Genomic DNA, 121896 nt, shown 5'->3' on the forward strand with positions numbered 1-121896 from the left:
TGCATCAAAAAGAATAAAATACCTAGGGATAAATTTAACCAAGGAGATGAAAGACCTGTACACTGAAACAGGAAGGCACTGATAAAAGAAACTGAAGAAGATGAAAATAAATGGAAAGATAGCCTGTGTTCATGAATCAGAAGAATCAATATTGTTAAAATGTCCATACTATCATAGTACCCAAAATCATCTATAAATTCAATACAATTGAATTGTTATAAAAAATTCCAAAGGCATTTTTCACAGAATAGAAAAAACAAAGTTATAGTAATCAAAACAGTATGGTATTCACATAAAAACAGACACAAAGACCAATGAAACATAATTGAGAGTCCAGAAATAACCCATGCATAAATTGTCAACTAATGTTTGACAAGGGAGTCAAAAATACTCAATGGGGAAAGAATAGTCCCTTCAATAAATGGTGTTGGGAAAATGATATGCACATGTAAAGGAATGAAGTTGGACCCTATCTTACTTAGTCCACTCGCATAAATTTACTCAAAATGGATTAAACGCTTAACTATAAGACCTGAAATCCTAAAACTCTGAGAAGGATACACAAAGAAAAATCTCCCTGACATTGGTCTTGTCAATGATTTTTTTGGATCTGACACCAGAAACATAAGCAACAAAAGCAAAAATAAACAAGTCGGGCTATATCAAACTGAAAGGATTCTATACAGCAAAGGAAACAATCAACAAAATGGAAAGTCAACCTACAGAATGGGAGAAAATATTTATAAACCATGTTATCTGATAAGGAACTCATAATATATAAGGAACTCATACAACCCAATAGAAAAAAAAGCAAAACAAAAAATTCAATTTAAAAATGAGCAGGAGACCTAATTAGCCATTTTTCCAAAGAAAACGTACAAATCTCTGACAGGCACATGAAAAGATGATCAATATCACTAATCATCAGAGAAATGTAAATCAAAACCACATTGAGATATCAACTTATACTTGCGAGAATGGCTGTTACGTATCAAGAAAAGAGATAAGTGTTGGCAGGGATGTGAAGAGAAGGGAACCGTTGAGCACTATTGCTGAGGATGTAAATTGGTGCAGCCACTATGGAAAACAGTAAGGAGGCGCCTCAAATAATTAAAAACAGAAATACCATATGATCCAGCAATACCACTTCTGGGCATATATCTGAAGGAAATAAAATCACTACCTGAAAGACAGTGCCATGTTTATTGCTGCATTATTCACAATAGCCAAAACATGAAACCTAAGTCCACTGATGAATGGGTAAAGAAAATGTGAAATATATGTAAATGGAATATTATTCGGCCATAAAGAAGAAGGAAATTCTGCCATTTGTGACAACATGGATGGACTTTGAGGGCATTACGCTAAGTGAAATTAAGTCAGAGAAAGACAAATACTCTATGATCTCACTCACATGTGGAATCTGAAAAAGCCAAACTCATAGAAACAGAAAGTAGAAAGGTGGTTTCCAGCGGCTAGAGAGAGGGGAAATGGGGAAATGGTCAAAAGGTACAAACTTCCAGATACAAGACATAAGTTCTGGGGATCTAAAGTGAAGCCTGGTGACTGTAATTAACAGGACTGTATTATATACGTGAAAGTTGCTATGAGAGTAGATCTTGAATAGTCTAAACACACACACACATACACACACACACACACACACGCAAGAAGGGAAGGCTTTAGGGAGCTGAAACTGAGAGAAGACTCTGAAATCACAAAGCAGATTGGACTATGATGGAATACTAGCTTCACAAAGATATCCACGTCCTAATTCCAATTTGTGAATCTGCTGTTACATGGAAAAAGGGAATTAGCATTGCTGCTGGAATTCAGGTTGTTAATAAGCTGACCTTAAAATAGGAAGAGTGTCCTGGATTATTTGGATTGGCCCAATGTAATCTCATCGTTTATAATGGGTCCTTTCAAGTGGGAGAGAGAGGCAGAAATAAGAACTCTCATTTACTACTGGCAGAAATGAAAAATTAGTACAACCTTTCTGAATTTTGGTCACATACATAAATTCCTTAAAAATATGCTTACCCTTATTTTAGCAATTCCAGTTCTCAGAATTTGCTTCCAAAGGAATGATCAGAGATACACATAAAAATATTACTATGAGGTTGCTCATGACATGATGAAAACTGGAAAACAAAAAAGATAATGTCTAGTGTAGAAAATGGTTTGATCAATTATGGCACACCCATAACATGGAATAATACACAGCCTCAAATACTGCACTTTTGAAAAAAAAAAATGTCTACAATATAATGTCAAGTGAATAAAAGAATACAAAATTGTATATGTGGTAGGATTCTAATTTTGTAAAATATAATTAAAACTTGACATATACACAAAGCCTAGGGGAAAAAGAATGGGAAGAAATATATCAAATGCTAATAGTGGTTATTTCTGGATCTCTGAATCACAGATAAATTTAATTTTCTTTCTTATGCTTTTGTATATTTCCAAAATTTCTAATTTTAGAAGTCAAAAAAGCTTGTCTTAAAATACAGCTAATGTAAAAATATTTTATATTTTAAAAAACACGCTTGTATAGTGTGTGTGTGTGTGTGTGTGTGTGTGTGTAGAGGGGGGGAGAGAGAGAAACTTATTCTATATGATGCTAGATAATTGACATTAATGAATGAGAACCCACCATCTAAAGGTCCCTCTCCATGGTGTCTGTGTTCAGGCGACTGAAACTTAGCCACCACGTGGGAAAGTTGATCAGCTGCCTTTATACTAGTACCCTGCCCCATAACACAAATATTCCTCTGAGAGCGTTTATACCCTCAAGCAGTTCCTAGTGTACACACTCAACAAACCAGCCAGGAGATTTTATATTTAAGAAAAAATAAAGGAGAGGAACAAAAAGAGATGAGAGTGGAAGATCAGAGAGTTCACAACTTCTTTTTAAAGGAAGATAAAAGATAAAAGTTTTGTTTTTTTCTTTAATGTATCAAATGAAAAGAGGAAGAAAAAAAGAAGATGGAAGAAGCTGTATTTCAAGAATAAAACCACGGTAAATAGGATGTACAAAAATTCAAACTACCAGAAAGGAAAGATCAGAAAAACATTAAGTGAGGTTAAGTGTGAGTCAATTACTAAGTCAACAAGTACGCAAGAGAAACATTGTTTTATTGTTAAAGTTTAGGTAGAGACCCAGAAAAAAGCAAGTTCTAGGTCATTCTCTGCCACCTCCTCCATTTAATAAATGTTTATTCAGAGTGTACTATGTGCCAGGACTTTGCTGGGTGTTACATGCTGGGGATATGAATACGAATAGTACTGGCAGAATCCTTGTTTTCAAAATGCTTATAAATTAGTGACAGATACAAATAACCAATTATAGAACCACGTGAAAGGGGAGATCAAACACTTATGTCTACTATAAAGATATCTTCTATGTAATAGGTGCCTTATCAGTGGCATAAACTACTGAAAACAAGGAAATAGAAAAGCTGAACATAGAAAGTGTAGACAAAAGCCGAAGAAATAAATATGATCGGTTAGTTTTTTTCCCTTAACTATGACTACAAATGCTAGTTACTTTTATATCTTTTCAAGATGGCCACATCTTCATCTTTTTTGTATATTTGAAAGGACACTTGCAACATCTTAAAAAACGAAACAAAACTTAAAATCATCTTGTAAAAGTATCAAAGAAACATTACTATTTCCTACACGATCTTGCTTGTTTGAAGTAATTATACCATAATTTGAAAAAGCCACAAAAGCCTGCTTACTTACCAAGATTTCTTTCTCAGAAGAAGAGAAAATAACTTCTAAATGCAGAAAAATAAGCGCTTGACAAAACGCAAGTCCTTAGCTTAGGCAAAGCAATACCACAGAAACAGTTTTATGCCATCTGTTGGATTTCTCTGGAATTAGTCCTATGTGTGAATTCCCCTTTCAAAGGTTACTGCAAAGCACGTGAGTCAGCAGGTTTCCGTGGGCTACAGACTAAAACAGTAACCAAAATTTTAAATTCATACGAGCAAGCAGCTTATGATAATTTCGGTGTGAAGAAAAGTGTTTCTAAGGTAACATTTATCTGTAAGAGTTTGCAGCCTGAATGTGCAATTGTCACCGGAGTGGAAAGTTATTGAACGTGCTTGTTTTCTATTATCACCATACTTACCATTTCCAAAATAATTGCAACTACAATTATCAAGCAATTCTGGAACATTAGCATAGCTGGATGCAATTTAAATAAAATGAGCGTAGGTCCAAGATTTGTTCTTGTGTTTTTAAAAAAAATCAACTTTCAAGGAAAGTTTAGAAGTTGATACATATATAGACAGACCTGGGGAAAATTGCACCCTGTTTCTTCACATTTCAACCAATATTTAGTATTATTAGAGGTTATAGTTCTAGATTCTAAAATAATAACACTGAGATTCTACAGAACTAATTAAAAAATCAATTTTCTAAAGGGCATTTAGAATAATTTTACAGTGATATTGTCAAATGAACTAAAAAAGGAGTCTGAACACATAAATATGGACAGATAATTTTGGACAAAGAAGCCAAAAACATACAATGGAGAAAAGACAGCCTCTTCAATAAATGGTGCTGGGAGAATTGGAAAGCCACGTGCAAAAGAATGAAACTATACTGCTATCTGTCACCATGAACCAAAATTAACTCAAAAGGGATCAAAGACCTAAACATAAGACCTGAAACAATAAAATGCATAGAAGCAAACATATGTACTAAATTTATGGATTTTTTGTGTTCAAAGCGCACTTTATGAATTTGACTCCAAAGGCAAGGGAAGTAAAAGCTAAAATAAAAAAATGAATGAGACTATATCAAACTAAAAAGCTTCTGCACAGCAAAAGAAACCATCGACAAAATAAAGAGGCAATCAACAGTATGGGAGAAGATTTTTGCAAACAACGCCTCAGATAAGAGGTTAATATCCAAAATATATAAGGAACTCATACAACTCAACAACAAAAAAGCAAACAATGCAATTAAAAAATGGGCAGAGGACCTGAAGAGACATTTCTCCAAAGAGGGCATACAAATGACCAGTAGACATGTGAAAAAATGCTCAACATCACTCATCATCAGAGAAATGCAAATAAAAACCACAATGACATGTCATCTCACACCTGTTAGAATGGCCAACATCAACAAGACAAATAATAACAAGTGTTGGAGAGGCTGTGGAGAAAAAGGAACCCTCATACAGTGTTGGTGGGAATGTAGATTGGTGCAGCCGCTATGGAAGGCAGTGTGGAGGTTCCTCAAAAAATTAAGACTAGAATTACTATATGACCCAGCAATCCTTCTCCTGATTATCTACCAAAAAAATCTGAAAACATTTATCCATAAAGACATACCGTGTTTCCCCAAAAATAAGACCTAGCCAGACAATCAGCTCTAATGAGTCTTTTGGAGCAAAAATTAATATAAGATCCAGTCTTATTTTACTATAATATAAGACCCAGTATGTGATATGATGATATGATATGATATGATATGATATGATATGATATGATATGATATGATATGATATGATGTAAGGCTGGGTTTTATATTAATTTTTGCTCCAAAAGACGCATTAGAGCTGATTTTCCGGCTAGGTCTTATTTTCGGGGAAATGCGGTATGTGCTCCAATGTTCATTGCAACTTTATTTACAATGGCCAAGACGTGGAAACAACCAAAATGCCCTTCGATACATGAATGGATAAAGAAGTTGTGATATATATACTCAATGGAATACTATTCTGCCATAAGAAAAGATAAAATAGTACCATTTGCAACAACATGGATGGATCTTGAGATTATAATGCTAAGCAAAGTAAGTCAGACAGAAAAAGTAGAGAACCATATGATTTCACTGATATGTGGTATATAAAACTGAAAACAACAAAAGAACAAGACAAACAAATGAAGAAACAAAAACTCAGACACAGACAATAGTTTAGTGGTTACCAGAGGGTAAGGGGGAAGGACGTTGGTAGATGAGGGTAAAGGGGGTCAAATATATGGTGATGGAAGGAGAACTGACTCTGGGTGGTGAACAGACAATGTGATATATAGATGGTGTATTACAGAACTGTACACCTGAAATCTATGTAACTTTACTAACAATTGTCACCCCAATAAACTTTAATTAAAAAAAAGGAGTCTGGAGACTTTGGCTAGAAATAAATGATAAAGATGTTGTCAAGGGTCTTAGAGTTTGGAAACTGGGAATAGCTAGGTGAAAAACCCAGAAGTGTTCCAAAGAAGAAAGAAAAGTTCAAAGTTCCCAGGCTGGTTAAAACAAGAATAGAATCGTTTTCCTCCTACCTCAACCTACTTGATTTCAGTAATTTAGCAGCATGACCATAGAGACTGCATTTTATTTCTTCACTCTATTTCTTCATAGAAACAAAGGTTGATTCAAAAAGAGGGAGTCTGGTTAACCAGATACTTCACGCAGCCAGGATACCCTGTTTCCAAGACTTCCCACTTAATTGAGGTCTGTAAAGAGCTGAACGTATGAGTTAAATAATCATTCTATAATTAATCCCACTGTCTAGTATTACCTTATCATTACAGAAAAACAAGTTAAGACCCTACAGTTTGACCCATGACAAAGTTGGGCATCTGGTAAGAATCACTTCTGCTTTCAGCAGGAAGGGAAAGGCCAGCTTCTTACCATTCATTCTTTCTCAGCAGACATAACAGGAAGTTTCCTCAGGTCTATGGAGGACCAGCAAGGAGTGGATGGGTCTCTGTCAGACCAGCAAAAGCAGGGAGCTAAAGAGCAGCAGATATCTGTGACACTAGGAAATCGGATTTGTGAAACAGGCAGAGGACAGAGGGGCTAGCTGTGACTTTGTGGGAATTTCAAGCAACGCTGGACTAGTCTTTACAGAAATACACACATGTGCACAAATGCATGCACACATCACAGCAGATTTGGTCACATCGCACAGTGACTTTAACAAATGCACATTAAGGCATTGCATAACAATGTTGGTTTTCAGAAACAAGGAGAATGTTCTTCTTGAGGCTGTTATAATTCTGAGAAATGTCTTGAAGAAGATTACGAAACCCACACAAATCCGGTAATGTGGAAAAGAGCATCATGGTCGAGGAACAGACAGCACTGGGCTGACCACGTCACACTGCCATGTATAAGCTGTGTGGTCCCGGGCAAGTTGCTTACTCTTACAGAGACTTCATTTATTGATTCATAAACTAGGAGTACTTGTGATTTTTAGGGAAGATAATGAATAGAAAGTGGCTGCCATAGTGACTGATACAGAAGAAAAGTCATTGGAGATGGGGCTTTAGAATTCCATGCAAGCCTTACCTTTTCATATGCTGAGGTGGAAAGACTTTAGGATATACTATTAAGTGGAGAAATGTAAGGTGCAGAACAGTTTGGAGAGTGTGGCATCATTTGTACAAAATCTGGTCTGCCAGACATTTACATAAGTGATCTTGCCAGGCATTGTTCTGAGTAAGGCTTCTGGGAGGGAATTCCTGCCCGTTCTCGAGAAATTTTTTCGCTTTCCCGTTCCTGAGTCCCAAGAAGAGTTGGTCGGGAAAATGGGCTCCTTGAACCCAGGTAGTTGGTAGTATCGACTGTCACTTTGTGAAAACAATTCATTGTGGAGAACAGAAAACAGTTTGTATCTCGGGATTTGGAAATGGGAAAGCGAAAAAAAATTCCTGAGAACGGGTGGGAATTCCCGCTCAGAAACCCTAGTTCTCAGTACTTTACAAGTATTAACTCACTTAAGTGTCATACAGGTGCTATGAGATAAGTACTATCATTGTTCCCACTTAAGGGGGAAGGGAGGAGGGAAGCAGTTAGTACACTGTCCAAGGTTGCACCGTTGGTCAGTGGTAGGGCTGGGGTTTGAACCCAGATGCAGTCTCTCCCCTATGTCTGTGTGCTTCAGCACTACACAATGGTATCTTATAAGACACGCACAAAGGAAAGACACAAGAGAGAGAGGAGCAGGTCTTGTCAAAAGAGAGGCAGACATTGGAGTTTTGCAGCCATAAACTAAGGAATGCCTGGAACCACGAGAAGGGGGTGGCCCTGCCAACACTTTCGTTTTGGACGTCTGGCCTCCAGAACTATGAGAGAATAAATTTCTGTTGTTTTCAGTTTGTGGGAATTTGTTGTGACAGCCACAGGAAACTGACACAAGGGTCTACATACATATGCTGATATGTATATACATTTTCTTTTCTTAGAGGATACTTAAACTGTTACCTTTGAGCAAAAGAACCAAGGGAGATACATATTTTTATTACCATTTTAGGTTCTTTTGCCGTGTTTGAATTTTTAAAATATACACCTGCATTACTATTTTATGCATTTTTACTTTATAAAAATAAAGTAGTATCACAGTGGAATAAGTAAAATAACAAAGTCTAAAGCCCGTAAACATACGGTCTCAATATAACACAGGTAAAACTGCCTTTTTCCTTCTCTGGAAAATCCATAGATAAATATTAGTGTCTACCAATTGCTTTGAAATAAATTATGTGAACGTTATCAATATCATAAATTACACAAACCACAAGAAATAAAATTAATAACTTAGATATTAAATATTGATATTAAAACCAAAATCTTCTGCTGTTTTAAAAAAAGACAAGCTACAGTTTGGGAAAAGATACTTGTAACATATATAACCACAAAGAATTAATATCCAAAAAATATAAAGAATTTCTACAAATCAATAAGAATATGACTAACAAACCCAATGGGAGGATTAGCAAAGAATATAAATATATGGATAACAGGAAAGGAAATGGAAATAAGTCAAATATAATAAGGAAAACATCCTCATTAGAACATGGGAAATACAAATTAAGACAACCAGGAAAACACCATTGTACACCCCTGAGATGGACAAAAATTAAAGCATCTAATAATATCAAATGTTGATCAGAATGTGAGGAAACATCTGCCAAACATGTCCAGAGATTCCAACTTAAATGGCCTGAGATGGGGCTAGGCATCAGTATTAGTTTAAAAGCTCTTGGGATGAGTTCATTCCGACATAACGAGGATCAGGGCACTTTGAGACCTAAACTCTACCCTGAACACATCGCCCTCTAGTGGTCCTTATTTTCTTAACATCTTCCTTATCTTCTCAGAACCTGGCGGTGATAGAGGTGTCCTTGACTCTCAGCTGCTACTTCTATATCACTGTTCCTCCTGGCAACACTTGAAACCTACCCCTACTGGTTGCAATCATCCACAGAGACCCTTCACTCTCTCATTCATTGAGTATTTTAGCACCACTCACTGTCCAACACCACCCCTGTCATAATTCTGGTGGTTTCAATAGCTATGAGGTCGGACACTCAAGTTCGCAAACTCATCCTAGAAAAAGTACTACATACCTCATTGCTGAATATCACTATGGTCACCTTGGAAGTACTCCCCTTGGGAAGCTATGCACCGACGCGAGCACCTAGTCCACCCTTCAAAGCAATTTTGGAGCTCTTTTTCTGGAATGGCCATCAGAACTGTCATCATATCACCCTTGATGTCCCAAATGTCATCCAAATGTCATCCTTTCAATATTTCCTTTAGCTTCCAGTGAAGAAAGAAGTCACTGGGCGCCAGATCAGGTGTGTAGGGAGGGTGTTCTAATACAGTTATTTGTTTACTGGCTAAAAACTCCCTCACAGACTATGCAGTGTGATCTGGTGCATTGTCGTGATGCAAGAGCCACAAATTGTTGGCGAAAAGTTCAGGTCATTTTCATCTAACTTTTTCACACAGTCTTTTTAGCATTTCCAAATAGTAAACTTGGTTAATTGTTTGTCCAGTTTGTATAAATTCATAATGAATAATCTCTCTGATATCAAAAATGTTTAGCAACATCATTTTGACTCTTGATTTGGACTGATGGAACATTTTTGGTCGTGGAGAATTGGTTGACTTCCAATGTGCACTTTGACACTTTGAGGATTGTATTGGTACAATCCTATATTTCATCACCAATGATAACACAGCCCAAAACATCATCCTGCCTCTCCAAAAGGTCTTGGCAAACTTCGACTCTCCTTTGCTTTTGTTCATCAGTGAGCTCCTTTGGGACCATTTTTGCACACACCTTTCTCATGCCATGATCTTCGGTTAAGATTTTCCTAACAGATTTTTATCGATGTTTACTTGGTCTGCTGTGCTTCTCAGTCAGCTGATGGTTTTGACGCACAATTTGACAAATTTTTGCAATATTTTCGTCAGTTCTGCTCCTTACTGGCCACCCTGACCTCTCTTCATCAGTGACGAGTTCTCTCCCCTCAGAAAAACATTTAATCCATTTGTACACTGCTGTTTTCTTCATGGCATTATCCCCATAAACTTGGACTAACATGTCCTGATTTCACTTCCACTCTTGCAAAGTTTAACAAGAAATTTAATGTTTGTTCGTTGCTCTAATTCAAGCTCAGACATTCTCGCGACAGTACACAAAAACACGCAACAATAATGAATGCCACTCAGCAAGACACCACCACATGTCGACATGAACACGGCTGTGAGATATACCAAGACTATGAAACCTCACCGAGCTGTTTGTACAGTGCTGCTAACATAAGTGCATGGTGGCAAGTTCGCGAACTTAGTTGTCAGACATCGTATGTACAGATTCATTCCTTTGGCTTCTTATTTCTTTGATATTCTCTCTTCTAATGATCTTGTCTTGCAACCTACCTCACCCTTATTATACCCTAGATATTATTATTTCTAATGGCTGCACCCTCTCCATAATCTCAATTGCCAGCATCCCACTTTCCAGCTATTACTTCCAACTCTTTCCATTTGATGCCCACAATTCCCTAGCCCTGTACTGGGCTGAAAGATTATGATGCACCTTTTTAATCGTCCTGCTGTATACACCCACAGCTACCTTACTCCTCTCTCCTCAACCCAGCTTCAATGCAACTTGCCACTGTACTATACTAAACCAGAGCAGCTGAATGTAGTTGGAGAAAATATGTACCCAGGATGATTTTCACACTTAATATGCATGATTGGGTCCCAACCTCAAGAGGGAGCAGCAATACTACTCTTTTCTACTCCCCTTCCCTAGCCTGTTCACTTTCCCACTCTCCTGTCTTAAACCTCTTCTTCTCTCTTACGCTTCTAACACCTCCTTCCCTTTCTCTCTCTCAGCTGCAAAGAAAATAGCTGCAACCAGAAGAGCATTTCCATATGTGTGTTACATGCCACTGAGTGGGCTCCAACTCCTGGAGACACTATGAAGAAGTACTGTCCACAATGTCCTGTCCTCAGCGGCCCGGCTTAGCTCACGGAGACTCATGCCTGTGGCTTCTTTTATGGAGTCAGTCCATCTCATATTTGGTCTTCTTCTTTTCCTGCTGCCTTCTATTTTCCCCAGAATTATTGTCTGGGAAATAAGATGTGCCTGGAGTAGGACGGCTTTAGTTTTGTCCTTTTTGCCTCCAGTGATGTTTCAGGCTTAATTTACTCTGGGATCCACTTGTTCGTTTTTCTGGTGGTCTCTCCGACACCGTATTTCAAATGAATTCCTTTTATTGTCCTATTAGTCTTCTTCACTGTCCAACTTTTGCATTTGCACATAGTAATTGGGAATACGAGGATATTAGCCACACACCCCCACCCAAACTCAACTAGCCTTCCTGTTCTACCTGTACTTTTCTCGGTTCTCCTGAATGAACTGTGTCTAGAGCCAATCCCTCCTCATGGAGCACTGAATCTCATTCCTGCTTGTCTACTCAAGGAAATCACTCTTGCAGTTAGCCTCTCTACTGATCATCATTTCCCCCCTCTAATGTATGATTCCAATTAGCATACAATTTCTCCCATATTAAAAAATATCCCTTCCTTTGAACCCGCAACTTCTAACTCTTTGCTCCTCTTTATGCCAGGACTCCTTGAAAGAATTGTTTTACTCACTGTTTCAAATTAGTCTCCTCCCATTCTCTCAAACTCACTCCAATAAAGTTTCCTTCTCCATCACTCCAGAGAAATAGCTCTTGTCAAAGTCACCAATGACCTCCACGTTGCCACATCCAAGGGTCAATTCTCCATTTGCATCTTAGTTGAACTATCTGCAGCATTTAACACAGTTAAAAGATCATGACAAGTTTCTTACTTAGCTCTGGGACCCCATCCTCGCATCCTCCACTCCCACACACCTCCCTCCCAATTTTCCTAAATCACTAGCATTTCTTCCCAGTCTGGGTCTTCCTTATCTCTCTAACATGGAGCACCCAAGGCCTTCACTGACCACAGTTGCTCCTACTCATCTTTCTCTAGACCCTGTCGACTCTCTAATCTGCTTTATTTCACTACCTGATATGGTATCTTGTGAAGGTCTGTCTCACTTTCAATAGAATGTAGTTCTCTGAGGGCAGGACCTCGCTTTTCTCCTTATGGTGTTCCTGCACCTGTAACAGGTGTAGGTATATAATACATGCTCAAAAAAGTTTTGCTGAATGAATGGTTGGAGGACAATTTCACAATATGTATGACGGGGACCTGGCTATCTTATTTCTAGCCTGAGGTACAAGAAAACATATGAGTATACAAAGATGGCCATTGCAGCACTATATGTGATAGTGAAACCTGAGACACACCAAATGTTCATTGATTGGGGAATAGTCATAGTCATATTGTGGCATAGTCATAGGATGGAATTCTATAAAGACTTTGAGCTAGAGCTACATGTATGAACATGAATGGTTATCAAACATATAATGTTGAATAAACAAGTGTATAGGATGTAATTTATGACATTTTAAAAGATTGAAAAACAATTCTATATAGTGTTTATGGGGGAGAATATAGGCAGTAAAATATAGAAAAATGGGTTGGAAGGCTACACAACAACCTCAGAACAGTGGTTATCTTCAAGGAAGGTGGAGAATGAAAGGGACAGGGTTTTAAACATATCTGCAACATTTTTTTTCTTTTTTTTTCCTTTTTAAAGCCAAAAATTTTTTTTTTGTTAAATCTAAGTACTGTCACAGTATTTGCTACCTTTTTTACACAATAAATTGTCATATTATTCTCTACTTTTCTCTATGTTTTAAATACACCATTTATTTAATCAATAAAATATTTTTGATTTGCAGAAAAATAAAAGTTTTGAAATAAAGCCTGGTGGGCTTGGAAGCAACAACATTTGAGTAAAAGGGCATAATTTGCAGTTGGCAACAAAACTTATTCCTAGGATTGCTTGGTTAATATTCTTTTGTTGGAAAGGTGTGGTTTGGGTCAAAGGAGAAAAGGAAACCAGATTTAAAAAGGGGAATGTCTGACTGGGCTGTTGCCACAGCAGGGAGGGGCAGGTGGAGCAAAGGTGCTAACTGTCCCTAGGCAAGCGCAGAACTCACAGGCATGGGTGTTTGGGTCTATGGTACACCAATAGACACCTGTCACACCTGAAACACAATTTGCTAACACAGCTGCAGAACTCAGAAAGAATCACTGTTTTAAAAATTATATTCCCTGACTTTTATATAAAATACATATACATACATATATATTTACAAGAATAGATTTATACTATACATACACTTTTCTAACCCCCCTGTGTACTCTACTTAATAATATTCGGCTATGACCTCCCTTCTGTGTCAACGAATCGGATGTACAGACATATTTTTAATGGCTACAGCATATCCAAGTGTTTGAAATTATTAATACTATAGTTTACTTCACCAAATCCCTTATTGTAGGACAAGTTGTTTCCCAGTTTCCCTGGCATAAAAAACTATAATAAACATGCTTACACGTACATATTTGCACATTTGACTGTTTACTTAGGACAAATTCGCAGATACGGAATTTCTGGGCCAAAGCTAGTGCATTTGAATTTTGATCCACATTTCCAAACTGACCTCATAGAAAGTGCTTTTGTTTGGTTGGTAGGTTTTAAGTCAGATTACACTTCCACAAACAGGGTAAGAGAAAGCTATTTAACCCAAACTCTTGCTGAACTTGAGCGACCCCTTCTCAGGAAAACGGCGGGCTTTTCTGGATGCTTCAAAGGAAGGAAAGGGATCTGGCGATCCCCGAGACCCGCCCCAGGTGGGGTTGGAGCCCCTCAGGGTCTCCTCGCAGGCACAGAGCTAGAAATGCAAAGTACCCCGGGGGAGGTCGGAAGCGCAGCTGAGACCCTCCCAGCCAGGCGAGGGAGTGCGAGGGCGCCCCAGCTGCGCTCGGGGGTTGGGGCCCAGCGCACGCGGGGCGGGGCCCGATCTTGGGCGGGCCGCGGGGCGGGGCAGCTGGGCCTAGTGTCCCCCTCCAGGCCCGCCCTGCGGCCGCGTCCCCGCCGGCCCTGCCGACGTGGCGGGGCGGGACCCACCAGGCTCTCCCGCGCGCACTCGGCCGCCCAAGCGGTAAGGACCCCGGGCACCCTTTTCCCGTCCCCTTCCCCGGGCGGGCGGGGACAGCGGGGTGGTGGGGAGACTCCGCCGTCTCTCCTGGTCCTGGACCCTCATTCCTGCTCGCTGCGTTAGTGAGAAGCCTTTGGCAGGGACTTGGCGCGGGACGCGGCAGGACCGGGCTTGGGGTGAAGGTCCGGGGAGGCGCGGGCGGCGCGGCCGAGGGCCCTGCGTGGGTGCGGGCGTGTGAGTGTGTGTGTGTGAGTGTGTGTCGCTCCGGGTCCACGCTCATGCACACACCCACACGCCTGCACGCCGGGTCTGCACCCTCGGCCGGGGGGAACCTCCGCGGAGCCTGCCTGGAGCTCTCGAAGTATCCAGTCCCGGTACCAAGAAACTCTGGAAAAGTTTACCTAGTGTCCCAGATCCAAGTCAGAGGCAGGCTGCAGGGTCTGGGAAGCCAGGGGCAAAGAGGGAGCAGGTCCCCATAAGGCAGAGGCCACGGTCCTGGGGTTCTCCTGTCCTTGGCCTCAGAAAACCGAGCACAGGCCTTGACCTCTCACCCAAGCTCATCATCCCTCGCCCTGCAAACCCACGTCCTGCCAACTCTTCCACCCCAGCCAACACCCTCAGCTGGCATCATCTCAGTTTCAGTAAGCATCCTCCCGTCCTCCCCTGAGTCCTGTTCCCTACCTCAGCCCCGCCCACCCACCCTATCTTCTCTTGTCTTCCTCTGGAGTCTAGTGAGTATTTCCAGCCCTCTCAGATCAGGCACCTGAACTTAATTGTCTTTTCCTAGCGTAGGAAGACATCTCTGTATGGGCTGTGGGGGAGCTAACTATGCCCTACCGATCCCATCAGTTACCATCCTACACAGCTTGAGGGATACAAGCAAGTGGCTTTTAAAATCAATGTTTCTTGAACTCCAGAAGATCTCAGCCAACCAGAGGAAACTGAGGATGAGACCGGCTTTCTCCTCAGAGGCCTCTTTCTGCCGTCTTTTCTTCCTGGTGGTTCCTTTCCTGCCTCACTTATATTCATCTGTGCTCTCTTCTTCCTTTCCTCCATCAAAATCTGAGCTCACAAAAGAATCTGATCAACAACTTACTTTGTACGCTTTAAGCAAAGGTATGAACTTTTCAGGGTGGAATTTGAGGCACAAGTGAGCCAGTGCAGTAGGTATTTGAGGATGGGAAGGGACCTTCCTGAATCTCAGGGATTCAGTCCTATAAGTAGTCATTTATTTGTAAGACCAGCTTATATCAAACATTGTTTCTCTTTAATCAACACCAAACAATATAATTCAGTTCAGTAAATATTTGAGGATAATAAACCAAGCCAGGTGCTTGTTGGTCACAGTGCTGGAGGAGAGAATGAGATAGAAACAAATACGTACTCCTTATAAATGCAATAGAAATATCATAAAAATGTATTGCAAAAACATAAAAGAGGAAGCAATTAATTCTTTGGACGGAGTGGGAGCAAATTAAGGAAAATTTCAGAGTAAAAAGTGACATTAGACATTGAGAAACAAATAGGAGCCTGCCAGGCAATTGGAGGCAGGGCAGCCTGGGAAGAGGACCCAGCATAAGCAAAGGCAGGGATGTGGAAGGTTTACCAGCTGTGTGGGCTGGGCTGATGGAAAGTACAGTGAGGCAAGAATGTAGGGTGTGTTGAGAGTTGCAGAAGGCAGAGAGACAGATTGGAGCTGGATTATGAGGGGCCACGGATGCTGTGCAAAGATGTTTAAACCTAATGGTTTTAAAACAGGAAAGCAAATAGTTCCCATCTATGTTTCAGAAAGATACCTGGTAGACACATGGAGGCTAGACTGGAGAAAAAGACAGAGCCTCGGCATGTGCCCTTGTCGGGTTCCATAGGAACTCTTACAACTTGATTAAGAACATCTCATCCAGAGTTTTTGTTCTTGATCCTTTATTGACCAGCACTTTTTAAATTGGGGGAAGTGATTTCATGCAGGGCATTGTGACACCAAATTCATGTTTTGCCAAATGAAGCCATTAAAAAAAAATCCATTCACTACACCACTAGTTCATAAAATGAAAGACACTTTAATACCAAGAAAAATAAGAAGGATAAACTTTCAAGTTGAAGGCAGTCCTTTACGTTGAATAAATTTAGATTGATGAAAAACTCGCTCTCTTGTCCTCATTTTTCTCTATCATCATGGACTGATCACAGTCCTGCAGTTTGGTGTTTGAGAAAAAGATATCCGGATCATTTTGTCCATCCTTACTTTATAGAAGAGGAAGTGAGGAAGCCCAACAGGAATGAGTGAGTTGTACTCCCACAAAGAGATGGTGGGCCCTATAGCATAACTCTTTCCACTTCAGAATATCATCCCTCCCACCTGCACTATTCCTCCATGTGGCCTTTTGGCCCGGGCACACACATATCCATCTTAAATATGTAGAATTAGTGTTTGATTCTGGGCATTTGGGCATTCTCTTATCCCATCATGCCCGAGTAACCATAGCAAAGCCATTGTCAAGGTTCTCCCTTGCATGAAGTTGGTCTAGTTCAGGCACACTTTTTCCTTATTTGATATGCTGTTTTGCATCATCATTTAACTAGTTCATGTCAGCTAAAATCGTTTCCTGGACCTTCAAATGAAAACAGATTACTCATTTTCTAAAGGCCAGTAACCATGTCTTCTGTTTTGAAGTTATTTTTGGAGCTGTGATGTTGCTGCTCCAATACCTAGCACAGTTCTGGGAACATTTTAGGTAATGAATGAATTTACTCATGAAAAACTAACTTATTCCCAGCCTACAAAAGCTCCTTTATACACCACCCTTTCTCTCTTTGGAGTTTACTGAAGAAGCCTCCTTGTTTCTGTGGGTTGAGTCTCTCTAGCATCAAAGCCATAGATATTCCAAACCATAAATCAGGAGAGATTTCGAAGTCTGACTGCCTAAGGGGCACCCAGGCAGAGATGGGGGCTTTCCCAGGAAACAGCATGTATCACGGCTGCACTGCTGGTGGGCTCCAACAGTCACAGCTCAGAAACAGCTGTGTATTTAGAATATATAGTTTCTGATGATTTCAGACAAAAGGACACAACTTAAAATGATTACATCTCTCCTGTTATAATAACATCCAGAGTAGATAAAGGTCTACCAAAACAAACAAACAAACAAACAAAGATTTCTCTCTTTTTTGGGGGGTTTTAGTTTAGGGAAAAATGTAGACCTGTAACAGGTAGAAATAAATAGATTAGAAATACATTACAATTAGAAGTTAAAGTAAGACTGAATATTACAGTGACCATTTTCACTAAACTGATGCAAAAATAGTCTTTCTGAAGTTTATAAGTTGTCCATAAATATGTATTTTAACAGTATCAACATTTAACAGTTCAACATTGTATAGCTAACTTTTTGGGTGTTTCTGAAAGGATGGCTTCACGTTCTGGCTGAATGCCGAGCAGCCGCAGAGAAAAGAAGTTTTGTTGCAGTATTTTTTCTACAGTTGAGGTGAGCTGACCTAGGGCAGTTTGGTCGTCAGAGTGGGTGAGTGCTGTAGGTTTCCTCCTGTGCAGCCTCCCAACCAAGAGTGGCATTACCCTGAAGGAACTCGGCCGTACACTCACATGTATGTTAGCAGCTGGGCTCAGTTATATAGTTTGTCCCTGTAAGCTTGATGAAGTCCTAGCTCTCTGTCCTTTTAGGTCTCTGGGGAGGACTGCTCTAGAGACAGGCCTCAGCTAGCCTTCTCATCAGCTGTCAGTTTTGGTGTTCCCCCTCAATCAGAAGAACTCGAAAAATTCTACTCCACAGGGCAGTAAACCGCTGGATTCAATACAATCTTATGCCCTGGTCATGGAAAAGCAGAAAGCCCCTGTACATTAGTTCTTGCCACCCCACATTATCTTAAGCCCCATTGCCATTTCATCAGTGCAAAATGATTTCTAATATCCCTTATGCTAATTAGCACACCCTAGAGTGCTCATTGGAGAGGAAGATAGTTGAACCCTCTGCAGAGGTGAACTGTCAATTACAGATTTTGAAATGCTAAACAAGCACCTCTGGGGAGTATATTTCTGAATAGGGCACTTCAGATGTTAACCAACCACCCCCAGGACATAAATAACAGCTAACCCACACATATGTCACATGGTATGTAGTGAAGTGTTTTAGCAAGATGAACAGTATCTCAACACATACAGGGCAAAACACACACAGCAGAGCATCAATAATGCTTTTTATTTGTCCATGAATGTTTATCACATCTTGGTTTATTCCCATGTTCCTGCTTATAGAAAAGTGAAATAATTCGTAGCTTTTTAATCCAGATTAATAATAAGGATTTCCAAATTATCTTACAAAGAAATTAAAATACCAGACTGTGACCAGCTGTTGATGAACCAAAAATAAGAATAAACTTGCTGTCCAAGCACTGTTTATTAATAGACCCGTTCTCCTTATGGCCCTGCCCCTAGGACCCAGTTGAGGATAGTGTAAATTAGAACAGACAGCTCTTGAAGCCATGGCAATCAAGCAGTGTCCTAGGCCACGGGTCAGACGTTTTCTGTGAAAGTCCAGACAGTAAACATTTTAGGCTTTGTGACTCTGTAGACCATATGGTTTCTGTCACAACGACTCAGCTCTGTTGTTGTAATGCTAGAGAAGCCATAGACAGTACATAAACAAATGAGCCTGTCTGCGGTCCAATAAAATTTTATTTACCAAAACATATGGAGGGCAAGATTTAACCAGCAGGTTGTAGTTTGTTAACCTCTATCCTAAGCCAGTCCTGACTCAAGGTTTTCACAAAGATTTGATTAGCTTCCAAATAATAGCTTTTTAAGTACTTTCCCTCAATTCTACCCACTCCCATGAACCACAGTAACTACCCTTTTCTGTACCGTGGTCTTGTATCATTCTTTACTATTTCAATGAGGCATTAACCATACTCACTGACAAACCACCTCCAACCTTGAATATCCTAAACTTAACATACCAGCTAAAAGGAAGTATGCATTTTTTGCTTACTTGTAGACTTGTTTACAGGAGTGTTATCACAGAATTCACGTATTTGTGTTTAAAGAGAGATATTCTAATTCAGTTAATTGAGAAGTGAAAGATCAAAAGAAAGACAATGGGGGTCATTTGGAGCCACTTGCTATAAGATAGCTCCTGAGTAGTGAATGGGGTAAAGGCATGTTCTGCTTGCTTTCATTTCAAATTACATTTTCATTTGAAAACTCCACATAAATAGTAATATAAATCAACACAGATATTTGCTGAACTTCCCACTCTGTTCAAGAAACCATGTTAAGTGCTGTATAAAATATGAAAACAAAACAAGGCAAATCCTTGTCTTCATAGGATTTACACTATAATAAGAAAACACTCAAGCGACTCCAATCAAAGACTGTTGTAACTGTCCAAGGTGAGATAGATGCAAAGCACTCTGGAAGTTCAGAGGAAGAAAAGTTATATGCAATTGGGGGGAACAAAAAATGGAGGAGGTGGTTGGTTTAACAGGACCTTACATGAGTAGAAAACAACATGTTGAACCAAGAGCTACCTGAGGGTCTTTTGTGGATGTCACACTTTGTATACATTCTTACATTGTCTCATTTAAGAATTTGGAAGGTGATAGTGGCAGATGAACTTAGTGGAAATGGAGCACAGAGGTCCTTAGATGCCAGCTGGAGCATGTGGCTTCATCTCAATAGGAAGCTCCTGAGATGTCTGAGCAGGACAGGGATATAATGGGAACTGGAAGGGAAAGGATAGGGAAATGAAAGGGAGAGCAACAGTGGAGGGGTGAACCCCAAATTGAAATCATCAGCATGAATCATAATGAGGACCTGCTCAAAGGTGGTGGCAGGAAGAATAAAAGTAAAGAAAGGATATAGATTCTGAATAAAGAATCTCTAGGATTCGGGCACTGGTTGAATGTAAAAGAAGAGGCAGGTGGCATGGCAGACAGAGCTCTGACGTGCTTCAGTAGCAGTCAGACGGGGGTTCAAGTATCAAATCTGCCACCTAATAAAAGTGTGACCACTGAGCCTCAGTTGCCTCAGACGAGCTCATACAATGGAGCTCATAATATCTAACTCACAGGAGATAATACATGTAAAGAGCCTGGATTTAATTGTCACTCAAATTATAGCTATTCATATTACATATTCTTGAGAGAGTGAAGGTTTAGTCAATGACAGCTCTGAGGTTTTTAGCCTGGGTTACTGGGGAATTAGAGGTGCCATGAAATAAAAGTTAAGAGGAAGGTCTAGTATTAACGGTAAGACAAAAGATTTCCTTTTGGACAGGAAGAGATGTCCAGCTGGTCATTAGAACTACTAATCCAGAGGTAGAATTTTTTATAATATTAATAAGATTTAATGTTATGTTTTATATATATTAGTATATTAAGATATAATTCATATACCACAAAATTTTCATACTATAAAATTCACTCTTTTAAAGAGTACAGTTCAGTGCATTTTAGTATATTCAAAGTTGTACAGCCATCCAGAGTTTTCAGAGTTGTACAGCCATTACCACCATCTAATTTTAGAACATTTACATCACCCACAAAAGAAATTCATACCCATTAGCAGTCACTCCTCATCACCCTCCATTCAGCCCCTGGAAACCACTAATTTACTTCCTGTGTCAATGGACCAGAGGTAGATATTTGAGATGCACACCATGAAAGTGGTGTATAAAACTGTGAGACATGAATTGTGATTCACCGAGGGGGAGAATGTAGTAAGAGAAAAGAAAGTAGCCAGCCAAACTGGGGAATAGCTATTTGAGGGGATCACAGGGTTGGCATGTGCACGTGAGTTCTAAGCATATACCGCCAGCTGCCCAGTATGTTAAATGGCTTCTCACATGCCATAGTTTTAGCAGCAACCTGAGATTTGACCAATTGGTAAACACCGAGGTCAACAAAACTACCAATTGATTTGCCTGAGACTTGGCTTCTTGTGTAGTGAGAATACTGTGTCTTCATTTTAGCCTAAGAAAGGTTTCATCTCGAGCTAGCCTTCTAGATCTGTGCTATCCAGTAAGTAGCCACTAGGCACACATACGTATGTAAAATTACATTTTAAATGATGGAAAATGAAATAAAATTTTAAATTTAGTTCCTCAGTTGCACTAGCCACATTTCATGTGCTTAGGCGCCACATGTAGCTATTAACTACCACATTGGAGACAGCAGGTATAGAACATTTTCATCATCACAGAAAGTTCTATTAAACAGCACTGGTCTACATGATATCTACATGGTAAACAGATTTCTGCTTTGTAGGTTATTTTGTAATGGCCTCATTCCTCGTTTGGCTTCTACCTCACTTCTTTCCTTTTCATCCTGCAGTATCCCTGTCTAAGCTATTGTCCAAACAGAGCCCAGGCCTTCACCAGCTAGTTCCCAACAAAGCACACTTATGTACATGTATGTCTCTTTCTCACTGTGAATCTCTGATGACATTGCAAAGCTAATACCAAGTATTTTTTTGATAAGCTCTCAGGTATTTTCTTTGCTTGTTCTCATTATTACTACAAATATAATTCATAAAGTCATACGAAATAAATAATTTCACAGATATAGATAATATTCCTAGTTAATATATGCATATTCCTGTATACCAGGCCAAAGTTCTATGGAAATTCAAAGATAGCACTGTAGGTTTGTACTAGTTTCCTATTGCTGCTGTAACAACTTAAACAACGTCCATGGCTTATAACAATACAAATTTATTATTTTATACTGCTGGAGGTCAGAAGTTCAAAATCGGTTTCATTGGGCTACATACTATGATATCACTTCTGTCATTAAAAATGTGTCATGTGGTGAGAAAAGTGTCGGTAGGGCTGTTCCTTCTGGAGTCTCAGAGGGGAGAATGGTGTCCCTGACTTTTTCAGCATCTAGTGGCCATGTGTATTCCTTGGCTTGTGGCCCCCTCCTTCATCTTCAAAATGTATCACTCCTATCTTGACTTCTGTTATCACACCACCTTTTCTTCTTTGTAGTCAAATCTATTTCTGATAAGCACACTTGTGATGTCATTTTGGACCCACCCAGATAATCCAAGATAATCCCTCCATCTCAAGATCCTTTATTTGATCATATCTGCAAAGTCCCAGATAATATTCACAAATTCCAGGGATTAGGACATGAATATCTTTGGGGGCTATGATTCAACCCACCCCAGGGTTATGTAACGTTCCTTTTTGGTAGAAGAAAGTTAACCGCTACCAGATTTAATTTAATACCCAGGACTTTGAATTAAAGTTTAACAATTCAGAGTACAGCATAAAATGTTTGTTTGTAATCATGTTGACAGATATTAAAATGTCTGACGATGCCGGTGACACCGTAGCCACTGGAGACAACACAGAAATTACCGAGATGCCCAATACTGATTCTTTACCTGAAGATGGAGAGGTGCACTGCGATTCAGCTTTGATTTCAAGTGAGCCAACACTGGCTGATGCCAGAGGAGATGTGCATGAAAATGCAGACATTCAAGGTGCAGAGAGTGCTGACACTGGGCACGCTGAGCAGCCCGAAGACACCAGTGTCACGGAGCCCCCCATCAACGGAGAAGTGAGTGAGGATGCGCTTGCTGAGTGCATTGATGCTGTCAGCCTCGACGCAGAACCTGGATCTGAAATACCCCTGAGAGAAGAGGATAATCCGGTAGGAGTGGTTCGTTTCATTCAGTTCAACCTAAGTTCTTACTGACCTACCATGGGCACAGATTTGTGCCAAGCTCTGTGGGTGGGGATTGGGGTTTCAGAATATACTATGACATCACTTCTGTCATCAAAAAATGTGTTGTGTGGTGAGAAAAGGCATATAAGAATAATTGGTCATTATAATATTTGCATGTTGGCAATTGTATTATTAATAATAACATCCACCAATCACTGGACACCTTCTATGTGCCAGGCACTCTGCCAGCTACTTTACGTGTTATGTAATTCATGCGTACAGCATTTCTTGAGGTTTCTAAGCTGGATATTACTAACTTCAATTTTTAGATGAGGCAACTTGGCTTAGAGATATTAAACAACCCATAAGATATTAAGTTTCTTAATAGTAAACAGAAGATACTGTAATATTAAACATAAGAGTCTCAATTATTAGTGAGCCTGATTTGACCCTAAACAAGTCAATGTTGCTTTAGTAGCACTTAAATTTTAATGCATATTTACAAATCCATTATGGAGAACTTAGACATTCAATCACTGTTTTATCCACAAACACCACCTCCCGGGGGCAGAGGCAGACCATGTTCCATACCCCTTCCCTTCTATTCCTGCACCTATCTCTCTGGGGGAGAGGATAGTCCAGTGTCTCCCAGTTGGTACCTTGTGCCACATCAATATGACCATCGAACTGGGTTTTCTTGGTATCTTCACCTCCATCCATGTGGGGACTGGTGGGGCTGGGGAGGCACTCAGCATGAAAGGAGGATGTGGGGTACTCTCTTCCAATCCTGCCTCCTAGAGTGATGGTACAGGATGGGGGAATCGGGGTCTTCCCCTGAGCCAGGCCCCAGCTCTGCTCATTCTGAAGTGTGACACCACCTATCACCTCCTTGAAGGGACTCTACTGTGTGCTGTGAGGTAAGGGAACTAAACTGGAAACCAGAAGGCCTGCGCTTTCATCCTCCAACCTATCATTAGCTCTTTTAGTTTGGGCAAGACACCTAAGTTCTCTGTGCCTTCATTTTTTTCCTCTATAAAATGAAGACTTTGCACATGAAGACCACTAGATGTCCTTCTGATTAATGTTTTGTGATACTTTTATTCAAAATCAGGCTTCTTGTGCCTCAGTTTCTGTAAGGTGTTTGACTCTTAGAACTGCTCTGAGATGGGCTTTCTTGGGGAGGAGGCTGTTTCCATGATTGGAGATGTTTAAACAAAAGCCAACAATCATTTTGCAAGGATGTCATGGAGGGGATTTGAGGACCAGCTGGGGATTTGGATCAGCTATGGTCAACATACATAATTTTATTTCTGAGTTCTGAGAGTTCACAGACCCTTTGAAGCTGCCCATGGACCCCCTAAGGGATTAAGAACTCCGAGACCAGAAGTTCTCAACCCTAGCTGAACATTTCAACCACTGGCAGATCTTTAAAAAATATTGATGCCAGAGTCTGTATTCCTCTGGGGTTTCCAGGAAAACAGAACCAATAGGATTTATATTTGTATTTCCTACACCTACAAATACCTATAATATCAAATACCTGGAACCTGTTTTACTTCCACACTATGTTTCTATTATGGGGAGCATTGGTTCCCAATTTTTACTATAAATGATACTGTTAATAAATATCTTTGTCCATTAAGAAAACTATATCTTAGCCACACCATTCTGACTTGAGGTGACTTAAAGAAACTATACAAACTCCTCTAATTCAAAATATGCATGCTCCTGGTGACTAGATGATGCTTTCCCATTTCAGTCTTCTAATAATTATAACAAGATTGTTCACAAAGACAGCACAATACAGTTAGTATGCTCCTACACATCTGCCTTCTTAAATTTTTGAGCAAATTCAGTGGATCCTGATTTTGAAAGCACTTTATAAACCTCCTTACTGCTACAGGAATAAAGCTGGTAGGCAGACAGATACTCCCTTCCCTCTCCGTGCACAACAATGCTGTTAGCTTTCAAAGACTTTGAAAAGGTAAACATTTCTTCGTAATGAAGTATCACAAAAATACCTGGATGGAAGTGCAAATATTGGCCAGAGAATTGGGACCATGACTCCGGATGTACGTACGAGTATGTGGCATAGAACCATGGGAGCTCAGATAGAACCAAGATGTGGGAGGAACACCTCTGAGTGTGTTTGTTCTAAGAAGGCAGAAAGCCGATATACCTGGCTTGAAGGGTTTTGAAGGGAAAGGATATCTCTTTCACCCAGATCATATTTAAACCCTTCCAAGTAGGTGCAAATTTTGTCTCTTTTTAAGTAGTCTATTATGTCTCTGGTAACGCATACTTTTATCTTAAGTTAATACTAGATATCAATTTTGTGCCTCGTCTTCAAGCATTGTTCATTTGCTCTATTTTATTTTCCCTTTGTTGGACACTTATAAGAAGTATTTTTGCAGTGATAAAAACAATTCATTTTCTGTTGATCCAGAAAAGAATGAATTCTACAAAAAAATGTTGAATCAAAAGTTCATTTACAAGTTGGCTGTTTGGATCTTGAACACAAGTTCACTAAGGAATGACAGGTCCTATAGGAAAACAGCCAAGCTCAAAAGCCTATTTGATCCCAGGTATATCTGAGCCTAAAAGCATCTCATCACCCCTTTTAAAAAGCTTCCATGGGAAAATGCCTGCTTTAAAAAAATGCCTGCTTTAAAAAAAAACCTGGTAGAATAATCTTTGAAGTAATATAAACCAGTATCTTTTAGGACACATTAGACTGTGTGATAATGTGCTTAAATGTGTATATTTTTCGCTAAGTGGTTGTATGTGTGTAGCTACTTTGGGTTTGCATTCCCTTAAAATACACATTATTAGCTTCCCCTTTCCTTGAGTCAGCATGGCGGCCATGACTTCCAATAAGGGTGGTGCGACCAGGAGAGGCCCTGGAGACGAGGAAGAGGCCAGTGGTTTGACCAGCTGCTCAGGAGTCACAACTGCTTTGCATGATCACACTATTCATAGGTTATGCACTCAGAGAAGCTTTCTCATCTTTGGTTTGCCTTCTCTTTTTTGTCTATTCTGATGTACAAACTAGAATCCATTGAGTTGAGGCTTCCTGCAGGAATCTACTCTGCAACATCCATGGGAGATGGTCGCCAGCTTCACTTGAACATGAGAATTTGGGCTAGACTCTCTAAGGTCTCTACCAGCCCCGTGACACCATGTTTGTGCCTAGCAATGTGCATGGCGCAATTGTCTTCAGGATGCCTACAGTCTTGCTGGGAAGGCAATGTTGTAGGAAGGCAATTATAGCATGTCCTGGAATACTAGATAGGACAGGCACAATGAGGCCCAAAGGAAACCTTCGATGGAACGCTCAAATTGATTTTAAGGAGTCAGAGAAGTCTTCACCCTCAATTCAGAGATGGTTGTCTTGGGTATTAGTCAGGAGTGACATTTATTTCCAGAGATCTTGTTGGACCTTATTATATGCTAGTCCACCGACTCCTAAAAGATCCAATCTAGATCAATTTCCCTAAATTCTTTACACCACGAAATGTTACCCAGAGGAAGAAAATGATATTCCTACTGCCCAACACCAGTGCATAAGGTCAATTATGAAGGTAAAGAATTCCAGTGCTACCACTAAAAATACTCTCCAAGGAAAACAAACACTGCCACTGGATAGTTCTCTCCCTGGAAAAGGAAAAGCAGAATGTTTAAGTCATAAAATTGTTGCTGAGGAAGACAAAGAAGAGAGAACATAGGCCAAGACACACGCTGATAACAAATTTTTGCCTTTTCAATGAATGAATAGAGTTTGCGCCAATGCTGTTTGAGTATTTCCCACATGACGGCACTCAATTTTTGGGTTGGACAACCAGGTGGATGCTGGTGCCATTCGTCCATATAGGACAGTGCTTCCTAAATCCAGTGGTGTATTAGGATCACCTGAGAAATTTGTTAAAAATTTAGATTCCTGGGCTCTACTCTTAGAGATTCTTATTCAACAGATCACAGTGGAAGCCAAAACTCTATTTTTAATAAGTTCCCCCAAATAATACTCATGCGGTCAGTCTGTGGACCAGTGTTTGGGAATTACTAGTACTAGGACACAGAAAGAGCTGGTTGGAGTATTGAGTGAGATTGAGAAGATGGAAAGTTCAGTATTGAACATACCATGGCACATCTAAGTGAAGATATTTTGTAGGCAGTTGGTTATAATGGTCTGGAGGCCAGGAGAGAGAGAAAGATTTGGAGGCCATCAGTACTTGGATATTACTTAAGTAATGGGAGTGGGTCAGATTGTCCAGGTGCTATATAAAAATAAAGAACAGAGGTCTAGGACTTGGCCCTGGAAGGCTCCTGTCTCTAAACCAGTTTGGTCATGCACAGCTCATGGGTCCTTTTTGGTAGGTTGTGGGAGCCAACAAAGAAGTTGAGATGGTGAGAATTACCTCTTCTCTCCCCAATCTCGCCATCACATTCTCTAAGTGAAATCAAATCTCAAATCACATTATACCATACTGACATTTTAAAATTAAACATTAATTAACAAGAAAGTTAAAAACAGTTCACGAGAACTGTTTCTCTTGTAGGCTTCAGAACATCCCATTGTTTTGTCCTCTTAGATGCTTTGACTACCAGCCTGAGTGAAAGGTCCGCTCGGGGCAGATGTGTAGAATTCTAGAAGCAGGGTTTTCTTTCCTTGTAGTTGGCATCAAGAAACCAGAATTCACCGGAGTTCAGAGTTCAGATGACCATTTAGCATAGAGCAACATTCTTTCTTATAACATACTCATGTGAAGGTAGGAAGAGGCTATAAAATATGTTTAACCATCTACAAATCTCACATACCTTTAATTTCATCACCTACAACCCCTTTCAGATATTCAGAATGCTAGTTAACAGTCCACTATGTTTACCAGTTAAAACCCATGTCTGCAATTCAGTACACTAATTAGCAAAGCATCAGGTGTTAATAGAGATTCAGATAATAGGAGAGCTCATTATAGCTGCCTCTGGAGTATGGCTTCCCTGATTAGGATGCTAGCTGCCACCCTGGACTGTGCATATTTTATTGGAATGCTGGCAGCACTTGGATTGTAACTTAATTTAAGGAGCCCTCATAATATCAATATGTATGTAGAAACTTTCTAAAAGGAACTGAAATCATAATACTAAAAGATGGACAAAAACAGTAAGAGTCAGAAGACAGGGCCTGGAAGCCATGAGAATAGACTATTTAAGAATGAAAAAAATGGTTAAGCTTCAGATGCTACTGAGAGGTCTAGAAATAAAATGAGTTGGTCGCTTTGACAATGAGGAAGTTGTCACCTTGATGAGAATGGTTTCATGAAGTAGTGGCCGTGGGAGAGTTACTATGGTGGGTGGAGGAGTGAAGGGCGGAGGGGATACAGAAGGTAGGCACCTTTTCTGAGAGGTGAAGAAGAATGATGTGGAGCAGAAAACAGATTCAATTTGAAACAAACCTTTTTGTCATTGTGATTTTCGTTTGTTGGTTTTAAGATGGAGGAATGATGTGCATGATTAAATGTGGGAAGCAGAGAAGATTGAAAGTCAGGAGAGAAGGGAAAACCAACCTACCCACACCCAGAGGAGTTCAGGTGGAGTTGGTGATTGTAACTAAGAGGAAGACATCACTTCCATAACGATAGAAGGGAAGGAAGGAATTGTGAGTGCGGCTGCTGTAAAGTTAAACTTGTATTTAGATGGGTTTTTGGTGTAGGCCAGTGTGTTTGTGCATAGAAAGGGCTATTCAGACTTTTAATTTGGGTTAAACAATTAGTGTTCATTTATTAAAGTCACAAATTGAAAATTTCAATTCTTCCTAGGCATTACATTCATCTCACAAATCTTTATTTAGAAGGCTAGCAAAATTGAACACTCACCCTTCAACTAGTTTTTGATTAATGCTTGGTCCTTTTTACCAACTTAAACACATTCAAATATTTTAAAACTGCGTCTATAAATTTAATATATTCTATTTACTTTTTCAGTACCTCATTTATCTACTTAAACAAAACCTTGCTGAAAAGTCAAGGATTGTTACAAATCTATTAAATTCATAGAGTGGTCCTAGAGACCTCCGAGATGTTATAATACTATGAATAATCTTAGGAAGATTTCAACTTTAAGTCAGAAGTCTGATAATTCAGTTATTCATTTTAAATTGATTTTCAAAAATTGATGTTCTAATCAGTCAAATTCCTTGAACTTTAGTAGTACAGAAAAGACCAAATATGCACAAAAGTATGAATAGCATGATTTTGATGCTGTAAAAACCATTCTATATTAAATTTTAAATCTTCCCGGATTTGAATGATCCATAGTCACCAAGGAAAAGAGTTACCTGGAAATAACTGAGGCTATTTTCAAGCAAATATTTTGACAGAGGCAGGCAGCCTGAGCAATTCACATCTTCTCAAATGTCACACTGAGCCTCGTTTTGGAGCTCCTGTGTTGTGAGTTGCGAAATTTAAAAAGGGTTTGGTGTCACAGTTCTCATTGTTTCATCCTCAGGCACATGTTATACACAGTACCTGTTCTTGATCCACTCAGGGAAATAGGACAACTAGATTGGTCTTTGATCTTTAAGACTGGCACATATATTTTCCATCTAAATGATAAAGAACTTTCACTTCTATGGAATTATGAGATTTGTACATTTTTTCCTATCTAACGATACCTTTGAACTTGATAGTCTAAAAGAAATAAATGTACTGTACTTTCTATTTAAAGACCTTTAAATGAGATACCAGATAGATACTATCTAAATAGCTTTCCTATTTAAAGAACTTTGAACTTGATGGAATCTTGCATTCTTTCATATTCTTAGGACCACCCAATGGTTATAGATGTATAAATGACCTCCATTTGGGTTTTGGATATCCCTCTTGATCAAGCCAAGTCTGATTTGCTGTTACAAGATGCAGTCATTCTTCTGAGAGTTTGTGGGGAGGGGGCAGGAAGTTAAGAGAGTTCTCATCTGACGACTCTGTTTTCCCTGTGAAATAGGGTATGAAGCTGTCTGATAAAGGAAGTGGGGGTTAAATGACATGAGGGTGAGAAAAAAGCTTTAAAATAGCCATATTTGATAATGAGGGAGCTGAGTAGATCCATTCTCCCTACTTTATAGTATCGTGAGTATGTGACATTAAAGCTATTTAAAGTGGCGACAACACTCATAATGAGACATATTTATAATTTATGTTGAGCACTTAGTTTGTATGGTTTTTATATTAAATGTGCATACTTAGTCATTTGAGTATTTGCCACTGATAAATACTCTTTGTAGCTGATCAGGAGGTCACAGCTCATTGTCAAAGGAGCTTTATTAATAAAGTAATTGAAGTTGTCATTTATTATACTGCAAAAATTCTAGATTCATTTCACACTTATTTCCATTTGCTAGTCAATTACCAACTGTCAGAGCATATTAAGTATTGTAAATTTGAGTCAGAAGCTGTCACCCTTAAGTGTATTAACATTCCCTAATCACAGAGGTAGTGATTTGTTCCATAAAAGAATATTAATCACCAACTTACATCTGTCTTCATGACGGTATAAAATTGCCATTGGCTTCCATTGCTGAAGTGAAGTAAATCAATGTAGACACCAAAAATGGAAGCTGACCGTAATGAATCACGAGTATTTCCATTCATGTTAACAGGTTTCTCATTGTTTCCAACAGAAAAAAAATGTCAGCCAACTTTCAAAGCTTTTTGCTTCTTAGTGTTAAAAATATAGTTTCTTATTATTACTAGTTAACATTGATGAAGTATTTATTAAGTATCAGGCACTGTGCTCACAGCTTTATATGCATTATTTCTTTTAATCTTCACAGTATCCCTCTGAGGGCATTGGTTCTTATATTTATGGTTCTTATACTACCACACCATGCATTCTGTAAAGAGTAAATGATGGCTTAAAAGACTTGAGTAACTTGTTGCCCCAAATGGCAGAGCCTGGAGTTAAACCCAAACAATTTAACACATTTTTTGCGGGAAACAAGTAAACTCGTCATATCACCTCTAGTTAGAACCGGCAAAAATTTTGCAAAGTAAATAAATAGAGACCTCTTTTTAAACTAAAACACTGAAAGTTTCATAGAAAAATATCAAATAGATCGAAAGATATGAATATTTTACGGAAAGTCTAATTTTGGCGAGAAAATGTCAAAAAAGCCCCGCATTACGACGCGATTTGGCGGGAAAATGCCCGCTTACGAAGTGTTTTAATTCCATAACCTTTTCTCTTGACCAGTAATCTACGTTGACGAGTGGTGTTTGATATTTACTAGGTGAATCAGTTAGGAATACATTTGGGTGCAAGAAGTAACTAAAATCCAACATGCAGTAGCTTATAAAATTTTAATTTATTTTTTTTTATCACTTACAGAAAGAATGGAGATAGGCAGCTACTCACTTTGGTTTAGTAGCCAACAGTGCCAGGGCTAACGATGCTGAGATTCCCTGGTCTTTCTCTTATGGCAGCAGAAATGGCTGCTTCAGTGTCAAGCATTGTGTCCACATTCAGGGCAGGAAAAAGGGCGGAGGAAAGAGCTGGCACCAGCTGTAATTGTATAATTTAAAATTAAAGCAAAACTTTCCCAGTTATATCTCATTAGTTCAAAACTGTTTCACATGTCCACTCTTATCTGCAAGAGTGGCAGACAGTGGGAGAAGGGAGTTGGGAATGACTGATGGACCAGCCTTGGGTCTAAAGTTATAGAATCTACACACTTTGTAGGAATTTTTCATTTTCTCCTAAACTTCTTTCTCTCTCTCCCTCCCTCCCTCCCTCCCTCCCTCCCTCCCTCCCCTCCCTCCCTCCCTCCCTCCTTCAGTGAAGGCTCTATGATTCTCCAACTCCTAATGTATTATTGCCTCATTTTCTAGAATGTATTCCTAAATAACAAGAGAAAGTTGTGCTTCCGCTAATTGAATCAGGATGCATTAATTACAAGTAACAGAAACTATTGCACACTTAAGAAAATAGATGAATTTCAATTATTTATTCAACAAATAAATTTATTAAGCACTCATTATATGCCATGTACTCTTCTAGGCTCTGGGGATACATTAGTGGGGAGGGAGACAGACCTATAGACAGCTAGAGATGGACAGGCAGACACACTTAGAGGAATCTCATGGAACCCAAAGGTAGGAATGCAGCAGAGCCTTGAAGAGGAGCAGGAACCAGGGGTGAGGTTTCAGGAATTCAAACAACTTCTCTGAATATACCTCCTTCATTCTGCTCCCTCTTTCTCTTAATTCCTGCACTGCATGGTATATGGTTACTCTACATTGCCTGAGTTTTCATACGCTTTTCAAGCAACCGGCTTGTGCTGAACCAGAGTTTCTCAGTCTCAATTCAAATACCTAAGCAAAAGAATTTGAATGCACTAAGCCCATGGAGAGGGAGAGGTATGGTTACAGGGCTCATTTGGAGTGGAAGGTGTGCACCTCAAAAGGCGACTTGTTGCTGCTACGCATCTCCAGGCTTACTGATGCTTTTTCTAGACACTTTGCCCATCAGCCATAGCAAAACTCCCTCCTACCACCCTGGAGATGTAAAAGACAACTCTACCTAGAAGAGCACATTTGTTCAGTTCTGTAAAAATTGCATGAGTCGACATTGAACTTTCCAAATCATTTTTGTGCCCTAATAGATTAAATAGTTTCTCCCACAGCCTGGTCCCTGTCTTCCAGATAATGGGAGATTTGGGTCTTGGTTAACATCCAACTCCCTTCTTCCTACTTCAGGGCAAGCCCTCAGAAGCCACCAGTGCCACTAATCAATTTGGTTCCAAAGCACATCTTGCAATGTGGGTTGGTATATGTTTTTAGGGCATTTATAAAGTATAAGCCAATGAGACATGATTGTTGGTGATTTAAAAAAAAAAAAAAATATATATATATATATATATATATATATATATATATATATATCCTTCTTTTTGTTTCAAACCAGTGCATGTTTTTCCATTCAGGGATGAACTGAATTGCTGACCTTGTGGCTAATCTCTTTTTCCACAGGCTGTGGATGCTCCTCCACGTGGAGGGGGATGGGCAGGCTGGGGCTCCTGGGGCAAATCTCTGCTCTCGTCAGCATCTGCCACTGTAGGTAAGCATCTTACCTTGCATTTGAATGGATAAAGTTCAGACACCTAATAGGATATGGTAGTTTGACCATACCATGTGCTGATAGAGTTTAACATTAGCCCACAAGATAATTATTTTCTGTTCTTACTGTTCTGAGTGCCTCATATATATTAATAAATTTATTCCTCAAAATAGCCCCATAAGGAGGTATCCTTATTTTCTCTATTTTAGGATAAGGAAGCCAAATCACAGAGAAGCTAAGACCTTGTCCAAAGTCAGGAGTGGCTGGATTAAGATTTGAATCAAGTACTATGGCTTTTTATATAAAAGCCACTATATTATATTGCCTCTTAAAATATAAGATTTGGGCTCTTTAAATGTATTCTTAAAGCTTTGTGCTTATCATCCCACTTGAATGTTTTCAAACGTACAACTAACTTACTCCCTAAAGGGATTTGAGGTATCTGTAAAAAGTACTTCATCAGCAGGGCATTGAAATACAAATAGAAAAAATATATGAGCAGGTAGGAAGGAGTATATGTATACATATATACACATATATATACATATACATATATGTGTGTGTGTGTGTGTGTGTGTATATATATATATATATATATATATATATATATATATATATCCCCCAAGGCTAATAGAGTTACCATAATTGAGCATTGACCTTATCTCTGAGCTTCTTGGCTGCCAGTATTTCTCATTGAATGGTAAAATAAAACTTAGTTTACCTAGGTAAATTTATTATTTTCCTGGTATTAAATTTTTGAAGCAGTTTCTTCGATTGGCTCTTATACAAAGAGAAAATGTAATGAACAATTTCTTCATCAGTGCAGTTTTGTTACAATATTCTTTATATGACTATTTCTTATATCTACTTTTTGTGAGAACTGAAGGTAAAACATCAACATGCCTAAGATTAATTTAGTAAATGCGTTTCATCTGGAAGGTACAGAGTGAGGAGCAGAACAGGGGAAGCCACAAATGACATAGCTTGTACATCACCTAGCTCAGGTGTTGTCAAGGTAGAGTTCATGGCCATGAGCATCTTGTGATGGGCCACGATTGGTCCAATCTATTGTTACTTCTGAAACCGGGAGGGATAGGAAGCCTTGCAGGTCATTTGCCATACTCCATGGACCATGGTCACAAACGGTGAAAGGACCAGACATCTAATTTGATAACATTTATTTTATCTGCCTGGAAGGATGGAGAGATTTTTATTCCCCTAATTCCTTGTCTGTCAGCTATCATGAGAGCTCTGGCAGGAAGTGGATAGCAGTCAAATAAATGTTGACCTCTCTGGGATGAGAGCCTGGAAAACAGATTTTCTCTATTGCTAAGTGAAGGGGCCAGGTATGCTGTGGATATACATATGGACATTAACCAAAGTAAAGGAGAGGCACCTGTGTTGTTGCCGGAACAGGAGACAATCTCTTCATGTGAGTGAGAACAAGCACTGGCAGGCAGCCGCCTTCCTAGGAAAAACCGTTGAGCCGTTGGTGGCCATCAACTGGATCTTGCCACTGGTAACACTTAGGAGTGACATGCTTTCTGAACCCAAACTAAAAGAGTGGCGTCTGAACATTTTTGAAATTGGGAAAAGTCATAGAAAATAAATAGTATGATCATCGAATTTTATATAGCTGTCCTCGTGGTTTATATCATGAAACAGTAAAGTGTTGTGCGTGCTTCCAGCTATAATGGTATCCAGACCTGTGCTGGTTTGTAACAAATTCAGTGCTTCAGAAGTTTCTATTATAGACAAAGGATTTACTTTCATGTTAAAAATTTAAATATTCCACAGGAAATACAGAAACCAACTGGCCAGTGGGCAGCTGCTGCAGGGGTTTCTCGTGCATGTACAGGTGCCCCTGCCTGTAACTGCTCTGCCCCTGGTTGGTCTGATCGTTTGCTATTGCTTCTTGTCGGTCAGTGGCTACACCTCCTTATTTGACTTTGGGCTTCGCTGGACCCTTACAAGGTTTTCCATCTGCCACCTGACAGCTTGCCCATTGAATTTACTATCCTATCTGGCATCTTAAGTGTCCTTTGCACTTGTAAAGCCTAGTGCAGCCTTGGTCCAAGAGGACTGTGCTGCAAAGTGTCTGGGTTCTGTTACCTACTTCAAGTATAACCCAGTAGATGACGCTGGCTTTGCTGCTTAAAGAGCAGGGTGTTATTTCACCCTGTGCTGGTAGACACTCATCTTTTAACTTGATCGGAAGTCAATGTCTTAATCTGTAGCCTGTGCTTGTGTTTGGTGTTGGTCGTGAAGCCTCCCTGTGTCTAAGGTACCATGCAGATGACAAATATTGTATCTTGTTAATGTTGCAAACACTTAAAAATTCTGGTGGTTCTCACCTGGCTCCATGTAGTAATTGACCCAGAAGAGCCTAGAGAGATAGCTGCCCCAGGACCAGCATGATCACTGAGCCAGTCACTGTTGCCACTTTCCTTCTTATAGTTGGCGGAGATATGGTTTCTCTGAGATTGTGTGACATTTGTACATTGGCCCATAAAATATCGGAATGACGTTCAGTATGCCCTCTTGTATTCTTTTCTGTTGTAGTATAACAAATTACCACAAATTTAGAGACTGAAAACAACACATATTGATTATCTCACAGTTTCTGTGGGTCAGGAGTTCAGGTACAGGATAGCTGGGTCCTCTGCTCAGTGTCTTACCAGGCTGAAATCAAGGTGTCAGCCAACTGCATTCTCGTCTGATGTTCAGGGTCATCTTTCAGGGTCAGTCAGGGTCTTGGTGAATTTAGTTCCTTATAATTATAGGGCTAATGTCCCCGTTTTCTTGCTGACTGTTGACCAGTGATCTCTCTCAGCTCCTTGAGGCTGCCCTCAGGTCCTTCTTTTCTTCAAAGCCAGCAAGATAATCTCCTCCATGCTTCAAATCTCTCCTTTTAGAAAGAGCCCAGTCCCTTTTAAAGGCTCACCTGATTAGTTCAGGCCCATGGAGGATGATCTCTCTTTTGATGAACTCAAATCCCACTGATGAAGGACCTTAATTACATTGGGAAAATCCCTTCATCTTTGCCATATAACATAACCGAGTCATGGGAGTGAAACCCCATCATAATCACAGTTCTACCACACTCCCAGGGGTGTGTGCTTATACAGGGTGTCTGTGCCATGAGGTGAGAATTGGGGGGACCATTTCTCAATACTGCCCATCCCACTTCCCTTTTCTGTTTGAAATCCTCATTAGTTACACTACCAATTCGAGAAACTTAGTATCTTTTCGTGGCTCTGGCTGCATGGTGAAATTTTGAAAAGCATTTGAATCTTGGCATTTTTTCTCTTGTTTACACCAACAGTGGTCAAAGGGCACATGAGGGAAATCAAAGCAATTTTGAAGTGTTAATGCTCATCTGAAAATCCCTGTAGACAAATCAGAGTTATCTATAGAAAAGTAGAGACTAAACGTGTTGCTCGCCACTAGTCATCACAACCCCAACGAATGTATTAGCAGTATAATTGAATACTACCCCTAAGTTGCTCCTAAGGCATATTTTGGAGATTTCTGGTCTGGACATGCTGTGCTTTTACATAGTAATTGTAGCTAAAATAATAGTAATATATACTTTAAAACTAGATAAGTGTCTTAGTGGACCTGATAGAGAACTAACACATGTAGCGTAAGGGAAGGCTGAAGTCGTGGGTTCCAAGGCTGGGAACAGGAAGTGGTGGTGGTTGGGAGTTTGATTCCCCAGAAGACAATAGGGATTGCCAAGTGTCCCACAGATGGAGAGGTGCCATAGCTGAGCTCACAGCCTGAAACAGGGTGGGAATAGTGTTCATCCATCTGTGAACAGAGGCTTTAAAAAGTGATGGGCAGCGTCTTGGATTGTGGTCTGTATTGAGCTGCTACCTTGGGATTGAGAGACGCAAGCTGGGCACTCTTTCCATTACATAGAGGCATAATATCCACCCAGGGCTTTGCAGCATTAATAGTTTATTATCACAAGGCTAATAAACTTATTGGAAAACAGAGCATTCAGAGCAGTAGACAAGCTCTTGAAGGTTTATAAATTGACTGTAGAAAATAAAGAAAGAAAATAACCATGTATTCCATTGCAATTGATTTCTACTCAGAAACCTCATGTTACCCCCAGGGTAATTCCAATTGCAGACAGGAGTGCAAAACACAGTCTGTAACAAAACACAGAGCTGTCAATTGAGCACTAGAAACAGAAACCAGTAATTCTTATAGTTGTTGAAAAATTGCTTTCACAGTAGTTAGAATTGTTTAGAGTTGGCAGGAGAGTAATTGGAGAATGGAAACATTTGAGGGTGGTTGCCTCTTGGAAAGAGCACTGTACCAGGAGTCATAAGACCTGAGACTTAGTTCTGACTGCTACTAACTTGTGATCACAAGGGATTGTCACTCACTAGCTACATTATGCACTTCACCTCTATGAGACTCAACTTTCTTGTTTCGAAAAGTGTGTTTAGGAGAACTTGAAAAGTTCTAATATTCCTTCCAACTTCTGAAATATGACTATTCCATAGTCTGTGGCCATATATAGGAGAAAGAAATTTATTTGTAAGCACTGTGCTAAGTGGAAAAATACAGAAAATTGACTTTTTGCTACTCTGTATTTTTATATTTTGTCTTTTGTCTCACTACTTTGACCCCAAGGTTAAGAAAAAATGAGAAAAAGCAATCTTCCCAGTGCTTATATAAAATCAAACATTTCTCAGCCAACGATTATTTTTGGAAAGGCCATAACTCTTGCACTAGTTTCATCCACAGCTGCATTATCATCACATTCTAAGAAGAGTTGATCACCTGCCACCCAGGCCTTTGGACAAGTTTATAAAATATAATAAAAATGGCTATTGTTTAAGATCCAGGCAGAAACCAGAGTGGGAAAGGAAAATGTGGGGGAAAAAAGATTTTGATGATAATTTCAAAGTGATGTTATGAGAACCAAATGTGATTTCCCATGAGCATCTTAGAGACCTGACTTATTCCTGGAATATACTGCCAAGAATGATAGACCAATAGTGAGAATGGAAGTCAACAATGCTGAAACATACAAATATGTATGCCAAAGTAAAAGCTCCATGGTAGAATATAGGAATGTCGTATCTAGGAACACTACAAACAGCCTAAATGTTTATTTAAAGTTTTAGTTTTGACAGTTTTATGAGTCTAAACACTTTCTGGGGTGTTTAGAGAACCTGAGGAGAGGGAGGTACATCTGATCTGTATATTTACCTTTTCAAAATTACCATTATCCCCTTCCCCATCCTCTCCCAAGTTAACACATTTTTTCCCCTTCTGCACATTTTAATGAAATCCCTCTCCCTGCACTGTCAGAAATAGTGACCGTGTTTATTATAGAGAATAGCTAACTTGTCAAAATGATACTAAAATGATAACTGTTAACTGTGCAAATCACTGTCAGTATCACATGGATTCATGCGACATTGATGATGATGTAAGGATTCTCAAGAATCATGATACAAAAAATAATGGGATTAATACTTGGAGTTTGTTCACAATCCTCTATAATCTATGAATAAGGCCCAGAAGTTAGTGAATTTGTTTGACGGCCAGGCAAACACTATCAGTTCAGGAACACTTCTTGTCAATTTTGAACCTAAAGAGACATCCGATTACAGAGTGGACATCAGCCATCATCATGGAGAGGGAAGACTTTTCCAAAAGGAAGGTTAATTGGCTCCTCTTTTTGCTGCTCTGAAGTTTGCTTTAGTTCAGTACAGCACCATCGTCTGTGGTTTTTCTAAACAATGGCTCCTCACAACTTTTATCTTGAATTCATTCATAGAAGAGTCGGAAATACAGTCAATATTTTTAAGTTGTTCTATTGCTTGAAAAGTCACCAAAGGAAAGTGTAAATTTGTACAACTTTCAGAAGAGCAAACAGGACTATCTGTAACATTTTTAATGCACATACCTTCTAGCACAGAAGTTCCACTCTTGATCCTTTTTAAAAAAAACCCATAAATATATATGTACAAAGATGTTCAATATAGAATTCACTTAGCAAATAGTTTTTTGTGCCGGGCACTATTTTAGGTACTTGAGATAAAGCAGTGAACAAACAAGACAAAGATCCGTGCCCTAGTGGAGTTTACATGCTAGTGGGAGGAGAGAGACCATAAACAATACACATATTGAATAGAAAAATTACATAGAAGGCTAGAAATTGGTAAGTCTATAAAAAATATAAAGTGGAGCAGGATAAGAGGGATCAAGAGTACAGGTTACGGTTGTAAAACGGATGGTGGGGGGGTCGATCTTAGTAAGGTGATACTTGAGCAAAGACCTGAAGATGGTGAGGGAATTCACCAGGCAAATAGGAAAAACTTGAAAAAACCAAAGTACACACCCATAGAGAATGTGAAAATGTGATACAGCCCTTTGGTGGACTAATACTATGTAACCATTATAAAGAAGGAGGTAGATGAGTGTTCTAGATCGTATGCCCAGTAGAGCGACTAAGGCAGAGATTAGTGTGCTAGAGTTTTACTGAGACGTGCTCTCAGGAGCAAGACTTGCAAGAGAGTGAAGGATTAGGCAGCAGAGCTGGGCCGAGCAAGAAGCTGAACTGCAGTGCAGCTGCATCAGAGACCCCACCCTATCTCACAGAGAGCTTGAGGGTTGGGATGACTCTTCAGCGATGTCCCCCAAGAATGCACAGGGCCAGGGCTTTGTATCACCGACTCCCCCAATTGACCAGTCATTGTAGTACAGCTTTGGGGGAACCAGTTCCCTCTGGCCAAGGTCACTTCAAAGGGAGGCCTCCGGGAGGCATTCAGCAGACCTTCCCAGCACTGTGATCCCAGGCAGCACACAGTCTCCGCCACTACCCGTGGGCTGCAACCTCCACTGTGTATTGTGAATGGGGAAAGGCCAGATCCAGGACACTTACATGTACGTATATCTTTTTTGTTGTTGTTTCTTCCTTACAGAATCACAAGAAACAATATTAGAGTTATTATCTTTAGAAGGAAATAGGGCAGGGGAGGGAGGTAGGAAGACATGGACACTTTAAGTCTTTGAAGAGCTCCAACTCCTGTTTTTGGAAGTCCCTCTTACATCACAGCAAATATAAAATGCACCCACATCCCGTATTAAATATATAATTTATATATAACTGTGTAAAAGTTGAATTTATTTGAACAATAGTTCACCAGTTGACCTAATATTACATTTTGAATACATTTAAGAAAATATTCATTTCTAATTTGCAAATTTTCTTTTTTGTCTTTTATAACCAATAATTTTTTTTTGGTCTTAAATATTTCCATAGGCCTTAATAAGCTCACAGACTCTGTTACCTATTATGTCAGTGGAAGCTGTCTAGGGAGAGAAAGGCTAGTCCACCTTCTGTTGCCTCTGCTTCTGTAGTCTTTGAATTTGATAACAATTTAATAAAACAATTGTTTTTATTTTTAAAATGAACCAATTATGTCAGAGAAGTTATATCAGAAGAAGAGAATTTTTTTAGTTTCTAATTTTTATATATTAATTTCTTAAAAGAAAAAGAAATAAATGAAATGAAAAAGAAGGAAATGTTATATTAAAATGAATCTTAAAAGGGGGAACCCCCTGAATGAGTGAACTGGTGCCCTACTAGGGGTTCCTTTAGCATATGGGACCAGCAGAAAGTACCCGTAGTGTTACCCAGTCATTCGGGGTACTGGGTAGAACTGCTGTGGCTCCCCTAAGTGGGAGAGACCCTTCCACCACCAACAAATTATTTTTATCCTCCAGAAAGAGGGGAGACATCCCTTCAATTGGGTTTTGATCTTGGTGGCACTCACAAGAAGAGAGCTTGGTGAAATCATAGTACTTTTTGAGAAGAAAAACTAAATTGGAGGTATAAGAAAGCGCCATACGTTGTCTTGGGATTTGTGTCTGCACAGAACAAGGATAATCCTACAAACATCAAGCTACGCCAACCCAAGGCATGGCTGAAAGGGGCAGGGTTACATCGCCAAAGTTTCACTGCAGAGACGACTTTCACCGTGCTGTTTGGTCAAGATAAGCTGAGTCAAGCTAATTTTAGCATAAGTCGATATTTCAAAAGTGAGGAAGCTCGTAATCAAAGATTTGATTTCCAAGGAGTTATATAGATGGGACAAACATGACATTTAATCAACTATAAATGGCATATAAAACTTTTAAAATATAACAGTGATTGAGAATATGAGTTTTAGAGTCGGAAGGACTAGGTTCAAATCCTGCCTTTGCTACTTAATGGCTTTGGGACATTGGACAAGTAATTTCATGTCATCAGGTCTCAGTTTTCTCAATTATAAAACGAGTATAATAATATCTGTTATCTCATAAGATTGTTGAAAAGATTAAATGAAATAATCTACTGTGCTAAAAATATGCCTGGGACATAGTAAGTGCTCAGTAAATGTTGACCATACCAAAAGTTTCGTATATTTCTTCTCACCGATCTTACAAAACTCTGGGAGGTAGATGTTATACTCCTCCTTTTAGAGAAGACACAACAGCAGAGACTCAGAGAGGTTCAATAACCCACAAGATCACACCGTTAATAAAAGATGGAACCAAAATTCCTCCACAAAACTCCTGACTCCTAAGTTTAGGATGTTTTCCACTAGAATATAGGCGATAAAGCAAACACCAACCAATCATTTCACATTTGTTTTTAAATGATACTGTATCACAGTATTTATACAACATTTTTATTTTCTTTGCAATACTCGCCTTCTTTTTTGCTGCAATGTATCAAGGGGTGGAGAATATTTCATCTTCATATCCATGGAATTTGAAGGAGTTTAGTTTCTTTGAGGATACTTAGTGTTTGTGATGACATGTGAAGAAAATCTATGAACTATACCCTATAGTATTATTCATATGTGTTATTTTTCTTTGCTATTGGTAGAATCCAACCAATATCTCTGAGAATGAATCACTCCTAGTCAAAAGGCAGCAATGACTCCATATTGTTATTACTTCCTTCTTCTGAGCACTAGATGTCACACTTAGTAAAGTTTTAGAAGTTATTCTTCAAAGTAGGGTGTGGTGTACAGCGTAAACCTGTTATGAAAAACCGTAGCTTAATATTTCTAGTAGAATGCAGTAAAGATGTACTTTCACTAACAAAAGAATTCAGAAAAAAAGAATTGTTAATCAGAAAATATAATTGGAGGAATCTTAAATATGAGCAATTCTTTGTATATCAGTTGTACCTCAATAAAGCTCTGTGTGTGTGTGTGTGTGTGTGTGTGTGTGTGTGTTTGTAGTTAGAGTAGCAGCCTATTGTCATGTCTGTTAAATAGACACATCCTGTTTATATGCACATAAAAATAGTATTTCCTTCCAGAAACAAAGTAATTTTTCTAGAGGTGGCTTATGTATACATACTGTGTTTCCCTGAAAATAAGACCAGACCAATCAGCTCTAATGCGTCTTTTGGAGCAAAAATTAATATGAGACCCGGTCTTATTTTACTATAATATAAGACTGGGTCTTTTATATATAACATAGTACCAGACCGGGTCTCATATTAATTTTTGCCCCAAAAGATGCATTAGAGCTGATGGTCCAGGTAGGTCCTATTTTCGGGAAAACATGGTATCGTCTGTGTTCTAAGATGGTGAGAAGCTGTTCTTCCCTAGGAAGAGAATCGGACATGGCCCTGAAAGAGGAGATAATGACAGTGAGGTTTAATAAACCCTAAGTGGTCTTAGGGAAGGATGGGAAATCATCTTTCTTGTATGGCTTATGAAAAGAAGATGTAGTATATACCTCCCAGCCTCCTCAAACTCATTTATTTTTTAATTTTAGCTCTCAGAAATCAGATGAGAATCATAGAGTCAGATCTCGATGTACATTATTTCCTTCTGAAAAATACGTTTTTAAAAGATGGCCAGGAATATGGACTCAGTATGTAAATAAGTTCAATGATTCCGTCCTGTAACTTAAATGTGTTACTGAAACTCCAATAAGTTTCCATTAAAATGCTTGGAATTCATTGGAAGCTAGGGAGAATTCATTCAAGTCTTAGTTTTAGCAGTTACAGTGCATCTTTTCCCCCCAAATAACTCAGTAATGAATTTGAACTGTATTTAATGATCTGCACATGAATACAGACATATATTTCTGTATGTAGTTAATGTTGTAAATATTATAAATAATGTTTCTTAAGTTTCAGGGTAGTTTAGATTGTGTGTAATGGCAGGTGATTCCCACTGGACATAATTAGGCCTGTATTTGTTTGGTAAATATCAGAGACCTGATTATGTTAAGATTGCTTTGATAAAGTTACAACTTATTAAATACGACTATTTGGGCTTGGGATCCATCCGTGTATTTCTCTTATTCGGGAGACAGACAATTAACTAACAGTGCCTTCTACGGTGCCTAAGAGACTGGTGGTTCTCAAATCCTGCCCTGACTTGGGTTTTCTCCCATGTGTTAACATTGCTGCTGCCTTGGGTTTTAACAACCTGAAATTGCCCAAGTCCCGAGTGGAATCTTTTTTTCTTTCCCAGAATGCTAAGGGGGAGATGAGTGCTGTGATGGTGGCAGCCCGTGCTGCTTCTCCATCAAGAACTCAAACAGCCACTTAGGAGCGTCAGTGGACTATTCACTTTGTCGTTTGGGTTGGAAACTTTGAGAAAAGCTATAGCTCTTCATGAGGGCCTCTAAGGAGAAGAAAAAAAAGCTCCAGAATAATATGTAGACGATTTGTCTAGCTGTGGGGGGTGGAGGAGGAGTGTGAGTGTGTGTGTGTGTGTGTGTGTGTGTGTGTGTGTGTGTGTTGGAGGGGTGGGGGATGAGAAGGTCAGCTCTGTATTTTACCAAGTAGTTACTGAATACCCACCGTGCTGGGTTGGGGGAGAGAAGCTTTGTCCCGTCTCAGATGGAGTAAAACCTGTGCCCTTCATCCTGGCTGACCAGTCTTCGAGCTTGTGTTTGAACTCCTACTCTTTAAGAAACTGTCAGAGCTGTTGGGTGCCCGTCCTGCTTTTCCCACTGACTTGCCTTTTTTTTTTTGATGCTTTGGCTCCAGACCTTCTGCTCTCTAAACCAAAGGAATGACTAACACATTGAAAGAGCGTGTTGAAGCTCATCTGATTTAAATTCACCAAACTCTAGTGGCACAGGCACCTGCATGCAATGGGCTGAGCCCACAAGGAATCCAAAAATGTATGTTGCATCTCTGCCTTGAGCTGCTTGGAAAACAGTAAAGAGGATAAGACAATTACCCTCTTCATAGATACTATCTTGAGTTTGGAATCCCAGGTTACGAGTTAAATGGTATGAGAAGTAAAAGGGAATAATAAAGCATCTGGGAACACTTTACAAACGCTTCCCTCATTTGCTCTTCACAACAATCCAATGAAGAAACTGAGTCACTGGGCAGTTAGGTAATTTCTCCAAGGTCACCCAGCTAGGCAGTGGTGAAGCTGAGCTCAAACTGGAACCCACATCTGAGGGATTGGCAAGTCTATGCTGTTCACCACCATGTTCTCTTACAATCAAGATACATACCTACCGCTGAACAACAGTGCTGGAAGATGAGCTACATAATTTGCAGACCCTGGATTTTTATTGTATTCATGAACCATATTTTTATTTTCTGATAGGTCATGGATTGACAGCAGTCAAGGAAAAAGCAGGGGCCACCCTACGGATTCATAGTGTAAATTCCGGCTCTTCAGAAGGGGCCCAACCTGACACCGAAAATGGCGTCCCTCAGAGTGAGTGATGTATTTATTTTGGGGGCTTCTTGGACTTGGGATGTATTACACTATGTGCACAAATAGAAGATTTCTAAGTGCAGATCAGCAAAATGAACTCTGAAAGGATGTTTTTCTCTTTAGTAGCAGATGCGGCCACAGATCAGAGCCCCACAGAAAGCCCCCCCACTTCTCCTTCCTCAGGGTCTCGGGGCATGCTGTCAGCCATCACCAATGTGGTTCAAAACACAGTAAGTCGTTAGCTGCTTTCTTCCCCCTCCCCCCACCCCTGTGTCTCCTGGTGCTTTCTTTTGATATCTCTATTTACCCGTGACCTAGATACATCAGAAAAAAGATGGCCTTGTTCATAACTTTGGATTATGGTTTTGTTATGCTTTCTCCTACAGAGTAGGTGTAACCTTGGAACCAAAATAACAAGGGCAAACTGAAATGCATTTTATGTTTAAAAGAAAGGAGCTGCTTAAAAGGAACATTTTTCAGAAGTAACAGTGTCCTTTCCAACGGCTGCAAGGACAGCCTCTGGTTGGGGAGAGAGAGAGGGCTCTTTCTTAGAGCTGGTACAGCTGTTTTTCTTCAATGGTCTGGCTCTTAACCTTCAATTTGAAAAATGATAAAGCCATTAAATTTTTTTTTAAAGTGCTGATAATGGGTCAGGAACAACATTCCAAGATATTTCTAAAGTGTTTCCAGATAATTAAGAGCAACATCCTGTCCCCAGTTCTACCTCCCAATTCCCACTCTCCCTTCCTCAAATAACCCAAAGTAACCCCCTCCACGCGCCACCCCCACTTCTGAGCCCCTGCTTATCTTTTAAAGAAGCTTGTTGTTGTTGACAAAACATTGATGAAGAATGAAAAAGGTGGGGAGGCACCCCAGCTGAGATGCAGCGGCAGCTCGCTTGTCTTCATGGTCAAGAAGAAAGGTTTATTTTCTTCTATGGAAAACCAACAAACTAGTTTTTCTAGAAATATGGCTTATGTTTCATTCATTCATTCATTCATTCATTTTAAAAAACGGCAGTTAGCCCTCATTATATACCGGGGGCTATGCTAGATGCTGGGCATATGCTGACAAACAAGAGAGCACAATATTTCAGAAGATAGAGGCAACTCAACAGGCAAATACAATGCAATCTGGGAAGAAGATGGGTTGTGGACACACATATGAGGGCATCCTACCCAGACTTTGGGGTCAGGGCACGCCAGAAATAGAAAACGACTGCTCCTGTCCTTGATACTTGAGGACCTCTAGACTAACTAGGTAGGGTGAAGGAGGAGTAGCAAACATATTTCAGGAGTCAAGTAGAAATACAACTCCAGTAAGCCCCGGGGAGTTTGTAGGGCTGGGGAAGGGAAGGAGCTCCTTCAGTATCTTTGGTATAAAAAATGAATTCACGGTCTCCCTGAGCTAAAGTGCAGGGCATTCTGAGCTTATTTTTAGCATCCTCGCGTTCCTTTCTGTGTTCTCTCCAATTTTATGTTACAGTAGTCTCCCCTTATCTGTGGGGGATACATTCCAGGAACCCCAGTGGATGTCTGATACCACAGATAGTACTGAACCCCATATATTAATATAATGTTTTTTCCTATACATACATACCTTTTCACTTCAAGGAAGCACTTTATGGCTTCTCTTTGGCATATTAGAATTGCCAACATCACTACTCTTGTGCTTTGAGGCCATTATTAGGTAAAATCAGGGTCACTTGAACACAAGAACTCCGAGACTGCAATATTCAATCTGATAACTGAGTCAGGTACTAAGGGGTGGGTAACATGTACAGTGTGGATCTGCTGGACAAAGGGATGATTCATGTCCAGGATGGGATGGAGCAGGATGGTGCAAGATTTCATCATGCTACTCAGAATGGTATGCAATTTAAAACTTATGAATTGTTTCTTTCTGGAATTTTCCATTTAATATTTTTGAACCACAGTTGGGCACAAGTGACTGAAACCATGGAAAATAAAACCATGAATAAGAGGGGACTACTGTATTCTCTTTTCTCAAGCTCCAGATCCCACCACTAGGTCTGTCCTTACACCTTCCTTTTTCCATTTTATTTTCCACTGAAGTAATCCCCATAGAATGTTGGGAGAAAATGAATCAAATTATGCAAAAGTGTGAATTGCTGCTATGGCATAGTCCTCCCACAGTATGTGTATTTAAAAATCTGTTTTATAATGTGGTTGTTGATTGGCTCCCAGATCTAAAAACAAAGTCTAAATGTTCAAGATGGAAATGACTGATAAAGTATGTTAACTCAGTGAAATCAAATATTGCTATTGAAGAGATAATTATGAAAATTGGAAAATGCATATAGGTAATAAAATAATAATACAATATAAATATATAAATTCATGTAAATGGGAAAAAACACAGATGTATGCATATTGTAATTGAAGTTGTGTAGTTGGAGCGTACATACAGAAGTGGCAAAGAATTTAAACAGTTCTGTTTATATGCACAGTTTATGTGAGTAAATCTTGATTTTTTTTTAAAAGGCAATCAATGGCTGACAAAGAGATTTGCAAGAGAAGGACTGTATAATAGAACAATAGCTGAAGACAGTAGTGTATGGAAATCAATCTGTCTTATTTCATGAATATACTAATTGTAGGCGGTTATTGCTAATGTCTGAAAGTGCGGAAGAGCCATCTGAAACTGCCTGAGAGCCCTGTACTCCAGGGCCCAAGATTAAAAAGTTCTCTAAATTGGCAAGAGTATTTGACACCTTAATAGATTGCTCCAAATAATTCACTTGCTCGGATTACATTTATTTCAAACAAAGCAATTGGGTCACCTATTAATTTTATGTCTTAGGTGCATACTATTCATACACAGAGTTGGTAAAAGTAATCCCAAATATGCTTTGGTTTTCCTAAGCATCCTTTTTTAAAATAATATTATATGTCCTACAAATTATATGACAGATTCTCTTCCAAGAAAAAGAAAATAGGATTAAATGGATGACAAATCTCCTGATGAGAAAAAATTGTTACTTTATAATGATTTTAATATTTGAAGATAGAGCCATCGAGGAGGTGCAGTCTCCTGCAAATCAAGCAAAACATAAAAATCTAGTCTCATGCAATTATCTCATCTGCAGGGTAAGAGCGTCTTAACAGGTGGTCTTGATGCTTTGGAATTCATCGGCAAGAAAACCATGAATGTCCTTGCGGAAAGTGACCCAGGCTTTAAGCGGACCAAGACTCTCATGGAGAGAACCGTTTCCTTGTCTCAGGTGAGGCTATATACTTTTGCAATTTTTGCTTTCAATCAATAAAATAAATCCATCCTTGTTTCTCTTTTTAATAGATATTTTAAAGCACATGATTCAAATGCAAATGACACAAAATAGTAGAGAGTGAAAACTGAGTTTCTAATACACCCCTTTTCCCAGCCACTTAGTTCCTTATGGGAGACAACCACTGTTAACAGCTTCTTATGGAGCCTATCAGAATTATCATATAGTTATAGAAATAGGTAGTAATAGGTGTAGATATATGTAGCTGTACATATACATACTCGTATATATTCTTTGTATGTACACATATATGTATATACTTTTTCAACTAAATAGTAGCATACTTTTGCCCCTTGCTTTATTCACTTAATAATTTCTTGAAGATTATTCCATTTATGCCATTTGTCTTCGTTCATTCAGGCTGCTATAACAAAATACCATTGACTGAGTGGCTTATAAACAGCAAACATTTGTTTCTCATAGTTCTGGAAGTTTAAACACCTGTGAAATGAAGAATTAGACCTGGTTAGTTTCCCAGATTACCATAGTTTTTGTGTCACCTTCACAAATTTTATCACATCTGTGTTCAATCTACTGCTAAAGAGTAAGTAGCAATGCTCACAGAAATGTGTCACCAAGAATCCACACGAACCATCTGCAGTGTTCTAATTACACATCTGCAACGTGCAGAGAGTGTGGCATACAACATTCTGGGCACACTTGAGCACGTGTAGCTCACATGGTCTGCTTAAGCCTCCAACTTTCACCTCCTTCCAAACAGTAACTTTTCATTCATTCATTCCACAAATGCATTTTGAATGTCAACTGTGTGCCAGGCACTGTTTCAAGCACTGGAGATACATTTAGTAACCAAAATGGACACAAATCCCTGTCCTTAAGGAGCTTTCCTTCCAGTGAAGAGAGACAAACAATAAACATTACCTAGTATTTTAGATGGTGATGAGTGCTATAAAACAAACAAACAAACAAAAAACCCCAAAAAAGAGCAGGAAGAGGGTAATCGGGAATGTGGGAGTGAGGGGCAGGTTAAGTATTAAATTGGATTGTGAGGTGGGGTCTCATGGAGATGAAGACATTTGAGCAAATACTTAAAGGAGATAAAAGGATTGACCATGCAGAAATCTGAGTGAAGCACATTTCAGGGAGAAAGAGCAGTTTGTGCAAAGGCCCTGGGGCAGGAGTGTTTGGTATATACAGGAGACAGCAAGAATGCTCCGTGATGGGAGAAGAGTAAGCCAGGATGAGAATTGTTGAAGGCCAGAGTGGTAACAGGGGACAGACAATGGCAGATCATGGAGGACATTTGAAAGGACCTTGGGTTTTACTGTTAGTGAAATGGTGAAACCAATGCAGCATTTTGAAAAGAGGATTGACAAAATCTGATTTTAAAAGGATCACTCCAGTTACTGTGTTGAAAATAGACTGGAGGAGGGCCAAGGGCAGGGAGACCAGTTAGAGTGCAGATCAGTATAGGTCTTCCCAGAAACAGATGCCAAAATGGGCTTACACATGTGAGGATATTATTAGAGGAAATGCCTGTGTGAGAGGAAATTAGGGTGACGGGGTACTCAGGAAGGCTGGGAGAGCCATCAGACCAAGAGGCACATGTGACCCCAGTGAAGGGGAAAGGGAAAGAAGATTAGGTAGAGCACCCTAGACTCCTGTGCCAGGTAAGGAAGGTTTGGCAAAGCCATGGGGGAAACCTTCATCCAAAGTTCACTGACAAAGGAGTTCCCATCTCCCAGGATCAGTCCTGCGTTAGTGCCCCTACTGCACCATGATTGGCAGGAAGAGATCATGGGAGGCATGACCTTGGTGCAAATGAGGGATAGTTTCAAAGTGCAGCATCTGGGTCCCCTGGTCATGTATACTCCACTCTCACAGCCTCCTCAGGAGTTATCTAAACAAGAAGCAATGGTGGCTCAGAACGGTGTGGAGGCATGAGGGTAGTGATAATTGGCTGATTCTGAATATAGTTTGAAAGTCAATCTAGATTTTCTGATGGGTTGAATGTGGGATGTGGGATTAGAAGAGGAGGCAAGAATGGCTCCAAGGTGCCTGTCCTGAGCAGCTGGAAGGATGAAGCTGCCATCAACCAAGAGGGAGGTCTGTTAGGTTTTTCCTAATCCACTCTAAATAACTATAGAAATCAGAAATGTTCATACATACATGACCTAAATTGGTCACATATTCTACCCCAGTGGTACATGGAACACTCTGAAGAACATTTCTCTGGTCCCATTGATGTTAAGTCCCCAGAGCTGCCCTTCTCAGGGAAGTCTTGCATGCCAGAATCACTCAGTACTGTTTAGACCCATCTCCCTTTCTTTTCCAGAGGGAAATTGTACCAACATCCTGTGTAAGGCCAGTTCTTCTTTAGGCAACTTGAATATCACTCACCATTTTTTTTGAGTGAATTCAAATAATTCCAGAGTGACGTTTTTCCTTTACCTTCCATTTTATCTATTTCCCTCTCGATTCCAAAGTACAAATTTGGAGGTGGAAGTTGATGTAGAGAAAGGAAACATTTCAGTGTCACTTTGTTATTTTATTTTACCACTGCCAACCAGTGAAATCAGTGGGGATAGAGGCGTCTGCTATGTGCTGTTGTATTGGCTCCAACTCCTGGTGACCCTATGAATGAGTGACGTCCACGATGTCCTGTCCTCAGCAGCCCTGCTCAGCTTCTGGAAACTCATGCCTGTGGCTTCTTTTATGGAGTCAGTCCACCTCATATTTGGTCTTCCTGTTTTTCTGCTGCCTTCTATTTTTCACAGCGTTGTTGTCTGGGAAATAAGATGTGCCCAAAGAAAAGCTTCAGTTTTGTTTTTTTGGGCTCCAGCGATGTTTCAGGCTTAATTTTCTCTACAGCCTACGTGTTCATGTTTCTTGTGGTTCAGGGTATCTGTAGAGCGCTCTTCCAACACCGTATTTCAGATCAATCAGCCTTCTTCACTAAGTTTTATTGTGTTAAAAATTCCTAGTGATTTATGGTTTTAAAGTGTTTTGAAAACTTTAAAATTCAGTGCTTATACTTATTTAGTCTTAAAGATAGACAGGAAGCAGAATTCTGTTTGTAGCCCAGTGGGTTTTTGGCTAACCACTTCAGGAACCCAAAAGGAGAATGGGGCTGATTATTTTATTGACACACAATAAACACAAAATCTATTTTTACATGATCTTCCCTTTGTGACCTTGTGGGAATTTTACTTATAGTGCTTTTCACAGATATTAAAGAACCCTGTAAACTTAATGCCTCAGTAAACTTAATGAGGAACCAAATAAATGATGCTTAGAATCAAAGGAAACATGGGAGTGACTGGTGGACTTATGTTTTTATTTAATCAACAATAAAAAATAACGAGAATAATTATCAACATGGAGAGGAACTCAGTTCCCAGTCATACTTCTCGAGACCAATCTAAGAACTGATAGGCTAACATTCTTATTTATATTCAGTATCTAATGTGGAATACATTATCAGTTTATATTTTATTGATTTTTTTCATCAGAGAGGTTTAATAACAAGAAAAATTTTAAATAATGTAACTCATATAAAATCAGAACAGCTTGTTTCTCCTTTGAAGTCTGCTGAGGTACAAAAGTTGCAATTAATCCTGTCAGGATAGAGTAAACTTTTCTAGTGCGCATAAATTCACTCATTATGAAAAATTGCGACATTTTAGAGAATAAGAAAATCCATCACATATATGGAAAACACCTCAGTGGAAACCACTGTTAAGCTTTTGTTGTGCTTCTTTCCAATCCTATTTCCAGGCATAGAATTTTTGCTTTGTTTTGTTGTGTCCATAAAGAATATGTAAAATTCAAAGTGGAATATTACGTAAAAATTGTCAGTAGGATCAGTCAAAAAAAATTTTTTTTAGAAATTCCAAAGTGACTAAAACCTACTCCTCACAAATACAAAGTCAGTCCTCGTGTCCCCCATGTCGTATGAAGAAAACGGGGCTCTCTAGCATACCCTGAGTGTACGACCATTGTGTACTTCTGCAGATGTTGAGGGAGGCCAAGGAGAAGGAGAAGCAGAGGCTGGCGCAGCAGCTCCCAGCCGAGAGGACCGCACACTACGGGATGCTGTTTGATGAGTACCAAGGTTTGTCGCACCTGGAGGCCCTGGAAATTCTGTCCAATGAAAGTGAAAGCAAGGTATGTCTGCACTGGTCATTTGAAATGACGCATTTATTAATATGTTTTCTTAAACAAGAAACTAGAAATTCTTCCATTCAAGTATCTCCTTGTTAGAGCATCACTGTGACTGTGCTAAGGCCACAAATACTGTACAGCTTCATGACCCTCTCATGTTCCATCTTATTCCCTCTCTGTCCTGTGCCAAGCTCTCACCCCTCCGTGTCCCCAAGAGGGCCAGCACAATACGAGTCTTTACTACCCCTATCTAATGGTGCAAAAGGCTGCTCAACAACTTGGCTGTCAGGCTCCTGGCCCTGTGCCTCCCTTTGGTGGCGTAATACCCAGATCAGAGCTGCCCTACCGGGCCACGTCTTCATTCCCACCCGATGAACACAAAGCAGCTGATGTTTCTTCGAGGCTGTGGGGTTTAAGTATATTTAGTTTTATGGGTTATATATTTATTCACCCATTTGTTAGAATGTCTGGGCTACAAAGGGCAAGATTATCTTCCTGGTGGTTAGTTCTTTTTGGTAATGCCACTGAACAGAAACCTGGAAAATTACCTAACAGCCCTGCGTGTTCACATTCTCCCACAGTGACCCCAAGAAATAAAACATGAGTGGCAGAAATCAGGGTTTGGTGATTTCTTTTTTAGAGGATCTACATGGTGTGTGTGTGTGTGTGTGTGTGTGTGTGTGTTTAGCAAACACACGGCACTTATGTAGTCACTATTCTAAGCACGTTAAAACTATTAACTCATTTAATTATATATATCGCTCTTTTGTGTGACTGTCAAGCTGCCTGTACTCTGGGGTATTTTTCCGGTGGAGGCCGCAGGGCGGTACCCTCTGGGCCTCTTGTGAGGGGCTATGGGCCATCCTGGGGACATTTCACTGGGGAGAGGCAGGTCCTCAGACAGGAAGGTGAACTTGGAAGTGAGCCTGAGAATGGAGAAGTGACTTTTGATTCTCTCTAGGCCTGTCCTCTTATGTTTGGACTTTGAGGAAGTTGAAACATTCTGATGCCCACCTATGCAGGGGAAGGTGACCTCTGTCACATAACAGGCAACCAAGAACCAAACAGGATGGAGACCCGCCCCTACCCCACCCCCAGACTATGGAGTTATATGTTACTATCTGTGTTGATTTCCTTTTTTGTAATCCATGAGTCATCTGTGATAGTCTTGTGGTTAAACTGTTAACAGATAATTTTTTAAAAGCAAAATGACTCTGATACAGATGTAAAGCGAACACATATCAAATAATTTATTTAGCTCATTAATTAAATGAAGGAACCAGACAGATGTTATAACCAGTTCATCGGAAAAGCCAAAGAAGCACAAATTCATATGGAGTAGAGCAATTTTGAAATGAATGTGCAAATGGACACAAACCTGGTTTTTCCACAGGCGGAGGGGCTGTCCCTTCACTGGAAAAAAGTTATTCCATGTCTGTGGACAAAATTATTTTGCACAAATATCAGCCATCTACTATTTATAGAGTTATAAATTTACTCCCATGGAGTCAGAATCGGATAATCTGGTAAGGTATGGGCTAGAAAATTCAGTTTTCCACTGACGCACAAAGGTTTCCCTATAAAAGCTGGGTTTGGAGTCAGACATTATGTGATAAAATACAACTCAGGAGCTGTATGATTTTGGACCTGTCTTACCTCAATCTCCTTATCTATGAAAAGAAAATAATAATAAAAACCTACTTCATAGGATTATTGAAATAATTAAATGAGATAAACTACGTGAATTTAGTCACAGCATGGCTAAAACATGATAAGTACTCAATAAATGTTAACTGCCATTTTATACATATATATATATATATATGTATATGCAATATAATGTTGATGACATTTTATTTTTATATGCATCCTTATGTTATATATATTTGTTATTATTTCTAAAAATATTACGGGAGAGCATGGCCCCTTGAAGCTATCATGGCGGTAGTGAGAGATTCCACTCTGGTGGATTGCATCACAGGTCTCAGCTGAGAAACAGCCTCAGGCTCCTAGAAATGAACCCCAAAGGACTGACGTTGCTAGGAGGGAGGTTAGGTCCCTAGAGGGGTACCTTTCCCTCTGTTAGCACACTGCTCCCACAGCTCAGCTTTCTTTCCCCAGCCTGGAGATTTTTATAGTTTTTATAGTAAATAATGCAGAGTCTTTTTCTTGGCTTAGTAATGATAGTTACTGGGTGCTGTTCTAAAAATGTATGGGTCAAAACCATTAGGAGTTATCCTCACTCCTAGACACGATGGGGATGCCTGGTCAGCAGGCAGCTTCCTGCGTTTAGGGACCCAGGAGCCAGCCTCTGTCCATCTATGGCTCCACTAGACCCAAATTAATGTTCACGGACCTCTGGCAAGAATGCAAATGGAGACCTGTACTGGGGTTGTCGTATTTATTTAGCACATAAAAATACAGGATGGCTAGTTAAATTTAACTTCAGATAAACAATGAATATTTTTTTAGTCTAAATATGTCCTGTGCAAAATTTGAGACACACACTTACTCGGAGAAAATATTCATTGTTTCTCTGGAATTCAAATTTAAGTAAACGTCCTATATCTTAAATGGCAACCCTACACATACCAAATATTTAAAAGTAAAATAACTTTTGGAAACAAACTTTGAAGAAAAGATATTCTGTTGTCCTACCTTGACAAATATACTTTCACAATGACAGAAGGTCAGGTTCCCATTGAGAATTCTTGACCTCTTCACATTTCCACACCACCCTACTGCCTGCTCTCCACCCTGTATCTCCAGCTATCTCTCACCTCAAGGAGCCTCATGTGACTATGTAAGGACCTGGTGCAAACTCCATCCACATCCCCTGCAAACAACCACCTCTTGGTCATCCCTTAGGCCCAGGCCTTGGGCCAGTGCGTGGTCCCACCGTAAGGAGCACAGCCTGGGGAAGAGGGTCATACAGGCCATGGAAGGGAACTTGGAGGGTCACCTGGAAAGTGTTCTAGGTGGGGAAGGAGGGGCGTAGGCTCTGGGTGGGCACATCCCTTCGGCCCTGTGGACTCCCCTGTATCGATGTCTAAAGTATTGGCTTTTACTATCCCCTGGGGCCTTGTGGCTTCTTAATTCCACCAGCATAAGGAGAGAGAGTGTAGAGGGGACACTCCCATTTTTTAAAAGCCTTGACTCACAAAGGACACACATCTTCTCTGCTGACATTCCATTGGCTAAAACTTAGGGTGTACAGAAGTATAAGGAATTATTAGCATTACTCTCTATAGGATTGATTCTAGGATGGAAATAGCATGGCAATGGGGTGTGCTGTGAATCTTAAGGAAAAACGAATGATTTTTTTGCCATTAGACAATAGTTAATAAAAATAGTAAACAAGACTCTTCAAAATGGCAGCCCTCATGCTCTTTCAGGGCAAAGATCTACAAGGCAGACTGTCTATGCTTGTGTCCCTGACAACAGTTAAGCACAGTGCCAAGCATATAGTCAGCATTCCACGGATATTTATTGCATAATTATTTATGATTTATTATTGGATTGAAGTAACGATTCAGTGCACATCACCTTGGCATAATGGAATGGACTAGGAGGAAGCAAAAGAGATGCTGTAGTGGAAAGATGCTGAGAAAAGTCCTTTGCTAACCAGAACCCTTCCCTGGGGGCGCTAAAGCAGAACACCCCACTGCACTCACTCCCAGAGGATGGCTACCCTCCAGAAGACATGGGGAAACAAAAATGTCTGTGTGTGTATACATTTTCACTAAGTGTTGTACTCTAACACATTTACTCAATTACTTTTTTTTTTTTTTTACTTGTAGAAAATGGCTGTTTAGAAAATATATCTGAAGTGTAGGAATATGATATGGGCACATCTAGCAAACCTGAGATCTAAACATGAGTGTTTGAGCTGAAATCAGGAGTCTGAAAAGGTCAGGGCAAAAAGGAGGGGAGGCAACCATCACGCAGGGCCCATTTGCTTCCATCTGCTGAACTGGATGGTTAATGGGTTTTGTGTTGATGACGACCCGCCGAGCTTCCTCCCAGAGCCTTGGTGCAGGTTGCATTAGCAACGTTTAGGAAAATGGTGCTCTGGCATCCTGGGTGCCCGCTCTACCTCTCTCACTTTTCCTGATGTGCGAATCGATGACCATAATGAATATTAAAACGTATTCTAAAGGGCATGGTGGCTCCTCTGCTGGCTCTCCCTCCAGAGCAATTGTTAGACCTGCAGAATGAAAAAATAAAAGCCTTACTACTGTATAGTCACGCTGCACTTTTTATATGGTTCTCCATGCACTTTGACCAGTTTGGACATTCAAATCAATCTTCAGCTTTGCAGAGCATGCCTGGCCATCTGCATGAATAGTTTTTAAATGTTTACAAAGGATAGTTTCAAAGGAGGCGTTTTGAAGACAATGAGCAGGCAGGACAGCAGTTGGGGGAGGCATCAGACCTCTGTGAAGTCTCCCTGCACACCCTCTCACCACCCAAGGGGGACTGACAGCTCCCTTCCTCATGCCCCAACTGTAATTCACTCACAGCTGTCAGGGCTTTACTGGTTAACGTGGGCCTCTCTCCTCTAGACTGCAAGATCTCTGAGTTCTGTGCATTTTTGTAACCCCAGCACAATAACCCCTGTCTGCAAGTATATATGTATATACAATTATATATATATGTGTATGTGTGTGTGTGTATATATATATATATATATATATATATATATATATATATAAAATGTAACATTTATTCATGTTTATTTACATGTGAATATAGATGTGTGTTGTGTGTATATGTTATTTCTTGATCATCACCATAAGTACTTTTAAACACATTATTTCATTTAACCTTTAAAACAGCCTTATAAAGTAGATGCTATTAGTCCCCACTTTACAGATAAGGAAACTGAGACACAGAAAGGTTGAGTCAGTTACCCAAGGTCACATAATTGATAAGCTGATATTTGAACCTAGGGTTGGCACTGACGTGTGTTTGTAGCCAGTGTGATAGAAGAGCTACCTCTACCATTTATGTAGCATCTGCTGTGTGCACTTGTGCAATGTACTTCACATTCATTATTTCATTTACTGCCCAAAGGATCACAGTGAAGTGTGGCTTTCACTTTAAAAATTTAAAAACTGAGGCCGAGACTTACCCAAAGTTACGCAGTTAATAGGCAGTAAATCCAACATTCAACCCAGCATTACCTCCCACACTACGAATCACCTCAGTCCTGGGAGAACTGGGGACAGCTATACATAAATGTTCTATGAGAAGAAAGGATGGCAGTTATGCTGACCTATTTCTTTTTTCAGGTTCAGTCATTTTTAGCATCATTTGATGGGGAGAAGCTGGAACTCTTAAAAAATGAGCTAATTTCCATTAAAGACATCTTTGCAGCCAAAGAATTAGAGAATGAAGAGAATCAAGAGGAACAAGGTAAAGGAAAATAATCAGTTAATAGTAAGACAAACTGTTGATATAATCCTAATGAAACTGCCATTAATAAGCACAGCCCTTTAAACAAGGTGGAATTATTTAATTCAGTGCTCCTCCTTCCCACTTCCAGAACGCTCCGTGCATCCGCTCTTGTTGCAGAAGCTGGTCACACTGATCTACCGGGGGCACCAAAATAATGTACACATTTTAAGAGATATTATCTATGTATTAGTTTTTGAAGTTAAATTGAATTATGGTAGCAATGTGTAGTATGACATTTGCTCAAAAGATGGCGTTAATCAAATGAATGCTAGCATCATTCACTGTATTACAATTTTAGTACAGTTCTTTTTCCTTTCTTAAAATGTGTATACTTTTTCTTTTTTTTTTTTTTTTTTTGGCACTCTTTATGCAATCCTCTTTTTCACTGGGCATGGACTCCTGACTGAGACATCTTTATTTCTCTGTTGTCCAGCACAATCCCTGGCGCATGACTGGCATGCAATAAATGCCTGTGGTCAAGTGACCAAGGAGTACAATGTGCTAAACAGGGTCCTGATGACTAGAGTTTATGCTCTGGTGTCTGTTTTTTCATCTGTGTGTGGAAATTGTTGAATGTGAGTCATGTTGATGGTGGGCAGGTCTTCTAGTAGATTTCTTTTCATATTTTTCGTCTTTCTTTTAATTCATATGTGTAGGAGTTAGGGTGTACTTGTAAGTGGCCCACACTTCACCTATGAAGTACAGTTCTGACAAAGACACTCAGTACACCAGGGCATGATGCATCAGGTTGTCAATCACTAAACTGAGCCAGCCAATGAGATGAGCCCAAGGACACTAGGATCTATTTTGTGAGAAGCAAGGCTTCCTTGAGAGGGGAAACAATGTTTTCAAAGTTGGACATGCTTAATGATTAGGTTGTCCATTGGGGGCAGAATGCAGTAAGACATTTGCTATGTACATGGAGAATGATTTCTTACTGATATCATCAGCAAGCACTTTAGCCACAGTTGTTCTGTGTAGGTTATGCTGAAAGGTCAAGCAACCGTGGATACACGGGGCTGACTTCTAGGACCATCTGAAGGGTCCCACTTGAAACATTTTCACCACTTACCTGTTACGTGGCCTTGAACAAGTCATATAACCTTTCTGCAACTCAGAATCTCACCTGTAAAGTGGAGGCAATGAGACATATTTCCAAGGGCTTTTGTGAGGATCAAATTAGATAATATATGTAAAAACATATATTACAGTGACAGGCACACAGAACCGCTCAAAAATGTTAGTTGTGATTACTATTTAAACTGCTAACATAATGCCAGGAAACTAGTAGACGTGCAATAAACTGTCACTTTTATTTATGATCACACTTGTCATGACTCATGCACTGAGTAGTGATAATGTGCAAGCATACCGTCAAGTACGTAGCTGGAAGTGTTTTGTGCCCAGGTGTGTTACATGCCTTTAATCAGAGCTCGAGCATCAGAGCTCCAATGCTTCAGCCTCGATGCTCAGGACAAAATTATTCTAAGCATTTGCAAACTGTCATTTAAAGACCATCTCCCATTTTAGCCCCACATACTGACTTCATGTGTCTTCAGTTTGATGAGCTTTGTGCTCGTTGTATCAAAATAGACAAATCAATTACACTGAAGTATAGAAAGAGGCCAGTATGAAGAGACTGTTGGAGAATAATGTTTTAGAGCATTTCTATGTTCTTACAAAGTCATAAAGTGTGACAAACTTGTTTTTATTTTAATAATGACACTAAGAGACTAGCTGTCAAAGGTCATGAAGTCAGTGTTCTGGATTCAAGAAAAGCTAACATAGATGCCTCTTTTTCAGAGTAATAGTCACCAAAAAGAGCCAGGCTGTTTCCTTCAGTTTCTTGATAACTGAGGTGGACCTTGGTCCTATTTGGGGTTCATTCAGAAAGAATAAAAAGAGGATCCCAATTCCCCCAAACATCAAGGAGATATTGTTGCCAGTGCAAGTTATGGCACTATTGCATTCCCAGCTCATGCTGTTTCTCCCATCCAAGTACCAACCAGGCCCGATCCTGCTCAGCTTCCAAGATCAGGTGTGTTCAGTGTGGTATGGCCCTAGACTAACACTATTTCTTGGAGAGAAAACTTGATTCAATACTGTGAAAATGTCACTTCATGTGATATGTTCCAGTCTCAGTGTAGAGCTTCAATAAGTTGAGATTTTTTTTTCTCAGTATGACAAAAAAATATTAGAGTCCTAAATAGCATGCTTAAATTTGTCTTTCCTTAAGTGACAGAACCCTGGTATCTCCCATAATGTATCCATTTTCCCAAAGGGCATCTCCACATTTATCAAACCACTATTAATTTTAATTAGTTTAATAAATAAATGTCATTCAAACACTTAAAGAAGAATCAGGAGAAAAGAATAGCAGGGCTGTCATTAAATCAGTCCAATTATGATGGAGTGTGATGAGTCCAGAAAAGTGGATGGATTATATAAAAGCTATAGAGAAGAATCTTATCAGTGGGAGTGAACAGACAACCCAGGAGCAAAACTCTGGGCAAAACCTGAACATTTTCACCAAATTTTTTTCTTGTAAGCATTTACATTCCTGAAAGCTTCCTAACACCTAAGTAATTTATTTGAGAGTCTCCAAAAATGTAATAAACTATCATTTTTAGATAAATTTAGTATCGCACGCCCTTGCATTAATGTTAACTAATGATTTGCATGTTTGTCTTTCCAGCAGAGTAGAATTTTATCACACTGCCATGATCTTTAATTTCGTTTACACTGCTGTGAAGAGATTTTAAAAGGCTATTTTCTATTTTTAATGCCTTGGTGAAGATATTCTGAACGATATATATAGACCAAGAGTTGTAGTAATTGACATTCTTTGTTGCCACATTTTTAACCATCTATTTTTATCTACTTCCATTTTCCTCTGTGATTTTTTTTCCTAAAACATTTGCCAGAGCTATTGGTAGTACATTTTCTTGTTTTATAGAATGAATGCACATTTAAAAGCTGGGGCTGCACAAAGTACTTGTGTCCCAATTTAGTGTTGATTACTCCCCAATATTTTTAATCTCCCTATATTATATGTTTGTAGCATGTAACAATGTAGTTACATAAAACTTTAGTGTTTACAGAATATTTTCACATTTGTTGTATTATTTCATCCTTGTAACAGTGCTGAAGAGGACATGGGTGGGTAAATTGACAGAGGAGGGTTTGGAAGCTAAGAAGTCCTGTGACTGGCCCCAAGTCACAGAGTCACTAAATGCAGGATCTGGGGTAGAACCAATGCCTTCCAAGTCCTCCAGGCCTCTTTCTGCCCCGCAATGTGGCCTCCTACAGAATGAGAAGAACCAGGCTGTTTGGGAATGAGACCTTGTGGATGCTGCCCAGATGTGCCCCTGCCCCTCTTACTTTGCCTACCGAGAGAGGATGACACCAAGACCGCAGCCCAACAGAGAGAGAATCTCAGCTTTTGAGGAAATCAAATCCCTCCTCCCTTCCCCCGCCCCCACCTCTCACTCCCCAAGCTCTCCCTTTCTGCATGTGACTTCTCATTCTTGAAGACTTGGTTCAAACATCACCTCCTCCCGGAAGCCTTCCGAACACCTCTCTGAGGACAGGATTAGGTGCTCCAAAAGCCTCCTCAGTCAGAGCACTTTCCCTCTTTGGCTTATAATGATGCTGTGTAAGCTTCATCGTGAACAAAGACAGCCATCTCTCTCTCTACTTCCAAGGCACACCCCCGCCCCTTGTTTGGCCATCTTGGCCTCCTTGCTGTCCCCAAGAAGCTGGGCACAGTTCCTCCTGGACTTTGCCCTGGGGTTCCTCTGCCTGGAAGACTTCCCCTCATCTGGTGTGGCTCATACCGGTTCTCCCCTAGGTCATCATTTAAATGCATCTTCTGAGCTGCCCTCCCATTTAAAATTCCTAACCCCCAGCTGCCCCTGTTCCTTTTCCTTGGTATATACTTCTCCATAAAACTTAGCACCTGACATAGATTTTTACTTATCTATTTTAGTAGAGTGTCTCCCCCATGAGAATATATGAATTATAGGTAACGATAAACTGATTAAGCCAAATGTTTTGAACAAAGATCTACAAGATACCCTGGCTATCTTCACGAGCTGCTAACTAACCATTTTGTCTGTAAAACAGAAAAGAACATATGCAGGCAAGTGTTAGATATAGCGTTTCTCACGTGGCGTAGTACTCCCTGAAGCTACTGCCTTCACCCACTGACAGAAGCCAGAGTATTTCTTCTCAGAGGGTTTTGAGATCATGTAATCAGGCCAGATTAATGATGCTTTTATTCCTCCCAAAACTGGTGGTAAATCCATTGTGGAATCAATTTTTTAGCACCTACCAGACACTTTAAAAATGGACTCCCCCCAAATGGCCTGAACTCATAGATATAAATGAGAGAAGTAAGATTGTAACTTTTTAAAGGGCTCTCCTCTTTATTGCCCACCAATGATGTTAATTTATTTTTTAATACATATTATATGTAACATGTTACATATTTTATATAATCATGTATATGAAATAATTTATTAACAAATTGCTTATTCAATGAATGTTCATTTTAGCACCTATTATGTTCCAGGCACTGTGTTAGATGCTCTGGATTCAGGAATGAGCAAAACAAATACCTTTTCTGTCCTTAGGTAGCTTCCAATCTGGAGGGAAGACATATATTGTAGGACCAGACAGGTATCCTAGGAAACCTTGGGAATTTTCTCCAGAGATATAATGTTGTTATATCAGATAGTAGACCATCCATCAAGACGACTTCTGCTTGTTCAGTAGTGTGGCTCTGTGGACATAGAAGGGTACCCTGGGCATCATTAGGGTTACAGTGCTAAGCATAATATTCTAAGTTATAAATACAGTATTGTCCCAGGTCGCTCAGCCCTGAGAAAAGTCCCTCCTTTGTTCATTCAGTCATTCCTTCAACAAATAGTTACTGATCACCTCTATCCGTGAACAAGATGGACAAGTGTACCCCCTCATCCCTCCCGCCCTCCCGTTGCCTTCAGGCCAGCATGGGGGCACCCCAGGTGGCACTGGGAGCAGTAAGGCTCCAGCAGCCCCCACCCTGCAGCCGTCTGCTGCCTCACTGCTGTGCTCATAAGAAGGGGAAACTCATCTTTGCCCCGCAGCTGGAGGGCAGGCTGTAAGGTTGGGGGAGCTGCCACATTCTGAAAGGTGAAAAATAAATCGTGCCTCTTACTTCTGTCATTTTCTATTTCTAGGCTCAGAAGAAAAGGGAGAAGAATTTGCTAGCATGCTTACAGAGCTTCTCTTTGAATTACATGTTGCGGCCACACCTGACAAACTCAATAAGGTCAGCACCATCTGAGTCTGAGTTTTTGTTTTTTAAAAGAAAGGTCTCAGTTATAAAATTCCAGAAATGCACCTGAAATGGAAAACACCCCAAACCTTAAAGGGCACATGAGTGGAGGGAAGTCAGAGGTCAGTAATTAAGGTCTGAGGAGGCAACATAATGAAATGCAATGGCAGAGAACATGCTAGACTGTGTCACGAGACCTGTATTTTTAGTTGCACCTGCACTAATAATTACCTTGTGACCTTGAACAAGTCATTTCATCCCAAAATAGAATACTGTGTCAGAGCAATGGTTAGCTTCAGCATAGGGAGAGGGGAGGGGTACAGAATCACCAAGAGACTTTTTAAAATTCCATCTCCCCCCTCCCCTACTCAAGTGACATGCTAGAATTAGGCAGCGAGAAGCACATCAGCCAGGTCAACCCACGTCCTCTCCTACCTGGGACGCTGGTGCTACATCATGTCTAAGAATGTTCCAGCTTTCACTGTTTGGGTTCCTCTAACAGTACCACAGGATGTTTTGCAAGTTAGTACAAGGTTTTGCTGTGGAGTTTCTTAATGAGGACATTGATCACTAATTACTTAAGACTGTCATTTTTCCTATTCTCCCTTTGTTTTCCCTTTCTTCTCTTTAGCGAGCAATAGCTGACACAGGCCCTCATTTATCAAGGTGGGTGAGGAAAGGGCAGAATGAGGCAGTGAGGAGGAGAGATGAGTAATTTCTTTATCTCTGATAGAGGTCACTGATTCTGGCAGGTCAGTGACTTGAACACAGTGGGAAATTGCCTCATTCATCTCCGTGCAGCACCTGCCACAGCTCGGAGAGTGTGTGCGGTGTCTCCACGGCCTCACTGGTTTATTTACATAGTCAGGTAAACCTTTGTCCATAAAAGAGGACAAAGGATACCAAGGATAGTGTTGTTGGGTTCTGTCTCCCCAAATCTTCTTGCCTTTAACCTGCCATTCAACGCTGACGTAATAAATTTTGCCGTGTAATTATGCTTTAAGATGAGAAAGAAGTAAGTTTAGCATAAGCTCAGACACAACTTTCACTTAAGGAAACAGCTTAAACCATATCAATAAAAGCTGGGTGAGTCTCCTTTTCTAAATGGAATTGCAGATAGGGAAAGTGGTTTCTGCTTATTCAATTTAGCCATCAGTTTTGAGGCCACAGGTTGCTCAATCTGCCCTCCTGTGAAATTAAACTTGTCACAGAGCGACGTTCATCTTTCCAACAGCTCTTCTCTCCTCTCCCCTGGAAGTCAGAAGACCTGGCATGGCTAGAGAAGAGCCAAGCCATCTTTCATCTTCCCAGCATGATATATTATTAGGTTCATGAAACATTAAGCGCTTCATGAGACTTATCGCATGAGGAAATTTGCTTTAGCAATGACCCTGTCTAAATCTCTAACCTATATATATATTTTTAAAGTACTGTTATTCTTTTATAGTTGGTCATGAAAAGTGACAAATATACTATCGCTCTTTCAAGGTGACTGCCATTTTTATTCTTGTCTGAGTATCATTGTAGAGTGCTTTTTAAAAAGTCCTCCAGCCCTGTAATGTTCTCTCCACACTTTCTATTCTGTCCCCTTTTCTTACTTTATATTCACCCGAAAGCAACAACAAGGTGTTTTTAAGGAGGTTAAGAAATTGCCCCATCACTCTTTAAATGTACCACTCTTGAAGGTTTAGGGCAACTTGGTCCTAGTCTTAAGATTAGAATTTCTTACTCTCCATTTTTGCATAATAAATTTATTTCTTTGGTTGGGGGCCTGTGCAGGCCATGAAAAAAGCTCATGACTGGGTAGAAGAAGATCAAACTGTGCTGCCAGTAAGTGTGACAGAAGAGTCAGAGGAGAAAACTGAAAAGGAAGACAAACCTGAAAACCCTGAAGAAGACGAAAAGGAAGAAAAGACAACTAAAACGGTTGAGGTAAATTTATGTCAGGTTGTCCACCTAAGAAGCAGCAATATTATATTAATTTTGTTAGCAGCCTAATTTTAAGTGTGGAGAAGCCATTTAATTTTCATTTGCACCCTTTCCACGTTATAGAAATGTGAGTACTAATATAATACACACTAAAATTTCTCTATGCCAAGACAATCCATGACTTAGCATTAGCATAGATATGTACTGTAGCTTTTCTCCATAGCTCTACAATGATAATTTAGAGGAAAGAAGATCTACAAGAACATAGCTGATTTACCTTGAGGGTAAAATTCTATCTTGTATGCAAATTTGTAACCATAAAATGCCTTTATGCCCCATAACTAATGAGGTAATTGAAACTTTTTCCAAAAAAGCATTGCCATCGTTTTTATTCTGCAGTTTAATAAATATATATGTGCATAACATATACCCTCCCTGTGTTCAAAATGAGCTTTCAATAGCTTCATCTTACATTGGATTTTAATTGTAGAGAAAGTAATTTTTAAAATTAGGTCACTCGAAGAAGAATGTCCATTGAGGCCTATTCATTCAGCCGCCCTTCTAAACGCATTCTTGAGCACCTGCCTGTTGTGTGCCCAGTGTTGCTCTGAGAACTGGGGACATAAATGAATAAGGCTTGCCTTGTCCCTGGGAACCTGGCAGCACTTCTACTTCTGGCAGCATTTCTACTTAGAAAAGTCTTAGACACACCCATTAATCTTTGGGTAAACTTTTTCAGGTCATATTTGAGTTTTCTTTCCAATAATTATATATGTATGTATACACATACATATACTATCACAGGGCTTTAAAAAAAGCATCTCCTTAGTGACTAATTTTCTCACTTGTATTCACTTATTTTAGGAAGTGTACATGCTGTCCATCGAAAGTCTGGCAGAAGTCACAGCACGCTGTATTGAACAGCTACATAAAGTAGCAGAATTAATTCTTCATGGACAAGAAGAGGAAAAACCAGCTCGGGACCAAGCAAAAGTTCTGATAAAGTAAATGTTATTTTTAATTCTTATGTTTCCAATTTTATAAACATTTGCCATTCAAATACATGCACACATACACACACCCTAGGCTACTAAAGATTCAGATTTCAAGTCAACTGATTCCAGTGTTCTGTGGTCATCTTAAGGAGCAAGGACTCTTTTAAGAAATGAGCCATGTTAGCAATAATAATAATAATAATAATAAATTAGACACTATGGAAATTATTTATGAAGAGATTTAAGGGAAGACACCCTAAATCATTCAGAGGTAAGTGTTTATTATAATTGATCAAAGTCTTGGAAGTACAGACCTTTGAGGGTAATGTCATTTTTAACATATCACACGAATAGAGAAAGGATACCTTAATGTGACTTCTTAGCGAGCTTCACAAAAATATGCAAACACACCCCACAATGTTCCTAGGGACTTACACCAGCTCTAAATATTCTGAATTCTGGCAGCAATGGTCGCTGGTGTAAGTCAGTTCACTGTGGATTGCATGTATGTGCATATGTGCTGTCATACGTTATGTTCTTCAATAAATAGAAGCTATTGTTTATCTAGAAATAAAAATGTAAGTATATGTAACTTTATATACATGGAAAAAGTTGGTGTGGAGCTGAAAAATATAACGTTAACTTTTATACACATGACTGTGTGTTGTGGTATAGAAAATTAGCACAGGTCCAAATAGCATCTTATTATTATACATACACAGGGGCCAAAATAAGAGCCTCCTAGAAATATATGGGTGTACACACACACACACACACACACACACACACACACACACACACACACACCTCAACATACTAATTCACCTTGCTTATCTTGTCTTTGCTTATTACTGAATTTGGCATTGCAGGTTAGGGTGGAAATTTTTAGAGGAAAGACCTTCTAAAAGGTCAAATATTAGTGTCTTTGCACTGCTGGTGGCATTTTTCCTCACTTGTAAGGATTTGTCATCTAGTTTAGGTTTTCATAGCTAAATGTGAAAATCAAAGATACTATAAGAACTGTACAATCCTGCCCTTAATATGCCTTTAAAAATAATAAATAAATGAATAAATAGGTACTTACCTCAAAGTATAGAAGGAAAAAGAAAAGGCAAAATAGAAAAGTTTAAAATATTAAGGAAAACATCTAAGTACTATTTTGTATTTGCTTACTGATGTGAAAGAGGAGGGCCGAAGTTCAGAAGTCCTTGAGCATAGATAGCAGGACCTTACCCTTAGCTCCTTTCTGATTCCCAGCCCTGATTGTCTGACCCTTACCAAGCTTTGTAATAAGGCCTCACATTTGTCTCTATAATTAGTGCCTCTCCAACCACCGGCCCAAGAACATACAGAATGGCTCTGTGCTATTTCTTAGCCTTACTCCTGAGCCTTTCTGCTGATAAGTTTTGGGTGGAGGGAGGGATGGAAGGATGAATGCATAGCTTAAATAAGGACCTCTATTTCTCAAAACAACAGTTACCCGTAGTGACTTCACTAGATCTTTTAATATGTTAGATTCTTAACTTAGAGTTAATGTTTTTCCAATGACATTTTAATCACTATTCATAAAAGTCATATATGTGAATTATTTTAAAAAATTGGACAATATCCACGCTGTTAGTTAATTAGATTGTTTTGTTTTTGTCATCATTTGTAATGTTATGACAAACATCACTTTGGTGAAATATTTGTGTTTGTCTTGAATCATTTTCTTAGGGTAAAGTCCTAGAAGTGGAATGGCTGGAATAAACTTGGAGTTTTGATATAAGTCTTAAAAACATATATTCTACAGGATCTTTATTTTGAGGCATCCAATAAAAACATAGTCAAGATATTGAGACATTTGAATTTGAATCCCAGCTCTGTCACTACTGCATGTCCTAACCAAGTTACTTAACCTTCTTAAATGTCAGTTTCTTCATCTATAAAACGGGAATAATAACGTAACCCATAAGGTCACTATGAAGATTAAATGCAATTATGCACCTGTAAGTGTTTAACATAGCACCTCGATGGATGTTCATTATTATTTAAAAATGACCAAAAAGCTGGAGAAAATCCACTTGGCAAGAGTTTTATGCCCCTCTACATGTGGAGCTCAAGACTGGTATTTTCCTGCATGTGGTTTTTTTGTTTTGTTTTTGTTTTTGTTTGTTTTGTTTTTTTAATTAGTTTCAGGTGTACAAAACAATGTAATATTTAAACATTTATCATTTATATCCCTCACACAGTGATAACCCCCCATCCTCATCTACTACCCCTCTGACATCATATTCAGCTATTACATTTCCACTGTCTCTATTCCTAATGCTGTACTCCACTTCTTGTAACTATATATATGTATAAACTTGTAGTTGACATTCATTATTGTTCAGCTTCAGCTTCAGGTGTACAGTGCAGTGATCAGGCATCTACATCTTCCCTGAGGTGGTCTCCCTAATGGAACAAGTGTCCATCGGATTCCCTACAAAACCTTTACAACATTATTGATTACATTCCCCAAATTGACTTTTGTATCCTGGTGGCAATCTTGTGGTTACTGACTGTGCTTTCTAACCCCCTCACCTTCCCCCTTATCCACACCCCTGCTCCCATCTAGCAACCCTCAGTTTTTCTTCTATGTCTCTGAGACTGTTTCTGATTAGTTCATTCATTTATTCATTTCTTTTTATTCCACATATAAGTGAGATCATATGGTATTTGTCTTTCTCTGACTTATTTCACTTAGCATAATGTTCTCCAGGTCCATCCAAATTGTTGCAAATGGTAAGATTTCATTCCTCTTTATGGCTGTGTAATACTCCATTGTATAAATGTACCACAGTTCCTGCATGTGGTTTTGGCTCCAAAAGGTGGTAGGCAGAGTCAGACGATTGTTCTTTAATGAAGAACCTAAACTGTTTATGAATCATGGAAGATTGTTGAGAAAAATATTTCTACAGAGCATCTTCAAGCTGTGTGCCATTCTTTTAAGTGGAGAACTGTATTTATATCAATAATTGTCTTGATGGTTAAATTATCTTACTTCATTGAAAATCCCAAACCACTTTTTTTCTTTTTTTTAATTTCAGATTAACTACTGCAATGTGCAATGAAGTGGCCTCCTTATCAAAGAAGTTTACGAATTCCTTAACCACTGTTGGGGTAAGATTATAATACTGTCTTTTTTTCACCTTTCTAAGGGAGAGGGGTCTATGAGGGGCTCTGAGGAAAAGTGGAGGATGCAGTGCCTTCTTTGGTAGCTCCACAAAATAGAAGCTCCGCCGTGACATTTACTAAAACCAGCCCAAGAGCACGGTCTCTGACAGGCAGTGTAGCGCTCTCAGCTAACTGCATTCCAGCCCTGATGCTGCCAGCTCAGTTACCTGAGATGTCGGGTAGGTTTTCAAACTGCTCTGGGCCTCGTTTTCTTTATTTGCTTTTTAAGCATCAAAAGAAGGTCCCTTCCATAACTTAATATCTGGGATATGTAATCCAAGAGTCTGTCTTAAAACAATGAATTTTGAATAGTCACATTCACTGTTGCCCTGGGAACCTATTTGATAAGCCATCCAAGATGAAAAGTTTCTTTGCTTTATTGTTACACTTCAACTTTAACCAAAAGAAAAAATTTCACCAATTGTCATAAGTGTTTCTGTTCTCAAGGTAATGACTTAGAAAGGCTCATCATTCATTTGGAGGTGTGGCTTCTGGTTCTTTTCTTTAAAAATTTGTCATATAACCCTACCTTAGTGGTATTGGAGAAGAACAAGTAGAAAATATTCATTTTTAACCTTTCTGATTTTTCTTTTAAAGCCCAGGATGCAAAGGTGGATGATTCTTTCCATGAGAAACACCAGATTTTTCTTCCTATTTTATTTAGTGTTTTAGGGTAAAAATATATTTGTTTCCTTGTGCTGCTATAACGAGTACCACAAACTGGTGACTTAAACACAGAAATCTATTGTCTCACAGTTGTAGAGGCTGGGTGTCTGAGAGCCAGGTGTTGGCAGAGCCATGCTTGCTCTGAAGCCTCTAGGGGAGGATCCTTCTGGGCCTCTTCCAGCTTCTGGTAGCCTCAGGCATTCTTTGGCTTTTGGCAGCATAACTGTAACCTTTTTCTCCCTCTACATTATCCTCCCTCTGTGCATATCTATGTCTGGATTTCCCTCTTCTTATTAAGGACAGTCACATTGGTTTCGGGTATGACCAGTATGACCTCATCTTAAGGAGTGACATCTGCAATGACCCTGTCTCCAAACAAGGTCACCTCTGATGTCCTAGAGGTTAGGGACTTCAACATATCTGTCTGGGGGACACAATTCAACCCATCACAGGAAGTCACAGAAACAAGCTCTAAATAATTTAGACAGAAAAAGGACTTTATTAAAGGCAGTGGAGGAATGTGAGCCGCTGTAGGGCCCCAGCACCAGAGCTCCTGTGTTGCCATTAATGGGACTCAACTACCGCAGTTCTCAATTCTCTCCATTCAGGTTTTGGGTTCCTGGGTGAGAAGGTTTGAAAGGCAGTGTGTGTGGGGGTGGGGGTGGAGGGGTGGGGGGGTGTATCATATAGCCATCCTGGTATCACCAGTAGAGACTAGAGACAGAATCATATCATATAGACCTACCTGGCTGCTAGGGTGCACCTCCCCGACCCCCAAACCCTGGCAAAGGGCTGTTCTGAAAAAAATTGAAAATGATTGTGGACCTGTCAGGAGATGTTTGTCTCCCATACTTCTGTGATTCAGTTAATAAGGGGTGAGCTACATACTATCTATTCGTCCAGCTGTCAAGGAATCTTGTTTACTTCTCTTATTTGGTAAAACATCAGCTTTTATATTTGCCTCATTTTAGGCCTTCAACAATTGAGCTTCAGTGTATGTAAGGGGGAGGTGGAAGCTCATTGATAGGACAGGCTCAATAAAATTAATTTATGTACTCAGTGTTGTCTCAGTTAGCTGACACCCATGGACTTTGGTGTAACTGCTAGGCATACAGAGAGGTGTGAAGTCTTAATCAGGCCTCAGTGACTCAGCTTCCCAAGCCTCTACTGTACCCTCTTCTCACTCTTTCCAAAGTTTACTAGGTGAGAAACCGAGCCCCAGAGGTGTGAACTGATTCCCCCAGGATTTGCAATTGATCTCTCAACTTCCAGTTAGCTGAACTTCAGACACAGCAGGCAGCCAAATGTTTGGTTCTCTATGGTTATCTAGTGATGAGGGTGTATATGTGTGCATGTATGTGTGTTGTATGTTTTATGTGATTCATGTTAAGCATTAATTTATTTACACTAGTGGGCAATATTCATGGTACTGCTCTCGATTCCTTTCAACATATTGTATTCCAGCACAGGGCTTCTCAAACCTTAATGTACAAGGAAATCACCTGCACATCTTGTAAAAATGCAGATTCTGATTCAGTAGGTCTGCGAGGAGGACTGACCTTCTGCATTTCTAACAAGCTCCCAGGGTGATAACAATGTTCCTAACCCACAGGCTGCATTTTGAGTAGCAAAGCTCTAGCAGACGGGTATTGTACTTGAATTCGTGCGTGTATACAGTTGACCCTTGAACAACATGGGATTGAACTGTGCAGGTCCAATTACACGCAAAATTTTTTTCAATAAATACTGGAAGTGTGTTTTCCTTACGATTTTATTAATAACATTTTCTTTTATCTAGCTTATTCTATTGTAAGAACACAGTATATACTACATATAATATATAAAATATGTGTTAATCAACGGTCTAGGTTATCGGCAAGGCTTCCGGTCGACAGGAGGCTATTCGGAGTTAAGTTTTTGGGAAGTCAAAAGTGCTATGCAGATTTTTGACTGCAGGGGAGGAGGGGTCAGTGCCCCTAACCCCCATGGAGTTCAAGAATTAATTGTATATTCACATGTGTACAAATGTTTGCGTGCACCAAACCAGGAAGACACAGTTCTTATTTTGGAGAAAGAAAATGTTAAATCTAAGTAGCGTTTAGTGAAATGCCATCTTGCCCCAACAATCCTCCTCATTTTGTACTGTGATGAATCATTTACATCAAGTCATTGTTTCTGTTTTCTAAAATAGCCATTATTCATAACTGGAAGTTAATGAGTGTGTATTGCTCTCCAGGCTCTATTAAAATTGCTTGCACATCTCATTGAGTCTGAAAACCTCATTTCGATTATATTTTAGAGGTTTATTGATAATCAAATAAACATGAGAGCAAATACCATAATGGATTTTCTGGTTCCTTACTAAAATGACTGGGTTTTTAAAGATTTTGTTTTCCCCAAGACTCCATTATGGTTTCCCCGGTAAGACAATACTTCACCCTCAGTAGCGTAATGTCAATGAAAGGGGGCTGCTTGGGAAAGATGTATTTCATTTATGTACTTTTGTTTACCATAAAGTCTTCTGGGTACATGAGGGAAACCAGCTGATTAAGATTGCCCTTTCTCTTTCTAGGCCCTTTAATTATTTATTGTCTAAGAGTAGATTGAACATTTCAGATAGAGAAGACTTCTGATGGATAGACCACTAGTGGGAATAATAACGATGATACTAACACGAGCTCTCATTTTTTCCATTCCTACTTTATATCAGGCTTTGTAATCTGTGCTTTATATATAGTCATGTTTTGCAAACTGGGATCTGCAGACCTTTTTTTTCAAGTTATATTTAAGAATGCTTTAATTTTGCTACCAATCTGGAAGGCACACCATATAACCAAGTACCCATGTTTGCATTTAGAATGAGAAGGAAAAAAAAAAAAAAGACTAACAAACAGCTGGGACTGGGGTAGGGAGTAAGTTACCTAACTCACCTGTAAAATTTAAGCATCCCCTACCAAGAAAGACAAAGAAACAACTTCAGTCATCTAGATAGTAATTATAATGCAATATTTCTAAAAATCAAGATGAATGCAAAAGTATCATGATAATGAACAAAATATCAAAATTTTATGTAAAAATAGGATCTGACCCTGCACGTGTGCAACTCAGCCTCACTCACCTCACCCTAATGCCAGACCTGCTACAAGCTTTAAATAGTTAGAAAGGTCTGAGTTTAAATTTCTAGCTATGTGACCTTAAACAAGTTACTCAACCTTCCTGATTCCTATTTTCTCATCTTTACATTAGGTACCTCCCTCCCTCCTAGGATTTGTCAAAATTAAATGAGATACTATAGGGGAAGCAGCATATATGAAGCTTGGCCTAGAGTAAGCATTCCACTTCTCCCCTTCCTGTCTAAGTAATCCCTCAACAAAGCCAGTGTATGACATTTTATGTAGCAAGCCTTGTGGAATAAGCACCTAATCTGTCACTTTCATCCTTTGATCCCACAGAGCAACAAGAAGGCTGAAGTCCTTAACCCCGTGATCAATAGTGTACTGTTAGAGGTAAGTGTCCCTGGAGAGAAAGTGCTTCTCAATCAAAGCAAATGTTAGGGCTACGATTGTGTATTTAAGTTTTTTTTGTTTTTTTTTGGTTTTTCTTCCAGGCAGTTAATGTCAGTGCAAGTCTAAATCTTATCATCAGCAGTCTTTTTTGAGTACATTTGTGGAGCTCAACCAGCTGTAAACCCTCTCGTGAAGCAACAATACCTCATTTTCAAGAATTCCTGATTATAAAGAGAAATGCTAAGCTTGCACATTAATTTCTGTCGCTGTTTGCTCTGGCAGAAGCAGATTTTTGCTGCCAAGTTTGACACCAGATTTAGCATTGTGATTATTGGCTGCCATCAGGGATTCTTGCTCAATGGTGATTTTCTTAAAAATGGGCACTTCCCTCCATTCACAATACCCTTTGGTTTAACTGGGTCTGAGCTCCATCTGGCAAAATGACAAGTAGACTGTTGAGCCTCTGCCTGTTCAGTGACCAGAGGCGCCATCCTCTGCAACCACTTGCGCTGTGGCCTGTCCACTCAGCAGGACTTTATAGCATAGATTAGAAGCTGCCCTGACACCACTGTGTCTTTACTGGAAGCAGTGATATGAGAGAAGAAAAGAGTCCCACAGACATTCTTGAGTCATCGGGCATTGTATTCTACCTGTGGTTGGTGGAGGAAGACCTTCCATTAGGGGCCACACTGTAAGAAACTGGCAAATCTATAGCCACAGGGCACCCAGCTAAAGCCACAAGATGCTAACAAGCTAAGTTTGCACATGGCCAATGAATATACACCAGCTTTTTACTGTCTGAAGTAGCTGTCAATTGCAAAATTTGAAAATTACCGAACTTCATGGAGGGCTACCTGTATATTTATAGCAGTGTGTTTAAGAGTCATGCCTTATTGTTAAGGAAGACTACCAAGGTATAAAAGTAACAAAGTGGTGGCACCAAGTGTTATTGTATAGGTCACAGCCACACCGTGGGATGGAGTCGACCAGAAGGGACAAGGCGTGTAGGTGCAGGTTCTGGAGGGACAGACACAGTTAAGAGGAAACCCAGAGACAGAAGAACAAAAGAATCTCTCCCCTGGCCACCCAGAAGGCATTAGCAGATTAATTTATCACCTCAGTCATGAAGAATATGAGATCAGATGTTTATCCATTCTCCCACTGGAAGTTTTCTCATGCTGTGGTTACCTGAAACTTTAAATGACCCCTCCCTCTAATACTGTATGTTAGAACACAATAGAATATGAGTGGCAGCGTCATATATACAAACCAAGGAGAAGGTACTAACGCACATGGCAGGATGACAGTGTTCAAGGTTTGCCATGAATAACGCCACAATAATAATACCTCCACTTAGCTTTATGTAGACCGTTCTTGTTTATTCAGCTATAGGTTAGGACAAACTAGAGCCTGCTGCATACTATGCTTTTGTGTTATTTCAGGGCAGTGGGGTTGATCTAGGAAGAGGATAGTTCAGACTGGACATACTGGGTCATGAATATACACACACCGATGTGTCCTAAAAATCTATAGAAATGACTTGCCTCATTCTGAGTGAATTCTTCTCTCTGTTACGGTAGAAAATTAAGAGCTGGACACACTCCATCCAAAGGAATGCGTTTACATTTTCTCTAAGCACCAATATTACAAGAAAAATATTATTATATATTTTGGGGCTTGATGAGAGGGAACGTTATCAAATTGGAAGAACTGTCGAGACTGAACTATGGAAATAACCCTTCAACCACATTGTTCTCCTCTCTTAGGGCTGCAATAGCACGGCATACATACAGGATGCCTTCCAGCTGCTGTTGCCAGTTCTGCAGGTTTCACACATCCAGGCCAGTTGTTCAGAAGCACAGCCATGATCTGGCCAGACTCCATCTCATTAAAGGAAACAACAGGCTACATTGCTTTGATATATTTATCACTGAAGGTGATGTTTTCTACGCATCTGGCTGCAAACACCCCTTTGACAACACTACAAGCAATTTTGCACAGACAGTATTGAGAATGCAAGTTCAAAGAGAGTATCATTTCTCTTAATGTATATGGTTGGTTTACAATAGTCGTATTTTCTTTGTGTTAATTTAAATTTACACAGCTTTGTATTGATAATTTCCTTTAATCTGAAATTCATTCACAAATGCTCACTGCCATTTTCCTGGTCAAGCATGCTATATTTAGAAATTCATAGGAATACCCTACCTAGACTTTTTTTTTTTAACTCTTTGAATTTTTACCTTTAAAATGCCCATTCTTATAGTATTACTTTAAATTAATTCTAATACTGAACTTAGTTTTGTTGCATAAATGCCATGCAAAGATAACACTACTTATAGATTTACTTTTTATGGTTAAAGAGGAACATAATTATCTCTTTATAGCCATTCATTCTTGAAAAGCATTTATTGAGCTCCTGCTCTATGCTCACAATAGAGTAGCATGATCTCACCCCAATCAAGGTAGATATTCTGATAGAGGGTTTATAATTCTTAAACTGCTTTAAAATACTAATAAATTTTCTATACCTTAAAAAATTTGCAGAACAAGGTGAATTAGTCATGTTTAATATGTTCTACCCTTCAATTTATTGTATTTTTCCACCCTCCTTAAACTGTTTTATCCCAAACTTTTTACGAGGTCAGAAAATTAAGTTTGCAAACTTTCCACCGTGTGCTTACACGGTGGAAAGTTCGCAAACTTAATTGTCTGACCTTTTAATATCTGGGATGAAAATATATATGAAAAGGGGTACTAAAGAGTATTTAGTTTAAAATTGACTTCTTATGACCATAAATACATGATAGCATAATTACAAAGCTTGGAAATATTCATATAGAAAAAGGGATTTCAACACAGTAGACCCCCCCCGGACTGCATTTTAAAATCTAGTACAGTTGAGTCAGGCTATTTTATGAATTATACAGATCATACTCATTCGGAGCAAGTGCCATCATTGCTTCTAAAGGGCAGAAAATACTGATGTGTAGGTTGGCTAACTGGCATATTGATCCATGAGCAGATCCATGCACAGAAGACCCTGTAGCCAGGAGAGGCATTTTCAATGGGCACTTCTTCTCCTGAGCTCCAGAGGCTCATTCTGGGTGGGGATATTATGTAATGCTGCTATTTCAGAGCCCATCGACACCCCTACAAGCACTGTCACAAGACGCCTTGCCCAGTGGCTCTCTCCAGGACAAATGCAGCCTATACTTTTGCAAGTGTGAAAAATCCCTCTTTCGTATTTGCTTTTATTCCTCTAATAGAGTAGACTGCCTTTGTTCCATACAGGCGAAGTAGGGATATTTTAATATCTTGTAGCATTTCATTTGTCTGTGTCCTGCATTTCATTTGTGTATATCCTGAAACGGCCACATGGAAAACATACGAACAATTTATTTACAATCTGGGAAAAAAATTTTCTGAGGAATCAGTTAAAGAGGACTTTTTTTTTTTTCCTACTTGCTTTTTGATTGCCTGAAATGTTTCTGTTATTAAGTCTAGAGAACTATTAACTAATGAAAATGTTACATCTACCTCTTTAGAAATTTTGGACTTTTTATGTATAGAACAGAGGAAAGGACTTAGATTTATAATTTCTTCACATCAGATTTTTGCGCATCAGATAAATTTATAGACCTTAACTGAAAATATAAAAGAAACAAATAGTTTCAAAGAAGCTGGATACCCAGAATTAGACTTTAAGCTTAATTGAACCCATTTAGTGCATAGCAAAATTTAAACCATAAAATAAAATAGCAATCTGTAAAAGAATAAGAGAGATAATTATTCTTTTAAAAGGGGGGACATTGTTTACATTGCATTTTCAGGCCTTTTAATGATAGAATATTGAAGATTGCCAGTGACAACATAAACTGAGATGCTTCCTGGGGCCTAGCTCCATGGTCTGTGAATTACATTATTTAAGAGAGAATACTCACTTAAAATATATCTGCCCTCCAGGATTGCTCTCTTTCAATACTGTTTTTCACCATCACTTTTAAATAATTGCTCCTTTGCTTTGCTTTAAAAGCTGGCAAAGCACAGGATCCAGATTTAGGCAAAATGTCAATGAATGATTTAGCAGGCTTACTTTGGAAGGTTTTTATTCCTTCAATAATCCTTTACATAAATTGGGTTCATTTCACTCTGTGCAATTACCCTGAACAAGCATGCCAGATTTTTCTTATATCAAGTGCAAAATAAGTTCTAGTCTAAATAATGAACGAAGTCCTTGCCTGTGCCTTATTAAATAAAAAGCATCAAAAGCATTTCAAATTCAAAGCAAAATGCGTCTAAGAGAAATTCCTTTGGGGTATTGATACACATACCGTTACAGGGCAAGATTGAGTCCCAAATCTTAAAACAGAGGCCTAAGCTTAAATATTGTCTCCCACTGAGAACAGAAGTCTCTCTTTTCCCTGCATTTCACACTGGGCCGCACATCAACTTCATGGTTAAATAAGGGCGTGTGACTAGGTGAGGCAGTGGCAGAACTGAGCTACTGAGTCCCTTACACCAACTAAGGAACCATGAAAGAAGCATCAGCCTTGAGCAGGCTAAAGGAAAGTGCTAAGTATAGGGTAGGTGTCTGAATCCAGAAATGAGAGCGTTTCTGTGCTTTGTAGAAGTCAGCCGGCCCAGGTGCTCCCATATCTGGGAAGTCACCTTCTGCACAGCCCAGCCATGCTCAGCTTAAGCTAAGATTGGAAAAGCAGGCAGATTCCAATCACAGCCACCCCAGAGATCCAAGACAACATCTTAGGGAAGCAATTTAGCAAAAATGTAAAATAAACATATTTCCCTTCTTTCCTACATGTGTATGTGTGTGTGTGTGCGCACACGTGTGTGTGCACGCATGTGCTGAACAGGGGTGCATCGTGATACATAACTTGAATCTGTTTAATTTTATAAAAGCATTTATTCTTCAGGCTCAAGGTTATCTAAGGTTATCTAGGTAATAATTTTTATAATGTAAAATTTGCCCTTTGATCTTCCTCTTAAACATGTCCTACATTTTTATATTCAGATCCGAGCTTTAAGTTGATTTCTTAAATTCTTGTGTTTGTAAAGGCACACATCACAAGAGATATATTGAAAATCCATCTTAGGACTGCAGTTTTGCCCTGGTTTTATAGTCGATTAGAATTCAAAAAGCCATAGGAGTAGATTCAGACCAGCCGTTCGTCACATAAAAGAAAAAAAATCCTGTGGTTAACCATTTGTGTCGTTTTTCGAGATATCTTATAACTTATTCACGTTTATGTTCATTTTCTGTATGTTCATCTATAATAGATGCTCCAATTCAGTATCTGCTATTAAACAAAGAAACCATTCTGCTCTCTTTTTCTTCCTTTGAGCATTTTATCTTCAGCGATGATTAAATTATTACAACCCAACAATAAGAAAGGTATTGATGATGTTTCTGATCTCTCTGGTGTGTAGAGTCATTATAGACTAGGAATAGAGGCTGATTTGGAGTGTCAGCATTTTGTGTTGGGATTGAAGCTACCTTTACCTTTGTCTGGATCAAAGAGTATTTTTCTCTGCATCAGCTGTCAGCCAAAAAGTAATAGGATTAAATCTGCCTGTGGTCACTGCTGACTCACTTGACAGGCCTGTCTCTTCTATTAGACTCAAAGGGATTCTATATTGCAAAAGAATAATATGTACATTTCTTATATGCCTTCACTGAGTACAGAAGTTTATGGTGACTGAGAGATGGTCTGTCTCCCTGCCCTGAGTTTTTCACCACCAGGCTTCTAGAGCTGCCATTTGGAAGAAAAAAACCAGCGTAGAAGCCAAGGCCAGATGGATGAAACCTTGGCAGGAAACAAAGCTAAGCCTCTGCCTTTGAGTCTTTGCCATCTTTATCCTTTTTCTCTCTCATGGTTGTTTTTTTTTTTTGACAGTCATTAAGTGCCTCTGTTCCAGGATCAGCTTTTAAAGTCCTGCCTCTCGTTTCCATATCTCTTCCTCCCGTTCTCTTTCTCTACATTTATATTATCCTTTCTCCCTATCTCACCAGAAAACAATCCATCTAAAAGATTTCAATAATAATAATTGATATGTATTTACTATGTGCTGGGAATTGTACTGAGTGTTTTATATGCGTTATCCCATTTAATTTCCATAATTACCCTATTGGGTAGATATTATTATAATTGCCACTGCACAAATGAGAACATCGAGACCCAGAGAAATTATATAACTCACCTAATGTTATACAACTAGTAAAATAGAGCCAGGATTCAAACACAGGTCATGTGACTTGACTAGCTAGCATTTTAAACTATTACATAGAGCCTCCTAACCAAAGAGAAATGTAACATGTTATTTTTAGAGGCATCTGAACACTTATATGTTTAGCTCTCTTTATGCTGTGAGGTAGGTTTATAGTTGAAAGACTTGGTTATCAGCTCTTATTGTTTCCATGCAACTGAGAACAAGATGGGACTAAAGAGATACAGAATGGAGCCATACGAGGTTATTGGGCCCCTGGGTTCTCACTGCAGGCGTTTTCACTGTTCATAGACATTTACATTAAGCAGCTTCCTAGTCATCGTCAACACAGCATCCTGTCTCACAGGTGCCTTTGCTGTTCCTAAAATGGCTTCATTTCTTCCTCCCACTGGTACCAGGGAAGACCCTTTGTAAATTACTACCCTCCCTAAAAATCCTTAACCTTCTACTACCCACCTGGAGCAGGAAGCTTTTTATACTTCCCTTGCCTTGAAGTTTACCGACTTGTCTAGGCAGCCTTTCAGCTGGATCTTCAGTACTAGATGCTGTGAGTTAGTGATAAATGTTTTAAAGATGTATGAAACAATGCCTTCTTGTCCCTGAACTTGGCTCTGTTCATTATTAAGCCCAAAAAATGATGATGGTGGTGGTGGTGGTGATAGGGGTGATCGTGGTGATGGTGGTGATGGTGGTGATGGTGATAGTGGTCATGGTGGCGTTAATGGTGATTGGTGGTGGTGGTGGTGTACTCACTTAATTGGGTACTTACTATTAAACAAAAAACTCAACTTCCTTGGCTGAAAGCCTTTTTAAAAGGAAGGTTTTATTGAGCCATAAAGGACCAGGTTCTGGGGCATGAAGTCTAAACCACCAATAGCAGAGCTTGGTGGGAAAGGCAACATGTCCACTGCCCTGGAGTTGACAGGCTTTTTTATACATCAAGTAGGGGGAAGAAAGAACATAGGTTGTTTTGACAGAATTTACATTGACTGTAGATAAAGGGTGGCAGGATAAAGGATAAAGCAAGGGCAACTCTGGGATAAGTGCAGAGTCTGTAAGGAAGAAGTGGTTGCTCCTTTGGATTGGCTGTGGGCAAGTCTGGAAAGTTCATACCTAAGCAAGAAGCAGAGGCTCCTGGGGTATGGTGGTGCCTCGCTATTCTGTTAGAAAATCACAGAAATGGCTACCTGGAAGTTAATTCAAAGTTCCAACATACACTTAGGAATATGAGCAGTCTTTTGTCAGACTGCCTTGCAGTTAACTGATTAACCTCTTCTTGGCGCTTCCTCTGACCCTCTGGTCTGCTGTAATTTAATTTAGGACATCTCAGAATTTTCTCCTTATCATTATTATGTTCCAGATACTTAACCTCCATGATCTCATTTAATCCCCAATGTCAACCTTATGAAAGAACTACTGTTATCATACCCATTTTACAGATGGAAAAAGAAGCTCAGAGAGATTAAATAATCTGCCTAAGGTTGTCTAAGTAATAATTGGAAGAGGTAGGATTTACTACCAGGGAGCATGAAAAATGCTAGACAGAGCCCACCAACAAGCAGCTACCTGATCATAAAAAGGAAAAGTTGCTCATTTTCCCTTGGGTGGAGTTCTTCTCTTCCAGAGAAATACCTGGGCTTTCCTCTCTCTATCCTGTGGTGTCAGGCAGAGACAAATTGCTCCACAAAACTCCCTGTCGGGGCGTTAACCACATTTTTCCTGCTCCCAAGAGAAAGTGGATAGCCTATATGTTCCATTCTCCCTTACGTTATAAACCTCATGTCGGGCAATCCATTTCTCAGTAAAAACTATGAATGCCTTTTGACACTTCTGCAACAAAGCTCTATTTTCGGAAAAAATTCCATGGCTAGGAAATGCGATAAAGGATAAGAAACCAAATGATGAACTGCAGGGCAGAAAGACTGTGGCCATTTGTCAGAAAGAGTTATTTGGTCCTAGAAGGCATCTTAGTCAGGGATATGTGGGATGCTTTTCTTCCAGGCGGACTCACAGTCCCCCCCCCCCCATTTCTTTCCTCAGAAAGGCCCAAACCAAGTATTTCAAATGCTTAGTTTGTGAAGACCGATGCAATGATGTACACAGTAAAAGTTGTCATGTCCTTCTCATTGGAGGACTCCAACTTCCTTAGTCAGACAGTCGCTAAGCTTTCTACCAACCCTGAACAGCTCTGGGATACGTAATGACTACAGAAGCAATTTCAGAAACTTCTGGAGGGAAACATCATGCAAATGGCTAAGTCTGTGGTTCAGAGTTATTAGCTTGATGCAGATCATATCTGCAAGAGGCCGTTTACAATCTGCTCATGTTGACAAATGTAGCACAAGGGGATTTTAATCCCCGCGTTTCCAATTTCTGTCTCTCCCTCTCCAAATTTATGGTGAAATTGTAGACACGAATAAGTGTCAGTTGAATGAACTGGGGTCTCTGCTCTGCTTCTACAGCTCCGTTTCACTCAAAGTAGAGTAATAAATGGAAAGTAGAAAAAATAAGTCTCAGCAGATAATGAATCTGAGTCCTAATGACCTTCCTGAACTACAAAATGGATTTGTAATTTACTTGGCATTGTCTAAATCATTTGGTGCTTGTAGTGAAGTGTGAAAAACATTTTGGCTATCTCGGGCCACAACTGTGCATTTTAAGCATTTCTTCAATGATTCGTGAAGGGTCAGAACTACCTTCCCTGGAAAGGTAAATATCATCCATCAATGGTAATGGAAAACATGTTTCCAATCTGCCTTGTATATTGCTTTGATGGTGGTATGATTGATTATTAAAGAGGTTTGGTATATTCTGCAGCCCCTGGGACCATAGTATTACCATCTATGTAAGATAGGGATTTTACAATCCAATGCCTGATAAGTACCCCACACCTCTCTTTTAAAACCATGGAATGTAGAGTGAAGAGTCACACTTACTCAAGAAAAATCATGTGCAAAATAACATGTTTGCTTGCTGAACAGTACCCAGTCTGTCACTTAGCTGGTCATCTCCATCTAGATTTGCTCCAAAGGCAGAAGTTGTTCAGTCACTGCTAGGGCATCGTTACCCAATGAGAATAATATACATCAAATGGTCTGAAATTAGTTGGCTTAAAAAATGAAAGGCTCGTTGATTTTTAAAGCCAGGGATAAAGTCCTCCATGTATTGCCTCCAAATGTTGTCCTATATTTTTTTCTTTCCAGAGCTAAAACTGAAACAAATCATGAGATAAAGTAAAGAGAACATCTATTGACTTTCTCGAACCTATACTCTTCATTCATTCAATCATCCATTCATCCATGTATCCATCCAGTCGGTCCACAAACTTTTATTGCAACTCTTACGCACTCTACCAAAGAAAATAGGGTTCAATTTGAACTTCACTTTTCATGTCTCTCATTCAAAATTGTATAAATCAGTTAGAGCAAAGAAATCCACTAGATGTATCCATGGTTTCTCAACCACCCACCTATATGCTGATGACACCCAAATTTCTGCCTGGAGTCCTGACATCACTCCTGAATTCCAGTCATAGAATCAACTTACTACCAGACACCTGCACATCAGTATTTGGGAGCCCCCTATACTTAATCTGAAATACTCAAATCAAATTCATCATCTTTCCCTCTACTCCTGCATTCATTCTCTGTCTTAGATGGTTACACAGTGTTACATCTGCCAAAAGCCTTGCTGTAACCCTAGGCTGTTGCTTTTCTTTACCCTCAACACCCAATCAGTTTCCAAGTGCTATCAATTACTTCTTCTTTCTATATCTTCCTCCATCCTATTGCCTCCTTCTTGTTTCATCTCCCCCTTCCTAAGAACTAGTGCAATAGATACTGAACGGTAGCAGAATATGCTACCCCAATACTATATGACTGTAGGAGTTCAGGACATGCCACCCCAAAATATGCTGCTTTGCTATGTTATTTTGAGGTGCAGACACTTGAAAAACAGCAAATACAGAGAGAGGCTTTCTCTGAACTCCCCTTATCTGCCTAAAGACAGATCCCCTAATAGGAACTCTGTGGGGACAGAACCCCAAAAAGCAGTTTCCAGGCTCTCGGCCTCACATAGACAGGTGCCTGGCTCAGGTAGTAAATGGCCATCAACTGTGATTGCACAGCCATCAGCTGTGGCTAGTTGGCCGTCAGCTGTAACCAGTGAGCCATTGGCCACTAATATAACTGCTGTGGCTACGCTAGGAGAAAGAAGAGAAAAATGGGGTCTAGCAAGAAGATGTTGGCTGGGCTGGCAAGCGTGGATGGCGGTTTGCGGACAGTGTGGATCCAGGCTCCAGTGAGAGTATAGTGCCGCCAGAGAGAATATAGTGGTATGACTCCCCTACCTATGGCTCCGTGGGTGTTCCTTTTTGGCCTCACCATATCCTGCGTTCTTATGTGGGGAGCGGGAGCAGAGACCCCGCAGGCCTCCCCGCCTGACAAACTCAATTGTTCTAAGTCCCCTCCCCAGGAGTTTCATCAACCAGGGGAGACTGACTCTCCCCTGGTCGACACCACACCCAGACAGACTTTGTCACAAACTGCCACACCTTCCATCTGGTCTCCTAAGGGCCCATTTATCTCTCTTACAATCATTTACTCTCGCCTGAGAGGCCTACATCCCCACTCCCCCTTCCTCATTAAGATGGTATTTAAGCCTGAATTCTAAGCCACCTCTTTGAGTTACTTGTTTTCCCCTGGGTGTCTTCGTGAGGTTACATGTTAATAAACTTCTATTTTTTTTCTCTTGTTAATCTTTTATTGCAGGGGTCTTAGCTAAGACCTCAGAAAGGAACATTATTAATGATTTTTCCTCCCCTACAATACCAATCTGGTATCAGCACAGCTCTTAGGCCCCTTCTAATGACCTATGATGGTAGTGTTAGCCACAAACACTTTAAGAGTTCAAATCTACCTAGTTATTTCTCTGATTAAAACCTTCATTGGCTGGCCCCAGCACTCAGGAAAATACCCCAAACAGGTCTTTAGCAGTCTGATCCCAGCCGACCTTTTCAGGCACTTTCATCCATTTCTCCCATCAATTCAGGCACCTTCATCAATTCCTCATCAACTCAAGGGTAAAACCCTCAGAAATCCCTGTGGGTTGCCCCTTGTACTGTGCTCCCTCTCACCTCTATAGAGTGGCAATTTAACTTATGTAGCTGCCACCATGCATTGATTGGAACCCATGCAGGACCAGCGCGAATCGAAGGATACAAGCGTACTGATGATGTCATAGACCAATGCATCCCTAAAATAGTAGAGCAGGTCCTCGAAATACATCGTTTCTTTCAATGTCATTTCATTATAACATTGCTGAGATGCTATGAAGTTTAACTCTTGTTAATATCAATTAGCCTATGGTAAAATTGGTTTCATTATACCTCATTTTTGCTTAAAGTCACAGAACCTGTCGACCATGTTAAGTGAGGACCTACTGTATAGCATCATTAGCACAAATGAAATTATGCTTTAATGGAATTTATCTTTGACTGTTTTTGTTTTAAAAATATGGCTCTAGTATAATTCCAAAAGAGGAATAAAATTCCATAAATCCTCCAGGGCCTCAATTTTCTGATGCAATGATTTAAAGACTGGTATTTAGGGGATAACTGGGAAGAGGGGGAAAGAATTTTCCTGCAAGGCTTTTTAACCATTAATAAAGATTTGTGTGTGTGTGTGTGTGTGTGTGTGTGTGTGTGTGTGTGTGTTTTAACTGAAGGAACTTCCCAAACCATTTTAATTTGTAACTACCTGTGCATTGGAACTCTCCAAAAGGGGCATTTAAGGTGTTGCTTTTCTCCAGGTTGAACCGGGAAGCCTGGTTCTGGAGCACCAATTAACAGTTACTTATAAATGGTATTCCTCTGAAAGCAGTCTGGCTTTCCTCTATTCCAATAACCTTTTGTGTAATAAATCATTCTTTCAGTTGTGCAGTACGCTTTAAGGCCTGCCTGCTTAATCTTTAATTGGTTAATCGGTTACAAGCTCAAATTATATACTGTGAAAAATATCACAATAGATCACACAGTATTGTCACCTTTCCCCTGTAGAACTCTGACATTCTCAAGCTTAACAAAGCTCCTCTCTCACACATTAATTACTGCAATGTCCTTGAAATAGAGAATAGCAGAGTTATTCCTATTGGCAAAGAGAGCATACTTCTGTCTCCTGCGTGTCAGGAGCTCACCCGTGTGTGTGTGTGTGTGTGTGTGTGTGTGTGTGTGTGTGTGTTGGGGGACACATAGATCTTGAATTAGGGCCCCCTTTTCTGTATATGTGTTCCTTCCATTCTGGACTACTTGTCCTTTAAGATTAAGGCTGTGTCCCCTCCTCCAGGAAGTCTTCCTTCACTTCTGTCTTCCTCATTCAGGTGCCCCTTGTTTATGCTACCAGAGCACTACATTCATTAAGTCCACAAACACTTATTGGGTAATTTCTATATAAAGTACCTGGCTTGATACTGGGAATTCAAAGATGGATGAAACCACTTTCTCAGGAGTTAAGACCCAGCCCAGCCCTTTCCAGACTACATGATAATTGTTTGTGTAACCTGTCCCAGCTATAGGACCGTACCTGGCGTAAGGTAGGTGTTACATTAACAAATGATGAATAAATAAAAGACCTCCACTTCGGCAATATGTTAATCAAAAGGAAGCCCATTCAAGGCTTTACTATGTAATGAACTCCAATTAAATTTCATGGAAAAAAACCTGCTAATAAATTAAGTGTAGGTGCTGAGATGGTGGGGGAGGTTCTGTGTAGTTGATGCTCAACTATTGTGGTGGTGTTAATTAAACAGGAAGGAAAAATGGAGTCTCAGACACTGGCTTGTTTGGGGCACAGGTGGGCCCATACAACTGGTTCCCAAGAGAGACAGAATAACCTCTTCTGTCCTCCTTCTCTCACCTCTCTCTGTTCCTGCAGCACTGTCCACCCCATCCAAACCAGCAGGTTCCTTAGAATACAGCCTGTGGGATTTCTGTCTCTTAATAAATTCCTGGCACTAAAACACGCCATTGAAAGAGATCCTTTTTGCTCACATTGATCTAATTAATCTGCAAGAAAAGCAATGGTTACTGAATAATGAAGAATTTTTCTTCTAGTTATTAGTTGGTTATTTGGATAGCTGGAATAAAGCAGACAATTTTTTAGATACCTTATTTTCCTGCTAAATTTCACTCTGAATAAAGAATATTATAAGAAAAAATTTCATGATTGTATAATCATTAAGTATGGTTAGTCTGTTTAAACTTAATGGAACTTTGTTATGATAAATTGCTTAAAAATAGAACCTATGTTGTTCTTTTGCCAAAATAGAAAGGGAATAGAGATGATTTCTTGTCTCTCGCTAGCAAATTTCAAGTAGGAAATGTGTTCTGAACCCAGTAAGGGCAAAGGGACTGTTCAGGTACGTGGTTCACAGCCTTTCCTCATCAATATTTGGGTGTTTTAGCATTGTAATTAATGTCCCCACAGAGGATCTTGAGATGAGTATAAAGAATTTAACTCTTTTAAATAATCAATGGAATAATTACTTATTGATCCTGTTTTATGAGCTTCCAGGGCAAAAAGCTTCATTCTGTGCAATTCTTACAAATCTCAAATAACTGAGTTCTTTAAAGGTACTTTGATACATGGGTAGAAACAGGAGAAGCATTTGTTGTGTAAGAGTACCTGTGGTAGAGAGAGCATTGCTTGTAAGTATACCCTCCAAGCATTGTTTGGATACGAGGTTCACGATGCAGAACCCCATCAGAAGTGTTTATGAGAAGCTATTTGTTGGCATTGGACAATCCTTTTTCTTCCTTAAAAGAAAAATAAAAACCTACTTTTATTTCCATAGAGGGAGATTCTGTGATTAAGATGCAACAGAGCAGAGGGTTAAGAGTGTGGGTTTTGAAACCAGACCACCTGGGTTCAAATTTCAACTCTAGCACTTAAAAGCTGTGTGACTTTTAGCAAGTTACTTAATCTCTCTCTGCCTTAATTTTTTCGCCTATAAACTGCGGTGATGACAATAGCACTTACCTATCAGTATTGTAAGATAAAATTAATCAAGTAGTTAACATGTTAAGTGATTAAAATAGTGTCTGGCACATAATTAATATTATTATTAATCCTCTCTACTCCCACACTAGGCTATTTGGGCAGCGGTTGTATAAGTTATGACTACCCTAAAGCTACTGAAAAAATAGAGCAGATATATATCTTTCAGTGTGAATCCAGGAAGGGTCTCCCCAAATGCACACAGCTAGAAGCCAGACTTAGAAATAGTAAATAATCACTGTCAGAACCCTAACCTGTATGTTTCCCTAGCGCATACCACTTCCTTTGCAAACATGAATTTCATGTAAGGAGAATGTAAACACTTCAAGATAGCCGGAAAGAAGCAGAGCTCCATATGAGGATACAAATAGATACCTGTCTTTACTGAATGCCGAATCTCTGAAAGGACTATCTCTGAAACAAATATTGATTTTAAACTACACAAAGCAAATTGTCAGTTTGGAATAAAAATGAAGATTTTAAAGTCACTATTCTCTTTTAAGCATTAGAGAGAGAGAGAGAGAGAGAGAGAGAGTTGGGGGGTGGGGGATTCAGAGGCTGTGGTTTATACTTAAAAGAGATTAAAATTAAAAGCAGACTGCACCACCGTGGGCAAAGAAGACCAGACCTTGTATTATTCCAAGTTCTGTCACTGACAAGCTCTGTGATGCAACCTTGGGTAAAACCCTCAACCTCTGGGGCTTCAGTTTCCTCTGCTGTATAACAAAAGAACTGAACTGGATGATTTATAAGGTTTCTTACAGCTCAGACATCCTATGACTTTATGAAATAAATTAGATGTTAGATGTATCCAGCAGGCAACAGAAACCAACTCTGGAAACTTAAGCAGGAAAAGGATCCTTTTGCAAAGATATTACTGGTAGCTCACAGAATCAAAGGGAGGGCTGGAGAACCAGGTTTAGAACCAAGGCAGATTGGTGGGGGTGGGGATGGGGGTGTATTTAGGGTGTCTAAATGCAGGAACCACTCAATTCAGCTGCTGGAATGAATAAGCCTCCGTAACATTTTCCTCCCTCATGTCACTGCACCCATGAGGAGAAATCTGCTGGGTGAAGGGTAAGGGCGGGACTTCTTGTAAAGGTTTCTTTACTCTTAAAAAGGACATTGTGGTATAAAGATGTGACGACTGTTGGTGCTGTGGCACCATCATTTCATACAATTGTGTCTTGAAACCATGACAGGGGAAGCCAGAAGACACAAGGCAATAAGCTGAAGATGGCAGAGAAGAAAGACAGGAAAGAAGCTGGATGATTGATGATGTGAGTTCTTGAATTAACCAACCCTGGAAGCACCACTCAGAATTTCTGTGAGGTAAAATAATAAACCTTCTTATCATGTAGGTTATTTTGACTGGGGCCTGCTGTTATTTCCAGATGAAAATGTCTTCACTAATAACCCATAAAGCGATAAACCCCTCGTAAGCAGCAATAGTATCTCCATATTTTCTTCTGGTAACAGCCTTAAACTCTCAGGGGGGAAAAAAGAAAGAAAAAATAACTTCCAGAAGATTTTATGATGTATTATGTTTTGCTAAAATATTCTGTTTTCTCCCTGCCTGTGAGTACACAGTTCATCATGTTGTCAAATCACAGAAGCTTCTACACCACTTTGTCTTTACTGAAGTACAGGACTCCCAGTTAACAGAGATGTTTTTTAAGTGTATTTTTGGTTGTCATACCTCTAGGGTAATCTGCTAACATACCTTATTTAGAATTTTAAAATGTAAGAACTTTCTTCCCCTCATCCTAGGATCACCACCCATCAGAATAGCACCAATAGTTGGAGATGGTTAAGAAAGATGTAGACAGAAAAGAAAAGTAAGATTAAAAAGAAGAGGGAAGTAAACAAAGTCAAATTAGGAGAAGAAGCTGTCAGAAAATGAGTCCAAGTCTTTATTCTACCATGTTTTACATGAAAGGAAAGAAATACAGTTGGGGGGGGCAGTGAGGGGGTGGGGAGACAGACAGAAATTATCTACTGACAAAGGGAAAAAGGCTGATGCAATTCAAACAATATTTGTCTTTTGTAAAACTTGATTTTATTAGATATCAAATAGGTACAAAAGTTAAAACATATGTAAGCTACATGCAATTATAAGAAAACAAACTGTCATATACCCACCACCATGTTTATAAAAGAACATTCCCATTGTGTTAGAAGTCACTGCTATGTAGATACTTAATCCCATCCCCTGAGAGGTAACCACTATGCTGAATTCACAACCAACATCTGTGATGAGTATTAACCAGGATGAGTATTGCAAGGGAGGGCCAGGTAGGGAGAAGTGAGTACTGGTCACTGGGGACTCAGAAGATAGAAAAGATGTGGTTCCCAGTCTCACTCACAGACTGGTGGGGAAACAGACACGAATACAAATAGTTGTTATATGAGGTCGGATGTGAAAAGTACTGTGGTAAGAGGTCTGCATCTTAGGGAAACACAGAAAAGAGACATTATTCCAACTGGGGTGAGCAGGGGAGGCTCCATGGACAAGGTAGCCACTCTGTCTTTGCATGGTGGAAAGAATTTCTACAGATGGAAGGAAGAGGCAAATGTAACAGTCAGAGAAGAGCCAGAGAGGAGCGAGACGGTCTGAAAAACGACTGCTCTACCAAGGACGACTAAGTATTGGAAGGGAGACAGTAGCACTTAAAGCTTGGGTGAAAGTTGAGTTTGAAGGGAATCTTGTGGAAAATGGAAATTCTTCTAGAAACCCAAACTAGCAGGTATAAGTTTGGGCAATATTGTTTCCCCCACACAGAAGTCCAGAAAGTTGTCATCTATGTCTCTTCCCTTCCCTTTTTCCTGCTCCATCCTCACTCCTACCGTTGCATCAAATCTTTTGCCGCTCCCTTAGATCCTTTCCTGTATCTGTCGCTCTAATTCCACTGTGTCCACTTGATGACTGAACAATTCTGGCAGCCTTCTGGCTTGGTGCCATGTTTCTTCTCTGGTCTCTCCAATCTCCACCTGAATTCATTTGCACAGAGAGCCAGGATCCTGCTACTCAGCAGGACGTAGAGGTCAAGGAGGTGAGCACAGGTTCTAGCTGGGGAGGGAAGCCTGCAGGGAAAGCCACAAATGCATGACTAGGCTATAAGTCATAAGGGAGGGGGTACAGGGTCCATCGAGGTCAGATTTGGAACCAGTTGAAAAGCAAGGTGTGCTAAAAAGCCAAAGTCAATGGTATAGATTGGAAGCCATGAATCACACAGAGCACCAAGGACCACAGATTCCTTTTTATTGGATCCAGTTGGGTGGGGAGGAGAGCAGAACTGCCAGGCTGAGGGAGACATGCAGGGCCAGCCACCGAGCAGCAGTTGCAGTCAGACTTTTCTTCAAGGGCATGGTTAACCCAACCTCCTTGCACTCCCGGAAAAGTGCACTGCCGGTGCTCTCAGCTGGAGCCCCTTTTCTCAGGCACCCCCTCCAAATGTCCTATTCCCTTTGCCAGGCTCTATCCCCCAGTGTGCGTGCTTATACAGGGTGTAGTAGCACAGCTTTGCAGCCCAATAGACCTACGACTGAATTCACATGTTGCACTGAGACCAAAAGCAAATTGGTGAGATTCTCTGGCTTCAGCTTCCTCAGGGATAATGACACGTTTCAAGGAGTCGTTGTGAGGAAGAAATGAAAGTATACATGGCATGTGCCTGATGTATAAGGGGCTCAGTAAATAGTTCTTATCCAACAGATACTTATTAAGAACTTACTGTGAGCCGAGCATTATGCCAGCTGCCAGAGATACTGTGATGAGCAGAACCAGTCTAGAGAGGGAGACAGAAATGAAAGAATAACCACAAAAATAATTGTAAATAACAGACATGAAAAGGGCTAGGAGACCTGACAAAGTATATACTTGGGAGATTTGACCTATTCTGAGAAATCAGGAAAAGCCAGGTTCGATGCTGCTCAAAAGCCACTTTCGTGAGAAGCCTCCCTTGATTCCCCCCAACTGGAAATGACTCTATTTTGGCCTGTGAATTCTCAGCAGGAAGCGTGGAGTCTGCAAATGACACACTCATCTTACCCTATTGTGTCTAGTATTACAACTGGTGGTATGCATGCCTTGTCTCTTCTACCAGATTGTAAACCTTTGTGGGCAGACAGCAGGCCATTTACATCTTTGAATGCTTCGCAGTATCTGTTAAACTCTTTTATTTTAACAAATAAGTTAGCTTCCAGAAATCTGACACAATTTAACAGAACTTGAAGTTTAATTTATGCCTTTTGTAAGCCAAGTTCCCATTGATTTCCATGTCATTTGTCTCAACATAATAGGGATGAGCAAGGAAACAATAATTTGGCTTCTCAGAAATTGTATAATAACCGTACCTCATGGGGTGTGATACCCTTAAACTCTTGAATATTCCAGACCCAAGCCTGACTCTCTCATTCATCAGGGACACAGATAAGAAAAAATGAGACTAGTGGAATTCCACTTGCCAAATCTTCAAACCTAAATTTTACAATTAGAATCTCAGTTTGTAATCTAGCAAAAAAAAAAAAAAAGTAACAGAAAATCTTCTGTGTTCTGAAATATTCATTTCTATTAAATTGCTTAAATTAAATCTGACCCTATAGTTAAACTCTGGAAATCAGCTCAGCTAAGCAATTTTATGCAAATAATGATACCGGGAGGTTAGATTCCACCTTAACTCTGGGAAGGTATTTTTATATTTTTCAATGTTAAGAGCCGCCCTCTTGTCCATATGTGCTTTTATTGTAATTAATAACTATAGTTATTACTGAAATCAACACATCTACAAAAATATGAAAGCTACAAGAATCAGAGGAAACATTTTGCTATTAGATTTAAGTATTCAAATTTCATTTACTATTTCACTTAAATTCATTTCATTTTAGTATCTTTGAATTTTTTAAAATGTCCTCAGTACCAAAATGAGGCAAGATTTATAAATCCAAACAAATGTATAAAGAAACAACCCAGGCCCTCTGAAGTAACTTGCCAAAAAGAAACAATCCATCTGTATAGGAAAATCTATCAAATCAGAATCTGCAATGTGGGCCAATGAGAAAAAAATGTTCATACTTGATCCTGTTTTTGATTCTTCAAGATCTTGGAACCATTGCAAGCTTTATAATGATGGATAAACAAGGAGAGCAAACATTCTCTTGTTATTTCCATGGGTTTCATCAGCTTATTTCCATGACTCATAATGGCTTCCTGAAAAAGCTCTCATTTCTTTGATCTCAAGCTAGTTTTCATCAGTCAGCATTCCTGCTATTTCCTTTTGTGCATTCTCAACTGGACTCATATATTTACCAGTTAAGCCATTCCCCAAATAAAATGATGAGTATTCTCAAACAGGGTTTGGTCCAAATTGTCCAAAGAATTCAGAAGGATATTCTGAAGATTTAAAAAAAAAAAAAGGCAAATATTAATCACACAAGTTTTGTTAAGTATTACCTGAAACGAGTTAGTGGAAAACAATTTCAAAACCATTTCTCAAAACTGGGTCTTATAAAAACACCAAAAAACTTCCTAAAGTCACTGAATAATGGCTTTTTCCTGTCCTACATTATGTGCTGGAGCCTCCATTATATCCGAGAAGGCAGTGTGGTTAGTGACAAGAAACTGCTCAGCCTTGGACTCAGGAAGCCTAGGGTCTCCCGTAAACCCTGCCAGGGCAGTATGTCCCGGTTACCCTCCACTTCTCTAAAATGAAAGTAAGTATTCAGCCAAGTTTCTTTACGGTACAACATTCTGTGATTCTAGTAGAGACATAGGAGTTGGGACTTAATCCTTTACTCTAAAAATACTTATTGAACATCTATCAAGTACTAGGCAACATATCCTCTGAATGAGGGGTCTTTCCATTATGTTCCCCAAGTCCCCTGTGAATACTTCTATCATGTTACTTGATACTGTATTGGAATTAGGGGTTCCCTAATCTGATTCCTCCACTGACTGCATGTTATTTTTGCCAATGTATAGCAGAATTCTTGGCATACAGAAGGTACTCAAAAAGCATTTGGTGAATGAACAAAGGGAGCTCTTCATGTGCAAGGCTGAGCATCCCAGAATGAGGACCAGAATGAGAAGTATCAAGCAAGTATCCAGTAATATCTCATTAAAACAATTTCATGATTACATTCTAGTCTACTTAGGAATTTGAGCCAGCAGCAGACCCTGATTGCACTAAGAGCCAAATACTGAAACGAGCCTCTCTCTAGTCCTAAACACAAACATATCATTGGCACTTAGTTTTCAGTTTGACATATTGAGCTACCTATGCTGTTGCCTTTCTAGATCTGCTCTCCACCTTTTTCCACTCTGCTTGGTGCCCTGGGAGACCAATCTATTGTGAACTGCCTCCATCCAGTTTCAGTGTCCTCCAGCTCTGGTTGTGTTTGGCCAATGGGAAGTATGTGCACATTGGGTAAAGGGAGAACAGCCAAGCTGGGATATTCATTCTCTCTCTTCAGGACAACCACTGGCTGTTGTGTCCCTTGACCAAAGGACACAGCTCCTGTCAGGCAGCCCTCCACGCATTTTCTGTCTGTGTGTGTTGTGTATGCAAGTGTCTGAGTCTGTCTCTCTGGGTTCCCTGCTCCTTTAGTCTTAATATCTCCCTCTTACCCCATATCTCAATTACTTCCCACCTCATCACATACTTCCTTCCTTTGGCAACCAATGTTATTACTTTTTTTATGTATTGATAGATGATGGAAGGATAAATTTATTTTTATGCATATGTATATGTTATTTTTGTCATTCTTTACACAATTAGTAGCATACTGTACACATATATACTTAAGGATATAGCTTAGCCATCTTTCCACATAAGCACTTCCTCATCCCTTTTTACAGCTTCCTGGTATTCCATAGTATCGATGTATCATCATGTCTTTAAATAGTCTCCTATTTAGATTGTCTAATCTTTTGACATTGCAAACCCACTAGTGTCTAATTTTTTGAGATTGTCAACCCATTAGCAATAAACATTGTACATATGTCATTTCTCTCCCATGTAAGTAAACCTACAGGACCAATTCCTAGAAATACAGTAGAATTGCTGGCTTAAAGGGCTTATACATTTGTAACTTTGTTAGTCTATTTACAGACATCCAAGTTGATTCTGATGTCCACTAAAGCTTCAGAATGAACCTAGCATGCAAAAAACTGCTCAGACAATTAGGTTAAAATATCAAAAGAACCTATTTATGAAATTAAATAGTTATCGAAGAAAATTAACAGAGCTGTTTTGGTTGGAAAGCCAAATTGCTCACCATTTGCTTATTCATTCTGTTTGCTGATATTTTATAGTATGGTATAACCATATCACCATCATTTATTGTAGAAAGCTATAATCTGTGAAAATGATGGCAATTCCAAAGTAACTCTCTAGTGAGACATTATTTTCTGCTTCTGTTAGTATCAAAAGTCATGGAACTTATATGCTAATAGCAAAACTTCTGCAAAATTGATAAAAAGGCAACCAGATAAGATGTCATTTTAACAAGGTGTCATTTTAACACCTTCTTCAGAAAAGTTAAAACAAGTGGAATTTTTTTGTTGTTGTTCTACACTGGGAAATAGAGTTTCTCTCAAATTATATCAATTCACCAGCACTAGTTAAGGTAGCAGAAGTAGTCAGAAATATTTTAAAACTTCACAGAACTCTTTTCATGAATTTGTCAAATCCCTGAACCCAACATTTCTTTGACATTTTTCAGGAACCTCAGAAGAGACTGAAAATTTAAAAAGAACCCCAGTTGGAGATTTGACCTGGCTGAATCTCGTGAACAAAATGGATTTCCAGCAGTAGAAACTTTGATTAAAAATAAAACTCCATGCCTTGTGTTCTCAAATAAAGCCCCTGTCACACTGCCCATGACAATGTCCAGGTTGTCCTCTGATAATTTCTTTCTTTCTTTCTTTTTTTAAGATTTCTATCACTTTTCCAAAGTGCTTTATATCTATGACATGTGGTATCTAACCTCAATTCATCCTTCCACTGTAATTTTTGATTCCCACAGAGTAACAGAAACTTGCAAGGTGTTTTCTTCATTTTTGTTACTGATGGTTTTCATGTCAAAAACAAGGCACATCTCCCACAGTGAAGGTACATCTAAAATTTCCTCATCCTTCCAGGCTCCCTTGGCTACTAAGGGAATTTGCACCATCAATTTTTTATACTCTCATCTCCAAAACTACTTGTTCAGCTAAATTTTACTTTGTTATTACATTGGAAAGCCAAAACAGCTACAAACAAAACAGAGTAGTAAACAGGGTTAGGTGTCCATACTACGAATATATGACCCTCCGTCATGCAAGTCTTCCGGCGGGGTCTCTGGTCCCGCTCCCCACATAACGCAGGCCATGGTGAGGCCAAAAAGGAACACCCACGGAGCCATAGGTAGGGGAGTCATACCACTTTATTCTCTCTGGCGGCACTATACTCTCACTGGAGGCTGGATACACACTGTCCGCAAACCGCCATCCACACTTGCCAGCCCAGCCGCCATCTTCTTGCTAGCCCCATTCTTTTTTCTCCTTCTCTTCCTCTCTCTAGCGTAGCCACAGCAGTTATATTGTGGCCAATGGCTCACTGGTTACAGCTGACGGCCAACTAGCCACAGCTGATGGCCATGCAATCACAGTTGGCCATTTACTACCTGAGCCAGCACCTGTCTATGTGAGGCCGAGAGCCTGGAAACTACTCTCTGGGGCTCCGCCCCCACACCTGCCTTGGAATTTGTGGCTAAGAAAAATAAGATTGACCTCTGAGAGTTAATATATAAAAAGCCATCATCAGAGCAGAAACATGCAAAATCATCTTCAGAAAAGATCCCCCCACCAAAGCTTGTTAAATGTTAAAAGTGCTGTGTTCATTGAGCCTATCAGGCCACCCCTGAAAGAAAGCCTTTCAAGCTGTGTTGGTAACAAAATCCTCTTTAAGACCTACCAAACAAGCCTTAGCTGTGTTTTGCCTTCCTACGTGGTCCTCTCCAAGGAGAGAGAACACATGTGTTTGCTGTTAGAAGTGTTTTGGTCCGTATTTCTCTCAATTTTATTACTCTTTGTGAATCAATAGATTGGCCTTCTAGTTTTATAAACCTGTTGGTGTGAGTTGGATTAAACAATGGATCATTGTTGGTGTGCTACCACTGTCGGAAGCGGAGCCCACAAGCCTGAAGGAAGCCACTGACCGGGTAAATTCAGCTGCGTGAGGCACCTGTGTGGCTTGGTGGGCGGTAGCAGCCAGGCAGCCTCTGCTGGCAGGGTCCTGGTCTAGCCCCACACGTTCTGTATAAAAGTTCGGCAGTGGGCAACAACACCTGAACTACCGAGATTATGTCCTTGTGACTTCCGCCAAGCTAGTTGCTGCCTTCAGGCTAAGAGGGGGAAAATAAAGGTAAGGGTAAAATGAGGTAATAAAGGTGTATTTTCATGTACTTTGAAGACTAGAAAGCACTACCAAATGCAAACCAGAATACTTTTACCAGCATATCTTTAAGCCCACTCCAGCGGTCTGCTAAGAATTTAGTAGGACCCACATATGTGCTCCGTGGGGAAGGGCTATGGATAGCTAACCTTGTTTCCTCGGAGCACCCTTCCTCTCCTTCATACTTTGGGAGACTGAGCCATGACTCTTTGTGGAGACAGTGGCAATAAATGTCTAAACTGTTATCCGCAAAGTACTTGGTTTTCTCATAAGAGCTCCTCCCAAAATGAAGAAATTCAAGTTAATCTTCACAGATTACTGTGGTCAAAACAGATGTGGAAATTTTCAGATGGTTTGGTGATTCTTATTCAGTTCTCTAATCTGGCTTCAAAAATACTTCCAGTCTTAACGATTTCTTCTTATTGCCGTAACAGTGCAGAACTTCAATATTGCTATACGTCATTCTAACCTTTTCATCACAAAAAAACACTGGCAGTTTTGTAGAACCCCAAGATAGCTAATGGAACCAATTAGCTATGGTAGCTTTTACAGCTAATAGAGCCAATTATGGCAGCTTAAAATAGATTTCCATTATTCAAGGTGCCAACTTCCTACTATGTTCAAAGCTCCATCTGTTATTATTAACAGTGATCCCAAAACTATTCTTCTGCTCCAAATCTGACCAATGTGAAAATCAAATGAGGACAGGAAAATAAATTACTGCAAAATTATCTAGAATTAACAGTTAAAGAGAAAAAAAGCTCCTTCAACAGACAGTTGCCAATATTTTGAGCTATTGACTCAATTTCCAGTTCATTCACACTGCAGATATCTTTACTATTCCTAGGAATGAAACTGATGAAGGGTTTAACCATTTTCTTTTCATTATTTTGGATAGGCATTATCAAGAGTTATGATTTAGGGGAAAAGGTATGTAAAAGGTCTTTGTAAAGTGCAGCATCCATTCGTTCAGCCTAGTCAATGCAGAGTTGTATTTAGTTGATAAATATTTATTGCGCACCCACTGAATGCCCGTATATGCACTATGCTATGAGCTCGAAATGTAATGATGAGTATTATCAGATAGTGTCCCTGATCTCAATGAACTACCTAGCTCATAGGAGAGACACCAATCAAATAACACAAAAATATCAAATAGCAACAGTAATAATTGTCACAGGAGATTTGTGGTGTTATGATGGCATGTAATAAGGGGAATTGACCTAATCTGGGAGGTCCAATATGACTTCCCCGAGGAGGTGTTAGTTAAGCCAAGACCAGAAGGCAGGGTTGTAGTTTAGTTACTAGGGTTGGAGTGTACTAGACAAGCCACGGTGGGAGGCCAGGAGGTTTGCAGGAGGAGGTGGCATGGGAGGCAGGGTGGTTCAGGCAGGAAGAGTCTGTGCAAAGATGGAAAAAATGTTTATCTGCATATGTTTTATCATCAGTTCTTCCAGACCTGGCATAAATAGCTGTCACATAAAGGCATTCAATGAATGAAGAGAATAAATCACCCTGTTCTGTCTACAGATTCTTCACACTTAACAATTTCTTCCTGCAAATAGAGTCACCCTCTGCCTTTTGATCTATTTGGTAACCAAGCAGATGGCTACAACCTTTACTGTTTTATGAACCAAATCCGTATTTTAAGAGTCATATACATTATAGTTAAGCAAGTAAATATTAAATTTTCATGTTATCTTACTTGGTTGCTAGACATCTGGCACTAGTAATTTATCTTCCGCAGGAAATTGAAACCTGCTTAGTCTTTATTATACTGGCCATAAACATGTTGCAAATTATAATTTTATATTGCCATTAGTTTTATTTTGGGGTAATACAAATTACTGGGCCATCCACTTTTGGCATGTAGTAATTTCCTTTCACCATCAAGTTCCGTTTTCTTTGTTTCATGGGTCCTACGAACTCACCCACATTAACTGCAAAAATCATTTCAGCCAATGTTTGTGGATGACTCACATTGTCTCACACAAGCTTCTACAACCTTATAAAGAAAATGTCTCTTCTCAGTTTCTAGTGTGAAATGTTAAAGAGCATGAAGAGTTTTGATCTGTAGCTTGAACCAGCAGAGGTAAGCTCCCCAATTCACCATTGCCATTGATGTGTTATTAGAAAGTACATTCATTGGACAGAACTAACTTTCAGCCCCAACTCTGCTAGGACCTGGCTGGGTGTCAGTTACTTAAATTCTCATATCTTCAGTTTTCTCATCAGGAAAAAAGTGAGGTTCTTGTGAAATGAAATCAAATGATGTATGTGAAAGTACTGTGCATATGGAAGGTACTTAATGAGTTTTTATAGTTTAATTAGTTTTCCCCCCTGAAGGCAACCTGGGGTAGAATCTCCTTAACTGTGATGTCAGCTCTGTGAAGGCAGGGCCTGTGCTCGAGTGTGTGCCACTGGATCACCAACGCTTAACACAAATGCCTGTGCGTAGTCGGTGTTCAGTAGATTTTTGGCTGAATATTTGAAGGTGAAGAATTTCGAGTTTTAAAAATGTAAGCATTTTTGCTGAACAGAGAGGGGAGAGATAAAATGACCTCTTTAATTGATTCATGCAGCGGAAATAAGTGGAAGCTCTAATCCCAGGAACCTGGTGTTGTAGATGTTTATTTATTGGCTGTTCATGATGTGGACATCTCAGGGGAACTCTCAAGTACTCAGGAAGACAGAAGGGCACATATTCCTGCTCCCTGCTTCCCGGCACCTGGAGTACTAACCTGTGGCCTACACTTAGTCAGACACTACTCCTTGGGATTTACAATCTTGGGCAGTGATGCCAAACTGCAAGGTGGTCTAAGGGTAGCTTTGGCAGCTCAGAGGGAGCATCCAGTGGTGGTCACACCAGCAAAGGCGTTCTCACCAAACCAATCCTATGGTGTGATTTTGGCTGTATTTTTGGCTGCCTGGCCTCCATTAACTCCTCTTTATTTTCCAAGTTCAAGTTCCCTAACCTTCCTGCTGCTTTTCTGGGTTCCCTATTTGCTTTCCAATAATTTTCCCTTCTGCCAAGTCAGCCACATTGGTTTCTATTGTTTGCATCCAATGATTCTCATCCTAGTCCACTGCTTCTGACCCTGGTCTTGGTCTCCTGATCTGGTCAACTCATTAAGCACTGTTTCTAGGGACACGTTTCAAAGTTACTTTTGCATAATTCTCAAAATCTTTTCTTCAAGATGGTCCGTGTATTTCATTATTCTTTATATCCTTAGCAATTCTATAAAGTGTGTTATATGTTCTTTGATGAAGTGGAATTACGTTCCTTCTGAACGCTCTTTGTCTCTTCGTTTGTTTCCCCTTTCCCAACCCCCAAGATTCATTTCTTGCTCATCTTTTCTTTTTACTCTATACTCATTTCTCCTTAGGGTTTGTGGGATTTAATCAGCTTTCACTGTACATGAACTACCTCTCAGATATTATGCCAGGGACAAGGATCCAGGCACAGGTGAATAAGACAGACTCATCACCTTGTGAAGATAATAGCTGAATGAATAAAATATGAAGTAGATTAATGCCAAGACGGGCAACGTAAGGCACTACACTTCTCAAAGCAAAAAAGAAAAAGAAAAAATTAGAGACATGTAAAAGCTTGAGATTTGAGGCTGTCCGGCATCTTTTTCTACAGCAATGAGAATCACTGATTCCATCAGTGTTTGCTGTGCCTCCAGAACGTGTCAGGCACTGTGGAGTGCCGGGGTCTTAGCAATCTCTCCTGACGTCTCTCTTGTCTTTCTGAGAGGGTGAGCTTATCTATATCTCTGTGTGTACATGTGTAACAACACTTGCTTTGTAATACATGAACAACTGGAGAGACACTCTAGAATGTACAGTCAAAGTCGACAGCAAGCTGCTCTGCTGAATGTAACTAGAGTCACTGCTCTCTTTGAACTACATGTTTTTTCCTGACTCGTGTTACTCCTTCTCCAGAGACCCGTGCTGGCACATTTTTTCCTTACAATCTCACTGCTGCCTATAATCCATCATCACAAAGAGAGGCCTTAAAAATGGCACTCGAGGGAGACATTATTTCCTTTCCATTTCTCTCTTAGAAATAGCAACTTACAATGGAAGGGGGGACAATTGAAGGAATATAAATAACAAGAAAGAATCTGCTTCTTTCGCCATTTAAGATGCTAAGCCTCAAAAGGACTCTTGTTTTTTTTAAAAAAGCCACCACCGCTTGGCCTGCTCTAAACAGTATTATATTCCTGGTAATAAAGCCAAGGGGTTTTTAGTGAGTGCTGTTAAAGGGGAAGGATGCCTATGGCAGGTTTCTCTGGTGAATGAAAGTCACAGGCTCATAAATACAACGTGTGAGCTTAGTCTTGTGGTTAGCTAGAACTTTAAATTTGTGATTCTCACAATTATATGAGTTAACAGGGGAACTATTGACATTTTCTCAGGCAAGGCTGCGGTGCTCAAAATTATGACTTGAAAAGAGAAAGCACTGGGATTCCCAAGGCAACCAAAAAACCCAGCAGAGCCAGGTTAAAACTTATTCCTGGTGTATGTGTGAATGTCAGGCATGTGTACTGGATAAGAGAGGCGGCCGGAGGAAACGCCATTTTCTCCCTTTAAAAATTAATTTTCCCATTTGAAACAACCCTGTGAATTTTATGTCGTTAAACAAAATTTCCATTTACTGCCCCAGATTTCCATCAACTTTCCCCACATTTAGCTGGTGTCCAATGACTATTTAGCTAATACTTATTATTAGCCGTGGGTTAATAATGTTACTGCTAATGCTGAGAATAGAAACTTTCTCTTAAAAAAAAAAGTGAGCTCTTTAGGTGCACCCAATCCAATTTTTCCTCAAGCTACAGAGTTGAGTACCTGCTAATTTAAATAGCGAAGAAAAGCCTGGGGAGCACAGTTCCCAGTGAAATTCCGTGCAAATCCCCACGTAGCTACAGATGCAGCTGCGGTAGGGGGCTCAAGTTTTGTTCAGTTTCCTTTTCATTTTTGAAAATGGTTTACACACCAGACATGAAGCTTCCTTATCTGACTTCTCACAAAGGACAAAGGAGCCTGCTCACTGGCGATGCATGAGGAGCCGTAGTAATATCACTCATAATTTTGTGCTTTTCAAAGACTCAAGGATATTTTTTCTCCCTGCTGAAGAAGAGGCCTCTGCCCATGTCATAGTCTCCCTCCCTTTCTTTTTCATATGACTTGACAGCTTGAATTCAGAAGGCGTCTTCACAATTAGAAGAAGGAGATAGAACCACAGCATCTGTGCTAACAGCCCCCTTGCTGCTCTAATTAGAATTCCCTTATTCCATTTCTATTTCTTGGGAGAGGACAGGGGACTTTTTAATTGGGGCTATTAGAAGTTCTCTTTACACAATGACACCCTTTGCTAAGTGAAGATTCCAGTAAAAGCCATACCCACTCTACAATTACTTCTTGCAATTCTGAGAAGAATGGTATCTTGTCTCATTTAAAAATAAATCTGAGGCTTATTCCTTATTGCTTTTTCTTCTCTGCCTACTCACATGAATTTCTTCTGGCCAATTAAGCAAACTTTCCATTACTTAAGGAGGTAGTTTTGATCGTTCCTGTCCCTGGATAATAAGACATTAAACTAGACATCATTTGCTCATAGCTCCTGTCTTCCAGATACAAGCCTAATGTAAATGAGCACAGAGATTGCAATCTTGAGTTTATATTGAAATGGTGAAGCTTTGGAATTTCCTAAGCTGTATTCTGTTGGCATGTTGCAGAGCTCACCTGCAGTAATTCGTGTATTCAATGTTTGAAGTTTCTCAGAATCACTTTCTCTTAAGAGAACAGATGAAGGTTTATATTTATAACCTATTCCAAAAAAAGAAATGAAATATTTAGATGATAAACAAGCATGTTCTTAATATATAGTTCCCATTTTGGTTTAAAGGATTACCAAGAAAAATAGGTCATTCAGAACAGGGCCTGACATTAAGAGTTTTTCCATATTATCCATTAATAAATGCAGGTTCTTTCCAAAACCAGTGGCTTCTCCACTGCCATAAATGCCGTTATGCCATCTCCTCTAATGAATAGCCCAGCTCTTATGTACAGAATATTATATCATTTATATTATGTTATATACATAGATATGATATACAGAATATTTAATGTATATTTAATATTTAATATTATTTAATGTCCTAAATGATGTTACATTTTTCATCATATGCTTAGATTTGTGAGGCAAGCCTTTGAAAACCTCTAGCCTCTCATTTGGGTAGATGTTCATAAGAACTTAATATCACTTCCCACTATTCATCTCTTTCTAGACACTTTTTCTATCTGGTTTCTATCTCTCTTTCCTAACATATAATTACATGGAAAAATGGATAAAAAAAACTCAGAACTAAGCACTGTTTGCAACTAACACTCATTTATTTAAAATAATATAATTTTCAAAACTAGAAAGAACCTGGGTCTTAATGCTGATGTTTTATTAGCTGTATAAGTTTGGACAAAATACTTAACCTCTCTGAAGCTCAGGAGGTTTTTTCATCTATAAAATAAATAGCACATACCCTGTTTATATACTTTGAGAATCTAGTAAAAATCTTGTGAAAATGGTTATTCTAAAAATATACAATATTATGATTATTAACCAGTGAATTAGGCGTCTTATAAACTAAGGTATCAATAACAATACTTGATATGAAACTGCTCTCAGAAGTATCTGTAACAAATACTTGGTCAAAAAAATTAATGGCGCTTTCACTCAAACCCAGAGGCCACCATTTGTTTTGCCTGCTGAAATGACTCATAGGCCTTGCCTGGTAAAGAACATAAGAGCCTTGGGAAATAATGCAAACAGCACAACACTACTCTCCTATATTGAGAATTACTATGCACTAGACACTGTGTTAAATTTCTTAGGTAATCTCTCTAGTTCAATCCTTCCTCAACCCTCTGTGGTAATGGTGATTAGCCTTGTTTTATCAGAGGGAAAAGAGACACTCATACAGTAAGCAGCATTTTCAAAAATCACGTAACTAGTAACTGGTAGTACTAGGATTCTAACATAATTCCACCTGTCTCCAAAGCCTATTCTCATAATGACACATTCTCTTGTCTTTAAGAGAGCAACTGCTTTCCATCAGGCCTGATATCCAGCTAGTATATGCATGGGAACACACCAGTAGGGCCACACCACTAATTGACAGTCAGTGACCATCCTGACAACTGGGTGTTGTCTTAGTTATTAAATATTTTTAATATCATCCCTACTGTCCTGATTTCCAATGACGCATTTTAGCTCAGCCTAGCCAAAATCTACTGACACACTCACACTTATTAAAGATTGGCTCCCACTCACACTCATTACCTAGAGCCAGTCTGCTCCAAATCTCCAACTCTAAAGTTCTCTATCACCGCTCCCTATTCTTCTCTTCTCTTCTGCCCTCACTTCCACGGAAAGTCTCTGCTCAGCCTCCAGTCCATCAACTCCTTTTGATGCACCCGCCCTTTCTTTCCCTCCTATTCACTTATCTGGATGGGAGAAGGACGTGTGAAAGTCCTGGAACACTGGCACTGGGCCTTACTTATGCTTATACTCCTAGAATTGCCAGTTGCACACAGTAGGTGCTTAGTAAATGGTAAATTGAACTGAAAAAAAGGAATTGAATCTGTAGCTAAATGGAGTATCCCAAATGATGTATTTATTTCTCAATACTTACTCTGCCACCTCCGCACTCGCCTATGGTCTTCAAGTATTTTGTGGATAATAAGGATGAGCAAAAATATGAAAACTAGCATTACTAAAATATACCAAGTGATCCTCATGGAACAAGAGAAATCTGAAAAGAATAAAAATACAATTAAATGATTCAACAGATAAGAGGCTGTGTGGTGGTATATCTGGGTTCTAGTACATATTCTGCCCTTAACTCGAAAGCTGAATATATATATACATATACATATATATATATATATATATATATATATATATATATATATATATATATATATATATATGTATATATATATACGTATATATATACACATATATATGTATGTATATATACACACATATATATACATATATATGCAAATTCAGCAACATTTCAAGGGAAAAATAATTTCTTACATATTTTATTAGATTTTTTTAACTTAATCTTTTTACTGAACTCTAATGTAACATTGAAAAATGTTATTTTAAATGGCTAGGAACAATTTGAGCTGAGGAGGACGACAACCTCTAGGAAAGAACACATGAACGGGCCCGAAACCTCCTTGGTGGGAGAAGTTGAGACCCCTCTCTAGGCCCCACTACCACACAACCTACATGAGAGAAGTTTCAACAAAACCAAGGCAAAATGCCCTGTATTAAGGAAAATTGAAGTTGTGGTGGGGAACGGGTTGAAGGAAAAACAGCAAGATGGAGAGAGGGTTAGGTAGACTGGGAGGAGCACACAGAACTCCGAGGAAGGTGGGGTCACAACCACTTCCCTATGCTGTGGTTATCCAAGAAACTGAGCAATCTAATTTCAGGAAATGTCTCATTTTAATTTTAAGTTATTTGCTCTTTTGTCCTGTGCTGTAATTCCATTTGGCAGCCTTGTTTTTTTTGGCACTTGGGGGAAGTTCAAGAAAGCAGGGCAGGGCCAATTGCAGAACAAAATTCAGCAAGAAGAGCACCTCAGCCAGCAGAGGGGGCAGAAAGGTGGGGGATGATTCTAGAGAGAATGGTGACAAATGGGAGTGTAAACCTCCAAAATCTTGGAAGAGAGAGGAATTTCCATAATCTAGGGGAAAGGGATGGCACAAGGCATTTCCTGTGGGGTACTGAAGTAACAGAAGCTAAATACATTTTAACATCACTGTTACAGGGTCACTTGCTCTCCTGATGTATTAAATGAGGGTATTAAAGAAGGAACCTTGACCAAGTGGTTTCCAGAGATCCATTTAGTTCCCAAATTCTAAGGTTAATTTCACTTAGGTTATGTTGATGTTAGTTTCCCGATCATTACTATCACTAGATTAAAACCACACAATAGCAGAGTACCAGAATCAGAGCCAGAATCATTTGTAATGAATAATTTTGGCCCTGGGCCAAGCAGCCAAAATGATAACCTCAAATCAACGATGATGCAGTGAGTATGAGGAGGCTGGGGAAGAAAAGGAAAGACAAAGAGAAAGGGCTGGACTGAGGCATATAAGAGTCCAGAGGAACAACCATACCCCCTTTCTTCAGGGGCTTTCATGGCAATGATCAGATCAAGTGTGTACATTAATTAAACATAGAGTTACCCTAGCCTAAATTTATAAGGATATGGGTAAAAACTTGTTCATTCAAACAATAGTGAGCCAACATGGGAAGGGTTGTCACCATCCAGCAAGAACTTAGCATGGTCTTCTTTGGTCCCATAAAGACACACTGGACAGCTGACCCAGGAATCAATGACTTAAATGAGGGCTACCTCATCATGTCCAAGAACAATTGTCTACTGACTTTTTAAGCCACCTTCCATACCCTTTCCTTGCACACAAACCACAGCTAGCACTTATGCAACTTAGCAAGATACATAACTTGTTCATACCCCTAGATGACTGCCCCTGTGGCTCATGATCTGGGTATTTCTTTCACAGGACTTCCCGCCATGGGCAGTTGTACATGAAATAGGCAGTCAACATTTATTTAGAGAAGAGGCTAAGTGGAAAAAAGGTAAAAGTTGGCTGGGATGTAAGCATGCAGCTTCCCCAATATCATTCCATGCTATACAGCTGCCAGATTTGCATTTCTCACTCAGCAAAATAAAAGCATGCAGTTAATTGAAATAAAATAGTTGCAGAGCCAGCAAGAGCCAAGGCAGGCCCAATGACCAAGGTGTCACTGGGCACTGATTGATCAAGCTGTAAGACAAGAACCGTGCTTTCAACAAATTTATATTGTAATATCCGAATGTGCACAGTTGGGGCCAGGCCAACCAGTACAACCACCAAAGCACCAGGGCAAATACAGAAGAGTGTGTTTCCCCACATCCCATGCTGCCCACCTACATCCCTGCAGCCATCTTGGAGAGGGACAAGAGGAAACAGACATGAATCTGAAAAAAGAGACAGTTTACATTATTGTTTCAGAGTAAGTTTACCAGATTGGACTACATTTAGTTTCACCCCCTGGCAGGTAGGGCTTTCAAAGAAGATCAAATTAGTCTTTGCACAGCAGACTAAAATATGATTAATTTTTGAATCTTCTACGCATGGCAAAATGGATATAGATTTTCCAGAATACAAGGCTACATATTGGTGGGCCACTGTCATCTTTCTGAATTATGGACCCCCAAAAATTAACTGTCATTTCACTCTCACTGGAATTTATGGATTTTTCCATTAACACAAAAATTAATCCTTTTATAATCATAATAATGGAAATGCTTAGTTTTCCTTTATGTGTTAGAAAATATAAAAAGTAGTTAAATGGGTACATAAATATACATTGAAATAAATGTTTTAGTATCTGTAATCCACACCTCTCTATCTTTCAGAATTCATCATAATTGCCTTCCCTATGCAGCCTTTCCAAAACCTACCTTCCAACCTCACTCCTGTACCAGAGGAACTTGACCCCTCTATTCAGACTGTCTCATATCCTCTCCCATGACCCACATACACACACACACCTTGAAACACCCCCTCATTGCAGAGGCTGTAGGGCCCTGGGCAAACTAACTCACAGAAGAAATTTCTTTGAAGTCATATAACTTTAAAATACATACATATTATGTATTTGTGTTTGCTTTAAAATAAACCTAATATTTTTAAATAGTTCCCTCAAAAATAATTAAAGTTTGAAAAGCATTCAAAAGCCATCTGAAAGGCTCCTGTATGTCTGGAATATCAAAGAACACAGCAAATTACTCTACTATAGCACCTGTCACACTGAAAGCACTTACTTGATTGTTTTACATTTGTCTAGCTCTGTGTCCCCAATGCCTGGCACACTGGTAGGCATACAGCAGGCACTCATTAAATGGTTATCTCATACAATGGTCTTCAAGAGTAGGATTTATGGGTGAAGTGAGGACACATAGCTTAGTAGAAAGGATCGACTATGGTAATTCAGAAGAGGGTGACTAGGAAGTTAATTGGCCTTAAACAGAATTAAGATAGATGTAAGTTTTGTCTTTCTGGCTCCTGCGTTTCCCCAGGATCATCCAATGACCCAAAGTACCTAATCTATTATCTTGCCTATCTTCGTGGTTTTACAACAAAAATCCCATTTAATCCAGGCCTGGTTCTTATATCTAAGAGAGGACATGTTAAATCAATTCAAAGTAAGGTTTTAATAACATACCACTCTGTACATGAATATTTACCATTTTAAAATAAATCTCATCCTTTCATACCTAAGTGTAAGAGTATTACTTCAAGCACAGCTAATAGGCATGTCCGAAAGTTATTCTGGGGCAGAAGGTCTTCTAGTGCCCCTCAAATCACAACCCATAGATGCCTCTTCTGCCTCTAGGTACAGCTGGGCCCCATGAAACGCACATTTTGAAAGAAAAATAAACAGATAGATGTGCTAACATTTGCAGTCATATTATTCCATCAGTAAAATTCTTCAACTATTTGACTTTCAGTGAAGTTAATGCGGTCACCCTTATTTAATTTCTCTTTTCCCTCTAGTTTCCTTAAAAACTTACATTTTACATCCATTTCTAGGTGCAAAGAAATGTGTATACAATTATTCGTGTAGTTCGTACTTCTACAAGTATGGTTTATAGACTTTTCTTTGATTGGATCTTCCTCCATGTTTGCTGACCTTCTAGTGCGGGTTTTTAGATTGCAGGTAACATTATATTCTTCCAAGTGGTCAGCTGTAGGATCTACAGTGAAGTTAAAATGTTGACAAGGAGAACGAAAATCATTTGTCTTGGCTTCCATTGATCCGCTCATGATAAGAACTAGAAAGAGATTATGAAGATGTTATTTGCAAAATAGTGATACATAGTAAGAAACATGTACAATTCAAAACTAAAGTTCCCCCTTCCTATACAAAAAAGTAGTAACACGAAGTTACCTGCACTAAAAATAATGATTGAAGGGCTTACATTTGTAAGATTGTGAAAACCAGGTGACAGCAGGGTTGTAATAGACTCAGAGCATCTCTAAGAAAACACAGAGATTTCCCTGATGACTTGTGGAACAGATCTTATTTTCCAAAATTGTCACAATAATATTTCTCATCCCACATTACACTAGGTTGCTAAGGCTGCCATCACAAAGTACCGTAAACTGGGTGAATTAAGCAACAGAAATGTCTTACAGTTCTAGAGGCTAGACTTTTGAGATTAAGGTATTAGTGTGATTGCTTCCTTCTGAGGGTAAGCTCTGTTCCAGGCCTCTCCCTTGGGGTCTGCAGGTTTGCTGGCAATCTCTGACCTTCCTTGGCTTGTAGAAGCATCACCCTGACCTCTGCCTCCATCTTCACATGGTGTTCTCCCTGTGTGCATGTCTGTGTCCAAGTTTCCCCTTTCCATGAGGACACCAGTCATATGGGAAAACAGCCCACCCTAATGACCTCATTTTAACTAATTATATCTGCAATAATTATTTCCAAGTAATGTCACATCTGATACTGGATGTTAGGACTTCAATATAATTTAACCCATAACACACACGTTAACCTGAAATGTTGCCATTACACCGTAAATAGGTAGAGTCTAATACCTTTCCCTTTAAATCTGGGTGGGAGTGTTTGTGACTTGCTTGTAACCAATAAATGCAGAGGAAGTGACATTGCATGGTGAGGCCAGAAAAGGTGAAGCAATTTCCACCTTGTTCTTTGGGACATAATGTGGGAGCCTTGCTCCATTATGCAACAGTTCAACAACTTAAGGCCATCATGCTGTGGAAGCCCAAACTAGCCCAAGTGGAAAGACCACATAGAAAAGTTCTGAGAAAAACTGAAGAGAGAGAAATGCCCACCTGCCTTTAGCTGCTCCAACCCGCCTCTGCTTGAGCCCCAGTCACTGTCTAACTCCAACAATCTGGAACACTCCAAGCTAGAAATGCTTAGTTAGGCCCATTCTAAATCCCTGACCCACCAAAAAAACAAACAAGCAAACAAAAAAACAGAAGTAATAAAATGACTGCTGTTTTTTTTAAGCCACTGAGTTTTGGAGTGATTTGTTACACAGCCATAACGACTGGGATAACTTGTCAATGCACTGTGTTTACATTGTGTTAAATAATCCTTTAACTCAAACGTATGTGAATTACAGTGGCATTTTGATGGATTTGAAGAATAGATGTTTTGCTTTTGATAACTCAAAGCAAACCAGTGACGAGTAATATCCCAAAGGCTTGCAAGTCACTCATCAAAAACTACCCCACTGAGTGCTCCAATGCCACTAAACTGAACTTTGGAACATATTTTTAAATACTTTTTAACAGAATAAGGTCATTTGTCCTTAATACATTTTATTCTCACTTTCCCTTTGCATTTACCTTCTGAGGTTCGTTCCTGAGAAATCAAATCCACATTTCCTTTGGACTCACAAACCAAACATAAGGAACACATTTTAAATTCACTTATGATGTCTTGGCAAATCCTGGTGAAGTTTTGAAAGTTGGAGTGATTTAAAAAGATTCCCATTATAGTCTGAGTTTCCCTTACTGGTTGCAGAAAAGTCACGAAAGAAAAATTTGAGGAGAGTGAATAGGTGAGATTAGGTTGTAAATGCACTTCCAGACATGATAGCTCCAGCATGTGTCCTACGAAGGAAAAACAACAAAACAAAACTTGCATTACTAGGAAATTTTGAGGTTTGGGCACTCAAATAAATATACAATAAGCTTCCAGTTTTTCTTAGGCAGATTCTTTGGATTCTTTGTCATTCCAGCTTATCAGTGACACGACTTTGTTTTCCATGAATTAACAATATCTACTCCATTTAAATATTTCTTTTAAAAATTTGACAACATTCTCTATTAATTTTCAGGGAACAGAAGTCCTTATAGAGAAGTGCTTGAAAACTCTAGTGTTTTAAACATTCTCTCTTCTGGGAAGGTTTTAATGGACAAACCTTAGGTTCCTCTGAATTCATCTGTTCTAAAATAGAGATTCAAGTCAATTCCATGGAGTTGAATAAGGAAAGGAAAACTTGAACAGTATCTGTATGAGTTTCCAAAGGCTGCTGTAACAATTTACTACAACCTTGGTGGCTTAAAACAAGAAATTCATTTTTTTAAAGTTCTGGAGGCCAGAAATTCAATACCAGTTTTACTGGTCTGAAATCGAGGCGTCCACAGGACCACGCTCCTTCTGAAGGCCCTAGGGCGGAATCCATTCCTTCCCCCTCTTCCACCTTTCTGTGGCTGCTGGCATTCCTTGGCTTGTGGCTAGATCACTCCAAACTCAGCTTCTGTGGTCACATTGCCTTCTCCTCTGCGTCTCTGTCTTGTACTCTTCTGTCTCTGTCAGATCACCCTCTGCCTCCCTTTTATAAGGACACCTGTGATTGGATGTAGGGCCCACTAAATAACGCAAGATAGTTTCCCCATCTGAAGATTCTTAACTTAATCACATCTGTACAGAAACCTTTTTCCTTACAAGGTCATATGTATAGAATCTAGGGATTAGCACCTAATATCCTAGGGTGGACATTATTCAACCTACCTGAACCTCCAAAGATGAAATTTAATAGGGTAACATAATTTTTATTTTTGTCTGAAGACAAACATCAAATATGGAAATGATGGTATAATAGAAAGAATACAGGAGTTCAAAAGACAAAGACTAGTGCTATATCTGCCAAGAAACATGGACAATTTACTTAATGTCCGTGACTCTCATCTTCTCATCAGCAAAATAGAGACAATAACTCTAGATCCTACGAACTTCATGGGTCTATAGTAGCGTCAGGTTGTATTGTGCATATGAAAACACTGTTGAAATTTGTACAAATGTATATTATTTAAAATGCAAACCCATATTCCAAAGTAAAAATTAAAAATTTATCCTTCATTTAGGTTAGAATTATCTGTGATTTAGTTTACACAAGTAATTAAAGCTCACGATATAAAAATCGGGAATCCCTATTTAACAGTAATGATCAATTAAGGAATAGGTAACCTCTCTTTCAGGTATTTCCAGTCAGACAGTTATTTGCTAGTACAAGAAAATAACCAACATGCTCAATTCCACCTTTATGTGTCTTTCTGTGCCATTTCTCATATAATCGTATAGGGCAAACATATTTTTTAAATTTTCTAAATAATGTGAAGCACAATAATAGAATTACTCCATTTTTTAGAATGACCACTTCTAGTCGTACATCTTGGTTCAAACTTCAAAGAAAATCAAGCTATTAAATTATATTAAAGCATTTTTTTTACTTGTAGAATTTATACTTAATAGTAATTCCATACATGGTTCATTACTGATTTTATTTTCAGTTAATAAATTAAAGGTTCATTACCCTCTACATTTGAAATTGCTTCTAAAATAATTCATATGTGATTTCCAGCTATAAACACATTTCATACTTGAGTTACTATAAAGGTTTTTGGTGGGGAGATGGTATTGTACTCAAATACACAGTTTTATAAAGTCTTACTATATCTATAAACACAGTTGTAATAAAATAATAACTAATCTTAAAAAAGATTGTCTTCAATAATGACGTCCCAAGAGGGAGACAGAAATGCACCATCTGATTGAACTCTATGAGCTTTTTTATATTATGAAAGCACATGAAAAACTTTTTTCTTGCCATCTTTCCATTTTTCTCACTGGAATTTTTCATCTTATGAAATTTTCAACTTTTTGAATTTATAGTCCTATGATATGACCTAGAAGGGAGATAGAGAAATTTTTACTGTCAATATTGCAGTCTTATCCTATAAGTAACCAACTGGGCTCTCTAGAATTGATAATATATCCTTTCTATTTAGCTATAAGGTCATTTTATGATAGTTTTTAAACCTTAGTTTTAAACAATTCAATTGGAAAAGAAATAGAGTCCATATCCTTTCCTGGTATACTTTCAAGAAATAATTGAATTCTACTCAATCATTTTTGGTATCAGGTTGGCTATATTCTTATCTCTATAAACAAGTATTTATGAATTTAACTACTGCTATTAATATTGCTGAGAGTCAGATATCTAAAGTCTCGCTCCCAGAGACAGAAACACATTTCAGAATTACTCCAGCACTAAGGTGGCAATCTCTCAAGGTACAGTATTCTATATATATGGAATACTAAATGGAATTAAGAAAATACATCACAGTGTAGGACAAATGTCCGAGTCAATTATTTTGGTTTTTAAGAATAGCAATGAGTAAGACTAAAGAAACATGAACTATCTTTATTTTCTTTTTAACTTTTATTATAAACATATATCATATATAAGCATATATAAAATGTATTGTGCTGGTTAAGGAATAATCAAAATAAACACCATGTATCTAGCACACAGATTAAGAAACAGGATATTAGCAACATCTTTGAAACACTTGGTTCCTTCCCATTCCTACATACTCCTTCTTTTCCAGAGGTTAACCACTATCATGAATTTTGTGTTTATCACCCCTTTGCTTTATCTTAGAGTGTTTCCAAAATGTATATATTCCTAAATAACATTGTTTCATTTAGCATAGTTCAGAAATATATACATATATACAGAATATACTGTAAGTATTCATCTATGCCTTGCTTTTTTTGCTTAATATGTTTTAGACATATTACTGCGTATAGCTGTAGCTAATTATTTGTGGTATTCATTTGAATAAATATACCACAATTTATTTATTCTTCTGACAGAGAGCATTTGGGTTGTTTCTGTTTTTTGCTATTTTGAATAATGCTGCTATAAACTATAATTCTAATACATTGCTTGTGGGAATGTAAAATAGTACAACCACTTTGGAACACAAATTTTTTTAAAAAATTAAATATATATAATACTTGCCACATGACCTGACAATTCTACTCCTTGGAATTTACGCAAGAGAAATTAAAACATGTTCACACAAATACCTGTCCATGAATTTTCATGGCAGCTTTCATAGCCAAGTTTAGTCACCTCTTTGTGTCCACATCTTAGCTTTGGCTTCCGTCTCTCTCATACAGCCCAAAGATACTGAGACTCAAGGCCACCAGGAATAGGCCGATGCTCCTGAAGTGACCAATTTGTTCACTGTTGCTTATCCATCTGGACGTGTAATTTCTAGTCATTTTCCCCCTTCGAGAAGTTTTCTGATCAGTTCAATTATATGTTTTTTTTTAAGTTTTTAATGTTTTATCTCACATTTTATATTTTTTGTGCTAGCAGTGTTTTTCAAGGTATGACTACAAGAACAGAAGTCTCAACCTTCTGTCGACCTCCAGAAATAAGAGAATTTATAATAAACCTTCAATATTTGACAGACAAGAAAAGCTCCAGAAACTACTATATGTCAAGTCATATTTTCCCAATACCTAGGTATTCCTTTGTTAAGTAGTTGTCAGGGAACTTTGGAAGAAGCATGTGTTATTTCAGACAATACACTTTCGAAATTGTTGTTTCAGGATATTAAATGTAAACTAGGGAATATAAGAAATTTTTGCCACTAGAAATACAGCTAGTGCAGTCATTTTGGAGAAGTACTTGGTAGTGTCTTACAAAATTAAATATACTCAGCTATTTCACTCGTAGGTAGTTACCTGATAGAAATGGAAACCTATGTTCATACAAAGACTTGTACAAGAATATTCATAGCAGCATATGTATAATAGCCAAGAACTAGAAACAGCCCAGTGGCTAAATGGACAAATGTGGTGTATTGCTACAGTGGACTACTTAGCAATAAAAAGAAAGGAACTATTGATGCACTCAATGGATGAATCTCAAAAACATTACTCTAAGCTAAACAAGCCAGACAAAAATAGATACCGTGTGATGATTCCATTGATATGAAGCATAAGGAGGCACAAAACTAAACTATGGTGCCACTGGTCAGAAAGCTGCCTTTGGGGTGGGCAGAGATTTGACAGGAAAGGGCAGGAGGAATCTTTCTGGGAGTGATGAAAATCTGTATCTTGTATGGGGTGGTAGTTATATCGGTGTATACAATTGTCAAAATTCATGAAACTGAACATTTAAGATCTTTCCATTTTATTGCAAATTATTCCTTTAAAAAAATAGCCAAAAAATAAAACATTGCCATTGTTTCCAAAGATCTTTCATCATTCTTGGATATTCTGTAGCATAACTCAGAAATTTAAAAATATTAGCTACCAGGATAGGAAATAGTTTATGGTTTCGCTGTCTGATTTGCAGAGACATTGGTTAACAGATGTTGTTTTCATTTAGTCACAGGTCCGCCTCTGTTGACAACAGGCATAGACTCAAAAGAGTATCAATTTCAGTAGCAAAACCTCAAACAATTATATTTCTATTTTGGGTCCAATTGTTGATGCTTCTCTAGTAATACTGAGTGGGAAAGGGTAGAAAAATACATTGCGTATGGATGATACATCCATGGTGTTAACCAGATCAGGAACAGGAGAGTCTAGAAAGGATATGGATTTGCTCATAGAACATTTGGGGAAGACAATTTAAAATATTTTCTGGGGGCAAGGGGCAAAGTTTTGGATTACTTAGTAGCAGTACATAAATGGCAGGTTTGGAACAGAAGAAAGAGACTGCTGGTTTTACTTGCCAAACAAGGAAAGGCACTGTACACTATGAAATTCTCCATGGGGAAAAAGAAAGTGGTAGGAAAATGACTCAAGGTAAAGAGACACAGATCTTTTAAGTAAAAAATTCTGCAAAATAGATTTCACAGGCTGCACAACCTAAAAGTTCCAGGTTTGTGATGACATTTTGCATTTCAAAAATGTAAGAGGAGGATAATAATGCCTGGCCTGCCTAAATCAAAAGACGGTTGCAAGGATCAGATGAGAAATGCTTCCTTCAAGAATGTTTTACTTTGCAATATGACTCAGAAAATTCACTCAACAAATACTCATTGAGTGCCGCCTAATGTGACAGGTACTAAGTGCGTGAAATATGAGCAAAGCAGACAAAACCTCAGTTTTATCAAGTTTACATTCTATTTGGATAAATCAGGCAACAAAAAAATATACACAATCAATAAGTAAATTCTATAGGTGATAAGTGTTATGAGGAAAAGAAACAAAGCAGTGTAAAGGGGAGACAGCTTACCATATTAAGGTTTTAGAGAAAGTCACTTTTTCTGTAAAAATAAAGCCGATGTGGAGAGAGAGCATTTATCTGCCACTGCAATGAGACAAATAGAAAGCAGCCTAAGCAAGGCTTGCTGGTATCGGAACCTAATAGATGGGAGAAAAGGCCAGTTCTGCCAAAGCAGTGAAAAACATTATGCTATGCAGTATACATATATATATTTTTGCCAACACATTGTCTAAAATATGTATGTAAAAATTTTGTGTCCATTTGTAGCCATTCTAAACTAAAGATTCAGAATATTCAGTAAGAAAGAAAATCTTACAACAAAGTTGTCAGGGAACTTGGAAGAAACATGGATTATTTCAGACAATACATGTAGTTATATTCCTTCTTTCTGAACATTTTCAGAATAGTCTGTTGAGAATGATGCCTAACCATGAATAAGTTAAAATATTTAATGAGTTTAAATGAATTATGCATAAAAGTACTTGTTATAGTGCCTAGTACATGTATAAGTATTTGTTAAATTAAAAAAATTAAAATAGTCATAAAACTATGTCTTAAACCTTATTACTCAGTAAATTTTTAATGAGCCAGTCAATATGAGGAAAATAAAGTGCCCATTTTTGAGAACTAGGATAACACTTTCAGGCAAATTTATTGTAGTCACCCTTAATAACACTGTTTTTTATACTATAGACATAAGTAATGTGTACAAATGCTCATATACTTTAGGATTTAATTCATAAGTAATTAAAGTTCCTTTATCCTTTGTGTGCTTCAATTTCACTGCTCATTATACTACTGTTTCCCATCAGAAAGTGTAAAATGGAAGGGGAAATGAAAGCTGGTAAACATAGTTTATGTCAGTTAGACTCTTCAAAGTAAGCAAGGAAGTCAAAACAGCTTGATAAAATTACGTTGGTGGTGTTTTCACCTGTACTATTCCTGTCCTACGTTGCCACAAATCATCAGGAATACACTTGCATAACTCACTATAGTTCCTGCTTTCAAGAATTTCTGAGATATTTATATGAGTACATTTTATTTGAAAATCAATAGTAATTGCTTTTCTTAGAAAGTGCTTCTGCAAGCAGGTAAGAAGAAATATTAGGTGATCAGTAGAACTCTGACAGTTATTTCTCTTTGCAATAAAAATGGAAGGACCGTCTTCCCCAGTCAGGCCTAGGAACATTCCCATTGCACCTTTTTACATTGCTATTTTAGTAATTACAGTATCATATTTAATTATTTACCAGTCAGTGTTTCCCCTGACTGAAAACTCTGTGAAAGTAGAATTGCCTTTCATTTTTATAGCCCCGGGTTCCTAGTATAGGCAGACACTTTTCAAGTGAAAAAATAAATAAATAAAAGATCACTGAGATTTATATGCGTTAACTAGGTCTCCTCTCTTAAACACTGTAAGTCCAACAAAAGCAGGTTGATAGTCTCTTGTTCAGTGAAACTCAGATCCCTTAATTGAATCAAAATATATCCATTCCCTTTTATATCTCCATTATCTGCATGTACTATAAGTATATCAAATCATTACATTAACTACTGTATCTTAGGATGATGAGCTGCCTTTCAAATAAACTGAAAGTATTAGAATAAGCTCTCTTGCCAGTGCACACCCAATGCAAACTCATTAAAACTCCCAAACACCATTGAAGACGTTTCTCTTCGTTAGTAAATTTAGACTAAATAGCTAATACTGTGTAATTATGATAATTGAATATTCCAAGTAATGATTATTCAGAGACTCGGATACATGCTTGATGAAAAATGATCAAATATAGTGATCTATTTTTAACACGGGCCTTAAGAGGGTTTATTATTTTGAAATCAAATCTATTAGACTTCTTGAATACATTACTCCTCATTAAGATTCCTTTTGAATTCATTTGACGTGTCAAAGACAGGGTATCAGTGAATAATTTATAAGTAAAAATCATTTATAATATTTATCTTAGAAATTAAAGTGACTAGAACTTAAAAAAAAGGAAAAAATACATGAGTAACTGATAGGGAGGGTGAGACTATACAGGAGAATCTCAAGGTTAATTTTAACACTTCTAGAACACTCTAAGCTTATCATCTAAGTAATTTTACCAAATACTTTATTTTATAAAATATACTGGTTAACAAATCAACTCATGTCATAAGGCAGCTATTATTGTGATTTAAAAATTACTTAAAGAAAAGCAAAACAATTATGTGCTCTTAGTTTAATTGACACAGTACTGAATAAAATGAAGTGATATGAACTTATTCCTGGTGATCCATAAATCATTATAAGAATAAATAAATAAAAAGCATTATTATTACATGTGTAAAACATTTTGCCTAATAATCAACTTTTTGTTTATGGTGGCTCTGTGCAAAATTCCTTCTACCATAAAGTGACATCAAGATAAGATGGTGGTTTTTAAACATGTTTGTTTGTAGGCCCGAAGGAGGTTTCCTTTGAAACAAAATTCCCAAATAAGTTTATCACCCCAAAAAGTCCAAGGACATGTATACTGTTCTTGAAACAGGAAAAGAGAAATGGCTATTTTAAGTCTGAGAAATGGCTATTTTAAGGCAGAAAAGGTAGTACGGAGAGCTAAGAGAACAAAAATTATTACCAACCATGGGAGTCACCAGTTTTCATAAACACTAACCAGTAGTTAGCAAATAGTTTCTTAAATCTTTTTTAGGTTGATTACCTGATTTTCAATAGATCCAATCTGATTTGTAGAGGTGCTAGGTATATCTGTATGACCTGCCTGACTATTAAATGAGCTTACTCTCAGCCCACAATAGTTTAAAAATTGAAGTCCCATTCTAACTGTTCACTTTATATTTTCACTCAGTGAAATAAAGAATTGAAAATATGTGCAATAATTGTTTAATCTAAGTGACATAATGCCAGAAAAAACAAGAGAAATTTGAAAAACTCAATCGTATACGAAATTGTGCAATCATGGTGTTTATTTACCAAAAATATTTTTATCTGGCTACTTAGCATTATGTATATGCAACATTAAATATTCATTGCAATATGGCATCAAATGTAATTAGCAAAGACAGTGTTACCTAGTCATTTAGCATTATGTATATGCAACAATGATTATTGCAGCAAGTCATCAAATATAAGGTTTTCCCTAATTTTAATCAAGTTCATATAACTTTTTAATGATAGAATACAGCATTTTCTTTTTACTTTTTCTTCTTGTAAATACCAGGGAGCACAACTGTAATCCAAACAATCACATTAATATATTTTCAAATCTTTTACTGAAATATAAAAATAGTTTAAATTTACATCTATTTATTTTCCTACCCTAGGTTCCAGCAATCATATCACAATACTCTGAAATATCCAGAGTTCATTTTGTGCCATTTTTCTCTAGTTACAAATATTCACACGCATACCCCTGCTTAAATTTGGATCCATCTTACTCTAATTGTAGTTTGAAAATATCTAAATACTCTTGTTTTTCAAAAAGCAATAGTAAGTTATTATGTGAAATAGTTATGATGGAGGGAATTCAAGCATTTTTAACATAAGAAATGTTATTTTCTTAATAAAAGAATTCCAGAATATAAAAGCATACTTAAAACTGTTTTTGAAGGGAACTGTTTCAAAGAGCAAAATCATGTGATGAGATTATTGTAAACTCGTGTGAAATTTAGACTACAGATTTTAAATATTTTTTTCAGTTCATTATTGTAGACCACAATAATTAAGTGCTGTGAATAAGGTTATGCTATGTAACAGTCAACTGAAATAGCAATCTCATTTTATTAGTTTTTCAGACAGAGATCTTCCCCCCCAAGCAGCATGTATCCAAATGAAGACATTTCCTGTAACCATTAGCTGTCATAATTTTTAAAAATTAGAAAAAGAAAAGATAAATTATAATTACATACTCACCTTTTGGTGTCTTGAAATAATCTGGCAATATTAAAATGAATGTGATCACTATTGCTAAAAGTAATTTAAGGAGAGCTGTTTTTGTCATGTCTATTCACATGACACATGTGTTCCCATCCAGTACATCGATGGCATGTTTCTTCCTGCTTTAAGTTTCATTTCTGTGGTACTATAAGTTTACGCAATTTACCTCATACTTCCTTTTGGGTAATACTTAAAAAAAAAAAAAAAAAAAAGAGGCCTTGAACTGAGACTTCTTCATTTTGAGTCACTTGACATTAAAAAATACTGCGAACAAGCACTTTTAAACTATCTTCTAAACAAGATAAAGAAATTATATCAAGAAGCAAAGGGGGTCTTCATCTAAATTTGAAGCTATTTTCTCTTGTTTACCAATCTGTGTGAGTAAATATAAACCCACAATATACTCACCAAAAATAAAATGATGAATGTCAGTAGTGTCCAGCTTGTATGGACATCATTCATTCACTTACTTATTAAATGATTGCTGACCACTTTTAAGTGCCAGGCAGGCACTGTACTGGAGTCCAGTGTTCATAAAACAATATGTCTAAAAGACAGTAAACAGTACAAAATGTAAGGATAAAGACACATGCAAAATTTTAGTTCTACTTTATTACCCTGTATGAAAGTAGTAGGATGGGAGTCATTATCATTATGTCTATAAACATTGTGGTTATTGTTGCAGAATCCACATTTGCAGTTCCCATTTCAAAAAAAGATCTTTCATTATGAAAATCCCAGTGAAATAAAGTGCTTTGTTTTAGAATATAAATGAAGAGTAGGGAAAAGTCATGGTGAATAAAAAATATGTGCAAACAAATATTTTTATTTCTTTGTTCTTGTTATTGGGTTTAAAAAAAAATAATGGTACTGGGTATCTCCATTTTCTCCCTGCTCATTCTCTCTTATATACCCACTACCCATCTATTTTTATTTATCTTGTGTCTTGTTCTTACCCACCCCACCCTGGGCTTTATGAAACAATGGGTGAATGGGGAGTAGGAGACAGGGGTATATTGAATATATTGTGCGCATGTATTGTGGGTATAAATTAACTGTCTTTTCTTCTGCTTGGGTGTGGTGATTTGACAGACAGATGAGAATCATGGGTTAAGAGACTCTAGAACCTGAGCCTAAGAACAGTTAAAATGGGAGTAGGGATTCAAACATTAGACTTATTTTATGAACAACATTAAGAATCATTCAAAGGAAGAGAAGAATTGATGAGATTCATTGTTTGCACCGCTTACTGGACTGAGATATTAGAATAAGGTCCATGCGTCTTCAGTAGAGGTGCTGGTGGGGAAGGGTGGGGGACCTTGTCCCTTAACTCTTGCCCATCTTACAGGTGTCACTGAATGGTCAGTGGATCCTCTACTCCCCATTTTGACACGATTTTGATTCCCTCGAACATTCTAACTCTTCTTTATGAATGCAAACATTCCAACCATAATTCTATCAATGAAGATGAAATAGATCAAGGAAGTTTTTACTTCATCTAACACTTTTAAGTCAGTTTAATTCCTCGATCAACTGTTTAAAAAGCAGTTAAACTACTTCTACTTTTTTCCACTTTAATTTTGGTTTTATTGACATGAAATTTGTTAGTATCTTTTCTTTCCTATGAACATCCGTGCTTTGGTTCATTTACTAATTA

General features: G+C 38.9%; 3 protein-coding genes and 1 long non-coding RNA gene across 7 annotated transcripts in view; 2 read left to right on the forward strand and 2 right to left on the reverse strand.

Moving 5' to 3' along the window:
• The window catches only part of TLR6 (toll like receptor 6), a 9705-nt gene extending 5848 nt beyond the window's left edge, over positions 1-3857 (reverse strand). The window contains exons 1-2 of one of the 2 annotated variants that reach the window (XM_074322354.1): positions 3754-3792; positions 2044-2144 (exon numbers count right to left, since the gene is read on the reverse strand). The gene's annotated coding sequence lies outside the window, so the exon portion shown is untranslated. Of the gene's footprint in view, positions 1-2043; positions 2145-3753 lie in introns of both variants that reach the window. The other variant, XM_074322361.1, reaches the window with a different exon arrangement.
• Positions 3858-14228: 10371 nt separating this feature from the next.
• On the forward strand, positions 14229-78745 carry FAM114A1 (family with sequence similarity 114 member A1). 2 transcript variants are annotated; one of them, XM_019741990.2, is made up of 14 exons: positions 14229-14378; positions 22690-23045; positions 33080-33167; positions 44783-44896; positions 45020-45126; positions 48006-48140; positions 52179-52331; positions 57623-57746; positions 63011-63102; positions 64888-65040; positions 65902-66041; positions 69104-69176; positions 73349-73402; positions 75169-78745. In XM_019741990.2, the coding sequence occupies exons 2-14, from the start codon at positions 22698-22700 to the stop codon at positions 75268-75270; spliced, it is 1683 nt and encodes a 560-aa protein (XP_019597549.2). In that variant the 5' UTR covers positions 14229-14378; positions 22690-22697; the 3' UTR covers positions 75271-78745. The 2 variants fall into 2 exon arrangements, with proteins under 2 accessions (XP_019597549.2, XP_019597550.2); XM_019741991.2 differs by having other exon boundaries at positions 14254-14378; positions 45023-45126; positions 75169-75417.
• A 9932-nt stretch (positions 78746-88677) lies between these two features.
• On the forward strand, positions 88678-95587 carry LOC141569374 (uncharacterized). Its single transcript, XR_012492943.1, has 3 exons — positions 88678-88776; positions 88902-89031; positions 95422-95587. It is a non-coding gene; the product is annotated as an uncharacterized LOC141569374 (long non-coding RNA).
• TMEM156 (transmembrane protein 156) lies at positions 90940-120381 on the reverse strand. 2 transcript variants are annotated; one of them, XM_074322385.1, is made up of 7 exons: positions 120216-120346; positions 116312-116386; positions 110607-110873; positions 108800-109060; positions 104831-104950; positions 102885-102968; positions 90940-93091 (listed from the first exon to the last, which is right to left on the reverse strand). In XM_074322385.1, the coding sequence occupies exons 3-7, from the start codon at positions 110866-110868 to the stop codon at positions 93045-93047; spliced, it is 774 nt and encodes a 257-aa protein (XP_074178486.1). In that variant the 5' UTR covers positions 110869-110873; positions 116312-116386; positions 120216-120346; the 3' UTR covers positions 90940-93044. The 2 variants fall into 2 exon arrangements, with proteins under 2 accessions (XP_074178486.1, XP_074178479.1); XM_074322378.1 differs by lacking the exon at positions 116312-116386 and having other exon boundaries at positions 120216-120381.
• Between the last annotated feature and the right edge of the window lie 1515 nt (positions 120382-121896).

This window comes from Rhinolophus sinicus, linkage group LG02 (genome assembly GCF_036562045.2).
Source record: "Rhinolophus sinicus isolate RSC01 linkage group LG02, ASM3656204v1, whole genome shotgun sequence".
NCBI classification, from domain to species: Eukaryota; Metazoa; Chordata; class Mammalia; order Chiroptera; family Rhinolophidae; genus Rhinolophus; species Rhinolophus sinicus.

What these genes read in the sequence shown, in the direction of transcription:
- TMEM156 (XM_074322378.1), bottom strand. Translation starts at nt 120,303, where the DNA reads ATGACAAAAACAGCTCTCCTTAAATTACTTTTAGCAATAGTGATCACA. An exon ending in TCAGGAACGAACCTCAGAAG is followed by an intron (nt 109,061 to 110,606) that starts GTAAATGCAAAG and finishes ATCTCTTTCTAG; the next exon opens with TTCTTATCATGAGCGGATCA. An exon ending in CCTAGAAATGGATGTAAAAT is followed by an intron (nt 104,951 to 108,799) that starts GTAAGTTTTTAA and finishes TATTCTTTTCAG; the next exon opens with ATTTCTCTTGTTCCATGAGG.
- FAM114A1 (XM_019741990.2), top strand. Translation starts at nt 22,698, where the DNA reads ATGTCTGACGATGCCGGTGACACCGTAGCCACTGGAGACAACACAGAA. An exon ending in GTCAGCATCTGCCACTGTAG is followed by an intron (nt 33,168 to 44,782) that starts GTAAGCATCTTA and finishes ATTTTCTGATAG; the next exon opens with GTCATGGATTGACAGCAGTC. An exon ending in CACCTGACAAACTCAATAAG is followed by an intron (nt 63,103 to 64,887) that starts GTCAGCACCATC and finishes GGGCCTGTGCAG; the next exon opens with GCCATGAAAAAAGCTCATGA.